The sequence below is a fragment of the Muscardinus avellanarius genome (assembly GCF_963383645.1).
Source record: "Muscardinus avellanarius genome assembly, chromosome: 18".
Lineage (NCBI taxonomy): Eukaryota > Metazoa > Chordata > Mammalia > Rodentia > Gliridae > Muscardinus > Muscardinus avellanarius.
Window position 1 is genome coordinate 27,273,695 of NC_137804.1, and position 144,179 is coordinate 27,417,873.

Genomic DNA, 144,179 nt, shown 5'->3' on the forward strand with positions numbered 1-144,179 from the left:
ATATATATATATATATATATGTGTATATAGTCTTTATGTGCATAAACAATTCTACACACATGCCTGTGAGGATAGAGCAGAGGCAGGGACTGTGGTTTTGCACAAGAGTGACCTCGAGCTCCCTAAGGAGAAGGGAATTTGTGTATTTCCAGTCTCCATGCATCCCAGGACCTGACAGGCCAGTAAATATTTGTTGAATTATCGCATTAATAAAAATGAGATATAATTTGTGTGGTTATAGAGCAGCATTCACCAGGAGGAGAAGAGAGGGAAGGACAGTGATTCCAGGCAGCAGGAACAGCAAAGACAAGCATAAGGAACACGCGCAATTCCATGGGGAGATGTAAAAGGCCCAGAGGGAGGGCTCATGCACCTTAGTAGCAGATGCAGTTATAAAGACAGATTGGGCCTTGTTTATGGCATTTGGAAGCCATGGGGTTTGGCTGATGTGTGACTCCAGAATCCACTTTGTGGGGAGTTTGGGGGAGAAGTTGTAATGCTACTGGTTGGGGAGAGCTCTGGATACTTTTTATTTGTGGTACTGGGGATGAAATCCAGGGGCCATTCTACCTCTGAGCTACACCCCCAGCCCTAATTTTTATTCTTTACTTTGAAACAGGATCTCAGTTAGTTGCAAAGGGCCTCACTAGGTAGCTGAGGCTGACTGCAATCCTCTTGCCTCAGCCTCCCAAATGCTAGGATTCCACAGTGTGTGCCATCATGCCTAGCCCAAGATACTTTACTTATTCAATTATTGGACACTCAAATAATTTAATATCGCTACTTATAAATAAAATCGTATGTTGGAAACTCCACCAGAAAGGGATATTGTGGGTGAATTCCTATTTTAAGGACAATAACAACCAAACCAAACAAAACTGTTAGCACATTTTACCACTCTAAGTTAAAGGAGAATTGTTTACCTTAAACGTCAAGGAATCTGGTGGGACTTGAGTGTGGGAACTGTTTTGCCTGTGAGTGTTTTGTTAGCCTGTTAGGAGAGATGAGAATGAGGGAAAATGTGACATATCTCTGGAAATGTGAGTTTTCAGCTCTGTCTACTACGAGGTGGAAGTCTGTTTCTTTCCTCCTTGCATCTGGCCGGGCCTTATGACTGGTACTGGCTCCTGGAGTGGAAGGGACATGACAGAGTGCAAATTCTTGTTCCATACACAAAAGGCCTGGCTGACTTCTAGTCCCTCTCTTGTAACACTGCTGCTGCATGTGAATACACTTGGCTGGCTTGCTGGTGGTCACCCCAGTTTAAACCTAGCCTAGCTCCAGACATGTGGAGACTAGCCAGTCTTCAGCCCACCTGCCAGCCAACTGCAGACACAGATACACGAGCAAGATTACCAGTCCAGATCAGTGGAACCCAGCCTAGTTCAGCAGAGCTTCTTACGTGACCTAAAGATTCCCGAGCAAGAATAATGACAGCTGATTCAAGATGAGAAAAAGAGAAGTAGAAGAAGGAAGAGGAGGGGGAGGAAGAAGAGGAAAAAAAGGAGAAGGAGGAAAAGGAGGAGGAAGAAGGGGAGGAGGAGGAGGAGAAAGAGGAAAAGGCAAAGGAAGGAGAAGAGAAAGAGGAGAAGGAGAAAGAGAAAGAGGGGAAGAAGAAAAAGAGAAAGAAATAAAGGAAGAGGAAGAAGACAGAGGAAGATGTGAGATGATGAGAGTGTTTTCCCAAACCCACCATGACTTAGGTCATCCTGGGCTACTTGGCGCACCGCACTTTGCTGAATTAGTTCTTGGATGCATCAAATTGGTTCACAAATGTACCAAATCCATCTTCAAAGGAGAGTGTGATTCTGTAGACGTCCACCTGGATTTACCAAGCTATATGTCAGAAGATTTTATTCAAAGGCTTTGGAGCCAGACAAGTCTGGATATGGATTCCAATCCTACCTGGCACCATCTGTATACTTTTGTAAACCTCAATTCCATTTTTTTTTGCATCTGAAAAGTGGGTTTAAACATATACTACCTATTGTGGTAAAGAATAAATGACCTAACTTAACCCAAGCACCTGTCATAGAGCTTGCACAAACCAGTGTCCAATAGTAGGAGCTGCCATGATCGGTAAGTACCACCTATAAATTTAAGCTGGGTGTTAACTGAGGGGAAGACATTTTTAGAGAGGTGTTCAGCCTTTTTTTCTACTCTGCACCCTGATGACCTGTGCATGGCAATACCTACTCCCCATGTACTCCAGAGCTCATGTTTGTTTCTTCCTATAGCACTTTTTTCTTTCAATTAAACATATTAGAGTGAAAGTGAGATCATGGGCACAAATTTCAAGCCATCTTAATTATAAAAAAAAGACAAAATGGTTGCAAATTCAAAAAGCTGACTTTATGCATGCCTGGCAGGATCTCCCCGGACACGCACACCATAGCTCTGAGATCTAGCAGGGTGCGGAGGAAGCCGCCTCTCCCCTCTGCTCTCCTGAATGTGAGCCTCACTTGGGCAAAGGCCATGCGGCTTCTTCTGTTCTTGGCACGGGGTCATTGTCTGGCACACACACAGGAATTGATAAATATGTGCTGAATGCACAGTTGTCCTCCTTCCCTTGCAAGGCAGCAAAGCTTTCTCCCCAGTAAAGGAGGGAGCCCTGCAGAATTGGAATGCAAGAATTGGAGACGATGTCATGGTTGACAGATGCCCACCAGCCTCTCCTCAGCAGCTTCCTATCATCCAGGCTTCCTCCAGCAAGGAGAATGAAAGGGGCTCTGTCATCCAGTGGATGGTTACCAACCGGCACCGTTCCTCCCTAAAGCCAGAAGGGAGCTTAGTATACTTCACGTTATGGACTAAACCATCTTGAATTTCCAGTCCCAGAGTTTGCTTCTCTGACTGAAAATGTCCTGGCATCAAAAGACAGGGCAAAGCCGGGTGTGGTGGTGCACGCTTGTAATCACAGTGCTTGGGAGGCTGAGATAGGAGGATCGCACAGGTTCGAAGCCAGCCTCAGCTACTTAGTGAGGCTCTCAGCAACTTAGTGAGAACATGTTTCCAAATAAAGTATAAAATAGGTCTGCGAGTATAACCTGGAGATTGAAAAGTCCCTGGATTCCACTCCTAGTACCACCAAAAAAAAAAAAAAAAAAAAAAAAAAAAAAAAAAAAGAGCAAGAAGTTCTAAATAAGGTTTATGGATAAATATAACATATTAGATGGTGAGGTATATTAAGCCAAAAATGAAACATGGTCAGGGATGGGGAGTGTCGGGAGGAACGGAATCTCATTTAAGGGATTCACCGAGTTGGATGCACTTTGAGTGGAGATCTGAAGTGGGGGAGGAGTGCACCAGGGCCATCTAATGTGGAGTCCTGGGCCCAGCGCAAGCAGGTGCAGCGTGGAGCCAATGTTCAGTGACACCCCGAGGCTAGTGCGGAGTGAGCTGGGCAGGGGCAATAGGGGCTGATGCTCTGAAGGCTAAGGGCCGTCAGCTCACGACCGGCCTGTTGGGCCATGGCTTTTGCTCCGCATGCATCGGCCTGCAGACCCTAGCAAAGGTCTGGCTTAGGGTTTGATGGACTCTGGCTGCCCCGTTGAGGACACCTCGAGAGAGGACAAGTATAGATGTGGCGGGAGTGGTTGGGAGGCTACCAGGTGGGATGGGGTGACTCGGAAAACAGCATGTAGTGCATGGATCCTGAGTATACTTTGGAAGCAGAACTGATGGCTTTGCTGATCTCTTGATGTGGGGCAGGAGCGGGAACTCTGTGGAAATGGAGCTGCCATCTCTCAAGGTTCGGTCTGCTGTGCATGGAAAGGGGTAATTCTGTGATCACCAGGCTACATATGTGAAGCCTGACTACTCACGTTAGTAAGTCCTATAACTGTCAGGCTGGACTTTCCTTTTTGAAACCATTTCCAAGTTAACTATTTGTAGCTTTCATTGGGTGTGAAGTCTCTTCTCTCAGCAAGTCTCACATGGTCATCTGGGGAGGAACTCAGAGATCAAATAAGCCTGAGTGTCCACGATGTCGGGAGGAGCCTGGTGCTCGGCCAAGGCCTGCAGATGCTGTGTGGTGTGGATGCTATTATAGTGCATCTTGGGAAAGCAATTTCCCTTTCAATCCTATTTTCATTATAGAGCAAAAAGTAATCTCAGCTTGGTGGTAAATCTTAAGTACTTCTTGAACACTTATCTTTTTTTGGATATTGTTATGGGTTTTACAGAGGAAGACAATTTAAAAATTCCAAGGGATTAAAAATAACTTTTTAGTGTAAATAAGTGTAATATGGACAACTCACATACATCTATGTAGTAGAATACTTCAGTTGGGTGTCGGGTGGCACACATCTGTAATCCCAGGACTTGGGAGGCTGAAAGCCTCAGGAGCTTAGGCCCTTCGCAACTTAGTGAGATCTTGTTTCAAAATAAAAAAAATAAAATAGAGCTGGGACTGGCTCAGAGGTAGAATAGCCCTGGATTACATCCCCAGTACCACATACACACACATGTTAAAATATTCTTGCATGTGGTGTGTGTGTGTGTGTGTGTGTGTGTGTGTGTGTGTGTGTGTGGTACTGGGGATGTAACCCTGTAACCCAGGGACATTCTACCCCCGAGCTCCACTCTGAGCCCTTTTTTAAAATTTTATCTTAAAATGGAGTTTCAACTAAGTTATCATACACTGGTCTCGAACCTGTGATCCTCCCGTCTCAGCCTCCCAAGTACTGGGATTATAATTATGTACCACCACACCTGGCTCTAACATATTTTTTAACATCAGCGCACTGTAACTGAACAGCAGCGAGACTCAAGGCGGTGCCGCCGCTGCGCACACACTTGGCGGTATGCTCCCTCGAGGTCCCACCCTGCTCCCGTCCTCCCTGGACACGTCAGTGGGATTGGTAGTGAGACCTCCATCTTCATCTGGACATAATTCTATTTGGACTGCTTCCGTCCTCAGTCCTTCTTTTTCCCTCCTCAATTCCCTCCCTGAATCCATTTTCATTCTTCTACTTGTCCTTTTCTTTCTTTATCTAAAATGCCTTTTGTGCTTGTCATCCCAGTACCTGGGAGGCTGGGACAGGAGGATTGCAGGTTCTAGGCCAGCCTCAGCTATTTAGTGAGGCCTCTGCAACTCAGTGACACCCTGTTTCAAAATTAAGAATAAAAAATAGGGCTGAGGTGTAGCTTGTAGGTAGAACAGGAAAAAAAAAAAAAAGGAAAGTCCCTTTTGTTTCTGTATTTCACATCAGAGAGAAAACATACAATGCAACTTTCATCTTTTTGTGACTGGCTGCCATGGATTCAGGCCCATAGTATTCAACAGGGCTTTGCTAGAATTTAATAACATGGTTTTGAATTCATTAAATGTATTTATTTTTACCAAAGCATATTTATTTGCAGACTTATATTTATTTGTTTTTTAGACTCATGTTGGTGGAGTGTACTAAATGACTATAACATTTGATGTAAATAATTTACTGAAAGCACTAACACGATTGTGAATATTCTCTTAGATGTTGGATTGTTTGAAAAGTCCACGTAAGTATACAGCTTGATGACTTTTCACAAAGTGAACATCAAGACGCAAAGCATCTCTGACGTCTCCTCCTCTATGACTAACTAATACCTCCCTCCAAACTGGACCCCGAAATCTCTGTAGATAAGCTTTCCCAGTTATGAATTTATGCAATTGGCTTTTAAAGCATGAATTTCTTTTTGCATTTGGCTTCTTGTGGGCTGTGTTATAGTTCAGAGCTCCATCCATGTTATTTATGTAACACTACTTCATTCTTTTCATGGCTGTATATTATATCACTGGATTATTACATCATGACTTTTCCAGTGTCTGCTTACTGGTTAGATGTGGCTAACCACTATATATACTTGATATATCTATGCATTTCTGATAGGTATACAGTATGCAGTTATATCTTATAGTTTTGATTTATATTTACTTAGTAATTAAAATTAAATTAGATACTTTTCTGTGTATTGGTCTTTTTTTTTTTTTTTTTTGACGGTACCGGGGATGGAACCTAGGGGCAGTATATCTCTGAGCTCCACCCCCAGCCCTATTTTTTAGTCTTTTGACTTTTGAAACAGGGTCTCACTGAGTTGCAAAGGGCCTTACTAAGTAGCTGATGCTGTCCGCCAACTGCCATCCTCCAGTCTCAGCCTCCCGAATGCTGGGATTACAAGCGTGCACCACCAAGCCTGGCCTGTATTGGTCATTTTGATATTTGAAATACTTAGCCAAACTTGACGATATTTTGAAATTGGTTACTAGAGTTTTTTCTTTAATAAATGTATAATTTTTATACCTTTATTAGTATGCAGTAATTCTACATCATAGTGAGGTTCAGATTCATACAAACATGTACACAGGTCTTGGTGAGTTAGTTTCCCTTCAGGTCCTGTACTGCTGCCCATCCCTCCCTGTACACAACAGTGAGATGGGTAGTGACTCCTCATACATGGGCGCAGCATAATTTGAACTTTCATCATTCCTTCCTTTCCCGCTCCTCTCCTCCCTCCCCTCACCCCTCATCCCCTTCCACAATTCTACTGACCACTCTCTCAATTACTTAAAGTGCCTCTCATTTCCTATATTCTCTCTAGCTTTCGCTTTCACATATGAGAATAGACATATACCCCTTGGCTTTCTGAGACTGGGCAATCTTTTTTTTTTTCTTTCTTTCTTTTTTTTGGTGGTTCTGGGGTTCCTGGAAGCCCTCTGGGCTACACTCCCAAACCTATTTTATACTTTTTATTTGGAAACAGGGTCTCTTAAGCCAGCGCGGCTGGCTTCAAACCTGCGCGATCCTCCTGTCTCCGCCTCCCAAGCGCGGGGATTACAAGCGTGTACTACCATGCCTGGCGAGACTGGCTAATCTCACAAGGCATAATATTCTCTAGTTCCATCCATTTTCCTGCAAATAACTTAATTTTATTCTTTATGGCTGGGTAAATTTCCATTTGTGTATATATATGTATATATATATATATATATATATATATATATATATATATATATATATTACGTTTTCATTATTCATGTGTTAATAGCTATCTAGGTTGGTTTTATAATTTGGCTCTTGTGAATTATGCTACTATAATCTTGGATATGCATGTATCACTATAGAGTTCTGACTTTAGTACTTTTGTAAAGATACCAAAAAGTGACATATCTGAATCATGTGGTTGTTTCATTCCAAGTGTTTTGAGCAAATTCCACATTGATTTCCACAGTAGTTGTATTAATTTGCAATCCCACCCATAGTGTACAAGGGTTCCTTCTTTCCCACATCCTCGCCAGCATTTATTATTCTTTGTATTCTTGATGATTGCCATTCTAACTGGAGTTAAATGGAATGTCAGTGTAATTTTGATTTTAATTTGATGGCTAGTGATGTTAAACAATTTTTCATATATTTATTGGTTATTTTATTTCTTCTTTTGAGAAGTGTTGATTCAGTTCAATTGCCCATTTTAATTTTTTATATTAAGGTTTAAAGTTTTTTAGATATTCTAAATATTAGCCTTCTAGCAGAGGAGTACCTGGCAAATATTTTCTCTCCTTCTATTGGCTCTTTTTCTTTAAAAACGTCTGACAATTTGCTTTGCTGAATACAAGCTTTTTAACACGAGGCCACTTCATTTATTGATTCATAGTCTAATTTTTTATGAATTCTTAATATTCTGCATACCAGGTCGTTTTTGGTTAACTGTATTGTGAATATTTTTTTTTTTTCACACCAGAGCTTGCCTTTGAGTGTTACTGAGGTCTACTTTATGAATCTTTTTTCATTCTTCTTTTTGTTTTTTTGTGTTTTGGAACTAGGGATCAAACCCAGAATGCCACACCTGCAAGGCATTTGTCACTGAGCCTTATCCTACCTCCTCTTTTTTTTTTTATAGTGAGTTCCTAAGGCTTCTAGGTTTATTTCTGGGCTTTCTAGTTGGTCTATCCTTGAACCAATGCTGCATTATTATTATTATTTGGTGGTACTGGGGTTCCTGGAAGCCCTTCTACCTCCGGGATACACTCCCAGACCTATTTTATACTTTTTTTTTTTTTTTAAATTGGAAATAGGGTCTCTTAGCCAGCGTGGCTGGCTTCGAACCTGATCGATCCTCCTGTCTCCATCTCCCAAGCGCGGGGATTACAAGCGTGCGCCACCATGCCCGGCTGCTACATTATTTTAATGGCAAATGATACTGGATATCTTTTAATTTACACTATTGGCCATTTGTATATTTTCTTTGGAGAAATATCTATTAAAATCCTTTGGCTATTTTACTTCGGGGGATTTTTCAGTGTTTAATTGTAAAAGTTTATGTATTATGGATCCTAGGTCTTTATGATACAAAATATTTTTCCCATTCTGTGGGTTGTCTTTATTTAGTTTTTAATATGAAATTCAGCTTATCCATTTTTTTCTTTTGTTGTTCACGGTTTGGGTGTCATTTACAAAACTGTTCATAATTCATGGTTATAAAGAATTACACCTAACTTTTCTTCTTAGAGTTCTATAAAATTTTGCTCTTCTGTTCAGATCTTTTAAAACTCACTTGGAATAATTTTTGTGTGTGGTGTGGTGTCAGATATAATCCAAATATATCCTTTTTTGTGTGATAGTTAGTTGTCTTGACACAATTTTTTGAAACACTATCCTTTCTCATTCTGAGCATTCTTGACGTCCTTGCTGGAAACGGGTAGCTCATGATTATGTTGATTTATTTCCAGGTTCTCATATTGATACCATTGATCCATATGCCTATGTTGATGCACTGTTTTAATTCGCGTAACTTTGTAATAAGTTTTGAAATAAAATTGTGTGACTCCTCCAATGTTGTTCCTCTCTTTCAAGATTGTTTTGACTATGTGAGGTTCTTTGGCTTTTCCGTATAAATTCTAGAGTCAGTCAGCGTGTTTACTTTGGCAAGAGTCAGTTGGAATTTTGATAAGGATTGTATTGAGTATGATCAGTTCAGAAAATATGGTGATCTTGACAATATTCAATTTTCTAATCCATGAACAAGGATGTAGTTTCACTTTAGATCTTCAATTTCTTTCAAAAATGTGTTGTAGTTTATAGTGTACAACTTTAATTTAATTAATTAATTTATTTTTTGGTGGTACTAGGGGTGGAGCCCAGAGGCTTTCTATCTCTGGGCTATACTCCCAGACCTATTTTCTACTCTATTTGGAAACAGGGTCTTACTAAGTTGCTGAGAGCCTCACTGAGTAGCTGAGGCTGGCTTCGAACCTGTGCGATCCTCCTGTCTCAGCCTCCCAGGCGCTGGGATTGTATACAAGCGTGTGCCACCATGCCTGGCAGTGTATGACTTTTATATGCCTTGGTTAAATTTCCCCTGATTAAATTTTTGTATGCTATTATAAATATAATTTCCTTCCTTCCTTCCTTCCTTCCTTCCTTCCTTCCTTTCTTCCTTCCTTCCTCCCTGGAATTGAACTCAGGGGCATTCTGCCTCCAAGCTAACCACCAGCAACCCCCCCTTTTCTTGAAAATAGTGTCTTGTTAAGTTGCTGAGGTTGGCTTCAAACCTACAACCATCCTGTTTCAGCCTCCCAAGTACTGGGACTAAAGGCATGTACCACCATGCCAGCTCAGAATTATTTTTTTAATTTCAGTTCTTCTACATTAGACTTCTAACCTATAAAACTATAAGATAGTAGATTTGTGTCATTTAAGCCACTAAGTTAGTGATAATTTGCTACAGTAGCAAGCTAAAACTAATAGGTATTGCATGAGCTCAGTTCTTTGATATTTTCTTTGATATGGCTCAACCAGAACCAGAGGTCAATTTTAGAAAATGTTCAATGTGTATTTGAAAAATATGTTTTCATAGTTATTGGGTTAAGTGTGTATATAGTCCTACAATGCCTTACCATGAAGATATATTCTGATAAATGCATTGTTATCAATTTTTGTCACTGTGCAAACATCAGAGTGTACTTTTACACACTAAGATGGTGATGATATCACTAGGTGACATATGTATCTGTATATATGCATATATTTTGATCTAAAATCATTTTTACTAGTTGTTCATATCTTCTATATCTTTACTGAGTTTTTGTCTGCCTATTATGTCTGTTACTAAAGAAGTATCTTAAAATCTTCCACAATGATTGTACATTTGTATTCTGTACATTTATGTCAATGCTTTATGTATTTTTGAGAGTTTTTTTTTTAGGTGTATACATTTAGTTTTATTACATCTTCCTGAAGAATTAACTTGCTTCTTGTTATCAAAAGTCTCTTTCTAATTCTAGTACTGTTTTCTGCCTTCAAATGTTTACTTTGTAATTAGTTATTAGTTGGCTGTTCTTTCTTTCTTTTGATCAGTATTTGCATAGTATGTATTTTTCATCTTTTCTCTTTAAATTTTCCCTGTAAGTATATTTAAGATGTTACACTCATCAGCAAGGTATACTTTTAAAATCCAGTTGCATATTTCATCTATGAAAGAATTCATAGTTAAATCTATAACAGTTTTCTATTTTTACAACTTTTACATTTAATTTTCCTCTCTTGTGCATCCTCTTCTGAATCCATTTATTATATCCTTTCCCTTGTTGTTACCTTTTTAGGTAAAGTTCTCTTTCACTCTTCTTTTAGTGGTTATGCTAGAGATTACAAGGTGAATCTTGGGCTTAGGTTATAGGTTAGTGGTGTAGTAGTGCCTAGCACGTTCAGTCTTCAGCATTGCAAAAACTAACAGACAGACGTACAAAGAGTGCCTCCCTAATTTATTAGAGTGTTATGAAAATTGATCCTTGTTTTACTTCATGGACAACATAGGCCCTCAGAGTACTTTAACTCCATTTATCCCTGTCCCTGCTCTTGTTCTATCTATTTTGTTGTCACTATTTTTTACACATATTTTATACAACATAAGAAGTTAGTACTATTGTCTTGTGCAGCCAGTATTTGTTTGGTTTAACCCAAATATGTGCACTTTCTACTGTCTTCTGCATTTTCTTGCTTTCTTTGGCATTATATTTTTTTCTGCTCCTGCTCCTTTTTCGTGTGTGTAGTACTGGTGATGGAACCCAGGGGCATTCTACCTCTGAGCTACACCCCCAGCCCTTTTTCTTTTTAATTCTTCATTTTTGAAACAGGATCTCACTGAGTTGCAGAAAGCTCACTAAGTAGCTGAGGCTGTCCATGAACCCGGATCCTCCTGTCTCAGCCTCCAAAATGCTGGGATTACAAGTGTGCGCCACCACCCCGGCTTTTAGTATTTCTTTGAATGCATGCCTGTTGGATATTCATTCTCTCAGGTTTTGTTTGAAAATATTTTTACGCCATGCACATTTTTGATGCCTGCTTTTACTGATCAGTTGAGCAACTCGGCGTTCTCAGTTGGCAATGGTTTGCCTTCAGCATTGCCATGATGTCAGTTCATTGTTTCTTGGCTGCCATCACTTTCGGTAAGTCAGCTCCCATCATGACTCTTACTCCTTTGAAGGTAGTATGTTTCTTCTTTTTTAAAATGTACTTTTAGTGGTATATTGTAACTGTATCGTAAGGAGGTTCAGAGTGATAGAAACATCTATGCTTAGAGCACTGTTTTTTTTTTTTTCCCTTTGGTGGCTTTTAAAATTTTTCTCGTCTTTGCTTTTCATTAGTCGGATGATGTTATGCGTAATTGTGGTTTTCTTTATTCTATTTGGAGTTGTAAATATTTTTGAATCTTTAGCTTGATGCCTTTGGTCAGTTTTAGGAAGAAATATTTGGTTATTAAAGTATTACATCGGCTTAGTTCTTTCTTGTTTCTCCTTCAGTATCTCCAAACACATACATGTTGGAACTTGTCGCTAAATTCCACATCTCTCTAAAGTTCTCTTGTGTATTTTCTATATTGCATTTTTTCTCTGTCTTCATGTTCAGTCTTCTGCTGATCTATGGTCTAGTTTACAAGTCTGCTTTTTTTTTTGCATTGTCTAATTTGCCACAAATTCCATCTATTAAATCCTTATTTTTAGCCATTATATGCCTGTATAATAGCTAAAGTCTTTTGCCTAATGCTAGAGTTTCCTTTTTGTTTTGTACAGATTCTAATTCTAATGAAAAACTCCATCTTACTATCTGCCTTCTTGATCTTAGTACTCATGAATATAGTGAAATTTATATCAGATAATTCCAATGACTGGATCACATATGGGTCTGGGATATTTTTCCCCTTAGTTTTTGATTATTTGGTTAGATCTCAGCATGTTCTGGTAGTTTTTGATCGATGCTGGTGTATAATAAATTGTAGAGCCAGTTTGAAGCTCCGTTTCATGTTTTCTTCTGGAGAAAATCACACTCACATTAGCTTGTGTCAGGTGTTTTGAGTACTGGCAGATCACCTTCTTGTATCTGGGGATGAGCTGGCTTAAAAACTGAGTTTCAGCCTTTGTGAGAGTTGAACTCTTTCTACTTCACTCTCACTCCTAATGTGCAGTTTTTTCGTGGTTGTAATTGGAGGTTTAAAGTGTTTACCAGGGCCCCCTCCTCGGTATATGCCAATTGTCAATTTTTATTATCCTGAGAACTGATTCTTGAGCCCGTGCATCCTAGGAAGTTTAAAAATCAGCTATTCCTGGAGGAAAATGGTGTGTTAAATGCAGGATTTATCTCAGTGTGCTGCGTTTGGCTCTTGTCTCTTTAGATCTCAGCTACTTTCGTATCTTTTGAATATCTCCAAACAGAGGTTCTTTGTTTTTATTTTTGTATTTTATATATTCAACCCAGCTTCTAAGTTGTTTTTGGCAAAGGAGTTACTCTGAAGCACACTAGTCTGCCATGACTAAGAGCAGGCAGCTATTGTACTTATTTTTGTCATTCCCTTCTATTTTAAGACCAGTGATTCTAGCTTTCCTTTTATTTCAGTGAGCTAGTTTTGTTTCCAAGTAAATATATTTATTATGAGAGATGTACAAGTTCTGGCAAATACAACTATTAGTGTAATAAATACCCATTTCCTTCCACCCAGTATGTAGGCATGCCCAAATAAAGAAGAGGGGACTTAAAAGAAAACGGTAAGTAAACAGCAGTACAATGCAATGGTGGTTGGGGATGGTAAAAACAAATGCTGATGGTTGGGTTCAAACAACTTGTTTTAAATAGAGACAAATAGAAGCTCACAAAAGTCATTGTTTTGTTTATGCCTTTCCAGGATATCATGGTAGAGCGGATACAGTGATTCAGGTATCTTGGTTCCCAATTCAGTACTTTACCTGCTCTAACACATAATGCAGTTCTTTAGGGCTCTTCTCCTTTCTTGCCTGACTCTCAGCTTTAATTTCTGTAGTTTATTTTCCATTTTTGGCCTGAATGCTCCCATGCATGTCATAAGCCTATTTTTATAATTATCTTTTATTTATAGGGTTGTAAAAAAATAAAACATCACTGCTTGACACATGGGTGCACGTGTGTGAGCCTGTGTGCACGTGTGTGTGTGTGTGTGTGTGTGTGTGTGTGTGTGTGTGTGTTCAAATCCTCATCTGATGTTTGAGCCCATGAGACTCAGCATGACTGATCCCCTATATGTTCGACTCCTTTTAAAACTACATGTGAAAGAATGGCCTTTCTATGGAATTTATTGTTCCTAAATCTCCTCTGTATTTGCTTAATTATATTATTTGCCTGGGGGATGCTGTTTAAATGTGGAGCCAAGTCAGCTAAATGAAACGTGATCCTGGTGCAAGAAAATGATGATGTGTCTCTTTTGCTAAACAGCAGCCTCCTCCTTCACATCCAGATGCTTGGAACCACACCCCCACCCCTTTTATTTCCCTGAATGCGAGGAAGGGTGGTGGCCAGCTTGGTCTTGGCTATTAAGGGCATCAGCAGAGAGCAGACTGACCAGGAGAATGGATCTAGAACTCCTAGTGGGGATAAGAAGATACTGGGACCCATGGCCATCTATGTAGGGACAGAATCACCAGCTTTATGAGACAGGAATCTTAAGCTATCCTTCCTTCTGCTACTGGATTTAAGCCATCTGTTCCTCCAATGTCTCACTGAGTGGCTGAAAACCATCTCTATTCTATAGGTCAGTCATTTAGTTGAGAAAATTACCAAGAACCACTTGAGGGAACCATGTGTTTTCTTCTTATCTTGAAAGGTCACCGGGCCTCAGTACTTAAATTTCTAGATTAGTAGTTTTTTTCAACTGTGTCATTATATCACCCACCACAAACTGGTACCTTTCTCATCTCTTTGACCTTCCCCTGGCTGTCCTGAGTGGTAGAATGAGCAGCAAAGACCACTATAATATTCACTGAAAGCCCACTGTGTGCCAGGTGCTGATCCAGGCTCTGGGAAGTCAATGACGCTTGCCCTTATGGAGCTGGCCTCTATGATGGGGTGATGTAAGAAGAGAGAAGTGAATGAAATTTGCTCATTTGAACAGGGATGGAAAATGTTCTAAAATAAAAGTAAAATGTAGAAAGGAGACAGGAAGGGCTGGGTGGAGGAGGGCTGCTGTGTTAAGTATGGAGGTCAGAAAAGGCTTCCCTGAGAAGGTACATGGGATAAGCCTTCTAGAGAATCTTATGTGCCTGCTGGACTGGTGGTCTGGGAATGTCAGTGACTTTAGAACTGGGGCAACTTACAGCTTCCCAGGACCCACCCCCCACAGAATGTATTCTACCTGGTTCAAGGCCTAGCAACCTGCTTTTCTAGAAAGTTATTCAGGCAATTCTTGTGGAGGTCCAAGACCAAAAATAATTTTTTTTGTACTAGCAGCTGAACTCAGGGGCATTCTGCCTCTGAGATATACCTCCAGCCATATATATAATTTTTTATTTTGACATTTTGAGGCAGAGTCTTGCTAAATTGCTAAGGGTCTCTCAGTAAGCTACTGAGGCTGCCCTCAAACCTGGAATCCTCCTATCCCAGCCTCCCGAATACTGGGATTGCGGGTATGTACCATAATACCGGGCTCTGAGTTTTATAAATCCTCAACTTTATAAATGTTGAAAGTCTGAAAAAGAATTATTCCAAGGACAAACATATTCCAGAGAAAAACAATTTTCCTGTTGACTGCGATACCGTTTGGCAAATGTAGTCTCCTGTGCATGAAGGGAAATGGACAGTTTTTAAAGTCCTGCTATCTTCTGTGTATATTCTATATATTTTCTGTCTTATTTGAATCTCCTAATGTTCTCTGGAGCTAAGTGTCCTCTAAGCACAAGGCAGACCTGAGAGGCCCAGTGACTTAACAATTGAAAGTGACGTCCTGTCCTGAGAAATCCAGAGACAATCTCAGAACCCTCCCCAACTCACTCTACTAGTGAACAGCTTCTGATTTACAGAATGTGGCTCACACTGAAGACTTCTACCTTCCACCCATTGTGTGGAGAATTCTCTCTTTAACACTTCAGTAAACCAGGGGTTAGTAGGGTTATAGTACATCAAAGACACACAGCTAATTCGCAGGGCAGGATCTCATCCCAGACCACTAGCCATTTCAGTTGTCAGCAGCTCCCTCTAACTCAGGTATGTAAGACGGCTAGCTGTAGCCAGCGACCAGTCAGATTATTTCGGAATCAAGCCATTTTTGTTAGGTGGCTGCAGCATGGAACCAGCTTCTTCCTTTGGACCTGTGCCACACACACATTCTAGGAGGCAGAAGACAACCCAAACATGAACAATCCCATAAGATCCTTCCTTGGTCACATGTTCCAGTGCCACCAATCATCCTCCAGTCCTCAGTCACCTCCCTTCTGCTGGCAGGCTATGTGCATGGCCCTTGCTTCATCTGGTTATTGGTCCTGGTCCTCAAAGCTTGGTGCAAATGCTCCCCAAATTGCCATCTGCAAGGTCTCTTAACATCCACCTCTTTCCTTCAACAGTCAGCCACATGTCTTGCTACTCCCCAAGGCTGTGGGGTTATTGTGCTATTTTTGGTGTCCTTCTGGAGTAGAAGATGTTCTGTGGGTGTGCTGTAGCATGCTTTGCCCAGCCCACCAAAGAGTCATCTGTTCTTGAGATCTTGAAACTTGGAGCTCAGGACCCATCTCTTTTCAGATCCTGAAGAATAGCCATAGGGATCTGAGGCTGCATATCAACAGTGATGTGGCAGTAGGGCTGGTGGTGGGCCCCCTTTTTAATGATGACTGCTGTGCACACTTCCAGATGTGCATGTTTAGGTTCACCCTCTGCCAATCATCCACCTGCCAAGGCCATTAATAATGTCTCAGGTAGGAAGCTTTGCCAACGTGGATCCATCTCCTCTCTCACATCTGTCCTCTTTTATTGACTACACTCTATGAAGAACTAAAGACACAGGGCTATACACTTTTACAATCAGGGCGAGATTACTTCTCTTTTCTCTCTCTCTTGACTTATCTTGTCCAGCAGCAATGAACTCAGGGAGAGTTAAGGTCAAAGAAATATTGGGGAAGAAAGAAAAGGGATCAGACACAATTTTAAGAACATACCCTACGATGCCAAGTTGCCTTTGAAGCCTGCATTTCAAACCTCACCTGTTAACTTTCACTCATGAGCTACCTTTCTCCTGGTGCTTGTTTCTGTATGGCCTGCAAACTAAAAATGGTGTTCTGTATTTTAAATTAGTATTGATTGTGAAGTGAGTATGTGATATCCTCCATTTTCCTCTTGGCCCACAAAGTCTAGAATATTTACTGTTTAGCCTTTTAAGAAAAAAACTTAATCAGACATGGTGATGTACTCTTATAATTCCAATTTTTGGGGTTGCTGAGACAGGAGGATTGCAGGTTTGAGACCAGCCTTAGCAACTTAGCAAGGCCCTTAGCAACTTAGTGAGACTGTTTTAAAATAAAAAATAAGATAGAACTGGGGGTACTGCTCAGGGAAAGAATGTTCCTCGGTTCAATCCCTAGCACCAAAAACAAAAAAAGAGGAAGGGGAAAAAAATATTTGCTGACCCTGGCTTAGAGCACCAGTGAGGGGGATTTCTTCTCTTACCTGTCTGAAACTACTTGAGGAAGGGACTCATATTTTAACTTTTTTTTATCCATATTCCAACTGCTAAGAACAAAATCCCACTGCCTCCCACTGCCTGCTCTGTCCTTCACCAACTGGTCTCATTTCCATATCAGTGGAAAAAGAGAAAACGTCAGAAAAGTCAGAGGGAGTCTTTGTAATAAAAATGCCCTTCAGCATTGCTGCTGCCCTTAGTGACCTGTGAACACACACCGACTCCTTTGGAGCTGCTTTCAACTCATAGTGATGTGCGGAAAATACTGAGGATGTGAAGTTTCCTGCTCTTGAGCTCGCGTTTGGCACCGTCCCACGGAATACATGGGGAAACAAATGCAATGCTCACAATTCGCGTCTCCCAACAGAAAAGTATGTCAACTTGAGTCAATGAATAATATATGTCGCTATACGCTTTTTAATAAAGTGAGCAAATTGTTTCTGAGTTTTGGGGAGACTTAATTCTTCATTTGTGAGTTCATTTTGAAACCATTACCATTCTGTGTATTACTCAATACAAAGATGTGAAATTAAGTGTCATATTTTCTGCTGCGGTTTGAAAGCTGAACAAGTTAATGTTTCACCCAAATTAGCTTCTTTCCCTTCACATTTGCTCTGTCATTAACCTTCCCTATTTGAGCCTGTAATAAAAATTACATCATGATCAAATTCAAGGAAGGGTTTTGTGTAAGCCATGCCTAACGCAGATATTTATTACTGGGCTTGAGGGGCCGGAGTCAGATTTATTTGGATAATTTGTTCACAATTTATGCTGTGACTATTTTAGACTCTTGAACACACAAATGCATGTTCTCATGTTGAACCATTGCCATAGTGATGGGCACACGGACTACACCCTGACAGTTGGGTTTTGCTGACATCTGTAAACTGAGATCTTTAGCAAATCTTTTTGGCATGGCCAATCTTTGTTATGCGCTGGGAAAATTCATCTTTTTTAGTGTTGGCCAAGCTGCCTGCCACACCAATTTAATTATTTCTACTTCATTATTTTAGAATTAGTAGTGATGATAACAATGGAAATAATCCTTTATATTTGGCCAAGACTTTATAAATATATTAAATATATAAACATTTTAAATATATGTTATAATAAAAGATTATATATAATATGCAAATACATATCTTTTTATAACCAATACATACAAATACATGTATTTGTATACATGTATACATGTGAGTAAGAACATAAGCATTGTCTCTATTTAAAATAAGGCAATATGCCTAGTACCACAAAAAATATAATAAGGCAATCTGAAGACCCAGAGAGACCACACAGTAGGTGAGAAGCCGGTCCCCTGTCTTCTAGCCTTCATGCTCCCCCTTTTACATCTTTCTTTGTTTGGTGGTCAGCATTCAAGGGCCCTCCAGTTAGGATTTGACAGCCCGAACATATTTAAAGTGCATGAGAGAAGAGTGTTTATGGAGTTTACAATGGGCTTAGGCACCTTTGGTTTTGAATTTAGAAGCAATTTTGCTCTTTTTTTTTTGAGGTTTTAGTCCGACCACTGCAGGCAAAAGAGCTCTTTTTTGTTCAACGGAAATAGATTTTTTAAAAGTCTCATAAAATAGACTCATAATGCTTTCTGGGACTCAACTCTGGCCCTGAGTGTTTTAATAAATTAAATGTAAGTGGATTAGAAGCAGACAGATGGTCTTTCCATGGGCTCCACCCAAGCCAGGCCTGGAAGGGGAGCCTCTGGGGTGGTGCTTAGGGTTTCTGTGCACTCCATCACTCCCACACCAAGCCACTTCTCTTTCTGATAAGAGTAGAGATGAACTCGATGTTCTCCTGAGCCTTTCTCTGTACCATTTCAGTATGCTTCTCTGAAGGTGGCCAGGTTTGACCTTTGCCATTTTGAGTGGTACCATCCTGCCTTGGCTGGGAACCACTTAATGGGGGTAGGCAAGACAAGGGGATTTGACTCGACCAAGCTCATTCTCTTTCACATTGCAACCCAGAGGATATCCATGGAATGATAATAACAAGTGGTGATGGGAGTTTGGGTGGTTTATAATTATAGTGGCTGAGAGTGTGGGATTTAAAATTCGGTGGACTGGAGCTAATCGTAGTCGTATAACTCATGTGTTATATAAGTGAGCTCTGTAATCTTTTTCAACCTCAATTTCCTCAGCTGTAAAATGGGAATCATCACAGAGTCTATTGGTATGTGGGACACTTCATGTCAAGTGTGTATTTAACTGCACAGATAGCACATAGTAGGTACCCAGGTCAGCATTTGGTATCTTTACTCTGGTCACATTGTCTGTTTTTATTTTGTTGCCTTTATGGCCCCTTTACTATGAGTACTGAGTTTTCTTCAGGGGCTCTCCTTCCTTAGCCCAGGTAGTCCTGGGAGACTGCCAATTAACGTGGCCTTCCCTCAACGGTAAGGAGAGTGGGCAAGGAGTCCAAGATGGACCAATAAATTGTCTTCCTGTCCTTTGGTGCAAGGGCTGGAAATCTTAAGTGGTTTCTGCTGTTTGGACCTTTAACCTACCCAAGTACGTGACCTTCCTGGTTAGTCAGCTTTTCCTTAGATCCTATGAGCTGCCATATATGTATTATATGCACGCACACGCACACACACACATGTATATATACATACAGAGATACATATAAACATATACACATATGCTTTTCACATATATATACTTCAAATATATATACACATATATGCACTTTAGTAGTTAGTTAAACATAATTTTATAGGTAAATGTGTACATATACAAACTTTTATACACAGGCACATAAATATACACACATATATTTTTATAGTTAAGCCACATCATCATAACCCAAGGTCTATATTAATTGCTATCAAAAACATTTTTGACAAATCTTATCATTACCATTATCATTAAATGCCTTATGCAAAGGGATTATTTTACAGTTACAAATGCGAAACACAATTTGAGGAAAGAAAAACTAAAGAAAAGCACAATGAAAGGAAATAAAAATCATCCACAAATCATTCACCTGGACATAAATTACGACCCTTGAGATTTTTATAAATGTGCTTCTCTATACATGTGGGGTTGCGTGTGATTGCAGATTTCTGTGGAATGATTTCTGATGAACACACATGTGCCTGTGGAGATCCAACAGAGAGAATAGTGCATGGGCATCTTCAGGGTCATGGTGTGGAGTCGCATGTGGAAGTTTGTGTGGCCCAGGCCAGAACTGCTCTAGTGGATATTTATACCAGAACTGAATCTTAGATTCACGAGTGTGGTCCTTCCTATCACTTGCCTCCTTCCTCCATCAATGGCCAGGTGGTGTCTGGTTGGCCATCCTCATCCTCATTATGAGGTCTCAGGGTGATCCATTCCTGTTCTTGAATAACTCTGCCCACCAGATGGCCACAGTTGTGTAGAAGATAGATGATCTGGGGTGACATACAGGTTTCCCACTATCCTCTCTGAAGAATATTGAATGTGTTTTCTATACAAGTGAGTCATATTCGGTATGAGAATTAGGTTCTAAAATAATTATACATGCCCCAAATGAAAAGTAGTAGCCAACCATGTTAGCTTATGCCTGTCATACCAGTACTTGGGAAGCTGAGACAGGAGAATTGCAGAGTCATGAGCAGCTTCATCAATTAGCAAGACTCTCAGCAACTTAGTGAGACCCTGTTTCAAAATAAAAAATAAAAAGGGCTGGGGGTGTGACATGGAGGTAAAATACTCCAAGGGCTGGGGGAATAGCTCAGAGGTCAAATACTCCAAGGCCCAATCCCTAGCACCCCAAAGCAAAAAAAATAAGAAAGTAGTCATTATTTTCCTCAGTGTTGGGAAGATTACTATTTCTTTATCTAAACCCATATAAAAAAGTCGGTTGACTTTAGAGGCCAATCTTTACAAAGTGGGCCTTTGAATTCTGGAGTTATCCACACTATGGTGGCCTCCTTCCTTCCCTTCATAACCTCTCAGGTGCAAATATGTGTGTAACATGCTCACACTTCACATCTTGCACTCTCTCCAGGGCTCCACACTGGTAGGCTGGCAGAAAACATTGTTTGCTTTTTAAAAAGAGAATGGTAGCTAGGCGTGGTGGTGCACACTTGTAATCCCAGTACTTGGGAGACTGAGACAGGAGGATTGCAGGTTCATGGTCAGCCTCAGCAATTTAAGAGAGGCCCTGTTTCAAAATAAAGAATAAAAAATTGGGCTGGGGTTAGAGCTCAGAGGTAGAATGTCTCTGGGTTAGATGGTTAGATGCCCAGTAACACACACACACACACACACACACACACACACACACACACACATAAATAAGACTTAAAAACACATTGGGTAAAACAATTGTCCTCGGAGCTGGGTGTTTATGGGTGCTGGGCTATGCTACAGACTCACCTTGAGGGGTCAGCACCAGCTAAAGTGGCTTCAATGATGATCTTCCATTCTCCAGTACTGAGTTCATCTCAGTTTGTCCCATTCTTCAGTGTCCACGACTTCAGGGCACATATTTACAGGGGGGTGTTATCAGCGTCTGTTTGGTCATATTTATGAAGGACTTCTAATCTTTATCATCTGGACCATGGATTTAATGCACTGCCTGTGCAGTGCTCATGAGAGCAATAGATATAACATTAGTGAAATGGCAAATTACAGTAGAGTCATCCTTACATTTATTGATATAGCTCTTTAATGGAAATTAATTTTCAAAATGGCTTTTTTGTTGTTACTTTGGTACTAGTGATTGAACCTGGAGCATTCTACTCCTAAGCTATACCCCTAGCCATTTTTATTTTGAGACAGGGGCTCACTAAGTTTCTGAGGCTAGCCTTGAACCTGTGATCCTACTCTCTTGGCCTCTCAAGTATTGAAATTACAAGCATGCATCACGATGCGTGATTTTTAAATGTTTTGAAAGATAACTTCAATCAATAAAAAGTATTGTGATACCGGTCTTAGTAACTGTGTTATTTATAGAAAAGTATTCAGTGTGATACATCAACCATAACTTCTAGAGATCCATTTGCAACAGCACATTGGCTGGGAAGGTGAGATGTGAGTACCTGCACAGGGGATATTGTTACCTTAAAGCCAGGGTGCCCATGCTCAGATCCCAGCTCTGCCCCTTATTAATTTTGTCACCTTACACAAGTTACATCATGTCTCTGTGCCTTGATTTTCTCATTAAAAAATTGAAATTAAACATGGTGGATCATGCCTATAATCTCAGTACTTGGGAGGCTGAGACAGGAGGATCACAGATCTAAAGACAGCCTCAGCAATGTAAAAAGACTTTTAGAAACCAAGCAAGACCCTGTTTCAAAATGAGCCAACAAAAGTATTAGAAATAAATAAAAAGTAGCTAAATAAAAAATAAGCAAATTAAAAAAGGGAGGGCTGTGGTTATAGAGATAGAATGCCTCTCGGTTCAATCCCTAGTAACATACACATATACATACCTACTACCACCAACCATCACCGCCAACAAACAAATTGCCAAGCCAAGAAACCAAAATGGAGTTAATAAGAAGATAATTTCATGATATTTTGTTGAAGCTGAAATAAAACCTTATGTAAAGTATTTATATATCAAAAGTGCTCAATAAATATCACCCACTTACCACACTTGGCATTGCTGTGGTGGTTTTTGTTGAATACTAGAAAGTATTCTATAGTAGTAATCTATAATGGAAGCCAATTACTCTGATTTCTTCAATTTTTGTGATAAACAAATATTCCTTTGTTTTAAATGTCATTCTTCAGTGTCTGGAAACTCATTTTTCTAAGCTTCTTTAGTTCATTAAATATTTTCTGAGACCACTTGCAGACAAGGAACAGAGTTAGGCTCTGCCAGGGGCTTCGGGCTCAGCATCGTCCTGATGTAGTTGAGAATAAGTGATGTGTACATAACATGTCTTCTGGATGTCCTATTGAATATGCTGGTTCTGGTAGTCAGCGCTTGGCAGGGAGGGAACTGGAATGGTCAGTGGACACTTTGCGGGAGAGGCCCCTTGGTTTTATAGGCTGTTTAAATTTTAGACAGGCAAGGAGGAACAATGAAGACACTCCAGAGAAAAGGCCGCAAGATGGAGGTATCTTGATCAAAATTTGCATGTAAAGAAGAAGCACATTGAATGATGCTGATAACTGTTGCATGAGAGTGTGTGGCCTCAGGAGTGGATGCATCTACGTCTTCTTAAGATGGAGCCAGGATCCAATTCCTCCTCTTTCTTCGTCTTACCCTCTGCTCTCAGACATAAATCAATTCTCAGAAAGAATGGCTTCTCCTAGTGGCGAAATAGCTGGAAAACATCATTTTCATCCTTTCTTGTTCCAGTGGTGTTCAGGGAAAGACTTTCTGTCCCTATTATAGCAGCAATGTGGACCACGTTCTCATTTGGGTCCCATTCACTTTGAGTGGATATCATGTGCATCCGCTGCCAATCTCTGTAACTGGGGAGGAGTGAGAGATAATTGGCCTAGTTCTAAGTTCCAAATAAGTGTCAGTTGACTGGGGCTGGGAGAGAGTGCATCCCAGTGCAAAACAGAATGAACCCGTTGCTGACAGTCCTGGAGTAGGGAGGAGACTGTTCTTCACTAGAACGAATTTTTTTTTTTTTTCTGGGTTCAGGTTTATTTTCTGAATCTAATATCAGATTTACAACCACCTGAAAAACTGGGAAATCTATTTTCTCAGTATTTGGAAATGCTGGGTTGGTGTCTCATTCCCCTTTTATATTAAAACTAAAAGCCCTTACTATTGAGAATGGTTGCCTTGGTCACAATGAGTAATGCTGGGTTTGCTTCATAGCAAACCATAGCCCCTCGGTCTTCTAATAGTACTTTGTTTTTCATGATATGAGGGACAGGGTATGATGGAACAGGCCATAATTGCTGCTTTACAGTTTTCTCAGGACTGTAGCTAACTTATTTTCTTTGAGTCATTTTGGGATTGGCGCTCTGTGCTTTGGTGGCACTTGGTGTCCTCAAAGTTGAGGAAGTCGGGTCAGACTTTTCAGAAAGCAAGAGTTAATGAGAGGGATTGGACTGCATTTTTAGAATCACTGTTTTTATACCAGCACGAGTTCTCCTTGGTTCTTCCTCCTTGGAACAGCATTCTCCAGCTTCTCTTGGTGTGGGAAGTTCTGATATCCACCTTATGCCACCTTATGGCATTTCTCTCTTACTCTCTCAATTCTTTTGGCTAAAGATAATGGCGACAAATGTGAGTACAGCTAAAGCAGAAGTTATCATCTGTCTTGATGTTTTAGATTTCTGTAACAAGGCGCCATAGATATGATAGTCTATAAGCCACAGAAATGTGCTTCTCATGGTTCTGCATGAGGAAAATCCAAGATCGAGGCCTGGGCAAATTTGGGGTCTAGTGAATTTCCACCTTTTTGTAGTTTTAGAGATGAAACCATAAGGCTTTAGAGAGGCTAAAATTTTTTCTAAAATGGCACAGATATGAATAAATATATCCTAGATACAAATCCAGGCCAGCTTTGTATTTGTAGTCTGTATAAAACATTGATTATGGTGATTCTTTTGATTGACAGCAATTTCTCATATCAGAGCCATATCAATACTTCATAGTGTAATTCTCAGCTAAGAATTGTGACACACAGGATCTGTGTTAGGATTTATGTTAGTCTAGTATGGCCACATAATACTTTAAATGCTAGTTGAACTCAGTGTTATGTCCTGCACAGGCCTGTATGCAGTTACCTTTTGCTACCATGTGGCTCCGCTGTTGAAGATGGGCTCTGCGCGGCCTGTCATTCTCCCATGGTCTCACTGGTTTATGTTCTGGCTCTAACTACAGTCTTTTCCTCGAGAGATTTTGGTGGTTGACACATGTTGAGCAAAGCCAATCCTCCTCTTGAGGGACCTTAAGTAACCCATAGTCAATGCCTCAGCCCCCTCATAATTTTCTTCTTCTACAAAAGTGTCTATTATTTTACTTTGGATGGTATTTTATTCTAAAATGGACGGCATTTTACCTGACTTTCTGCATTTGGGATGAATAGCTCCAGCTAAATTTAATGGCAACTGATACATTAAGGTATTTAAAGGAGATATTCAGAGTCACAGAGCCATTGGAGTGTAAATTATTCCTTATATGTAGTGATTCTCTTGGGAGGCTATAGATACAGTGGTGAAGAGTATGGGGGCTTTGGAATCTTGCCAACTATGTTCAGATCTTGTCTTCATCAATCGTGGCATCCATTTTATGGGGCAACTTTTTTTTTTATTACTGTGCCTCTGATATCTCATGACTACTTGGATGTATAGGGGTCTCAAACATAATATGTCTAAGGTAATTTTCATGTTTTTCTGGCCTCATCATCACCAGTATTTGCTCCTTAGAATTTTCTAAATCTGTAAATGTCACCACTGTCCACCCAGTTGCTCAACATTGGAGACACCTACAGTTCCTTCCTTTTACCCTTCCCTGAATCTTAGCCATCTGTATACAGTCGACTTGGCTGTATTGCTCACCACTCCTTACTTCTCCATTATTACCTCCGTGGTCCAAACTAATACCATCACTTGCCAAGTCTATTTCAGAACCCCCAATCCAAACTGGCCTTCCTATATTTTGTCTTCATTCAGTTTTTTTTTAATCTGCTCAGAAGCTTGAGTGATCTGTCAAACATAAAAGTCAGATCTGACACACTTCTGCTTAAGACTTTCCACGGACTCCCACAACTGGACTTCCCCAGAGCCTGGCGTGATCTGGTCCATCCCTGCTGCTCTGGTAAAGCCAGAATCTGGCCACTTTTCTGCTTTAATAACTACCTGTAACCACACAATTTCGTTTCTGGACCTAAATATGACACATTCATTTTGATGTCTGTTTGTGTGCTGTCTGTTCCATCTATCTGGAATGCTCCTCTTTTAATTCCATGCAGGGCTCCTGGCCTGACCACTGTTTTCACATTCCATTTATCCTGAATTTTTTCTTCTTAGTACTCAGCACAATGTCTCCGCTTGTTTAATTAGTATCCACCCTCTTGAAATCGACACTGCAGGAAGGATAGCTTTGCTTCTCTTGTTCGCCACTGAATCCCAGTTTCTGGAGCACAATATGTGTTCAATATATATTTGCTAAAGGCATTAACGAAGAGGTCTGCACTTCATTTAGATAATTGCTTGTTTTTTTCATCTTCATTTTTCCACTGGGGGGAAATGCTTTGTTTTTTGGTTTGAAGTTATTGCATCAACAAAGAAGAAAATAAAATGGGATTGAATAAATTTTATTTTTCTGAGAATGTTGGATTATCCTTCTAGAATGGGGACTTGGTACCTTTTCATCTTGCTTTGGAACAAGCATAAAGCATTCCTTTCATTGTTCTTAACATTTCTCCCCAAGACTCAAATTTCTGGGGGCATAATTTACTTTTGTATTTCTCTTGATTCCTGGCCTCCCTCTGCCTTTACTGAATATGATTTTTAACAATTTGGGTTCATCAGATAATTTGAATTTTTTAAAAAGAGCAAAAATCCAAGGTAATATATGATTAGGTCACCAGTTTTTTTTGGATGCAACATAGAATTTTCTAACAAAGGACTTAATTATAACAATACTTTAAAAAGTAGTAATTACTACCAGGTTAGAATCTTGCAGATGAGCTGACTATAACTTTAACATAATTATCATTATTTGACAAGCATAATCATATGGCATACCGTAGTTATGTGAGATATAAAATTATTTAAGCAAAGACTAACAAAAATATTTTATATTAATATTTAAATAATTTTTATATTAATAACATATTAATGTTTTATTATCATAGTACCTGGCAACTATTCAGGATCAAGAGACTATTGACATAGTAGCATGTGAATTTTAGATATTACCAATGTTTTAAGAAATTAAATATTACATTTATAGCTAATGGTCCATATATCTTATATTTTGTCTCTTCTTTTTAGAAAATGACTAATATTGATGCAGACTACTGGAGATTGAACCCAGAGATATTCTACCTCTGAGCTTTACTCCTAGCCCTATTTTATTTATGATTTTGAAACAGGGTCTCACTAAGTTGCTGAGGCTGACCATGAGCCTGTGATCCTCTTATCTCAGCCACCAAGTTCCGAGATGTGCGCCCACACCCAGTTTAAAACATATTCTGTGCATAATATCTAGTATATAAATGTAATTATGTAAGTATATCATGATATACATATAAATATCTATAATTTGTAGTTTTTTCATTGAATGGATAATTTCTTGTAATATTTTTACACATGTGGCTTCAGTACAATCACTGTAATATTTCAGTTTTACACTGAGGGAAAATTTAGATTTTTTTCTTCTTACTTGCTTTCTGTTTGTAATGAATAAGACAAGGACAAGGATAAAGCAGAGAATATCTTTGATCACATGTCAGACATTTTTAGGACAGATACTTAGAAGTGCTGGGTCATAGGCCATCTGCATATTTGAATTTAATGCATGCTGCCAAATTTCTTTCCAAAATGTTTGTCTCATATAATATATAAGTGTTCTTTTTACTCCACATTCTTCTATACATTTAGTATTTTCAGATTTTAAAACGTTTCAGGAATGAAAACTTACTACCATGCAGTTTTAATAAGCATTTCTTGATTATCAGTAAGGTTGAAAGCAACTTAAAATGTATTGGTCATTCATGTATTTTCTTTTGTGAGGTGCCTGCTAATTTTTATTGTATATTTTTCTTTTACTTGTCACATTTTACTATTTAAACAAAGTCTTAGCCGGGCGTGGTGGCGCACGCTTGTAATCCCAGTACTCGGGAGACTGAGATGGAGGATCACTGTTTATGGACAGCCTCAGGTACTTAGTGAGGCCCTTTGCAACTTAGTGAGACACTGTTTCAAAGTAAAAACACAAAACAGGGCAGGGGGTGTAGCTTGGAGGTAGAATATCCCTGGGTTCCATCCCTAGTACCACAAAACAGTAAAATAAAAAAATAAAGTATTTATTCTGGATATTTAGTTTTATATGAACTGCAAATATCTCCTTATAGATTGTAAATTTCTCCTTTCTTTCTTCCTTCCTTTCTTTCCTTCTTTCTTTCTTTCTTTCTTTCTTTCTTTCTTTCTTTCTTTCTTTTCTTTCTGATGTGTTGATCCTAAAGTTACACATTTTATTGTGCTTCATTTCATTATATCTTTATTTGTGTTTTTTTTACTTTTTGTATTATATTTACAAAATTCTTTCATATTATAATGGAATGATGATCTTATTTTTATTTTCTTCTATGAATAATCAACCATCCCAGCTCTAATTAAAGGTTTATCCATTCCACAATATTTTAATTGTACCTCTCAAATATTCTAAGCTCATATATGTGCATAACATATATGTGTGTTTATATGTAGTATTATATATACACATGTATTATTTTACTATATTCTATGACCATTTTCTTTTTTATTAATTTTTAAATTCTCTTCTAAGTGGGGCCCTGCCATCTCTATGAACCTGGATGTGGCTTTAGCCAGAGCAGGCTCTCTTTCCTGCTGGAAGAAAATAGATCATGTCTTTCTTTTTTAAAAATTCAATTTATTGGTGCATTGTAGTCACACATCTTAATGGGGTTCAAGATGGAAAAGGCATACATGCACACATCAGTTGTTTAGCCCTTCTCCAATCCCCCCATTCCTTCTCCCCTCCCTCCTTCTCATGTTTGGCTTAGTGATTGACTTTGATATGTTTGTGAAGGTACATCATGTACATTAGGGAAGTTCCCTCTTCCCTCCCTCCTATCCCCCTTAGTTATGTTGCTCTTATTTGCTCATCTATGGTTTTTCCTTTGTCTAGAATTCCCCCTATGACCCTTTTTCTATCTTTTTATCTCTATCTTCCGCATATTAGGGAAAACATTCTATTTCTTAATATTTTGACTGACTAATCTCAGCATAATGTTCTCTAGTTCCATCATTTCCCTGTGATGTGTAATTTTGTTCTTCTTTATGGCTGAGTAAAATTACATTGTGTATATATCCCATAGTTTTGTAATCCATTCATCTTTTGATGGACATCTTGGCTGGTTCCATAGGTTGGCAACTGTGAATTGTGTTGTATGAATATATAGATATGCATGCATTAGTTTGGCCATTTGGTTTGCATTCTTTTGGGTAGATACCTAGAAGTGGTGTTGCTGGAGCATATGAAAGGTTCATTCCCATTCTTCTGAGGCACCTCCATATTGTTTTTCAAAGTGGTTGCATTAATTTGTAATCTCACCAGCAATGTATTAGAGTTACAATTTATCCACACCCTCACCAGCATTTGTTGTTGTTTGTGTTTTGAATGATTGCCATTCTAGTTGGAGTTAGGTAAAATCTAAAGGTAGTTTTGATTGCATTTCTTCATTTACTAATGATGTTGAACATTTTTTATACATTTATTAATCGTTTGAATTTCTTCTTTTGTGAAGTGTCTATTTAGTTCACTTGCCCATTTTTGATTGGGATATTGTTTGCTTAGTGCTGAGTTTATTGAGTTCTCTGTATATTCTAGATATTAGTCCTCTATCAAAGAAATAGTTGGAAAAATTTTTCTTCCATTCTGTCAACTCTCTTTTGAGGTTCTTGATAGTTCCTGTTTACAGAAGCTCCTCAGTTATATGCAATTCTATGTATTGATATTCCTTTAAGTTTCTTGTGCCTTTGGGGTTTTGTTGAGAAAGTTTTTACCTGTGCCCACTTCAAGGAGCTACAAGGTCTCTGGTCTGATTTCTAAGTCTTTGATCCATCTTGAATTGACTCTTGAGCAGGATGAGAAAGTGAGGTTTATTTCCATTTTTCTGCATATGGTTAACCAGTTTTGCCAACACCATTTGTTGAAGAGGCTATCTTTTGTCCAGTGTATGTTTTTGGCCAGTTTGTCAAAAATCAGTTGGTTGTTAGTGTATGGAATTGTTTCTGAGTCTTCTACTCTGCTCCATCAGTCTATGTGTCTTTTTTGTGCCAGTACCGTGCTTTGTTTATTATTATGGCTTTATAGTATTTTCCTGTGTCTGTGAGGGATAACCTTAGTAATTTAATGAGTATTGCATTGTATCTGTAGATCACTTTCAGAAGAAAGGCCATTTTGATAATATTTATTTTACATATCCAAGAACAAGTATTATCTTTTCATCTTCTAAGCTTATCTTTGATTTCATTTTTCAGTGTTCTATGACTTTCTTTGTAGAGTTCTTTTACCACCTTGGTTAAGTTTATTCTTAAGTATTTTATTTTTTTGTGGGATATCCTAAGTGGAAGTGTTTTCTGGATTTCTTTTTTAGTGGATTTATGGCTAGTATACAGGAAAGCTTTTCATTTTTAAGATTAATTTTGTTTCCAGACAGTTTACTGTGTTTGTTGATCACTTTTATAAGCTTTTTGGTTGAGTTTTTTGGGTCTTCTTAGTATCATGTCATTTGCAAATAGTGATAGTTTTAGCTCTTCTTTTCCTATTTATACTCCTTTGGTTTCTTTTTCTTGCTTTATTGTCCTGTCTAGAGTCTCAAATACCATATTTAAAAGAAGTGATGATAATGGACATCCTTGTCTTTTTTCTTTTTTAGGGGGAATTCTCAAAATTTTTTTCCATTTAATATGATGTTGGCTGTAGGCCTATTGTATGTTGTCTTTATGATGTTGAGGTATGTTCCATCTTTTCCAATTCTCTGCAGTGCTTTGAGCATAAATGGGTGTTGGATTTTGTCAAATGCTTTTTCAGTATCTATTGAAATGATTATGTGATTTTTTTGTCTTTGGTTCTGTTTATGTGATGAATTACATGGATTGATTTTTGTATGTTGAACCAGCCTTGCATCCTTGGGATTAACTACTTTGTCATGGTGTATAATTTTCTTGGTTTTGAATGGGTATTGCTAGTATTTTGTTTAGCAGTTTTGCACCTAAGTTATTTAACAATATAGGCCTCTAGTTTTCTTTCCTTGAGCTATATTTTGGGTATTAATGTAATATTGGCCTCATAGAATGTATTTGGGAGAGTCCTCTTCCTTTCTCTGTGCTGAAAGGTTGAGGAGTATTGAGATTAGCTTTTATATATTTTTCTAAAATTCACTTGGGAAATCATCTGTTTCTGGGCTTTTGTTTAATAGTAGGCTCTTTGTTGCTGCTTCAGTATCTTTGATTGCTATTGGTTAGTTTAAATTTTTTTATATCTTCTTGACTCAGTTTAGGAAGGTTGTATTTACGTAGAAAGTTGTCAATTTCTTTCAGATTTTCCATTTTGTTGGAGTAGAGTTTTTCAAAGTAGTTTCTAATAATCTTTTGGATTTCTACAATATCAGTGGCAATATCTCCTTTTCATCTCTCAATTTCACAATTTGGATTGATTTTTTAAAATTTGGTTAAGTTGGCTAATGGTTTATCTATCTTGCTCATTTACTTTGAGAAACCAGATTTTTGGTGATTTTCTGTAATTTTTATTTTCTATTGATTTCTGCTCTGATTTTAATAATTTTCTGTCTTCTACTGGCTTTGGGGTTAGGCTGTTCCTTTTTTTCAAGGGCTTTGAGTGTATCATTATATTATTTTCTTGGTGACTTTCTGTTCTTATATGGGCACTCAGTGCTATAAATTTTCCTCTTAATACTACCTTCAAGGTGTTCCAGAGGCTTTGATATGTTGTATCTCTATTTTCATTTGTTTCTAGGAATTTTCTAATTTCACCTATTACTTCTTCTATGACTCATTCCTTGTTCATCAGTGTGGTGTTCAGTCTTCACATGTTTAAGTGTGATTACTCTTGGTCTTCTTATAGTTAATCTCCAGTTTCATTCCATTGTGTCTGAAAAGATGCAGGGGAGTATGTCACATTTTTTGAACTGGCTAGTGCTCGCTTTGTGGCCAAAAATGTGATCTGTTTTGGAGAAGTTTCTGTGAGCAGCTGAGAAAAATGTGAACTCTACTCTAGTTGTGTGAAATATTCTGCATGTTTTAATAGATCAATTTGATTTATGGTGTTCTTTAGGGCTGAGACATCTTTACTGACCTTTTGTCTATAAGATCAATTTAGTGTTGTGAGAAGAGTGTTGAAGTTTCCCAGAGTGTTGGGATTTATGTGTGACTTGATGTCACATAGAGTTTGCTTTATGAAAGTAGCTGCACCTATGTTTGGGGCATAGATGTTGACTATCATTATTTCCTCTTGTTGGAAATAATGATTGTTCCTTTACCAATAAAAATGACCTGTTTTGCCTCTTTTGATAAACTTGGGCTTGAAGTATAACTTGTCTGATATCATATATTCCTTTGGAATGGATTACCTTGTTCCAGCCCTTCACCTTTAGTTTGTGACTATCTTTGCTTATAAGGTGTGTTTCTTGCAGGCAGCAAACAGATGGATTCTGGTTTTTAATCCATTTTGCCACCTTATTTCTTTATTGGGGAGTTGAGGCCATTTATGTTCAGTGTGATTACTGAGTTTTAACTTCTGTTTGAGGTAGTGTTTGTTCTTCTTAGTTGTTTGCTTGATGGAAATGTTGTTTCTCTGGTTATGGTATTTATTACTTATTTCTTCTTTGCAGTTAATTTATTTGAGTATTTTCTCTAGTGCTTGTTTAGAAGACATAAAATCTTTCAGCTTCTGTTTGTTGTGAAAGATGTTTATTTCCTAGTAAAATCTGAGAGAAATTTTGGGTTACAAGTTTTTCTTTTCAGAGTTTGGAATATGTTATTTCATCTCATCCTGGTTTTCATCACTCGGTTTGGGAAGTTTGGAGTGATTCTAATTGGTTTGCCTCTGAATGTCATTTGGTCTTTTGCTTTTATTGCCTTTAAGATTCTCTCCTTGGTTTCTACATTGGTCAGCTTGACTATTATATGACATGGTGAACCTTTTCTCTTATCTTGTCTACAGGGGGCTCTATAAGTTTCCTGTACATGTGTATCAACCTCTTTTTCTATGTTTTGATAATTTTCTGATATTACTCCTTTGAAATGATTGTTGAAACTCTTGGTTTCATCTTCTATTTCTTCTTCTATGCCTGTTATTCTTAGGTTAGCTCTTTTAAGATGGGCCCATATCTCTTGGATGTTCAATTCATGCTGTTGAATTGTTGTTTCTAAATTTTATACTATGTGTTCATTTTTGGTGTCATCTTCTAAGAGTGAGATTCTATTCTCCATGTGGTCTAATCTATTGTTTATAGTTTGTATTTGTGACTTTACTCCAATGATTGCATCCTTCATTTCTTTTTTCTTTTTGGTGGTACTGGAGTTCCTGGAAGCCCTCCTACCTGCGGGCTACACTCTCAGATCTATTTTTATATTTTTATTTGGAAACAGGGTCTCTTAAGCCAGCACGGCTGGCTTTAAACCTCTGTGATCCTCCTGTCTCTGCCTCCCAAGCATGGGGATTACGAGCGTGCGTCACCACACCCGGCCTCCTTTATTTCTTTCAGGCTTTCTCTAAATTATTTTCAGAAATCCCATATCATTTCTACTTTTAAATTTCTGATTTATCTTCTGGATATCTCTGTAATTCTGGGTTGCCGGGTTCTGTTATTGTAGGGTTGTGGGACCTCATTGCTTCCTTGTTGTTCATCCTTCCCATGAATTCAGAAGTTTGTATCTTTGTTGCTTTTGATCAATTTCTCTCAGTTTGTAGGTGTCAGCTGGTATTTATAAGGGCATATTTTGTTGTATTCAATGGTGAAGGTTGAGTGAGGAGAAAAGTGATAAAGTCATAAATGCAAGAATACAGTAAAGTAACAGATAGGGTGGTATAGAATGAGAATATGAGTTTGGTAAGATAGTATATAGTAGAGATTAGAGAGAGTAAATGTATAGCAGGATTCTAGTAATGTGTATTTAGTATAGTGATATGTAGTGGATTTAATATAAGACAAAGAAGAGAAAAGAAAGAAAAAAGAAGAAAAGACATAAAGAGAAGAAAGTAGAGGCATGTCACAGGGGTGGGGAAGAGAGCCAACAAGCCTACAAACTCACACACAGAAAATAACAAAAAATGAAACAAAACAACAATAAAATAATGGAACCCTACAAATATATATGACTACTGAGCATACTTGACTTCTACAGTCTCTCTCTTCTTTGCAAGTGCCTAATGCCACAGGTACCTTTTCTGTTACAAGACTGAGTCTCTAAAATTCTCTCAGTCTATACATGCTGATAGTATCAATGGGGCTGGATCTAGTGTTAAGTGTAGGTCTCTTTTTATGCTTTCCACTGATGCTGAGCCTGAGTCTCTCCTTGCATGTGTAGGAAGCAGGTGCCCCGGGGATCATACCCAGTGTATGCATACCCAGTGTATGCCCATTCTCCATAGTTAGGCCTGGGTTGATCAGACTTTACCTGGTTCCCATGATTGGGTGGCTTGTGGTTATTTTTTAGTTCCTGCAAGGGCTATGAGCCATAGGGAATATAAGCTTTTTTGCCTGATTGACCCTTGGGGCTGTCTGTCTGCTAATCCAAGCCTCTACTATGTCCAACAGCAATCTCCACTTCCACCTTTGCCAGGGTAAACTGAAAAATCTCAGATCCTGTGAGTCTATCACTTGCTCTGCGAGTCTCTGCAGACATACTGAGTGGTCTTCCATGAAAATGATGGGTTTAATTAAGATGTTGTTAGACCGTATTCTTGATCTCTGGAGAGTGTGGTGAGTTCTACAGGCACTGTTGCAAATTGTAGATGGTGTCTACACAGAAGGAGCTGACCAGTTACAATTGTGATGAGTTTCAGCTGCTTAATTCATTTCAAGTTATTGGCTTTTTGTGTGTGTGAGTGTCTGGCAGTCCCAGTGGCCACAACCATTTAGAGGCAGGCAGAGTTATTTTCTGGTCTCTGATCTGACTTCTAGCTTTTTTTCTGCTGCCTTCAGTTGTTGGTGCTCTGTTCAAATTTATTCTGGTTTCTTTTTTTTTTTTTTTTTTTGGTCAGAATATTGTTTTCACCATGACATAGATTGAGTGTCAGCAGGACTGATATATGCTGCTTCTCTTGGTTGCCATCTTCCCAGAAGTCTCTGTGACCACTTTCTAATCTATTTTAGCAAAGGACTGCTTCAATAATTATAGCTTCTAGTATGTCTTGATGTCTTAAGAGTATAAATGTTCTTTATATCCTTTTTCAAAACTGTCTTGACTTTTTTTTGCCATATAAATTTTAAAATTAGGTTATTGTGTACTGGAATAAACACCTACTTGGGATTTTTCAGTATTCAGTAAACACTAATGGTTTATAGATTATCTAGATTAGTTATATAAATAATAGAGAGGTATCTTTCTAAACAGTATAATTTTAATTTCTTTTCTTGCCTTACGTAGGACAAAATTGTATTATGTAGAAATAGTAGACAAGAAAATTCTCATCTTTTCCTTATTCTAAAATGATTATTTTGAATACTTCTTTAGAAAATTTATGTCAGGGTTTTTTTCTTATAGAATACATATTTCTGTTAGTGAATTCCTGTTATATTCTTATGTTATACATATTCTTTATCATGTATGTGTATTGAATTTTATCAAGCTATTTTCTTGGAAATTATTGAGTTTATCATATAATTTCTATAGATTAATACTTAAACATATAGATGATATTTGATAAATTCTCTAATGCTAATCAAATCTTGCATTGTAGTCATACAGCTTAATGGGGTATAAGATGTTAGAGGCATACAAACACTTATAAATTAAGTCAGATATTATTATTAGCATAATTTTATTGGATTTAGTTCACTTTAATTTTACTAATAGTTTGAAAACTATGTTCATTAGTGAGGATGATCATCAATTTTATTTTTATAGTATGAATATCTTCTTTTGATTAAATATAACATTACCTTCATATATTTAGGAGGGAACTAAATAATCATTTAACATTTTCTGAAAATGATTGTGTAAGATGGAGGTTGACACCATTCTGTCGAAGTTCTGACAGAATTTATAAATTTATCTAGTCTTGTGGATTACTTTTTTATGTGTAGATTTTTTTTAGCTATTGATATATTTTGTTCAACATATTTAGTTCTATTCAAGTTTTTATTTTCTTCTGGAATTCATTTTATAATGATGGATTTTCCTATATCATTTAGCCAAAGTTTTCAAATGTATAATAGAATATTACATTATTATAAATTTAAGCATCTCTTTTATATCTGTAGTTATCTTCTAATTTTTAAATTTAATGTGTATGTGTTTTCTTATTTTCTTTGTCAATATTATCAGGGTAGCCTCTTACTCATATATAGCCTACAAGATAAACATAATTTCTGAATCTTGTCATTTTCTAATTTATGATTTCATATAAAAGATTAATTTTTTAACAGTTTTTCTTTTTTAATTTCAGAATAAACAAATATATATTCTTTCTTTTTTTTGTGGTGGTCTGAGGATGGAACTCAGGGGAATTCAACCTCTGAGCTTCATCCCCGCCATATTTTTTTATTCTTTAATTTGAAACAGGGTCTCACTAAGTTGCAGAGGGCCTCACTAAGTAGCCGAGGCTGTCTTTGAACCATGATCCTCCAGTCTCAGCCTCCCAAATGCTGGGATTGCAAGCGTGTGCCACCACAGCTGGCTATTTTTTCTTAATAATATTGCCTGTGTACTTGAAAATAATGTTTGGGGTAGATGTTTTCACACACACATGAAGTCTTTCAAAAATTATGCTCAATCTTTCTATATAGTTATTAAGTTTTTATCTGCTTGATCTCTCATCCATTGAAGGAAGTATACTAAAATTTACTTGATGATTAAAGACTTGTCAATTTCTTATTGTAATTATTGATATTGCTAATCAGTGTGTTTTTGAATTAGGATTGATTATAGCTTATGAGATGTTTGCATTTTTATCTTTATAAATGACCTTTATATTTCGTGTAATATATTTTGACTTACAGTTTTTGTTATTGGTGAGGTTTTTTTTAATCTCTATGATAAAAAAATATGAAAAGAACAACTTAGAGGAGAAAGGTTTGTTTGTGTTCATGGTTTCAGAAGTTCAGTCCATGGTCATCTGGCTCTGAGGCAGAAACAATAAGGTAGCAAGGTATGGTGGATGCTCATGACAGACACAAGGAGAGAGAGAGAGAGGGAGGGAAAGAAAGAAAGAGAAAGAGAGAGGGAAGGAGGGAGGGAGGGAGGGAGGGAGAGAGAGAGAGAGAGAGAGAGAGAGAGAGAGAGAGAGAGAGAGAACACTTAAAGATGTCAAGGCCACACCTACGGTGACCCATCTCCTTCAGCCACACCTCACCTGCTTGCAGTTACCACCCAGTAAATCCATTAAATTATGAATCCATCATTGATAGATTAATGATTACTCACTGACGCAATTAGAGCTCTGACTCAATTATTTTACCCCTGGACATTTTTATGTTACCAGCATATGAGCTTTTCTGGGAGATGCTCCATAGTCAAACTATGACAGTCATTTTGGTTTGGTATTAAGAGAAGCATATTTGTCTGGTCAATATTTATCTGGCATTTTATTTTATTGATTGATTGATTGATACTGGTAATTGATTCCAGGGGAATTCTACCACTGAGCTATACACCCACTCCTATTTTATTTTAAATTGAAAACAGGGTCTTGCTAGGTTGATGAGTCTCACTGTTTTTTATTCTTTCTTTTGAAACAGGGCCTCACTAAGTAGTTTAGGCTGGCCATGAACCTGTGATCCTTCCATCTCAGCCTCCCAAGTACTGGGAATACAAGCGTTTGCCACCACACCCAGCTTGACATTTCATTTTATATCCTGTACTTTTAGATTTTACTTAACTTTATATATTCAATTTTTCTATTGTAGATAGTTTATTGCTACATTTGTATTTTTAAAAACCCAGAGTCTCCATCTTTGGAAGGGTAAATTTAATACATTTACACTTGCTTTGGTTATTGTGGTAGTTATATTAACATACTTTTTATTCATTCATTTTTTATTATTGAGATATAATTTACATAAAGTAAAATTCATGAATCTAGGTATAGGTTGGTGGGTTATAGCAAATATATTCACTCTTATAATCTATAATCAAATCAAGATATAGCATATTTATCTAACCCAGGAAACTTTCGTCATGTTCTGTGTAGTGAATTATTTCACCCATCCGGAGCAACCACTGTTATGATTTCAACTATATAGATCAGTTTTACCTGTTCTTAAAGTATAAGAACAGGCAAAATCTGTATGTACTATTTTTTGTTTCTTTTACATAAAATAGAACTTTTGAAATTTATCTTCATTGCTACATGGATCAGAGTTAGAGCCCATTTTCCTCATGAGTTGTACTTGATTTTATGAATATATCAGTTTGTTCATCTTTTATGGTATTGATGAGTAGCAGAATTACTTCTATGTTTTGATTCTTAGAGAAACATAACTTCTAGGAAAAGTTATGTACAAGACGTTGTGTGTACATATATATTATTTCTTTATTTTCAAGAGATAAAAACAGAGGTTTATTAAGGAAACAACAAGGATACATGTTCATGGGAGATGACTGGCTAGCTTGAGAGTGTGAGAGGCCCAGGGGGTTTTTGGAATCCTTCCTTTATAAGTGTCCTGGGGGGTGGCTAGGGGCACATGACTGGAGTGCGGTTACTATCCAATGATAGACTTTCTGAATCGTGTGATGAGTGGATGCTTACATTTACAAAAGAAAAACTACCAACCTTTTCCAAAGTCACTGAATCATTTGCATTGCCATCAAGTTTCAGTTGCTTCACATTGTTGTCAACAGTTGTTACTTTCAGCTGGACATGGTGGCATGTGCTCATAATTCTAGTACTTGGGAGGCTGAGAGGGAGGAGGGTCACACGTTTGAGGTCAGTTCATGTTAATTTAGTGAGACTCATTTCAAATTAAAAATAAAAGGGTTGGCATGTAGCTCAAAGATAGAGCACCCCTGTGTTCAATCCCCAGTACCACATAAAAGAGCACAAAAGAGTATATATTTTCATTTGTCAAGATTTTAAATTTCAGCCATTCGAGAATAGATGGTGGTATCCATGGTTTAACTTAAATTTCTGTAGTGCTGAAGGATGTTGCTGTATATTTCAATTAGCCTTTTGTATATCTACTTTTATTAAGTACATGTTTACATTTTTACTCATATTTCATTGGGTTGTTCATCCTACTATTATTGACTTTTAAAATATTTTTTATTTTCATAAACTCTATTTTGTCAGGCTTTCTAAAATTCACACTTCTTTTCTCCCATGAATAAATACTTACCAGCTTGGCATGGTGGCACATGCTTCTAATACCAGTTCTTGGGAGGCTGAGACAGGATGATGGCAGGTTTGAGGACAATCTCAACAATGTAGCAAGATTCTCAACAACCTAGTAAAACTAAAAATAAAATCGGTGTGGGAGTGTGGCTCAGAGGTAGAATTCCCCCAGTTCAATCGCCAATAACACACACACACACACACACACACACACACACACACACACGATATATTTACCCCAAACTTGTAAAAATTGTGTTCTTAAATTAAAGTTTATATAAAAGTTTGGGATGTCACCATGGGTTCTTATTCTTAGCTATTTTAGAAAAAATAGGCAGAACTGCACTGCTGTAAGCTAAAGCAAAGCTTTACTATTAAAAGATGGAAAGGGGGGTCAGAACAATCAAAGCATTAGGTCATTGGAAATTAAACCAGAGCCCTTGAAGCTCCTTGAAGAAGGCATAGGTTCAACACTGCAACACATAGGCATAGATAAACACTTTCTCAACAAAATCCCAAAGGCACAACAAATTAAAAGGTGAATCAATATGTGGGATTGCATGAAACTGAATAGCTTCTGTTCAGCAAAGGAAACGGTCAAGAACCTCAACCAAGAGCCAAAAGAATGGGAGAAGATTTTTGCCACCTACTTCTCCAATAGAGGACTAATATCTAGAATATACAGAGAACTCAAGAAACTCAACACTAAAAAAAACAAATAATCCAATAAAAAATGGGCAAGTGAACTAAATAGATACTTCATGAAAGAAGAAATTCAAATGGCCAATAAATGCATGAAAAAATGCTCAACATCATTGGCAATAAGAGAGATGCAAATCAAAACTACCCTGAGATTTCACCTAACTCCAACTAGAATGGCAATCATTCCAAACACAAACAACAATAGATGATGGCGAGGATGTGGAGAAGTGGGAACTCTAAGACATTGTTGGTGGGATTGGAAATTAGTGCAACCACTTTGGAAAACAGTATGGAGAATCCTCAGAAGAAAGGGAACAAATCTACCATTTGATCCAGCAATACCACTTCTGGGTATCTACCCAAAAAAAAGGAAACCAAACTATCAAACTAATGCATGTGTATCTATGTTCATAGCTGCACAATTCACCATAGCCTAACTATGGAACCAGCCAAGCTGTCCATCAACAGATGAATGGATTACAAAACTGTGGGATATGTACACAATGGAATTTTACTCAGCCATTTAAAAAAACTCAATTACATCATTTTCAGGGAAATAGATGGAACTGGAGGACATTATGCTAAGCAAGATTAGTCAGTCACAAAAAATAAGAAATAGATGCTTTCCCTAATATGTGAAAGCTACGGAGTAATGGGTCATAGGAGGAATTATGGATGAAAAAGGAAATCCTATAGAGGAGCAAACAAGATGATCTAAATGAGGAGATAGGAGTGGGGGAAAAGGAAATTCTCTAAAACACACAATGTACTTAAACATATCGAAATCAACCACTAAGCCAAGCAAGGAAAGGAGAGATGGGGAGGGAATGGGGTGGGAATTGGATAGGGTCTAAATGGGTGATGTGTACACATATGTACACACAAGATTTTTACCCCAATATGATATATGAATATAATGCACCAATAAAAAAAAATTTTAAAAAGAAAAGCAGTAGGTCAGAGGTGACTCAGTAGAGTGCCTTGAAAATAAAACACTGTGGTCTCTGAACACATAAAATTTTTTATAAGAATTCATTATCTTCTTCTTTCTTGCTTATCTAATAGTTCTCTTTTTCCGCCAAAAGCAGACACAGAATCACCAGTTATCTCTGCTGTGTGAGCCTTTTCTGTTAGCCTCCTTTATTCATCCTCACAGGGACAGACAGGTCTGACATCACTAACCAAAATGTGTTACTTGGTTACCAAGGTCAAGGGGCTATGTGTCCTTGGTGAGTTCTCAGCTTCTCCTTACCTCTCCCCACTAGAAGTTACTGTGTTGAAAACTTGTTTTATAATAAAAGAAAGACACATGAATGTAGCCCTTTAAAGTATGAGGTTTGGGTGCTATAACTATTTTGTGTTATTAATAATTAATATTAGCTTAATATAGCTTGATTTTTCATCTTTTAACTTTAGTCCAAACTGTTGTGAGAGTCTATATAATTCTTTTTCTCAGTGCAGGTGTCTGTAAATTCAGCAATCAGTTTTTGGCCGGGCTAACAGCCAACTTTTAGCTGACCAAGGTCAACCATGGCTGCAGTTCTTGGCTGACAGTTTAGAGACAGAGAAAAAATTTTATTGTGCTGCCTAAGTATGAGAGCTTATTCTTATTATTAGCAATTAATACCTATTAGCAATCAATACAAGCCCAATTACCTACTGCTTATGGTTTTAGTTCCTTTTTTTGGTCTATGATCTACTTTGTATTTCTGTTTATGGTATGATATAAAAGTTAATGCTCTTTTTTTTTACAGTAAGGATATCCAGCTGTTCTAGCATCCTCTTTTGAAAAGTGCATCCCTTACTTATTAATTCACCTTGCCTCCTTTGTCATGCATTGATTGGTCACATACATGTATATTTGTGTTGGCTTCATTTCCATATGCATATACTTAGGCATTATCCTGCCAACTTAATTGTTCTGCCTTACTAGGAAGTCTTCAAGTCAGGGTTTATACATCCTCCAACTTTGTTCTTCTTTATCAGTTGTTTTGAATATTATTTTTATTTTAAAATCAGCCTTTAATTTCTACAAAATAAAAAAGTGACAACTTGGGATTTAGATTGAGACCACCTTGTGTCATTGATCAACTGGGAAAAGACCTGGCATCTTCACAAAACTGCGACTTTCAACTCATGAGTAGTATAGCTCTCCATTTAGGCATTTAAAACAATTTTTTGCAAGGTATAATTTCTACTTTTTAGCATGCCAGTTTTGCTCAGCTTTTGCTTGAATTTATTTATAAATGTTTTCCATTTTAAAAATAGATGTTTTTCACTTTTTAAAATTATTTTTTACTTTTTATGTTATAATTGTTTCAGATGTACAGAAAAGGTAAAATGATAGTTCAGAGATCTCCTGTATACCCATCACCCAGTGTTCTATTTATTAACATTTTGCATTACCCTGCTACATTTGTCACAACTAAGAAACCATCACTGGTACACTGCTATTATCTACACTCCAGGCTCTATGGGATGTCACCAGTTTTCCCACTTAAGTCCTTTTTTCAGTGCTAGGATGCCATCCAAGATGCCACATTGCATTTAGTCATCATATTTCCATAGTCTCTTCTGGTTTATGGCAGTTTCTCAGAATTTTCTTATTTTTATGATCTTGACAATTTTGAGGAATACTGGTCAGGTATTTTATAGAATACCCCTCATTTGGGATTTATTTGATGTTTTTCTTATGATTGCACTTGGGTTTGGAGGAGAAAACCCACCAAGGCAAATCATCAATCTTATTACAAACAGATTTTGTCAGATTTTGAGCTGGGAGGGGGTTCAGCTGGAGTTTGAAATATTTTTGTATTACCCTTGAACTAAGTGCCAGAAGAGCCCTTGAGTCTGCTTCTTGCTGAATTGATTCTTTCTTGGCATTATTGGAGGGTGTGTAGAAGAAGGGTGGGGATTGTTGGGGTAAATAATTTTCTTTAGAATTTGGATTCAGTCCTGCTATTCTGTGTTTTATTGTAAGCTTTGGCTAATTTCTTCTGAACCGCACAGAAGCTCTCTGTGGCTGGAGCCAGTCCCCTGTCTATCTGTACCCAAACTGAAGCTGCAGCTCTCTGCTTGCATGTCTTTTCTTTATGTAATTTAGTTATTCAAGGCTTCGAGGTATTCTTTAAGTTCCCCTTAGAATAATATGGTTTACATTTTTCTAATGTTTTCTTATTTTGACATGAGAGATGTTTGAGCATGTCCCTCTGCATCCTAAATAGAAGCAAAAGTTATCATAGTTAGGTGTTTCTTTTTACCTTGTTTATTAATTATAATTTTTCTCCTTGAAATCCTTCTGTTGAATTGATATCTTTTCTTTACCATTTTCTTTTATCTGTCCTCTGGTTGCAAGTTCCTTATGCATGTGTTAAAAAGTCAACCCATTTTAAATGTGATTGGCTCATATTAAATTATATATATATATATATATATATATATATATATATATATATATATTTACTCATAACAACCTGCTTTGTGTATTTTTGTAATCTTATGATTTTTTGTCTCGCCTTTTTTATCCTACAAAGACAATGACGAGAATGATGATCATTATGGTTGTTAATACCTCCATTCTTGCTTTAGAGACTCACGATTTTCTCCTGTCTACTCCAGGTACTTTCTCTCTTGGACCCACTCTTGAATTGTTTTTTTCAGCGGGGGTCTTTAAGTGGTAAATTTTTGCAGACTTTCTGTGAAACTATTTTTATTTTACCATTTCCTTTCAATCTTGAATGGTAATTTAGCTTAGGAAAAAATTCTAGGCTTAGTATTTATTTTTGCTCACTATTTTTAGCACATTATTCAGTTTTCTTCTGACCTTAGTGTTGTGTTTGAAAAGTTTGCTGCCAGTTCAAATGTCATCTGTTGGGTTCTACTCTAGCTTCTGCCTACTCCTAAGATTTTCTAATTGTCTGTGTGTTCTGTAGTGATTGCATTGTGAAATATCTAGATAATTTCTAGATATGTGGATTAGTTTTTAAGTTAGTTTTTAATGTTTATATAATGTTTTGAACATACTATTGTAACAAAATTTATTAAGTGGGCTAATGTCAGTTGAAATTAAGATCAAACAATATTCTTTGTCTTTCTTTCCTTTTTATCTTGTATTTCAGAACATCATGCCACCACTACCACTATCTAATTGCAGAACATTTTCTTCACCCAGAAAAGAAACTTTGTACCTGCTACTATCATTCCTATTTTTCATCTGTTCTCCCCTCAGCAATACTAGGGACTGAACCCAGGTGTGCTCTACCATGGGCTCAATCTCCAGCCCTTTATATTTTGGGGGGAGAGAGTTTCACTTAGCTGCACAGGCTAACTGCAGCCTTATAAGCCTCCTCTCTCAGTCTTCTGAGTAGCTGGGATTATGGGTGTGTGCCACCACACATGCCTCTATCCACTTTTACATTTTGCTCTCTTGCAGTACTGGGGATGAAACTCAGGCGCACTCTACCTATAAACTACACCCCAGCCCTGTTGTATTTTTTATTTGGAAACAGAGTCTTTCTAAGTTGCTGAGAGCCTTGCTAAATTGCTGAGACTGCTTCAAACCTCAATCCTCCTGTCCCAACTTCCCAAGTCCTAAGATGGCAGAAGTGCCCCCACTGTATGTGGCTACTTGTAAGATTTTTTTCTTGCAATTTTTACTTATTATTTTTCCGTTTAAGTTTAGAACAATTTTTACGTCCCCAAATAATGATAATCTTTATTTGTAAACTAGATTTGAAGACAAAAACATAATGATATGTCTTTCTCTCCAAGGGTATATATGGCACACCTCCTAATTTATTTGTCTTTATATTTTGTACTGCATTATAAGTCTATAGTTTTATTTACATAGGTCATGAATATGCTATGTTATTTCTAGGTATCTTGTGTTTTTAAAGTATTTTTTGAATCTGATATATTCTTGGTATATTTTTAATAGGATATAGTACATATATTTTTATTTATTTTGTATGGTTATTTTTATTCAGAATATTGTCTTTTTCTTTATGTTAAAATAATTTGTGATTATCTTGTATTTTTCTAGTTAAATAAAAACCTGTAAAAAGTAATAATGGCCATGCTCTTCATTTTTATTGCTTTTACTTTTAGTTGAATATTGTCTTCCAATTTCATTTGCTACAATTTTTTAAAATGCTAAATAATAGTAATACTTTATTATTACATCTCTGTCTTAATTTCTTTAGGAACTGCAGCATTTTTCAAAGAACTTGTAGTTGATTAAAGACATTTAAAATACACACCCATTTTAAAAACTGTGCTTTTAAAAAAGTCTTCCTAAAGTTGAGAAAAGACTCATTTATTTTGAGCACTATCTTAACTGTAAAATATGTCATACATACCAAAAAAACCCCATAAAATGTGTTTATACAGTTTAAAGAGGAATAATAAAATAAACCCTCAATATCTCTTACCTATTTAATTAAAAAAATTCCGGTAACTTCCAACTGCTCTGTGGATTCTCCCCTCAATTACAGTTCACTCCCTCCTACTTAAGGTGACCAGTATTCACAGTTTTGAATTTCTTATTTTCTAGCTTTTTCCTTTTTCCCTCTCCCTATGTTTTCTTCATCTTTTTTCTTTCTTTCCTCTATGTGTATACTGTTGGGGATTGAACTCAGGAACATCCTACCCCTGAGCTATACCCTCAGCCCTTTTTTTTTTGTTTTTTAATTTTGAAACAAGGTCTTGCTAAATTGCTGAAAATCCCACTAAATTGCTGAAGCCTGCCTCAAACCTGTGATCCTCCTGTCTCATTCCCCTCCATTACTGAGATTACATGCATGTGCTACCTCACCAGGCTGCTTGCTTTTCTTTATAGTTCTGATACCAATTTACAAATCCCTAAATAATTAATTCATTAATTTGTCTGAATTTGATGTAAATGGATTATGTTGTTTGCACGCTTTTGTGGCTTGTTTTGTATTGTCTTAAAGGTTCATATATGTGAATACATCAAGTTCTAGCTTGTTTTAACTGCTGTATGCTATTCATTATAGAAATGTGACATAATTTATCTATTCCTTCTAGTATTGAGGACATTTGAGTTCTTTCCAGTTTTTAGTTTTCATATAATTATTCTCTGGCACATTTTTAGTTTTTTAATATTTTTATGTATACTTTTATTAGTGCATTGCAGTTATACATCACAGTGAGGGTCAATGTGATACAAACATACATACACACAATTGTATTATACTCCCTTCCATATCCCACGCATCTACCCTGTCCTCCCTCTCTGTATGTGGTAGTGAAATGGGTAGTAATATCTTCCTCTGTGGCCACAGTATTTGAGCTGTTTCCTCCTCAATCCTCCTTTTCCGCGTCTCCACCTCCTTCCCTCACCCTCTCCCACTATTCTATTCGTCCCTTATGTTTTCTCTTTTCTCTCTAGCTTCTACATATGAGAGAAGACTTTCCCTCCAAGTGCTGTGTACATGTATATCATTGTCAACATGATTTACATTCTGATGGGAGATTATAATGTACCAATAAAAGCATATTAAAATAACTTTCTGAGGCTGGCTGATATAAACGTAATATTCTCCAGTTCCATTCACTTTTTTGGCAAACGATATAGTTTTATTTTTCATGGTTAGGTGAAATTACACTGTGTGTATAGAGCACATTTTATTTACCCATTCATCTGTTGACAGATAGCTAAGTTGGTTCCATAGTCTGGCTCTTGTGAATTGTGGTGTTATAAGCATGAGTACACATGTATCACTATAATGTTCTAATTTTAATTCTTTTGGAAAGATACCAAGGATTCATATACCTGGATGATGTGGTGGCTCCATTTCTAGTTTTTGGGGGAAGCTCTACACTGATCTCCATAGTAGCTGTACTAATTTACAGTCCCATCAACAGTGTATAAGAGTTCTTATTTCCCCACATTTTCTTATGGCATTTATTATTTTTATTCTTGGTGCTTGTCATTCTAATTGTAGTAGTCATTTCTCAAAAGAATATATATAGTTGGTCAATAAATATATTTAAAAAAATCATCAGGCATGGTGGCATACACTTGTAATCCCAGTACTTGAGATGCTGAGACAGGAGGATCTCAAATTCATGGCCACCCTCAGGTACTAAGTGAGACACTCCACAACTTAGTGAAACCCAGTTTAAAAATAAAGAATAAATATAAGACCAAGGGTGTAGCTCAGGGCTAGAATGTCCCTGGGTTCAACCCCCAGTAAAATAAAAAAAAATAAAAATAAAAAGTTTACCATCATTAGCAATTAGAAAAATGCAAATCAAAACTATACTGAGATTTCATCTAACTCCAGTGGGATGGCAATCGTTTGGCTCACTTTTGTAAGCTTTTTCTGAGGGAAAGTTTCTTGAAAGGGGTTTCTGGGTCTGGGCAGTCATTCCTGTTCATCTTTCCTGAGTCAGAGTGCAGTGATTTTTAAAGAAGTTCTACAGATCTGTTGTCCCCTGAACAGTGTGATGAGACTCTTCACATCCTGACTACTTCTGCCTTGTGACTATCTAATTACTCCCAGTCCAAAACCATATCTCGATGTGATTTTAACTGAAATTTACCTAAAATCTACTTAAAATCTACCAGCTCTTAAAATGTGTATAGTCTATTTCTTCTCCAGTAAATTTCTGTTTATGAATTTTTTTCTACTGAGGTATGATTTCTTATCAAGGACTTTTAGGCATCGTGTATCTATTTTGGATACGAATTCTCTGTTGATATGTTGCAAACACTCTTCTTCTCTCAGCTTGTTATTTATCACGAAAAAGTTCTTAATCTTTCAAATTGCAAAATTTCCAATCCTCTGCTTTATTGTTTGTTTACATTGAATCTTATATTTAAAACATTTTTCTTGCTGAAATAACCAAGTTATTGTTTTATATTGATTTCTAAAATGGTTTTAGCTGTTGTGCTTTTTAACTTTTGTCACCAAGAATCTCATTTGCAACAGTTTTGTCACCAAGAATCTTGTTTCTTAGATTCAATTTTATGAAAGCCTTTTTGCATTTATTTTCTAGAAAAATCACATGGGAGTTTTTTTTCTGGTTTGTTAATATGATGCATTGTATTAAGCTATTTTCTTAATAAATAAATATTACATTTATTGAATATACTCAAATTGGCAATGATGTTTTAGAGCTTCATAAGTTTCTGAATTTGGTCTGCCAATATTTTTTTCTTTTTTCATTTATGCCAATGAGTATAATTGGCCCGCTAAACTGTCGCTGTCTTGTTTAGAAACAAGGTTAGGTTGGCCTAATAAAAAAAATTCTCTGGAAGAGTTTCTGTAAATTTGGAACTATCTGTTCCTATCTGTTTGATAGCATATGCTGTAAAACCATCCAGTACAATGTTTTCTCTTAACATTTTAGGCTGCTGATATGATTTTAAAATGTTATAGGATTATTCACTTTCTCTTCTTTTTTGAGTTGGTTTTGGTAGTTTATGCCTTTCTATGCTTTTAAGCATTTTTATAAAAATGTATGTGTATTGGCATAAAGCTATCCCCAATAACTGATAGCTAATCTCTGTATCTGGTTTAATGTTTTTATTTAATTCCTAATATTTCTATTTGCATATTATCAGTTTTTAAATACTGCTAATAATTTTTATGTTTTGGTCTTTTTATATAATCAGTTTTAAGTTATGGATCTTTCCTCTTAGGTATCTGTTTCCTGTTTTTATTAATTTTTATTTTTGCCATTTATTTCCTTCTATTTTTGCTTTGTTTTGTTTTCATCATGGTATTTCCCCCTCCTAATTCATTCAGCTAAATGATTTGTTCATTGATTTAAAGATTTTCTTTCTTTCTTCATTTATTACTTATTTGTTTGCTTATTTATTTATTTATTTTTATTTTTTAAATTTTGTGTATGGTCCTGGGAATTGAACCCAGATGAATTCTACTTCCAAGCTATATCCCTAACCCTATTTTATTTTTTATTCTGAAACTGAGTTTCACTAAGTTGCTAAGGTCAGCTTTGAACCTGAGATCCATCTGTCTCAGCCTCCCAAGTCAGACCTGGGATTACAGGTCTGACTTTCTTATTTCTAATAAAAGATTATTTTCTTTGATATATTAGTTTTTAAATTTCTAAATAAATTCAGTTTTTTATTTATATTTTTCCCCATTTTCCACCTTAAGGACATATCAGTCAGAGAGAGTGATACAGGTGACACTATATTTTTGAGGCTAGCTTCAGGTATATTATGTGTCAAGTACTTTGTTCTTGAAAAAGGTATATACTAAACCAGTTGTGGTGGTGGACATTTGTACTTCCAGTACTTGGGAGGCTGAGACAGGAGGATAGCAGGTGTCCAGCCCCAGCTACCTAGTGAGGCTCTCCTCAACTTAGTGAGAACTTGTTTCAAAATAAAGAACAAAAAATAGAGCTGGAGACATAGCTCAGAGGTAGAATGCCCGTGGGTTCAATCCCTAGTATAGCAAAAAATTAAATATATAAATAAATAATAAACAAATACAAATAAAGGAAAAAGTTTTATATTCTACAATTTCTGGGCTCACTGTTATAATGAAACCCAATGTTTGTTTTTAATGATTTCTTGGTCTCCCTGATCTGTGGATCATTGAGAGGGGTGTGTTAAAATAACTTTTGAAGTATTATCGGCTTCCTTGTTGCTATATAGGACTTCAGTCCTCCCAAAGGCTCATGTGATTGGCAGTGTGACCCCAGGGTGGTAGTATCAAGAGGTGTTGTTTTGGATTTTTACTAGGCATTGATCGTAGGGGCATTCTACTTCACAGCAATGCCCCAGGTCCCATTTTATTTATTTTTTTAAATTTTGAAACAGGGTTGTCCTAAGTTGCTGAGGCTGATCTCAAAAAGGGATCCTCCTGTCATCCTTCCAAGTACTGGGATTACAGGTGTGAGCCACTCCATCTGGCTTCTGTGGGCCCTTTAAGAGGTGGAGCCTAGTGGGAGACCTTCAGTTTTTGAGGGATACTCTAGAAGACAGTTCTCATGAGACCCTTTGAATTCTGAGAGAGGGGTTAGGAAAGGAGCAACTCAGGCCCCACTCAGTTCTTTTAGCTCTTGTTTGGAGATATAATTACTTGTGCTCCTGCCTGCACCCCTGCCAATGCTGCTCATGCCACAGAGTGACATGGACAGCCCCTGCGATGCCATTTCAACCTCACCAACCTTGGGGGGAGTAATCCTTTGATTCAGGAGTTACCTGCATCACCTACTTTATTTACAGGGTTGACTAATATATCCTCAATTGGCATATCTGTTAATTTTTGTCTTTTTGTATATAGTATATATTCCTATAACTTTATTGTATGCTTGTGATTTGTTTTCTGAGTGTTCTCTTCTCTTCTCTCTCTCTCTCTCCCTCTCTCTCTTTCTCTCTCTCCCCACCTTTACTTGAATTTCTTTTCCTTGTTAAATTTTTATTTTTCACTTTATTTGATGTATGTTTAATGTTTATTCTTTTAATAGTTAGAACTAGCAGTTTAGTATGCATACTTAATTTAACAAAGCCCAAAATTGTCATATTTTTCCATCTGCCTGAATAATCCACAGGCCCAGATCATCCTCCTTTGACTATTATTTGATATTTTTGTTTCAGTGGGAATTCTTTCTTTCACTACTATAGCTGCATGTTTTTTCAGTTTATATTTTTGCTTTGCTCCATCCCATTGAATATTGTATTTATTATTACCATATATAATTATTCATTTGATGAGCCTCTTATTTACCAGTGTCTTTGCTCACTATTCCATTTTCCATTTTCATCTGAAATAATATTTCTTTTGTCCAACATATATCCTTAAGAACACAAGTTTTAAGGACCTTTTTGTAGGTTACTATCTTGTGAGTAAACGTTCTTACTTTTTGTTCATGCCTTTATTTTACCATCATTATTGAAGAGTTCCCATGGTTGTTGAGCCGTAGACATTCACATTAGCACTTCTTGACCCACCGAAGATGCCCCACTCCTCTGAGCACTGTGGCAGGTGAGAAGTCAGCGGTCATTCTGCAGGCTATTGCTCTCAGGCAATCTGTGTTTTATCACTGCCTGTTTTTAAGATAGTTTCCCCATGATGTGTCTACAGGCTCTCTGCAAACTGTAAGTTGGCAAGATCACTTCTTCAAAAGTACTTCTCCCCCATATTGCCTTTTATCGCCTTCCAGAACATGGATTAGATTTGTGTTAAACCTTCTTGCTCCTTCTTCCTTGCCTCTTGCCCTCTTGTGCTTCTAATCCATCTCTTTGTCTTTGGACTGTGTTCACGATGCTTTCTTTCTTACATTTTACTAATTCCCTCTTCAGCTCCAGGCTTTGGCTCAAACATAACCACATGTTATCACCTTTACCCATTGAGTAATGTGCCTCTATTGAAAGAAATCATAGGCCTTATTATCTGCCACTCTGCCACTCTCTAGATGAAGACCAGGGCTTCTCAACTTAGGCTTAGAGACAAAGGGTTCACTAAGATATGCACAGACTCTGCTTGGTAATAGAATTACAGCCTCCATGGATCGCATGGCTCACCACTTCATGCTAATCCTCCTTTTATAATAGATATTTGAGTCACTTCTAGCCAACTCTTTGGTAGGGAATGCCAAGAGCTCTACCAACGTACACACCCATAATTGGCCACATAAGGGGATGAAATCAACAATTTCAGGCTTCATGCTTTCAGCAGAGAATATAATTTTATCATAATATTGATAACAGTTCCACACTCCACCCGATTTTCCCCTATAGGGAAAAGACAAGTCTGACTGGCCCACTATACATGCTCTTCTCTGTTCTTTCTCGCTCTCCATATTTGCCAGGCACTGGGGAACTTTTTAGGCTGTTCTTTTTGGCATAGTACCCCTTTGGTGTTAAAGGGTATTAATTAGAAGCTACTCAAATGACTGACTTATGCTACCATGAAATTGGTAAACCAAGAAGATTTTCCTGAGTTATTATCTGGCTATAACTACCAGAAAAGACATAAAGCACAAACAAAGTTGTACTGACCCTTATCCCAATTTTCTTACGCTGCTATGTTTGCTAGAGCATTTATTCTCTAATGCAAGCATCGAAGCATCCACAGAGGGAAGTATTCTAAGGGATGGGACTTTTGGGTGGAATGTCTTATTTCTCTGGTCTCCACAGTGAATTCAGGAATGGGCATATGATTCATTTAGAAACACACTGAGGTTTTTATTTGTACTATCAGTAAACAAACACATCCTCTTTTTCACAGAATTAGAATTTATAATGATGTGGCAGAATCTGAAGTCACTTTCTTATGACCTTGAGCTTAAAGTCTTTGTGAGAATGGAGCTAACACACAGAAAGTTGGGTGTGGGGAGCCATTAAGGTCTTCCCCTTTTCTTTACTAAAAGCATACTTCTGACTGTCCTCCACCAGAGTCAACAAGCTTTGGGGCCTTGAAAGCTTCAAGGTTACTAATGCTAATGATGATATTGTTCTGTCTGAGCTAAGGCTAGGTTTGTGTTGCATCAGGGTATTGCTTGACCTACTTTGGAATTTTTCCCTCCAGGGTAACCTAAAGCTAAAAACTATAAATACCACTAGAAGCCCCAGGGTCGGCCAGTAGAGATATCCACCCTACCCGGGAGTTGACTGGCGATCCTTCCATGCTTAGGAATAAATCATATTTGGAATTTAATTCTTAAGAGTTATATTATTTCATCCTCACTCCTCTCTTTGGAACCCGTACTTTCGCAGGCTGGCTCCGGCAGTTGGGCAGATAAATTGAGAGAAAACAGTTCCTGGTGATACTTTCTGAATACCCGGACCCAGCTGTGCACTGTCATCCCTTCTTTGGCCTTTTAAGTTTCAAGACTCGATCAGATCATGATATCAACTCTTACCAAGTTAGGAATAGAAAAATATTACATCAAGTTGATAAAGAGCAAACCAAACCAAAACAACAAAACCATAACAATTTAAAAACCCACAAATAACATTAGGCTCTCCAGGCATGGTGGGATATGCCTCTAATCCAAGTATTTGGGAGGCTGAGACAAGAGGACCACAGGTTCATAGTCAGCCTCTGCAACTTAGTGAGACCCTGTTTCAAAATAAAAATATAAAAGGGCTGGTGATGTTGCCTAAAGGTAGAATACCTCTGGGTTCAATCCCCGGTAAGACATGCAAGTTCACATGTATACAGCTCTCACACACTCATATAATAATGTTTTCCTCTGTGAACAAGATCAAGAACAAAACAAGCATATCTATTCTCACTGTTCTTATTCAACACATTAATGAAAATTCTAACCAATGTAATATTATGATGGAAAGAAATAGAAGGCATATAGATTAAAAAGGAAGAAATAATCTTTCCTTATTGGAAATGATATAACTGTCTGCATAGAAAATTCCAAAAAAATTACATAAAAATTTCTAGAAGTAATAAGTGAGTTAAACAAGGTCCCAGATCGATATACAAGAATCAATCACATTTTTTATTTACTAACAATGAACATGTAGGAACTGAAAAACACAGTGCTATTTATAATCACTTCAAAGAAAATGAATACTTAGGTACAAACAACAAAATATGTAGTAAGATCTATATGCCAAAAATTATTAAATACTAATGAAATAAATATATGTTAATGAATTGGAAGATTTAACCAAGTACATTTAAAAAAATTTATTGGTGTGTTGTATTTATACATCATGATAAAGCAAGAAACTTGTGTAGACATAAATGCACACATCACCCAGCCAGTCCTCACCCCACTCCCTCCCCATCCCTCCCTCTCATGCTTGGCTTAGTGGTTGACTATGCTATGAATTAGTACATCCTGCGCTTTAAAGAGTTTCCCTCTCCCTCCTCCCATCCCCACAGTTAGGTTGCCTTATTTGCTCCTCTATAGCATCTCCTTTTTCACCTGGCATTCCTCCTATGACCCCTTTCACCTTAGCTTTCACATATTAGGGAAAGCATCCGATTCCTTATTTTTTGTGACTGACTAATCTTGCTTAGCATAATGTCCTCAAGATCCATCCATTTCCTTGTACCAAGTAAAAAAATTTTTTTAACCAAATAGACTTATAGTTCTGGTGCAATGTTTAGTACAATTCCATCAATGTTTATGTAGATAGAGATGGATTTCTTCTATGATTTATATGAAAAAACTAAGACCCCAGAATAACAAAAACAGTTTTTTTTTTTTTTTTTTTTGGTGGTACTGGGATTCCTGAAACCCCTTCTACCTCAAGCTACACTCCCATGGGCTACACTCCCAGAGCTATTTTTATACTTTTTTTTTTTTTTTTTTAATGTGGAAACAGGGTCTCTTAGGCCAGCGCGGCTGGCTTCGAACCTGTGCGATCCTCCTGTCTCCACCTCCCAAGCATGGGGATTACAAGCATGTGCCACCATGCCTGGCTCAAAAACAGTTTTGAAAAAGAAGAATAAAGTGAAAGGAAGCCCTTTACCTACTTTTAAGGATGATTATATTGCTGCATTAATCATGACAGTTTGATATTGATGAAGGAATAGGCATATAAATCAGTATAAGTACATGGACATTTTAGAAATAGACATGTAGAAATATGTTCAAGTACAATTTGACAAAGTTTCAAAAGCAGCACAATGGAGGAGGATAACCATTTCAAAAAAATGATGTTGGAAAAATTGGATTATTTTGGGGTCACACAAAATAAATAAGGCCATAGAACTTTTCAGAAAAAAGGTAGAAAAATTTAGAATATAAGGCCAGGAAAAGATAGAGTTGACACCAAAAACATGATTCATGGCATAGATTGAATTCTGCCCCATCCTACCTAACTTTCTTTGTTGAGCCCTAGACCTTAATGTGATGAATTCGGAGTTGGGGGCCTTTAGGAGTTAAGAGTTAGATGAGGTTATAACATGAGGCGATCATGATGGGATTAGTATTCTTATATGAACAGACAACAGAAAGCCTCTTTCTCTTGGTTTCTATGCACTTTCACCAAGGAAAGGCCTTTTGAGAAGGCAGCTGTCTGCAACTTGGGGAGAAAGTCCCCTTCCGACACGGACTGGGACTTTGCTGCCACCTTGATCTTGGGCTTGATCTTGGATGGTCTCACAATGAATGCCTGTTAAGACACCCAGTCTATGGCACTTTCAGCCTGACCTATGAAAAGTCCATGAAAGGAAAAACTGACAAATTGGACCATATTAAAATTAAAAATGTTTGCTCTATGAAAGACTCTCTTATCAGAGAATACAAAAGAAGTTGTGGACTGAGTATTTTCAAAGCAAATGGCCAGTAAAAGACTATTGTTTTGAACATATAAAGAATCCTAAAAAATATTAAAGCCTTCAAACAATTTAATCAGAAAATGGGCAGAAGAAAAAGGGCATTTCACTGAGATGAATAGACATTTTACAGAAGAGAACGTGTAGATGACATATATGCATGTGCAAAAATGCCTAGCGTTGCTAGCCATTCAAGAATTAAAAGGTATCAAAATTAAATCTCTAATAGTTGTTAAAATAAAAAATCATGGTGACAACTTCAAATTCTAGAGAGGCTCTAGATAAACGAGTCACTCAAACATCGTTGGTGGGAATATAAAATGGTGCAACTGTCCTGAAAAACAGCTTTGCATGTTCGTATAAAACTGAGTATGCAACCGCCATATGATTTAGCAGTTAATGTTATTTTGAAGATATAGGGAGCTGGAGATTGCACCCAAGAGTCTTTGCATTCTGGGCAAGCACTCTTATCAGAAATATAGCCCCAGCCCCAGTAATTGTACTCGAGATCATTTGTTCCAGAGGTTTGAAAGCTCCTGTTTACACAAAAACTTGTACATGATGTTCATAGCAGCTTTATCCAGAATAGCCCAAATCTGGAAAGAACCCAGGTGACCTTCAATGAATGAATGGCTAAGCAAACTGTGGTGTATCCACACCATGGAATACTTCTCAGTAATAGAAAAGAAACAGACAATTTATGCACACAAGGACTTGGATGAATCTCAAAGGAATTAAACAGAGTGAGGAAAGCCAGTCACTAAAAATTATATGCTATGTAGTTCTAGTTATATAACATTCTCAAAAATAACAAAATTATAGGAATGGCCAGATTTGTGGTTGCAGGAGTTCAGGAGAGGGCTGCAGAGGGAGAAAAGTGGGAACGGTCATATTAGAGAAACACCAAGACTCTTTGTTTTCTCTCTTGACTGTGGGGGTGGAGACGTGACCTTACATATGATGAACTTGCTTATAAGTAAATGCACAGCCGGGCGTGGTAGCGCACGCTTGTAACCCAGCATTGGGGAGGCTGAGACCGGAGGATCGCGGTTCACGGACAGCCTCAGCTACTGAGGCCCTCCGTAACTCAGTGAAACCCGGTTTCAAAATAAAGAATAAAAAATAGGGCAGGGGGTGTAGCTCAGAGTTCGAATGCCCCTGGGTTCCATCCCCAGACCCGCAAAAAAAAAAAAAAAAAAAAAAAAGCACACAAATAGTGAAATAAGTGCAATGGCAGTGGGAGAATCTGAGTAAGACTGGTGGGTTGTGTCAGCACCAGCATCCTGGTTGTGCTCCTGTCCTATAGTTTTACACCACATTTGTCTTGGGGGAAAGTAGGTGAAGAGTAGGCAGGCTGTCTATTAAAACTGCACACATGTCTATAGTCATCTCAAAAAGCTTAGTTTTAAGAAAGCATATCAACATTCAAGTATCTATCTACCCAACCATCCACTGAAAATTAAGTTTCTACTATATTCTAGTTCAGACCAAATGCCTTAGTAAATGGTTACCTCTAAGAATTTCCAGATGGTTTTATGAAGCAGGGAGTGTGAATCAGTCTCTATTGTTATCCCTAGATACATGTTATTGACAGTCACACCTAATTCTTGCTTGATACTATGCTCTGTGCAAGTGAGTCACATAGCCTTATTTTCATTTTATAGAGGAGGAATCCAGGCTTAGAGAAGGAAGGTGAATTTTCAGGGTCAGTATCTAATGAGTGCAGAAGGCAGAAGTCCCCATGTGCTCTGATCCCTAACAGCGACTCTCTTATTCCATGATGCCGCTCAGAGGGAAATACCTTTATCTATATTTGTAGAATCCATTTTGTGACTAAGGCATGAGAACTGCTCTTCTGCCTGGAGCTGTCCAAGCTGCTCTGAGCAGCTCCTCCCTGCATGTTTGAAGTGTCTCCCACTTTTCCTTCACCCCTCTTTCTGAGCTTTACTCAGCTGCCAAAACCTCTAGAAAACCCCCTCCAATAACCTCAGGTGGGAAGTGGTTTCTTCTGCTTTTGATCTCCCACGGCACTTTTTCTACACTTCTCCTGGATGATATATCTTGTTTTATGTACTTTCCACATGCATCCCCCTCTGTGTCTAGCCCCGTGCGTCATAGATGTTAAGTGCACACTGACTGTTGAATTGATATGGACAGATGGAGTTGAACAGGTTACACTAACCATCTTCTACTTTGCACTTAATTTCTTTGTTTTATCCCCGTCATCTGTAGCTCTTAAACCCTTGAAGGTGGACGTCTTTCCCGACGTGTGTGTCTGTGTATATCATGTGTCTGTCTGTTTCCTGTGTTATACCCGTGATGCTAAAAAACATCCTCTGTGATTTACCTCTTCATGGGACAGATGACTCCACTGACTTGGTTAAAATTCTAGGTGTCCTTAGCGCTGAAATGAGCACCAGGTCACAATTCGGGGAACCAGAGGAATATTTCCATTAAAGACTTTGTTTTTACAGCCTGATTTCTCCCAGGCATTGGGCGGGTGCCAACGTATATAGTTTATCCTCTCCATAAAGAGACAGGTTAACAACCGGTTGTAGCCAGCACCGGTTGTGCAAGTCACATCACCCCAACAGAGTCATAGAATAACAATAAAGTAATAAAATTGGGGATTCTATCCATCATATTCCAGGGGGGGGATGCTCTTGAGAAAAAGTTTTCAGAGGCGGAGAGAGCCTCCAGGTCCCAGGCGGGGTTGTGTGTTTTGCTCTTAGATCAGTAATAACTACAACGAATGTTGGCAGCAGATGCTTTAGTGTATGATGTGCCTGGAGCGGTGCAAAGGACTTCATATGCTTTACATCACTTACCCTCTCTGTGGTGAGATGAATTTGGTTATTATTACTTCATGTCATAGACAGGGATAGGCAACAGAGGAAGTGAGCCTGCCCAAGGTCATAGAGCAAGCTCTCTGAGATCAGAGGTCGGGCCCTCCCTGGGCCTGGCTGGACATGCAGGAGGGTCTTGGCTGGTTGGACTCTGCCTTGGAAGCACTGAGAGCCGCCCCTGGCAGTGGCTCAGGCCTGGCCTGCTTTGGCAGGGAAGGGATTTGGCCTCCAGCCTCCAGATGCACCTTGAAGCAGCAGAGGCTGTGTGCAGCTGCCTCTGACTTTCTTCACAGTGACTGATGGCCGGCCCCTCCCTCCCAAATCCTCTGGATTTGTTTTATGTTTTCCTCAAAAGATCCAGGGTGAGCGTGACGCTGGCACATAAATCTTAGTCAGGTAGGAGGGCTGCAGGGAGGACAGGTCAGGAATGAGTGAGTCTAAGCACACACGGCCAGGGCGCCAGGTTCACAGAGCCCCTGCTCCAGGCAGCCTGCGTGCCAAGGGGACCCCTACCCAGTGGCACTCACCAGGCCTAGGGCTTGAGGACCAGACCTTGCCTAGCCTCAAGAGGCAGCAGCTCCAGATGCTGTTAAAAAAGAAAAACAATAAATAAATGTCCCTGTCATGTGTTCACTCATTTGTCAGAACCCTCCCTTACTGACTCAGTTTTCTAGACATTTGTGGAATCGATGCCCCGGCAGGGCAGTATCCAGGCAAACTGTGAGGTCGGCACACCTCCCACAAACATTACTCCTCAGTTTCTGGCTGCCTGAATCTAAGCAGCTCTTGCCCTTCCCCTCCCTAAACACTGAAACCAAAAGAGGAAAAATAAAATAAAAATAAAAGAGGAAAAATTTAGTTGTACTGGTCTGTATATAGATATGGCCCCGAATTACTAACAACTCCTGGCTTTTGGAAACAGAATATGTAGTAGTTTACAAGTATGAGAACTTGTAAAAGACTCTTAATAAACTAGTCACTTTCTGAGTGAGTGGCCAGACTTTCTGCCTGGGTCATTCATTCCCTGCTTCAAGTTAGAATCCAGTGTCAGGTCTCCAAGGAGGCCAGTTTTAAAATGCTAAAACTGACTCTCAGTGGTTCCTAACCTATTCTGTTTTTCCCCACAGTTCCTGTTTCATTCTAATGTTTCACATAAGTATCATCATGCTTATTGTTGATTGCCTGTCTAAAGACTTTAGAATATATCTTATGTCTCTGTGAGTTAAGGCTTTATCTATTTTTTCATTGATTTATTCTTATATCTAGATTCATATCTGACTCATGAACGACATTAGAAAGTCCTGAGTGTGTGGAGTGGATGAGTATAAAGTAAATGGGCAAAGACTGCTGAAGGACATAGGTCAGGATGTAGAGTTGAGGCTCCCCCTACTTGGGGTTCCAAGGCAAGGCTCAATTACTGAGTCATTTTTGAATAGTCAGAGCTGGCTGATTCAGAAGTGATGATCCTAGAAGTTGGGGAGTGTCTCTGAAGTGGGATAATCACATGGCAATAAGCATAGGAAGCAAATCCAAGCTCTAGAGGCTCAGTTGGTACCAAGATCCCTCTCCACCTCTGCGGCTCCTCACATTCCTGAGGTATTGCCAATCTTGGTCGTGTTGTATGGTGCTTTCCTTAGTTCCTGGGCAGATGGTGGCCCTCGATGTTTCCTTAACCAGGCCAAATAAAAGTTGGAAAAGTTGGTGGACCTCCAGGATCTTTGCCCAGGATCTGTAACTTTGAAGGACTGGAAGAACATACCAGAAGAGGTATTGTGTTAAGCCTTATTCTCTTGGCTTTATGTAGTAGAACATACAACTCCAACCAGCTTAAGAAATGAAATGGAAATTTTTACTTATAATCCTTAGGTTCAGGAGTGTCTCACTTCAGATATGATTGGATGCAGAGATTTCTGCGCTATCACTAGTAGTTAGTGTCTTCCTATCTGTCTACCCTCCCTGCTGTCATGTTTTATTTGTCTCCTGTATGTTTGCCTGGATGCTCTGAGTTTTCAGGACCGTAATAGGTCTAGATCAAGAGTGGGATTTCCTACCAGCTTGACAAAAGTCTAGGAACATCGACTGTGATTGTTTCTACTTACACTCTCCTTGAGCCAATGGCCAGGAGATTGACCAGCCAACTGGTCATGTGCCCTATCACCAGAGGCTAGGCACTGGCTAACCATGAATTAGGGATGAAAGATAAATGGTTCTTACATTAAAAATTAGCATGTTATAAGAGGAAGGAAGAGTGGATACAAGAGAAGAAAAATAACAAATAATTTTTACAATGGTATAAAAGGAAGCTGAGATAAAGCAGAGATGTTGAAATGATTCTCCCTCAAAGCCAACTCCAGATGATTGCTGGTGGCTCTTGGCAATATGTGAAAAAAAACTAAGACTGAGTCAAGGAAGGAAAAACTCAGTGTCATAATTTATTAGAAGTGTCTACTGTGTGCTAGAAAATAGTCAAGTGCCAGGAATATATTTTCCTTTATCTGGGCATTAACCAGTGTAAAGATGACAATCAACAATATACAAAGAGTGACAACTGTGCTAGGTCACAATGAGTTTTGATATACACAGTGAGTTTACTTATTCAATTTCTTTTTGCTTTATTCTTCACCCAGTTTTTCAGGACAAAAAGGAACTCTAATTAACAAGGTCACTTATCACCATCAATGTCAACCTGTGATGCTGAGAAAAGGTAAAGGTGGCATCTACCCTGCTTGTGTGCATTGGTGCTATTACTAAGACCACCCAAGATGAGGCCCTGATGAGCTTGGCAGCTGGCATTGGGTCAGGAACCACTTACCTGTTCTTTCCTCTTGCTCAATAAGTATTGATCAAGTCCCTGTTTGTGATGGGCACTTGTTTAATTGGCACAGGAACAACAGTGAACCAGAGAATAGCCTGCTGGTTTTTAGCTCCTTACAATGTCTCTTTTTACTCCAGGTTTATCATTTTCAAACAATGAATGTTCAGATATAGTACATTTGCACCTAATGTGAATGTCACCACATCTGTCCAGAAGCATTTGCACCTCTAAACTTGAGAGACAGCATCAAAATTGGGTGGCCTAGGCAAACCTATTCATTTCAGTAACCGCAAGGATATCAGTTCTCAGAAGATTCTTTTAGCAGAGCCAACATTTGGAAGCTGAATGATAATGCTTGAAATTTATAGACATTATCTTGTTCAACACCAATAGACAGCTCCCATTATTAACAGCACCACTCTCTTGCCAACAGAGAAGCCCAGGGTCAGGGAAGTTAATTATTTCTAAACTCCACATAGGTAACAAATGGCAGATCTGGAACTCGAATTGATGTTTGCTCATTCTAAAGACTAGGCTACCAATCACTAAACAGTAGTACATGCCATGTCTTGAGAACAGAATGTTTTGTTATGCATACAATCCAAATAGTCTTCATAGAAGTAGGAGAGACTAAAGTGTATGCTCATTAATACGTTCATATATTTGTTTCTTATGTTCCTTGTGATTAAGGTTCTTATAGATTATTAAGAGGAAACCATTATGCACACTGGGTGTCTACTGTGGCTTTGAAAATAATTTTATAGTAGGTCAAGGCATTTTGTAGCATAAGAAATTGATTAAACATTAATGAATTATGGGAAGTTAAGAATCTGATGATACTTATTTTCTTTAAGAAAACAGGGCCCTAGTTCTCAACTCATTTCTATGCCTCTCATTCTTTTCATCTTGGAAATAATACCCAAGATAATAGCCATCTATGTATCATGTGTGTGTGTGTGTGTGTGTGTGTGTGTGTGTTACTTGTGATTGCTATCTCCAAATTACATTCTACCTCCAAGCTACTACCCCAGCCCTTTTTTATTTTTACTTTTTGTTTGAAACAGGGTCTTTCTAGATTGCTGAGAGTGTTGCTACATTGAAGAGGCTGTCCTTGAACCTGTGATTCTTCTGTCTCAGTCTCCTAAGTACTGGGAGTACAGGAATGTGACACCATTTCCAGATCCATCTATGTATCTTATACATTTCCTGGGTAGTCCCAACTTCATACAATTGTTTTCTTTTTAGTGCAAATAACTCTGGATGAGTTTAAATGAAAATTAATTTTTGGACCTTTGTAAGGCTTTTATAAAAAATTCTCAAACCAAAATAACTTATTTTCTATTTTCTATTATTTGTTTGAGTCACTTGTGTGTGTGCACAAAAGTGCATCATTATATTTATGGAACTTTTTTGGGCAGAGCCAAGTTCTTAAAGGTTTAGCAAACTATTGGAAAGTTTTCCTTCTCTGATTTCTCATGTAGGTGTTCTGCCCAGGAAGTCACTGTGGGCCTATAGTATTAGGGGTGTGGTTGTTTGCCAGCTGAGTTTATAGTCTCTTCCCAGAGTTACCCATTCAAGAGCAAAATACACATTTATCATGGAGGCAACAAGGTCACCTGGAAGTGGCTCAGTTGTTATTAATGGGCTAGCACCAGCCATAAGGAGCCAGCCCAGTGGGTCTGCATCATGGTGATTTAGAATTTTAGGAATAAAATTAAAATTGTATGTTACATTTTAGAACTTAAAGAATGTAGAAACCTTTTAGGAAAGAGATCCTCTGGTATCCTCCCTGACTAGGAATGTCTGGCATAGTGAACTGTGATTCCAGAGGAGCTGCCTGTAGCTGTTAACTCATAGCAGAGTTGCGGATCATTATCCTGAAACAGTCTTGAGTTCTAAAATAAGATAGCCCTTTTCTTTTGGGTGATACCTGTGTTTTTCACACCTCCGAGACATTGTGATGAGTGGAGCAGCCATTTGTTGGCGAAACTTCTTAGGAAGTGAAAGATCAGATGACTAATTCCCACCTGGCCTTATGGGGCAGGAGCAATAGCTGGAGAGGAGTCTAGGGAGAATCCCTTGATCAGAATTGTGTCTACGGTCCCCACACATATCCTGCATAGACTGGAATAAAGAGAGTGAGACATTCCAGTAGATCAAAGTCAAAGTTATCTGAAAAAAATTGGAGTTTTAGAACTAAAAACTACAAAACAAACTGAACATCATTGCTTCTGATGAGCCTGAATGAATATATTCATTTGCTATAACTTTTTCTTCATAGCAGCCATTGAGGGAGCCACTGTGAATCCGTGTCTCCTTGTTTCTTTTTTAAATTATTCTTTTGCAGCTTCAACAGGACTTTATTACAAAATCAGTAGGAAATAGAAAGAGAAGTCAAGAAAAAGCAATGTTCAGGCACACATAAAGGAAATTATAGTCCTTTAACTTTAAAAGCTCTAGAGACAATTGAAGCTTTTAGCCCTAAAAATATGTAGAGGCAATCAGCACCTCTGTTTACTTCCTCTCCTTTGTGACCTGGTCTGGGCAAAGGAAAGGTAAACTGTGTGCTACTGCAAAGCAACCATAGTTGATGAGCAACCAATATAGCCCAATACAATAGAGGCAGAAACAAGGTAGATTATTGGCCCCTACACTTAGTAAGTGCACTGTCTGGAGGGAAAGAGGCACTGCCTGGAAAAAAAAATAAGTTTCTATCCCCAGTTCTGATCTCTGCTTTCCTTTGTGTTACCTCCTACTCTGGTAAAGCTCTTCCATATGAAAGATAACCATCAACGGCTCTGAGCCTCATTCTAGCAACTCACCAACCCCAATGAAGAGATAAATTCTTTTTTCCCACTAGTCCTAGCAGAAATATCATGGCTCATTTTTGTTCCTTTGACTTGGATCTTCTTTTGACCCATGAAAGTGAGGGGTGGAGTTAGCCTTACCTAATCTGCATGGGCTGAGAGTAGGGGAATCATGATTTTAAAATAAAAATTTGGGGTGCTGTGTCTGAAAGAAGGAGAACTGATTGGATGACATTTAAATCAAATCATTGGGGACATATGTTACACACATTGATTATTGCCATCTTGGAAAAGAAAGAAGTTTTTAAAGTAATCTTTCAGAGGATAACAGGGGGAGGATTCAAAATGGCGACTGAGGGACACAGCACTTCTCAGTAGCTGAAACAAAGTTCAACTACTTAAAAAGCAGTGTCTTAATCAATAAAATAAATACATCCCAGGAACCAAAACAGATCCAGGTACCTTGGTGGAAACCCTGAACTCGAAGAAGAAGAACAAAGATCGGGCACCAGACCGGCTGCAGATACAATCAGGCCACCCGCCCAACCAGCGGGCTGCGCGGGCTGCCTGCATGCCCAAATTGCACTCCCGAGCCCTGACTGATACCACCATGGAAAGATAATCCGAGACTGAAAACGGTCATAGAGTCTCATCTTAAGCAGCGAGCAGTTCCCATGTCAGAACCCTGTGTGTGCAGCAGAGACAGGATCACAGCAGCACAGGGACTCCCACAGACGCCTGGACCAAGGAAGCCAGATACCTGAGTGCGTCCAGGGAAAGTGCGGGTCCTAGCATGCACCCCAGGCCCAGCACTGGCCCGGGGCATCTCTCCCATGCCTCAGAACTCAGCACTGTCCTCGTGAACCCTGTCTGTGCCCCGGACCCCTGCTAGTAGCCAGTGCCTGCACCATCCCCACCCCTAAACTTAGAGCTTACCTTGTGCGCCTATTCCCTGCTCCTCACTGGAGCCCAGGCACCTACCTTGCCGGCGACCTGCTTTCCAGGTGGCGAAAGCTCTGTGTGCCCGTGAGATCTCCTCGGGCCCCCAGATTCTATGCCCCGTGGGAGGCAGAGATCATTGCTGGACACCATGCAGTGCCTGTGCCCCCGGACCCGGGTGCACCTATCCCGCACCCCTGGCCCACCGCTGGGAGTTCCCACCTGCCCAGCAGCCTGAGACTCAGTTCTAGTCTAGAGCACAGTCCAGTGCACCTTGGAGGAGCATAGCAGCAGGCACTAGGCATCTGCACCCACTCACCCCTGGGTCTAGTAATAGCAGTGCACCCAGCCTGCACTCTCGGAACTGGCAGAGCTCTGGCAGTAAGTGTGTGCGTCCAGGAACCAGCAACCCTTTGCCCAGAGTACATCTTGGGACCACATCAGCTAGCCCAGTTAGAATTTCCAGAGACACAGGAAAATCCATCAAGACACAATATCTGCACAGGACCTCAGGGAGAGGTTCCAAGTCTACTTTGGACATCCTCCACTCCTTTGTAGGGCAGCATAGGCTGGAGTCTAGGTTGGTGAGTGCAGAGGTGCTGACTAAAGGTTGGAATTACTCAGAACCTGGGAATTGTACAGAATCTAATAACAGTGACACCAGACATCCTGATGCCTAAACCCAAAGCAGTTAAAGGAAAGAAAGGTGTCCAAACACCCAGAGTGACTAAAGAAGATAAAAATAGAGTACAAAGAAATCTAAGAGACATTGGATTATATTCTGAAAGCTACCAAAGCAATCAGATATTCAAATATTATATGGACCTGACCCCATATTCATAAATAAGTAGGACTGTTTTTTTTTTTTACTTTTACTGTTGATGTTTTGTTTTGCTTTTACAGTGATTTTGTTTTGTTATGGTTATTGCTCTTTTATTTTTTCCCCATCCTTCTTTTACTTTAACTTGTATATATATATATATATATATATATATATATATATATATATATATATATATATATATATATTTGATAGTTTGCCTTGTTTTCTGGTTTCACACAGCTGCTAGTTCTTTTTATTTTATTCTTCTCCTTTTTCCTCTTTCTTCCTCTTTCCTTCCTTTTTTTGTTTTCCTCTTTTAATTGTTTTTTCTTTTCTTTTTCTTTGATTACACAAAATCAAAGTCAGTCTTGGTATCTTGTGTGGATATTTTTTTATGTTTGTCTGCTCCTTCCATCACCCCTCTTACAAACTTCCCCACACTAACCTATATACTCTTCTCCCCCCAAAACTTTTCCCCATAATATACCTCCTTGTTTAATACTCAAGTATTTCATATCTCCATACTTACTCTACTAACTACAAGAGTCCTACTAGTTAACTCTCTCTCATTCTCAGCAAGATATTACCTTATCATACTTAAAGTCTTTCTCAGCCTAAACATATCCTCTACCTAATCCGACTCATTTACCCATCACCCCAGCTTCTCCCCCATCACCCACCCTCAACATTGGAAAAGCTCTGCTGATTTGCCGATACCTCTAAATTCCTAATACTAAGATTGGACTAAGCATAATACTCACAAACGATGGGTAGAAATCAGAAAAACAGGAAAGAGAATGTTATAAATATGAGAACCAGGAATAATGAAGAGACAACAGAAATCATGAATACTGACCTACAAGAAATGCAAGAAGGGGAGTTCAGAATTTGATTTACAATATGATGAAAGGCTTTAAAACAATTCTACAAGAAATGAAAGAGGAAATTGAAACACTAAGAAAGAATCAAAAAGAGGTCTGGAATGAAATGAAAGAGTCAATAAGTGAAATGAAGACAGCAATAGAAAGAAGTTCTGGAAGATTAGATGAAATGGAAAACAGAATATCAATGTTAGTAGATAGTACATCCAAAACCGAAAACACAGTCAGCGATATACAGAAATCTTTACAGCAACAAACCCTAAACATCCAGCAAATATGGGATAATATGAAGCGTCCTAACTTACGGATAACAGGCATTGAAGAAGGGGTAGAGGTACAGACCAAGGGCATCCGTAATCTCTTCAAAGAAATAATTTCAGAGAATTTTCCAAACATGGGGAGACTTGGATCTTTATGTCCGGGAGGCATACAGAACTCCACTGAGACAGGACCAAAGAAGGACCACTCCACGCCACATAATAACCAAAATGACCAACATAGAGGACAAGGAAGGAGTCTTAAAAGCAGTGAGAACAAAAGGACGGGTGACATATAGAGGCAAAACAATAAGAATCACCCCAGACTATACAACCCAGGTCATGAATGCTAGGAGAGACTGGTAAGACGTGATTCAGACCCTGGAAGAAAATAACTTCCAACCAAAGCTTATTTATCCAGCAAAACTACTATTCAAGATCAATGGAGAAAACAAAGTCTTTCAGGATGAACAGAATCTTAAAAAATTCATGAATTCAAAGCCAACACTAGAGAAAATTCTTAAAGAAATAAACCATAAGGAAGAAAAAAGAAGCAGACTTCAGAACCAGAGAGGAGAGGAAGTTAATAAGTGGGCCATTTAAGTAAAGAAGAAAGACCAAACCACCCAAGAGTAGACAGAACACAAAATGGCAGAAAACAAAAATCATATTTCAATAATATCTCTTAACATCAAAGGACTTAACTCACCAATCAAAAGACATAGACTGGCAATGTGAAGTAGGAAACATAATCCAAATATATGCTGTCTGCAAGAAACTCACCTTACTGCCAAAGACATTCACAGACAGAAAGTGAAAGATTAGAAAAAGATATATCATGCCATTGGTGACCAAAAAAGAACATGGGGAGCAACCCTGATATCCAACAAAACAGACTTTAAACTAAAACACATCCAAAGAGACAAATCAGGGCACTTCATTTTATTAAAAGGAACAATACACCAGGAAGACATAATGATAGTAAATATTTATGCCCCAAATGTGGGTACAACCACATTTGTAAAACAAATCCTTCTGGACATCAGATCCCAAATAGACCCAAATACAATAATTCTGGGAAACTTAAATACACCTCTCACACCACTGGATCGATCTTCAAGGCAAAAGATGAGTAAAGACGCTTTAGAACTAAAGAAAACCATAAACTAAATGGACCTAATAGACATTTTCAGAATATTTCAACTAGGAACTATAGAATACACATTCTTCTCAGCAGCCCATGGAATCTTCTCCAAAATAGACCACATCCTGGGACACAAAGAAAATACCAGCAAATTCAAAAGATGTAATATAATTCCTCGCATCTTTTCAGACCACAATGGAATGAAAGTAGAAATCAACAACAGGAAACTCAAAAGAAAGTATGCAAATATATGGAGAATGAATGATACACTATTGAATGATGAATGGGTAAGAGCAGAAATTAGGGAAGAAATAAAGAAATTTATGGAAACAAATGAAAACAGAGACACAACCTACCAAAATCTATGGGACACCATGAAGGCAGTATTAAGAGGAAAGTTTATTGCATTGAATGCCCACATAAGAAGGACAGAGAACCACCAAGTAAAGAACCTAATGACACAACTCAAGGATCTGGAAACTCTGCAACAGTCTATTCCCAAAGCCAGGAGAAGGCAAGAAATCATTAAAATTAAAGCAGAAATAAATGAAATAGAGAAAAAAAACAATTCAAAGAATCAATAAAACAAAAGGTTGGTTCTTTGAAATGATTAATAGAATTGATAAACCCCTGGCCAACCTAACCAAAAGAAAAAGAGAATCAACTCAAATTATCAAAATTAGAAATGAAAAAGGAGATATCACTGCAGATAGTGAAGAAATTCAAAAGATTATCAGAAACTACTTTAAAAATTTATACTCCAATAGACTTGAAAACCTGGAAGAAATTGATAGATTTCTAAGCACAGTTAACCTTCCTACACTCAGCCAAGAGGATATAGCAAGCCTAAACCAACCAATAACAACCAAAGAAATAGAAACGGCAATAAAAATTCTTCCCCCAAAGAAAAGCCCAGGCCCAGATGGGTTTCCAGCTGAATTTTACAAAACCTTCAGTGAACAACTAATACCAATACTTCATAACATGTTCCGGGAAATTGAAAGAGATGGAACTCTCCCAAATTCCTTCTATGAGGCCAGTATCACATTAATCCCCAAACCAAATAAAGATACCTCAAGAAAGGAAAACTACAGACCAATATCCTTAATGAAGATAGATGCAAAAATTCTAAACAAAGTACTAGCTATATGCATTCAAAACTATATCAAGAGAATAATACATCATGACCAAGTCAGTTTCATCCCAGAAAAACAAGGCTGGTTCAACATATGCAAATCAATACATGTTATTCACCACATAAATAGAACCAAGAGCCAAAACCACATCATCATAGCAATAGATGCTGAAAAAGCATTTGACAAAATCCAACACCCATTTATGTTAAAAACACTGCAAAAAATTGGGATAGAAGGAAAGTACTTTAACATCATTAAGGCAATATACTGTAAACCCAGAGCCAACATTATATTGAATGGGGAAAAACTGCAAGAATTTCTGCTAAAGTCAGGAACAAGACAAGGATGCCCACTATCACCACTCCTTTTCAATATAGTCCTTGAGACTCTTGCTGCAGCAATCAGACAAGAGAAGGAAATCAAAGGAATTCACATAGGAAGAGAGGAATTAAAATTATCCTTATTTGCAGATGACATGATCCTTTGTCTGGAAGACCCAAAGAACTCAACCAAGAGACTGCTGGAGCTGATTGACAAATTCAGCAAAGTCGCAGGATACAAAATCAACCTAAAGAAATTAGTGGCTTTTCTTTATGCCAACAATGAATCCACAATGAAAGAAACAAAGAAAACAATTCCATTCACTATAACCTCAAAACCAATAAAATACCTAGGAATAAACCTAACACAAGATGTAAAAGACCTCTACAACAAAAACTATAAAACGTTAAAGAAAGAAATAGAAGAAGACCTTGGAAGATGGAAAGATCATGGATAGGCAGAATAAATATAATCAAAATGGCCATTCTGCCAAAACTGATCTATAGATTCAATGCAATTCCCATTAAAATACCAGCAACATTCTTCAAGAGACCTAGAAAAATAAATCATGAACTTTATATGGAGAAAGAAAAGACACAGAATATCCAAAGCAATTCTCAGCAATAAGAAACATGCAGGAGGCATTACAATCCCAGACTTCAAACTATACTATAGAGCAATAGTAGTAAAAACAGCATGGTACTGGCACAATAACAGATATACTGACCAGTGGATTAGAATAGAAGATAGAGAAACAAATCCACACATCTTTAGTCAATTAATTTTTGACAAAGGGGCCAAACTCATACGCTGGAGAAAAGACAGCCTTTTCAACAAATGGTGCTGGGAGAACTGGCTAACCATTTGTAAAAAGATGAATCTAAACCCCTATATCTCACCAAGCACAGGAATCAACTCAAGATGGATAAAAGACTTAGAAATTAGACCTGAGACTGTGAAGTTAGTAGAGGAGAGCATAGGTTCAACACTACAACATATTGGCACAGGCAGTAACTTTCTCAACAAAACCTCCAAAGCTCAGGAAATTAAATCAAGAATTAACAAGTGGGATAGCATCAAACTAAAAAGTTTCTTCTCATCAAAGGAAACTATCAACAACCTAAAGAGGAAGCCTACAGAATGGGAAAAGATCTTTACCAGCCACCACTCTGATAGGGGGCTAATATTCAGAATATACAAAGAGCTCAAAAGACTCTACACTAGCAAAACAAAAAACCCAATCAAGAAATGGGCAAATGAACTAAATAGACACTTCACAAAAGAAGACATACAAAGGGCCAAAAGATACATGAAAAGATGTTCTATATCACTGGCCATCAGGGAAATGCAAATCAAAACTACACTGAGATTCCATCTAACCCCATTCATAGTGGCAAGCATAAAGAAATCAAATAACAACAAATGCTGACGAGGATGTGGGGAAAGGGGAACCCTTTTACACTGTTGGTGGAAATGCAAACTATTTCAGCCACTCTGGAGATCTGTGTGGAGATTCCTAAGAAAGATGCGAATAGATCCACCATATGATCCAGCTCTACCACTCCTGGGTATCTTTCCAAAGGGGCTGAATTCAGAGAACTACAGCAACATATGCATACCTATGTTCATAGCAGCACAATTCGTAATAGCCAAAATATGGAACCAACCCAGATCTCCATCAACAGATGAATGGATAGCAAAACAGTGGGAAATACACACAATGGAATTCTATTCAGCCATAAAGAAGAACAAAATTATATCATTTGCAAGAAGATAGAAAGCCCTGGAGAACATTATGTTAAGTGAGAGCAGCCAAGCACAGAAGGAGAAGGTACATATGTTTCCTCTAATATGCCCAAACTAGGAAACACAGAGGATACCAGTAGGACTCCAGATAATGGAGGGGAAATATCAGCAAAGTTTGAATGGAAAGATAGGAGAGGAGGAAGGCTGATCTTGATTAATGAGGGTCTACATCTGAATATGTGTAAAACTATGAATATGACATGGTTAACCTGGATAATCATTGGTGGGAGGGGGGAAGAGAAAATGGGGGCAGGGGGAGAGGGCACCAAATATAGTTAAAATGTATACCATTTATGTTCAATAAAAAATTTGTTTAAAAATAAAGTAATCTTCCAAATCTATTCTTTTATTTTTTATGTACTTTAATGAAAATATTTATTCAGTAACTCAACCCACCATAGAGAAGCACCATGCTAAAAATCTAACTAACATTGGACAAGAAAAACATTGCACCTTTTCATTAGAATATCCTAACTTGGCAGAGAGAACTGGAAAACAGGGCTTTATCAGTATGTAAGGTGAGGACTAGAAGTACTTATTACATGCTAAGAAAGCACTGGGGAAGTGAACTCATCTCCAGGCTGGAGGGAGTGACAATCAGTTTGAGGCCTGAAGGTCAAGTGGGAAATAGTCAGGCCAATGGGGTGTGGAGTGTAGGGTGGGAGGCTGAGCAAGGAGAAGAACATTTCAGAGGAAACCAAATGGACAAAAGCCTGGATGCTTCGAACAGGACTATTACATGTTGGGTAACTGAGAAAAACTGGGCTGTCTTCTGAGGCTGAGGATTTCTCTGCCCTTCCAGGGGAATATAGTGTCAGTGGTGCAGTGCTGGATGATAAATGCCAAAGAACACTGAAGATACTGGTTCAACGCTTCAGCCCTTTGGCCTACCTCATTATATTGTGGACTGAGACCTTACTTTAGTATTATTAGTATTTAGTATTTGTTTATTTTTATTTTTACTATACTTTTTATGACACAGAGAGGCCCTAATCTCAAATTAACCACCTTGTAATTACATATCTACTAGTACATCATGCTACAGGGGAAAATATTATTTTTTCTTTTTTTTTTTCTCTTTTTTTTTCTTTTTTTTTATTGGTGCACTGTATTCATACATCATAGTAGGATACATACTTTTGTAGACATACATGCATACTTTTCCCAGTCAGCCCCCACCCAATCCCCACCCCATTATCTCCCTATCCCTCCCTCCCATGCTTGGCTTAGTAGTTGACATCTAGTATTATGGCAATTTATCTAAAATTAAAAATGATAATCTCACATAACAGTTTCATTTGTCTGATACCAAGCTTTTGATGACTTAAAGATAACATTTCAACATTTCTTTTTGCTTTCTTTCTTACCAGAGAATATTTTTTTTCTATTTTTTAGGTGAAACTATCATATATTTATATATTTATTTTTCAGAAAAAAATCTATCCTAATATGGAATATGGACTCTAGGTACCCAAAACGATCTTGAAAAAGAACAAAGCTAGAAGATATATATTTTCTGATTTCAAACGATATAAAGCTACAATAATTGAAACAGTGTAGTACTGTTCTAAAGGCAGATATATAAACCATTGGAGTTAAATAAAAGCCTAGAGCTAAATTCTTCCCTATATTGTCAAGTTATTTTTGACAAGGTTTCCACGAACATTTGGTGGTGGAAATATTAATCTTTTAACTAAATATTGTTAAAAAATAACAATTACATGGAAAAGAATAAAATTGGACCCTTACCTAATCCCATATACAAATATTAACTCAAAATAGATAATAGACCTAAATATATCTTAAGACTATAAATTTTAGGAGAAAATCTGGGTCATAAAACCTCACAACATTGAAATTGGCAGTGATTTCTTGGATATGATTTCAATGGCACAGGCAACAAAAGGGTAAACAAACTCCCTAAAAAAATATATATATATTGTATATCCAAAGACAATGTAAACAGAGTTAAAAGTTACTAATAGAATGGGATAAAATATTTCCAAATGCTATATCTGAAGGTATATTAATATTCCAACTAGAAATCCTAAAAATTAACAACAATAAAGGCAAACAATACCCTTTAGAGATAGGTAAAAGACTAATATAAATAATGAATCTCCACAGATAACCAATCTTAGTTGTCAGTTGGATGTAAAATCTTGTTTCTCTAGTTCTGGAGTGTGTTACCTATTTCTTCTTTGTAATTAATCTCTTTGAGTATTTTCTCTAGTGCTGGTTTTGAAGACATAAATTCCTTCAGTTTCTGTTTGTCATGGAAGCTTCTTATTTCTCCATCTAATTTGATAGAAAGTTTTGCTGGGTAGGAAATTTTTGGCTGGAAGTTGTTTTCTTTCAGAATTGGGAATATGTTACTCCAAGCCCTTCTGGCTCTCATAACTTGGTTTGGGAAGTCTGGAGTGATTCTAATTGGTTTGCCTCTGAATGTCACTTGGCCCTTTGCTTTTGTTGCCTTTAAGATTATCTGCTTGGCTTCCACATTGGTCATTTTGACAGTTATGTGGCGTGGGGATCCTCTTCTCCGATCCTGTCTAAAGGGAGTTCTATAAGTTTCCTGGACCTGTGTATCAACCTCTTGCTCTATGTTTGGAAAATTTTCTGCTATTACTTCCTTGAAGAGATTGTTGATCCCTTTGGTTTCACTTTCTTTTCCCTCCTCTATTACAATTATTCTTAGGTTAGCTCTCTTAAAATGGGCCCATATTTCTTCAATATCAGATTCCTGCTGTCGGATATTTTTTTCTAGATTAGAAACTATGAGTTCATTTTTGGATTGCTCATCTTCTAAGAGCGAGATTCTGTTCTCCATGTGTTCTAATCGGTTGTTTGTGCTTTGAATTGAGGCCTTTACTTCATTAATTGCATCCTTTATATCTTTTTGGCTCTCTCTGAGTTCTTTTCGAAGCGCCTTTATTATTTCTACAGTTATTTTCCTGATTTGATCTTCTAGAAATCTCTGATTTTCAGTTTTACCGGGTTCTGATGTTGTGGGGTTGTGGGCATTCATTGCTCCAGTATTATTCCTCTTTCCCATGATTTCGGAAGTTTGTGCCTTCTCCGGGTTCTTCCCTTGAGTCACTATGATTTCACTTAAGGTGTTCTGGATCTCGAGTCAGTAGTATCTCAGACCCCACTGCTCCTTTACTGGGTTGTATCACAGAGTCTCCGACCCAGAGAGTCGATAGAGGCTGCTTTAGACTGTGGGGGGTGCCAGGTTGCACGTTCTCCTATGGTGTGATATCTCTGCCACCGCCCCTCCCCCACTGGGTCAAGTCCCAGGGAGTACAGTACTGGGATTTCTCCTCTGTGGCCTGCAATTTGACTCACTGTTCTTGAGTACGCAGATGTAGCTGTACTGGCCTCGCTGAATTCGGTGCTGCTGCCGCCGGTGGCAATATGGCGCCGCTGCTACGCCCTCGGCTGTGGGGCTGGCGCTTTTCTTCTTGGTTTTGATTTCTACTCTGAATCCCTGCAGCGTGTGCTGAGCTCGGCCACTGGGAGCTTTCGATGCCCTCTGTGCGGAGAAATCCCGCCTGGCTGTTCCGCAGTGGCTCACCTCGGCTTGCTGTAGCCGTCCCGTAAATTTGCCGGTGCTGCCGGCAGTATGGCGCTGCTGCAGCGTCCTCAGGCGCGAGGCCGGTGTATCTCCTCTGTGGCTCTGTTCTCAGTCTGCTTTCTCTCTGGAGCCTGGTGATTTTTTGTTTCACTGGTGATGGTGTTTTCTGGCTATGAAAGGCGCTGATTTTGTGGTAATGGAGATTTGTTGTTAGCGGGGCTCTTAAGCCCTGCTTTTCTCGGTCGCCATCTTCCTGGATGTTTTAAAATGTTTCTGATAAGAGAACTGATAATACAGGATACTCTATGGAATATAATCATAGCTCTGTTCAAATAATACAACAGCAAAGGCAGTTTATATATTGAAAATAGAGAGTAGGCAAATATGCCACTATGTTGGCAGCTACAAGTGGATGATAGGATTTGCAGAGCTGATTTTTATATTTTTATTTCCACGTTTTCCCACTTTCCAGGGAGAAACAAATTTTATAAAGAGGGGGGGCATGTTTATTCAATCATGAGGGAGGAGCCTTAAAGAAGATAAACACAAAGCCACTAGGGCCCCAGGAATATGCCATCTGGCCTACTGGAAAGTGTGATTTACACATGCAGTGTAGGACGGGGCGTGGGGGCATGGATAGGGGATGGGTGGCTTGGCCTGGAGGGATTCGCCATTTGAGTCAGGCTTGGAGGAGGAGAAGGCATCCAGAGTTTCACAGAGAGGAGTAAGACTTTTCTTAAACAAAAATCATTTTTCTTTATTTTTATTTTACTCTATTTTATGATACATTCTAATCAAATACCACACTGAGGGTTAGTGTGACAGAAATCCATAAGCACATACCACCTCATAAATTTCCCTCCAAATATCTCCCCCTCTCTGTTACTAATACTGAGGCAGGTATTGATAGCTTCGTAAATGTACATAGGATTGTTTGAACTGCTCCTTCATCGGGTTTCCACTTTCTCCTGCCCACGTCTCTCCAAACTCTCTTCCACTTATTCTACTTGTATTTCTCCTCACTTATCTGAAGTCTCTTTTGTTTCCCACAATTCTCTTTAGCTTTCATATATGGGAAAAAACGTGACCCTTTGCTTTTTGACTGGCTGATCTCAGCAGAATATGCTCTAGTTCCATCCTTTTTTTTTTTTTTTTTTTTTTTTTTGCAAATGGCATAATTTTGTTGTTCTTTATGGCTGAGTAAAATTATATTGTGTGTCTATACCACAGTTTCACAATGCATTCATCTTTTGACAGACACCTAGGCTGGTAGAAAAGAGAATTCTGCAGACGAATGGGCTCTTTCTTACTTAGTTCTCCATGGGACTGTCGCTGCTCCTTACTGGACTGAACTGGAGTAGACATAATAAGGTTGGAAGAACTGGGACCAAGCAGGAACAGAAGTGTTCAGATGCACATCTTTTCTGGCCTAGAAGGTTCCACGTGCCTGTCATGGAAATGTAGTAGACAATGCATATACACAATGACTCAGACATTAAATGTCACACCTAGACCAGAAACACCACAAAAGAGTATCTAGTCACATGTACACTAAGTCACTCTTAAGGAATGAAAAAGACGATTTCATGTACAAAATACAACAGCTTAAAAGTGAGATATCAAGATGATTAGAAAATTTTAAGCCACCCTAAGATATGAAAATTCAAGCTGGTAAAATATTTTGTCTGTGGTGAATGTTTGCATTGTGAAACAATTCCTTGTCTTCTTATAGATTCACCCCATGCAGTATTTTTGCTTAGATAACTCAATAGACTTCAAGGCCAGCGCTAGTAAGGGTACACAGGATAAAGCTAAAGAGTTAGGAGGGATAAATAAGGCAAGTTTATTAGAAAAAAAGAAGTGTGCTTTAGTCATTGAATAAGGAGGCAACGTTTTATTACTAAGAGCTGAGTTTGCATGCATTAACAAAACTTTTCTTAAGACCTTAGTAATCTTTTATAATTGTAGTATAAGAGTTAAATGTTCCTTTAGTTGAAGGGAAAAATGAGGTGAGTTTTTCAGCTATCGTCGGCAAAGGTAGTTAAGGATAGACGGAGAGGGGGTTGATAAAAGTACCATTGAGTCGTGTTGTCCTTCAGTCCTGGGAGCTACTAAGGGCTGGCTGGGTGGTTTCCTTACAGATTCTCTATCTGGTAGATCTGAAAGGGTAGATTTTTGTCATTTCCTTTGCCACTGTGCTCTGGGGAGCATCTCACAAAAGGGACACATTTAAAACCAGGATGGGGCAACACTTGAGGAGTGAGATAGCTACACGTATGATACTGGAAATAGCTTTTTTTTTTAAAGGCCTAAAGAATCGATTCCTGGATGTTGGCTCTTCCTTCGTAGCGTTCGAGGTCACTGGCCAACACAATATACGAGTGTGACGGATTGCAATGCTATCATATATTATAATAATAAAAGACGTGTTACTGATACCATAAGAGCTATTTTTATCTTGTTCTTCCCTTATTTTTCATCTGTATCAGTGTGGTTTATGTAAACCTGACACATTTGTGTATGTGAAACAGATGCAGGCTAAGGCACAGTTGTGTCTGTTCAAACCATATTTTTTTAATCATAGACATGATTTATGAAAATGTTCTTTGCGCATTAGTTTTTTTTTCTTTCTCAAACGCACGGTAATTATAAACCCAACCCCCCCCCCCCCAGGACTGAAAAGAGCTAGAAGAAGTAACGTTCTTTAAGTCGCTGTGTTCACTCTGTCTTCATTAGGTGCTGTAAGAAAAACAGCATATGACTTTTCTGCAGATGCCGATGAGGTGTTTAGAAATGCCCTTACTATTCAGAGGTCTGATAAGGACACAGTCTCTGCACCAGCACCACCCCTGTGAAGTGCTCCTCCTGCCCAGGTGCTGGGTGCTCCTTCCTTTGCCATTTGTCTCATAGTAAATGGCAGAAAGAAAATGAAGACCTTTCCTATCCTCCACCCCCCAATGCAATAACTCAGACAGTGAGCTCCCACAAGAGGGATTACTGAGTCCAAGTGTTTCTCATCACTACTGACGTCCCTGTCATCCATCATATTTCTGTCATTTTTATTAACACATATTAATTGTACACACTCTAATGGAATTTAGTGTGCCAGGTATGTAGCAAGCACTGATCATATCCAACCCCATCCCCTGCATCCTTCCTAATCCCTAGTAATTATGTTTCTACTTTCAGGTCAGCTTTTCTCAATTTTCCTATTTGAGAGAGAAGAGACAGTGCTTGTTTTTCTATGTGTGGATTATTTCACATAACGTTGTGTCCTCCGGTTCATCCATTTTACTTCAGATGATAGGATATTGTTCTTCTTTACGGCTAAATAATACTCCATTGCATACACACCACATTAAATCAACTCTTCATCTGTTAATGGGTACATAGGCTGATTCTGTATGTTAGCCATTGTGAATCTGTATTTATTGTTCTACAATAAATATAGATGTGCAAGTACCTCTTTGGTATGCTAATTTCACTTTATTTGGTTATATAATCAGGAATGGGGTAGCTGAATCGTAAGTAAGTTCCATTTTTAATTTTGTGAGGATCCTCCATTTTGTTCCCCATAGTTGCTTTAACTAATTTATATTTCTACCAACAATGTACTGGAGTTCCTTTTTGCCTACACTCTCACCAGAAATTGTTATATATAATTACTATTCTAACTAGAGTAAGATAGTATTTCATTATAGTTTTTATTTGTATCTTCCTGATGGCTAGAGATATTGAATTTTTTTTCATATATTTGATGGTTATTGTTCCTTTGGAGAAGTGTCTCTTCAGTTCATTTGCCCATTTAAGTTGAATGACTAAGTTTCGGCTGTTACTTTTTTTTCTTGAAGAGCCTTTCTGTACTATACATTTTTGTCACCCTTGTTGTGGGTGTCTGTAGCTGTGAGGGTTATTTATGAGTTCTCTACTATGTCCCATTGGTTTGTGTGTCTGCTTTATGCCAAGTACCATGCTGTTTTGATTAGTATGACTCTATATTTTTAGGACTTAAAATCATATATTGTGATGCCTCCAGCTTTGTTTTTGTTTAAGATCAGGGTCTTTTTTTCTTTCATATAAATTTAAGGTCATTTTTTCTAGTTCTGTGAAGAATATCATCGGTATTTTAATGGAGATTACATTGAATCTATAGATTGCTTTGGGTGATTAGACATTTTGGTAGTATTAATTATTCCAATCCATGGAACATGACAGATTTCTCCATTTTTGCACATGCATCTTCTGCAGTTTCTCTTATTAGTGTTTTATAATTTTATTTGTAGAGTCCTTCTTGGTTAAATTTATCCCTTGGTATTTTGTTTTTCATAACAATTGTAATGATTTCTAATGATTTCTTTCTCAGCGCTAATGGTGTATAGAATATGTTGATTTTTCTATGTTGATTTGTACCCTAACATTTTACTGAATGTATCAATTCTAAAAGTCTTTTGATAGAGAACTTAAGTTTTTCTCTGTATATATAATCACATCTTAAGCAGGAAAAATTTTACGTCCTCTTTTCTTATTGGTATGCCTTTTCTTTCTTTTATTTTTTTCTAATTGCTCTAACTAAAACTTCTAGTATTATATTGAATAAAAGTATTGAGAGTAGATACCCTTGTCTTGTTCCTCATCTTTTAGGAAATTCTTTTGGCTTTTCCCTATTCATTATTGTTTGCTGTGGGTTTGTCATGTATAGCCTTTATTATGTTGAGGTATGACCCTTCTATTCCTAATTTGTTGAGGGATTTTATCATGAAAAATGTCATATGATTTATATTCTTTATTCTTTTGATAAGATGTATTATCTTCATTCATTTACATATTTTGAACTATATTTACATCCCTGAAATGAGACCAAGTTTGTCCTTATGAATGATCTTTTTGACATACTGTTTTATTTGAATTTCTATTTTTGTTGAGGATTTTTATATTATGTTCATTGAGGGTATTTTTCTATGATTTTTTTGTTGTATTCTTGTCAGGTTTTGGTAGCAGGGTAATCGTGGCTTCATCAAATGAATTTGAAGGGTGGTCTCTCAATTCTATGGAATAATTTGAGAAGAATTGTCATTAGTTCCTTAAGAGTTTGGAAAAATCAGCAAAAAAAAAAAAGCCTACTGGTTGGAAGATTTTTTTTATTACTAATCTATTATATTTCTTTGGTCTCTAACTTAGAGGACTTTTCATTCGCCCTCATGTACAATCCATGACCAAGGATGGAATAGAAGTTATCTCTTTCATATTTCCATGATCAATCTACTTCCCATCTCTGCCACTACAAATTCCTAGCCCAAACCATCACATCCTGGATGCAGAATAGACTCAAATAATCTCCCTTCATCTACTCTTGCCCTCCTTGAGTTCTTGACTGTGCTACAGTAAGTATGATCAAAAGTGCAAGGAGCAGGAGCAGCTGCCAAAGAAAGGCTGCAGGAAAGGGCTATGTCCTCGGGAAATGAATAAAGAAGAAGTACCCTAACTTCTTTTCTCTTTCTGTTTCCAAGGTTTTCTGGCACTTTATATATGGACTGAACCCAACTCAAATGCAGATAGCAGGAAACCCCAGGGGAATAATTTTGTAGAGATCAGCCTCATAGGATACAGAGAATGTTGGAGCAGGGTAGGGAATGGGCCTATGGGGAACACAGAAAACATTCCACACACAGCTTCCTTATTCCTGGTCCTACCAATGGCATGCCCCTGTGCTCACACTTGATACCTACTGTTCCTTAAAGAGAGAAGTCTCAGTCAGTCACAGGTGGGGGCAAGGGGAGAGCTGTAGTTTTCTTACTTCTTCTAGCAAGAGTAAGAAGCTGATGGCCAATGAGATGCTGCCAAGACTTGGTTTTATGAGAAGATTTTCTGAGATTAGCACATTGTTCAAATGGACTCTGTTAAATTAATGTTATTTAAAGAGCTTGTAGGTGGTCTCTGCAGCTTTGTTTATGTAGCTACTTTCTCTTAACATCCCTACATCTTCTCCGTCATGGCTGGTGCAAAGTGCAAATGTCACACTGGTTCCATCTGAATGACCATGATTCCGAGTTTCTTTCCATCCACAGAGCTGGGCCTGTCTCTGGACTGTATGCAGAGAAGAATAAGTTCATTCTTTCACATGCAGTTAACAGAAGCTCGTTCTAGCCTACTTCACCGCACGATGGATATTTGCTATTTGCAGGCCTGGTTCCAGAGTAGCATGTACATTTCTACATTGTATTTTCTACAACAAGGAATTATAAGAGAAGCTTTCTGTCTCATTTTTTGATGCAAAGATCACAGTAGTATTTGAAGCTTGATCTCATGGGGCCGCTGTGGATAATGGACAAGAGGAGTTGCATATTAACATAATGTAAGGTTTGAAAAACTTTTACTGGATTATCCATGCAGGACATACAAGTTAGGTAGGCAAAAATGGATTTGACAACTTTTCTCTACATCTTCAATTGAGGATAGAAGATGGTTAAAAGTGAAAAGGCTGAAAGGAGAATATTTTGGAGAGGATTATGAGCTTTCTGTTACCCTTGCTTCACCCTAAACCTACCCTATGGAGTCCTTCCTTTTGTCGCCAAGGCAAACCAGTGGCGCTCCATGCTGGCCGCCCCACAGGCGTGGCATAGATCACCAAGAGACTCTGGGATATGGAAGTAGGCTATGGACAGAGGCTTGGGGGAGAGGTGGCTGTAGGGGAAGTTGTTGTGATATGCATTTCAGAGAGTTGACTGTCTAGGCATAGCCCACAGTTCCTAAGGACTAGATACATGAATGTTTTCAACTGCAAGGGGCTTGAGATCCAGCAGAGAGCCCCTGCATGTGGAAACCTGCCAGAGACTAAGGGGAGCACATGGGTAGCCTGAGAGGACATGTTAGTCTGCAGAAAGGAACTGGCATGGAGATACCTCCTGTGATGAGAAAATTGCTAAAAACATGACTCCTCCCTATAAAAAGCGATAGCTGTAAGCCCTGTCATGGTCAAAGAATATCAATGGCCAGTTACAGAAGGGTAGATCCAGTGGACCTTTCCTGTCCTTTACCTATTCTCCCATAACTCAAGACTGGAGGGGACAGAAATCCCACAGCTGGTGGCAGGAAAAGATGAGTAAGACAGTGAAATAAAGGACATGCTTATCCCACATTCTAGGTCCCAACCTCAAGTACCCTGAGCCAAGCAGGGGTGAAGCTTTAACTTTGGATATAATTTTGACTCCTATGTGGAACTGAACTCTATTTACCAAAATGACACAATTTTTGAGACCACAGTTGACAAGAGAACATTTTGTGGTCTCAGACCAAAACATCTATGGGACTACCTCAAGATTTTTCTCAAGGGGTTGGGATAAAGTGGTCCTAAAAAAGTGGGGATTGAAGAGCCAGGCATGGTGGCACAGGCTTATAATCCCAGCATTTGGGAGGCAGAGACAGGAGGTTCGCGGTTTGTGGCCAGCCTCAGCTACTTAGTGAGGCCCTTTGCATCTCAGTGAGACCCAGAATTAAAAATAGGGATAGCTGTGGAGCTTGGAGGTAACATGATCCTGGGTTCCACCCCCCCAGCACTGCAAAAATAAAACTAAAAATAAAAAAGTGGGACTGAATAAGAGAGGAAGAAGTATGTGTTAGCATCTAACAGAATTGTAACACTCTGTGACTATGTTTATTTGTTTAGATATTACACACATGCAGATTTCCCTTTTAAAACTATATGAATAAAACATAAATTCATCAGCCTAAAATAAAATTACAGCATTTTATGCAAAGTTTAAGTGCGCTTTGATTTCTGCTCCTGTCTTTACCACCTCATCCCCAAACCTGTGCTGTAAGAGTATACCCATGCTTCCACAGGTTACTTAATGAAGTGAGTTTTCTTTCTTTCTCTCCTACCTCCTGCCATTTAATCCTTACTGCAATTTCTTTTAGTTACTGGGAAGCCAACAGAAGTGTTAACCTCTTTTTACAGATAGCACTCCTCTAAGGCTTATGAAAGTTATAGATGGAACCATCTGCTCACATCTGCTTAATGGCACCCAGTGCTTTCCCAGGCTGCATTGCAACCATGAGGAAAGGTTTGTTAAGAAATCCATCCCTCAAAGGCCTCAAGGTCCATCTTCTCCTGTTTCTTCCCTTTCCCTCTGTAACTGGCCTTTTTGGAGAGGAGTCTTTGTTTGCACCCTTGGTATGCTGACCCTCTCTGCTGCCCCTGCATGCCTTCCCTGTTAATGGAAGGGCTGGCATCCCTGCTGCACCTTAGTCATGCTCAATTCATTTCAGGGGGCCAGGCCAGCCAAGCCAGCGTTTACTCAGGCCCAAAGCCATTGGGCAAAATGTTTTACAACATCAACAGCAAGAGCCAATGAGGAAGCTTGTTGAGTTCAAGTTCATTGCCTTTTGGGATCGGTGTCCAAGGCCTTTGGGGTGAGTCCATGAAATTCCTTTGTAAGGTACAATGTCCAGCTTAAGAGTCTCGTGGATGTAAATGAATCCACTTGGTGTCATGTCATTTGACACGTAAGGCTGGAAGCCAATCCTGGGTTTCTGTCAAGATTTGGATTCTTTCACTTGTAGCTCAGAGTGGGAAATTCCTCATTAAACATCCAACTCCACACAAATCTTTACAGGAGAAAGGCTGTAAAATACATGCTGGGAGGATTCAGGGGAAATTTGTTTAGGTGTGCCTTCCTTTCTTGCCTTTAAAAATTCAATTTAGAATTCTTACCACCTGAGGAAATGTGGGCCGGTCTGTTATTAGAGCCATCATAAATCATCATCTAAACCAAATATATCATGTGGGGCTATCTGGAGGAAAATCAAGACAGGGGTCACCCAAAATCCACTGTACCCTTAAACCACTCTAAAGTTGTGAATTAATTTGTCTGTTTCATATCAATCCATTTATTTTCAATTTCCCTTTAATTCACTAGCCATGCTTTTTAAAATTCAGGACATCCAAAGGCTTTCAAACTGCTTTTGTAGCTACAAGCAGAGTTTTGGAGTCACTCCTTAATTTCAATTTTGTCTTTATCACTTGCCATAATGAGACATTGGCCAATTCTCAGTTACTTTTTCAGAATAGGCAGTGGAGAATACTGGCGAGAAGAAGAGACACCGGAAACAGAATTAGCAGGTTGGAAGGCCCAGAATAGTGTGTTTGAAAGCTCAGCTTCCTTACTCACTAGCAGAATGACTTGGGAAAATGACTCAAACAATCTGTGATGTAGTTCCTCATCTGTAAAATGGGGATAGAAATTGTATACAAACCTCAGTGAAACCTTACAGAAATGTCAGCAAAATTATAGGATGCAACACCAACATACAATAATCCCTTGCATTTCAGCACATTAACAATGAATAATGTGAAAAAGAAATTAGGGGAACAATTCCATTTATAGTAGCACTGGGAAAATAATATACTTAGAAACAAACTTAACAGAGGAGACAAAGGACTTGTTCACTGAAAACTATAAAACATTGCTGCTGAAAAATTAAAGAAAATGCAAATAAATGGAAAGACGTTCTGCATTCAGACTTAATACTGTTAAGATACCCATACTACCAAAAAGCCATCTATAGACTCAATGCAGTCTCTACTGATATTCCAAAGGCATTTTTTACAGAAGTAGAAGAGCCCTACCTAAATTTTACAAGGAATACTGAGGGACTCCAAATAACCAAGTAATCTTGAAAAATAACAAAATCACATATTTCCTAGTTCCTGATTTTGAAATTCATCACAAAGCTACAGTAACGAAAACTTTGTGCACTAGCATAAAGACAGATATAGAGACCAATGGAGAGAATAACAAACCCAGAAATAAACTCTTACATATTTGATTAGACCAATTTAACCATATACTGTTGAGAAATCTGTCCTTTCCCTATGGAGAATATATAAATTGGAAAAAACTGTACATCCACATGCAAAATAATAAAGTTGGAACTTTATCTTATACCATGTAAGAATTAACATAAAATGTTTTGAAAACCTAAATGTGAAAGCTAAAAGTATAAAAATCCAAAGAAAATAGAAGAAAAATTTCATGGCTTTGGATTTGGCAATGATTTCTTGGCTATGACACAAAAAATATGGGTGATAAAGTAGATATATTAGATTTTATCAATATTAAAAACTTTTGTGGACCAAAGAACACTATCAAGGGAGGGAAATGGCAACCCAAGTATGGGTCATATATCTGGTGAAGGGTTGATGTTCAAAATATACAAGGAACTCTGACAGCTGAACAAATGACCCAGTTGTAGATTGATGACTTTCACAGACATTTCTCCAAATAAGATACACTAATGGCCAATGAACACTCAAAAAGATACTCAACATCACTACTCATTAAGGATCATAAACCTAGACCACAATGGGGCGTCACCACTCTCTTTAAAACACACACTTAAAAACAAAGGGAAAATAACAAAATTTGGTGAAGATGTGAGAAATAAATCAGAACCCTGTGCATTGCTCATGTGCATATAAAATGGTATAGCCATTGTGGGAAACAAAATATCACGGCCTCAAAGAATTAAACACTTAATTGCCATCGAATCCAGAAATTCCACTCGTAAGCATACACACCAAAGGATCAAGATCAGGGACTCAGATATTCCTATAACCATACTCACATTAACATTATTCACAAGAATCAATAAATGGAAATGGCCCAAGTATCCACTGTATGAATGATGTGTGTGTGTGTGTGTGTGTGTGTGTGTGTGTGTGTGCGCGCGCGTGTGTGTGTGTGTCACACATATATATGATAGAATGTTATTCACCCTAAAAAAGGAATGAGATTCCAACACATGCTACAATGTGAGTGAACCTGCAGACATTATATTAAGTAAATTAACCAGCAAAAAAAGACAAATACCATATGATTACTCTTACATGAGGTACCCGAAGGAGCCAAATTCATAGACAAAGAAAGTAAGATGGCAGTTGCCAGGATCTGGGGAAGGGAATTTGGGAATAAGAAAAAGTTCTGGAAACAGATAAGGGCAATGGCCGCACATCGATGTGACGTTCTTAAAACCTCTGAACATCACACGGAAACATGACTAAATTTTGTATTATGTATATTTTAATAAGAGAAGTACTCACTCTAGTGCAGTTAGGAGGATGATGAAGGTTAATAGAAGCTGGGAGACCAAGGCAAGAGGATTGCATGTTCGAGGCCAGCCTCAGCAACTTAGCAAGACTTTCAGCAACCTAGTGAGACCCTGTTTTAAAACAAAAAGTAAAATAGAGCTGGAGGTGTAGCTCAGAGAAAAGCACCCCTGGGCCCAACCTCTAGTAAAGTGAACACACACACACACACACACACACACACACACATACACACTCACACCATATACGCCAAGGTTAGTAGATCTAAAGCAAGTCTAAAGCAAAGTGAATGAACTTTTCCAGTCCAGAACCACAGAGTTAATTCTTCAAATTTTTTTGGGGGGGGCATAATAGAGTCTCTGTCATAGCTATTCGATCCTGATATTTTGACAAAAATGTACTCATAGATGGCACATAGACAGATGTGCATGGCGTGTTTCGGTGAAGCTTATATATTAAAATAGGTGGTGGACTGGATGGCCTCATGGCCAGTAGTTGGCCGATTATACATCTACAGTATTTAGAACCGTTCCTGGCACAGAATCCAGTATATTTAAATACAAGATGTTATTGTTACCACTACACAGGATTGCTGTGAGTAATTAAATAGTGCATAAAACTGCCTGGCACACAGAATGTATTATCTAATTTATAGCTTTGAAATCATGACATAATGGGGCTATTTCATGCCAGATTTGAAACCTGAGGAGCAAATTGGCACCTAGGTCTGGCCGAACAGAAATGAAGCAGGTCATGATGGTGTTGAATCAAGCGTGACTTTCTGTAAATTGGAGAAGTGCCCGTAGCCGGGATGGATCCCGCCTGTGAACCTGTGATGTGCTCTCCAAGGACCCAGGCTGCACCTCATTAACAAGTGACAGGACAGGCCTTGCTGGCTGCCGAGTGTCACCTGGACAGTGGTGCTCAGTGGGTCCCTGGAACAGTGGCTTCAGCATCACTAGAGTGAGAAATGCGTTTTCAGCACCCCTCCCTGCGCTGCTGAGAACTCTGGGGCTGGGTAGGTGATCTGAGTTAGAACCCCCTCCAGGCCATTCGGGCGCTGCCTAGAGTGAGGTCCGCTGCTGTGTGTGGTGAAACATGGCCTTTATTCTTGCCTTGATGGCGGTGGCGTTTACGACTTGGCAAGAGGTTGGAAATGCCTGGTTAGGAATGAGCGCATAAAAGCAAAGGGAGGTTTATCCTCATCTTTGTGGTTGTCACTCTGCTGACATCTGCACAAGGACTGGGAAATCGTCTCTCTGGGCTCTGGAGAGCACCAGTGGTGAACAGCAACCTCTGAAATGATGTGCTTGAGCTGGCCGGGGTGGCACATGCCTGCAATCCCAGTACTTGGGAGGCTGACACAGGAGGATCTCAGGTTCAAGACCAGAAGCAAGATAGTGAGACCTTGTTTCAGAACAAAACAGGGTTAGGTTTATGGCTCAGAGATAGAATTCCCCCTGGGTCCCATCTCTAGTACCATACACACGAAAAGAAGGAGGGAGACGGGGGAGAAGGAATGATATCATGGAGCATAGGAACTGACCTCCTTGAGGGCTCAGGAGGCTTCTTCGAACCTCAGGCCACCGTCAAGTCTGCAAAGACCTGCTGCTACAGAGTGACGTCAAAGGCCTCAACCCTCCACATCCCTCATCTCACCAGCACTTGGGGGCGGGGACCTCGCTCCTTCGTTCTCTTTCTCTCTGAACTTGGTTGCTTGACTAGCAAGTCTTTCATTTTGAGGCTTTCACACCTATTGCATCAAATACACTGGCTGACATTTCCCTTCTCTGTCACCCAGGACTGCTCTAGTTGGTGTGTGCATAGTTAGTACAAGGCCACAACTCCCAACAGAAGGGCAGGATGACCACTTTCAGGCATCCCCAGTGCGGGACTTCCATTCCTACTAAGAGACCTGTCCCTGACCGGGCAGAGGAGCCTGGAAATGCTCAAAATAATGTTTCTGGGCTTTGAAGGAGCTGGAGCAGGGCCTTCCAGGCAGCAAGGCTTACATTCCACTCAGAGCCCCGCCCAGTGCGCTCATAGCTCATTGCCCTCAGGTTTACCTGGGAGCCGTGGATTCCGAGTGGAATGTAAGCCTTGCCTATGAGTGGGAGCGTGCCAGGGTCTGTGACTGGAGTCATTCCTGGCCAGGCTGTAGTAAACACCGGGTCTCTGCTGCACGTCCAGGTTCTAAAACAAGTCGTGAGGGGCAGTGCCTCTCCTCTGCAGCCGTCCTATGCCAAGAGCAGGACCCTCGCATTTGGATAAAGAGAACACCGTCTCCCAAGACGTCCCCCGATCCTGCCAAGGTCAGAAACAAATCCGACTGCGTGGACACTGACGCTTGAACAAAGAGCTGTGTTACTTAGAGAGGACATCAGAGTCAGACACACGCTTACATCCAGGAAACAGTCAGGGGCCCTGGCTATTTCTCCTGGTGTCCTGTTTTCTTGAACTTTGGTCTCTGTTGGGCCTTCTAGATGCTTCTTTATTTTGGGAATCAACTGTAATTGTTTGTCATGAGTTTGTTATGGGTACTTTTATTTAGAGGAGGAATTAGTAAGGATGGTTGTCCTTAAAAGAAGGCTCACAGCCGGGTGTGGTGGCGCTCACTTGTAATGCCAGCATTCGGGAGGCAGAGACTGGAGGATCGCGGTTCGTGGACAGCCTCAATTCCTCAGGGAGGCCCTTATCGGTGAGAACCTGTTTTAAAAAAATAAAAAGACTAAAAAGTATGGCTGAAGGCGTAGCTTGGGGTGAAGCCCCTGGGTTCCATCCCTAGTACTGCCAAAAATAAAAATAAAAATATAAAAGAAGGCTCACAAAACAGAGCCCTGGTTCTGTTGGTTCATTTATGCGCTGACTCAGGGAGTCTTCATTTCACCTCGTGGATTTTTGAAGCCAGATGCAGAAGGTAGGGAGAAGGTTGTCATTTACAAGAAACTGGTCCAGACCCTGTGAGCAGCACCTTTGCTTCCTGCGGGTGGGTGGGAAGAAAGGAGGCGACTAGGCCAGCAGCCACGCACCAGCCACGTGCTCTATGGCAGGGACAAAGTTGGTAGATGTTGGCAGTCGGTGGTGGGTAAAGTATGCTCAAGATAAAGCTCATCATTAACAAAGCCACTGTGGGTCTGAAGAAAACAGAGGCTACCTGCCTGTGTCCAAGAACTTTTTGGGGTGTGGTGGTGCACACCTGTTATCCCATTACTTGAGAGGCTGAGACAGGAGGCTCACAGGTTCAAGGACAGCCTCAGCCTTGTAGTGAGACCCTGTTTCAAAACAAAGATAAAAATGGCTGGGGGTGTAGCTCAGAGGTAGACTACCCCTGGGTTCAATACTTACTACTACTACACACACACACACACACACACACACACACACACACACACACACATAATGGAACAATATCACTCAAATGCAGATTAGTACATTTTTGACTAATAATAGAACATCTTCCACCCAATGACCTTGACTAATGAAAAACACCAGGAGGCCCTGCAGGCAAAGAAGCAGGCATCAAATCACTCAGAGACTTGAATAATTTTTAGGCCGGACCTTACTAACTCATCTCTTGTCCCCGGGACTGCTTTCAAGTGGCCACCCTGGCCGAGCGTTGCAAGGAATTCTGACTTGAGTACTCGGTGCGCCCCCGCCCCCTTTTCTGTGTTAGCCTCAAAAAGAGACATTCATGCTCATAATGAACTCTCAAGGTCTGAACTCTGAGGACACTGCTGGGTGGACACTGTCAGCGGAGGAAGCTGGGAAGGCCTGAGCAGGCAGCCGGAGCGCCCTCGCCGGCTCAGGAAGCCTCTCCAGCAAAGGTGTGGGGTAGGGTTGGAGTGGCCTGTGAGGGAGGGGACCAGCGTGGCGGCATGAAAGACACGTGGAGTGAGCACACAGGCCGCAGCGCGGTTGGCATTGCGTTGCCTTTGAGATGAGGGACCTTTGAAGGCTCCTGAGTGTGAGAATGGTGAGACCCAAGCTGTGTTTGTGGAGTGAAAACCGGTGTGACGCTCAGAGGAGGGATGGGGAAAGAAGGGCAGCAGATCAGCCATGTGAGTGTCTACTACTTTAGGCAAAATAATATCCACAGTATCCAAGGCAGGAACAGAGTCACCAGGTGACCTGGGGGTCCTTGGAAGGGCAGGGGGTTTTGGGTGATGATGGCAAACAGGTTGCTCATGGCCCTGCCTTAGGTGAGAAACTCTGAATCAACCCATGATTTGTGTGGAATGGCTCCCAAGGCCTTTGGAGACCTTCCCATAACCCCCCTCCTGTAGGGCAGCCAAGATATCTGAGGAATGAGCCATGATTATAGGATTGGATCTTGTACCTGGGCACAGTCTGTGGTCTGGTACTTTCTAAGGAAGGGAGGTACTGAAAGTTTTGGAGGTCTGCTTTCCAGCTCCATCCAGAAAGAAATTTTTGAGCTGCTCTGGTTTATACATAGAGTCCTGGGCTCCTCCCAAGAGATATCAGACAGCCTCGGGAGCTGAGTCTTGGGAGCAAGGTCGGCTGTGAGTAGGAGTTAGCCATTTCCTGCGACTTGCACTACTGAACACGCCCATGTTGGTTCCAGTGTCACAGCCTAATTTCCTTTGCTCATACCCCTCCTTCTTCACCAATCTACTGACGATGAAACTGAGGCTCAGAGAGTTGCTGTTCCGTTCCTGTTCATTTTCTGGTTTCATTTATAATAAATTCATTGTTTGTTTGTTTTATTTTTACTATTCTGTTTGTCTCTCTTTCATAACATGAACTACTTTTATCCCTCTCTTTTTCTGGCAGCTTTTAAAACCTTCTCTTTATCTTAGAGTAAATTTTTAAAAGTTGTATTGGGCACGCAGTGGCCTCTTTCAACCTGGAAACTGGCCTGCTTCAGTCCCCGTAACCTCTCTCATTCGTCGCAGTCAGGTGTCTTATCCTCTGGGTTGGGCAGGTGTGTTCAGCTGCCATTGAGAAGAGCTCAGCTGGGGAGCGGGGACAAGAAATAAATGCCGGCACTCAGGCCTCAGGGTTCGTAGTTTCTTTGGCTATTTTTCAGTATTTTTTCAAATTGTATCAGACATTGTTTTTGTGCAAGCTAAAGCCAAATAACCTAGTTAGAAAGAGTAGTAGGATTTAGGGCGTGGTGGCTCACGCTTATAATCCCAGCATTTGGGAGGCTGAGACCAGAGGATCATGGTTCCTGGACAGCCTCAGCTACTTAGTGAGACTCTTTATAACTCAGTGAGACCCTGTTTCAAAATAAAAAATAAAAAATAAGCCAAACATGGCGGCGCACGCTTGTAATCCCTGCACTTGGAGACAGGAGGATTGCGCAGGTTTAAAGCCAGCTGCGCTGGCTTAAGAGAGCTTGTTTCCAAATTTAAAAAATATATAAAAATTGGTCTGGGAGTGTAGCCCTGAGGTAGAAGGGCTTCCAGAACCCGAATACCACCAAAAATAAATAAATAAATAAAATAAAAAATAGAGCTGGGGGTGTAGCTCAGAGGTAGAATTCCCCTGGGTTCCATCCCCAATACTGAAAAGAAAGAAGGAAAAAAAGAAAGAAAGAAAGAAAGAAAGAAGGAAGGAAGAAAGAAAGAAGGAAGGAAGGAAGGAAGGAAGGAAGGAAGGAAGGAAGGAAAAAAGAAAGAAAAAGAAAGAAAGAAAGAAAGAAAGAAAGAAAGAAAGAAAGAAAGACAGTAATAGGCAAATTAGCATCACCCAGAATCTTAAAAGAAAATTGCCTGGAACATGGTAAGTGCTCAGTTAGAACATCTATTACAAAAATAAATGATGCTGCTCTTTGAGACTTTTATTTACTTATTATATTTTAATTAAATACTTAGTCTATTTATAACTTTATAAATTATAATTGAATTCAGGGGCATTCTACCTCCAAGTTACACACCCTGCCATTCTTTTTAAAATTTTGTTTTTGTTTTGAAACAGGGTCTTGCTAGGTTTCTAAGAGTCTCTTTATTTATTTTGAGGTACTGGAGATTTTGAGGTACGGGGCATTCTACCTCCGAGCTACACTCCTGGTCTATTTTTTAGTCTTTATATTTTTTGAAACAGCATCTTTTGAGTCGCATAGGGCCTCACTAAGTAGCTGAGTCTGTCTGTGAACCGAGATCCTCTGGGCTTAGCCTCCCAAATGCTGGGATTACAAGGGTGCGCCACCACCCCGGCCTCTAAGAGTCTCTTTAAATTGCTAAGGCTGTCCTCGAACATGCGTGTGTGTGTGTGTGTGTGTGTGTGTGTGTGTGTGTGTGTGTGTATGTGTGTGCACGCTCTACTACTGAGCTGTCCTCTCATCCTTGGGCCTGGTTTTTTCCCATGTATCCTCTGAAAGTTCACCCCAGGCAGCTCCCTGGCCTAGACCTGCCTGTGGTCAGCCCCTTGGCGTGCTTTCTGACCTGAGTGAGCCTTCATCTCACGCTCCCTGGGCGGCCCACGAGGCCCATTTTGATGAATGCACGAGTGACAGAGCCGCTGCAGAGGGCGACCGCGGGCAGCAGAAAGGCCCCGGGGTCCCCTGCTGCCCATTGCTCGCAGGCTGCTTGTCCTGGCAGCCCTCACCGGGGCAGCTGTTCATGGCGGGTCGCATGCCGGCCCTTCCTTCCTGAGGACAGGGACTGTCTCTGCCAATGCATTGCTCCAACCCGTGTCTGGCGCACGGCAAATGTTCAGTCAGTGCTTGTTGATTCTGGCTGACTCTACAACGTTTACAATGCTTTTTTAAACTACACACACAAAAATACACAAATGCATTCTGTTGAGAAAAATATTTTAACATTACAGATAGGCTAAGTAAATATCCTCGGAGTAGCCCCTAGTCCTAAATAGTCCCCTACGGCTTGGTGACCGCACCCCTCTCTCTGGGTTCTGTTTTTCTTTATTGACAAATGTATATAGAGAAATAGGTGTATTGTTTGGGGACTTTTAACTTTTATTTTGAAATAATCATGGATTCTCAAGAAATTACAAAACTAGTGCAGCCTTTTCTAGTTGTCTACATGGTCACATCTTATCTAAAACTATACCACAGTGTCAAGACTGGGAAAGTACATGGGTAAAATGTATGCATTTTGGTCTGTACTTTATCATCTACATAGATTTTTATAACAACTGTCACAATCAACACAGAGACTTATTCAATCCACAAATAATTCTATTAATTACGTTATCTATCTATATACTTATTTATTTTATGTGTGGTCCTGGTGAATGAACCCAGAGACATTCTACCTCTGATCTATACCTCCAATCCTTTTTGGTGGTACTGGGGTCCCTGGAAACCCTTCTACCTCTGGGCTACACTACCAGACCTATTTTTCATATTTTTATTTGGAAACAGGGTCTCTTAAGCCAGCGAGGCTGGCTTCGAATCTGCGCGATTCTCCTGTCTCCACCTCCCAAGCGCGGGGATTACAAGCGTGTGCCACCACGCCCAGCCTCCAGTCCTTTTTTTAAATTTTTGTTCTTGAAACAAGTTTTCACTAGGTTGCTGAGGGTCTCATTAAGTACCAACACTGTCCGTAAACCTGTGCTCATCCTGTTGTAGCCTCCCAAGTCCTAGGATTACAGGCATGTGCCACTTGCCTGGCTTGTCAGCCCCACCTCTGGCTCTCCCCTCCCCTCCACCGTCTTCACTCTTTTTCAGCTTCACTCAACCATTAATCTGTTTTCCAGCTCTGTGCCTTTGCCATTTGACCATGTGAAATCATATGATTTTTTTTGTGTGTGTGTGTGGTACTGGGGTTGGAACCCAGGGACATTTTACCTTTGAGCTACACCTGTGGCCCTATTTTTTACTCTTTATTTTTTTGTTGTTTGTTTTTTTAATTTATTTTTATTGGTGCATTGTAATCATACATCACATTGGAATACAAGACTTGAGAGGATATACAAGCACACATCATCCAATTAGCCCTCATCCAGTCCCCATCCCATTCCCTCCCCCTCCCTCGATCCCATGCTTGTTTGGTGATTAACTTTGATACATATGTTTATGTACCTCTTGCTTTTTAAAGAGGCTCCATCCTCCCCTATTCCATACCCTCTGATTGGTCACCTTAATTGCTTCACTATAGGGCCCTTTCTATATCTTGACCTCTGCCTGTTGCCCCTTTTCTCCTAGTTATTGCTGTTTAGGGGAAGCATCTGGTTTTTATTTTCTGCGATATTTCTCTGTGCATGCCGCGTTGAAAATACCGATCCCACTCGACGGCCCCAGTTGTAGCCTGGCTACCCGGTGGACTGATCCAGACCTCGCTGGCTCAAGCAGCGGCCTTGCCTCATGCTTGATTCTGGTCTCGCTGGCCCCGACACTGGCCTAACCCCTCGGCTGGCTCGGATCCCGGCCTTGGAGGCCCCAGCACCGGCCTTCCTCATGGCAGGCTCTGATGCTAGCCAATGGCCCCGGCATCAGCCTAACCCCTCGGCAGGCTCTGATCCAGGCCTTGAAGGCCTCAGTAGTGGCCTTGCTTCACGGAAGGCTCTGATGCCAGCCTCTGGCCCCGGCACTGGCCTAAGCCCTCAGCAGGCTCCGATCCCAGCCTCCGAGACCCCGGCACTGGCCTTGCCTCGCGGCAGGCTTTGATCCTGGCCTCGCTGGCCCCAGCACTGGCCTAATCCTTCGGCAGGTTCTGATCCTGGCCTTGGAGGCCTCAATAGCGTCCTTGCCTCACGGAAGGCTCTGATACCAGTTGCTGGTCCCGGTACTGGCCTAACCCCTTGGCAGGCTCTGATCCCGGCCTCGGAGGCCTCAATAACGGCCTTGCCTCACGGAAGGCTCTGATGCCGGCCACTGGTCCCGGCACCGGCCTAACTTTACTCTTTATTTTGAAACAGGGTGTCACTGAGTTGCAAAGGGCCTCACTAAGTAGCTGAGTCTGTTGGTGAACCGTGATCCTATTGTCTCAGCCTCCCAAATACTGGGATTTCAAGTGTGCACCACCATAGCCCGCTGATATTCAACTTTTGAAATTGCTTTTTCTTCTACTCAACATAAGGACCTTGAAATTAAAACTGGTTTTTTTTTTAAAAGCCCATAGATGATACTATTTTGCACAAATACTTTTTACTGGACCACGTTTCCCAGAGATCTTTCCCCTTCAGAATCTTCAGATGTCTATTTTTTCAGGTCATATAATATTCTATGGAATGTTTTATCATACTTTCATAATCCACTGTTGATTATTGTGCATGAGGCGGTTCCTCTCATCTCAAGTGGCTTCTTTCAGGACAGGGCCTTTCCTCAGCTAATAGGGTGTAGAGCTCATCCCTGAGCTGTCCTCAGCCATGCCTAGAAAGTTTGGGACGGGGGCCCAAGGAGTCCAGGGGGGAGGGGTCTCAAGTCTCGAAGGAAGGCACACTAACAATTTCTTATGCTGAGTCTCTTCATGTGTCTAAGTCCTGCCAGGAGGTGGTCTGTCATGCTCTACTTGGAAAGATGAGTGAAGCCAAAGGGGAGGAGGAGAGGGCGTGCTCCTTCCAATCTTACGTACATGCATTGGCTCCTCAGGCAATGGTTCCTGACCTTAGTGCTCCAGAAAGGAGTTCTCCATGTGTACATGTACACACACACACACACATACACACACACACACACACACACACACACACACACACACACACACATGGTTGTAGGAACAGGCAGTGGAATCACAGTCTTATTTAGCTGTTGAATAGGTCCTGAGTCCTTGCCCTGAATGACAAATGTCTACCTTAAGAGCACATTTAAGCAGATGCTTGAGGTGCTGGCCCTGTAAGACCCTGGAAGAAGATCATGGGTGGAAGAAGGGAGACTCTGGGAACCCTTCCACAAGCCCCGCTGAGCCAACACAGATTACAAGCTTCAGTGCTACCGTGAGCAAATGCTATTGTGGCTTCCAGCCTGGAAATCCCCTAGCTCTAGCACTGGTACCCAGGAAAGGCTGGTGCAGGAAAACCCCAGTCCTGGCCTTCTCAAAGATGCCTCCTGTGCCTCCTGAGCCTCTTGTGCAAAACCCAGGCCTGGTATCCATGTCTGGAGGGCCCAGAACTTTATTTAGAGTTTCTTTATTCTTTGAGAGAATAAAACTGGGCTCATTTTAATGGACTAAACCAGGAATCTAAACTGAAAGCAGAGGTCACGTAAATGAAGCCTTTGATGTGGTGACTCCAAATAAGTTTACTGTAACAAAAACAGGGCAAGTAGATGAGTGAGGTTTACAAATATAAACTGCAAAGTTGCTGAAGTGTGAGGTAAATTGTCTACGGGCCCTTCTGTTTAAATTCTTCAGCCTGGCATGGTTCCTTTCACATTTCTATCAGAGGGAATTTGGGGAGGAGAGAATGTTCTGTACTCCGGAGAAGAGTTTCCTACAATGTGGCCAAACCAGTGATCTGATCAGATCTCCTGCAGGGGCAACCAGGGCTGGGCCCAGAGAGATACCTGGCTGGTGAGATCACCTACATGCCGTGCCCCGTGCAAGGTGGAAGGGACTCTCAGGAGCAGCCCATCTGTCCCGTGACTCCGAGGGCAGCTCAGTGGTGAAAAGGCTAGGGAGTGGACCTGCAGAAGGATGGTGAGACAAAGCCTGTCAGATGTCACTGTTGCTCAGGGGACAGTCCATCCTCTGTCCACCAAGAGGCAGCAGGTGTGCCTGGCAGGTGGAATTCATTATGAACATGAGTACCCTCACCAGCGGGATTGGTGACCTGGCATTCAACCACACTCCCAGAAGAAAGAAATCTAAGCATGGCATGAGATATTTGTCTGGGTGGTTCCGAAACAGTCAATTGGATTTGGAGCTGGGGGTGGAGGTCAAACCAGTGCAAGTACTATGGAGAGAAGGCAGAGAACAAGGGAGAGTGGTGAGAACCTGTGTGCTATGCCATGCTGTCAAATATTTAACAGTGGGCTCTGGGGGTCAGGGAAGAGCCCAGATATGTGGCATTTGGGGACTTTCACAGTGCATATACAACTGTAATGGGTGATTTACAGTTACCATGTGAATCCACAGGGCATACACAAGTTTCTAAAATTTAACAATTTTCTTTCCCTGGCTGGTAGGCTTACTCAGGGTACTGCTGCCTGGGTAGATTAGGAGGTGGGTCTTAGAAGGTTGAGGGTGGAGGATACTGAAATTCTTAGGGAGAGAGTAGTGTCTAAACCACCTTCCAAGTGATCTGGATACAATGTCCCATGTTTCTGAATACTCGTAATACTTATTCAGTGTCTGCCTACATGCCTAGACTCCCTGACAGAACTGGATCTTTCTGGATTACTAATATATCCTAATACCTATCACAATGCCTGATGCATAGTAGGAGTCAAAGCATGTTTTGATTGGTGCAATGTTTTTTTTTAATACTATTACTAATAGCAAGCATATTTATTGTGTCTTAGAAACTGGACTAATCCCTTGTCGAAGAATACAATTCTATTTCTATAGCAGGCCTTTCAAAATATGGCAGAGTCCCATGAAAGCTTGATTACAATTATCTAGGCCCTACCCCAGAACTTGTTAAATTTGCAATGGTAACTGGGTATGGTGGAGCACACCTATAATCCTAGAACTTGAAAGGTAAAAACAGGAGGATCCTAGGTTCAAGGCCAGCCTCAGCAACTTAGAGAAACCCTTAGCAATTCAGTGAGACCCTGTTTCATATAAAAGAGGAGAACTGATGGGTTGAGGTTATAGTGCAGAGGCAGAATGACCCTGTATTCAATTCCCAGTTACCCCTGTATCCAAATGTGTAGGAACAAGGAATATTCATCAAAACAAGCTTCTCAGATGAATTTTTACAAACTCAAATTTTGATATGATTTTTTGATGGAATAGCAGATATTACTCCCATATTGTAGCCAAGGAAACTGAGATTGATGAATTTCAGTAATTTCCTCAAGTTTACACCTTTAATAACTGCCAGGTCAAGAACACTAGGTCAGCCAGGTGCCAGAATTCATCAGTAGGCTACATGAACTTCTTTTTTTTCTTTTTTTCTTTTTTTTTTTTTGCAGGTCTGGGGATGGAACCCAGAGGCATTTGACCTCCGAGCTACACCCCCTGCCCAATTTTTTATTCTTTATTTTGAAACCGGGTCTCACTGAGTTGCAGAGGGCCTCACTAAGTAGCTGAGGCTGTCTGCGAACCGCGATCCTCCAGTCTCAGCCTGCCAAATGCTGGGATTACAAGCGTGCGCCACCACGCCCGGCTGCCTACATGAACTTCTATAGTACAGAAGTGAATGAATGAATGACTGAATGGCCTATTTCCACTGAGTATGAGCCGTGGGATTCCAGGGGTAATCGCGGCGGCAGAGGATGCTGGAGGGAGCCAATTTCGTTAGTTCTGGGTCAAGTGGACACAGACATTAGACTCTGGGATAATTAGCAATTATCCAGTGTGATGCCATGTGGCAAGTACTTCGTGGTCCTTGCCATGTGTGAGTGGTCCAGAGCAACCACGTTGAAGCTGCCATCTGAGCAGGGAGCTGCGCCCATGCAGGCTTTTGAGTGTGATTCAGAAACGAGAGTTGGCCGGGTCACTGTTAGAGGAGCTGAGGTTGGAGCCCTAGTTCCTCTGAGACCATTCTCCCTGGTTCCTGGTGAAGTCAGGGTTCACACCACCCACAGTGACTAAAGGGTTTTGCAGAGGCTACAAGGAGAGCGGAGGGCGCTGTAGGCAGTGGCATTCCTCTGGTCCCAGTGAGGGGAGCTTTGGCAGTGAGGGCTAAACACAGTGGGGGACCATCGGTTGCCACAGCACTGGAAAGCACAAGGGACATCTGTCTAATTCCTGGAAACGTCACTGTTGCTGGGGCATCGCAAGCACTTGTGTGGACAGATGCTATCTGCCGGGGAAATGACTTCCGTATGGCTCCTCTGTGTTTTAGGTCCTGCCTTGCATTTTATCCCACGGCCATGTGCAGGTCACACGAGGCTGGGAGCCTGTGTTCTCGGGATTGAGACGGTCTCCTTGGAGATAAAAGTCATCCATGGTCATTAAAACTTCAGAATGAAAGGAGGTGATTTCTGAAGAATGTTCTCCATGTCGTCTTTTTCTCCCTCTTCCTCTCCGCCTTCTCTACTCACAGCTTTGCACAGAGCTAATGACAAAGTTATGAAAATAAAAGCCTTGCTGGCAGAGAAAGGCACGCCTTTGCAGGGTGGGGAGGATGGAGCTGCAGAGTCTGCCTCCAGCCAGCAGGGCAGCCCTCCTGGGAATCATCCTTCTTGCACCAGAGGGTCTGGAACCAACATGGCATGGTAAAATGAGCAAGCAGGCCAGTGTTTGCAAAGAGGCTGTCTTTAAAGAATGTCTGAGAGCCTCACCCAGACAACTGCCACGGCCATCCTTTAGTGGCCTGCGCGTGTCCTCTGCTTTTCTAAAGGGTCAGAACACAGGGGAAATGTGTCTTCCGACCTTGCTACTGGGATTGTAAATTGGTATACTCTTTCTGGAGGGCAGGTTGGCAAGTTAACCTTTGTCTATTCTATATCACTAGGGTTCAGGATGTTTGTGTTGTGGCTGTAGCATAATTTATCCATGTCCTGACTAAAAAGTAGGTTATGAATGACATTTTGGAAAAAGGTATTTATACCCTACAATAGAACCCCATGAAGCTTTAATAAATAGTTGATAGTTCATATTTACTGATTATATAATAAAATACATATTGGGTAAATCATTAAAGTGTGTATGTGTTTGATGGAAATTGGCTCATGCTAGCATGAAAACCAAGAAATCCTATAATCTGCCATATACAAGCTGAGGAATAGGAGAACAACTGGAGTAATTCAGTTCAAAGTCTGACATCCAAGTTCAAAGGTCTGAGAACCAGGAAAATTGATGTGTGAGGCAGAAGGTGGATGGCCCAGCTGAAAAAGAGAAGGGGGATTGTTCTCTCTGCTTTTGTTTTCCTGTGACTCAGTGGATTGGATGACGCCTGCTCACATTAGTGAGCGTCAAGGTTTGGATATAGAACCTCAGAAAGAGCTCATTATTAATGGTCAGAGTTGATGTAATTAGGTCATGAAGGTGGAAATCGCAGCAGTGGATAGATACATCCTTTGTAATGGATTTACTGGGTGGTAACCTAGGCACCTGGGGTGTGGGTGGACCAGGTGGGTCCCTGGGGCTGTGGCCTTAGGGACTGTGCATATGTCCTTGAAGCCCCTTGCTTGCTCTGACCTCCAGGATGTGAGAGCAGAGCCCTTGCTCTCTCCCTCTCTCTGCCTCCCGCCGCCATCCCCTGAGCTCCGCCAATGGAACCAGCCTCATATGGACTGAACCCTACAATCTCCAGAACTGTGCTCAAAGAAAGCTTTCTTCTTCTAAGTTATATGGTCAGAGTTTGGGGTTCGCAGGGGTGAGAACGCTGACTGATACAGTGAGGGTGCTTTGTACTCAGTCTACCGGTTCGAAGGCTGAACTCCTCTGTAAATAATCTTATCTGCACACATGGGGTTAATGTCTTACCAGCTATCTGGGCATCTTTTAGTCCAGTCCAGTTGACACAGAAAAGTAACTGTTACACTTTCCAAAATACATTTTCAGGGCCAGGGTATGGTGGCGCATGCTTGTAATCCCCGCGCTTGGGAGGCAGAGACAGGAGGATTGCGCAGGTTCGAAGCCAGCCACGCGCGCTGGCTTAGGAGACCCTGCTTCCAAATAAAAATGTAAAAATAGGTCTGGGAGTGTAGCCCGGAGGTAGAAGGGCTTCCAGGAACCCCAGTGCCACACAAAAAAAAAAAAAAACATTTTCAGATATAACAAGCAAGACGCCAGAGCAGGCACAGTGTACACTCGTTTTGGTAAAGCCACGCACCATGGACGAACGTGCCTGCGTGCTATCTTCTGTCTTTAGGCATCTCAAGTCTTTCCTCTGTGCCATTCTCAGGCCCCTAATGCTTATGTGGACTCTTTCATGACTTTGGTTTCCTGGCAGCTTTAATTTGAACAACACCATAAACCCTCAGGAAGCCAGAGGCTATAAAAGTCCTATCTTTACTCTTATTTCCTGACACACATAAGATGTGGAATTCCCAGCACCATAAAGATCTCACCAGGTGCTGAAATGTGTGGAAAGAGCCTCACGCTGATATGTTTGGGAAGACAACTCCCCCGTCTCCCTGTGTGGCTCCTGTCATCCTGCCGGTCATGTGGTTGCCCGGGATTTGTCAAAAGGCATATTGCATTTTGCCACTTCACACACTCTCTAGATCTGGTCTCACGTTGCACCCTAATTCCAACACCGCCAGTTGGAAAGTGAAAGCTTAGTGCAGGCCTTGGCTCCTGTGACTGGCGTGTGGTTTCATGGTGACTTTGTATGGGCTCTTGGCATTGTGGAGGCAAAATGCATGGTGGGTCATATCCACATTTGCTTGTGAGGCCAAGTATTTATTCATCAGAAAATATGGATCTCTCAGTCTTAAGAAGTCTTGGGTTTTAGTAGTGATGCTGCTACTGACCCATATTAGTAATAATAGCAATACTCATAGCATTGAAATTAGAACAAGTTATCATCTATTGAATGTCGACTGGGCTGGGTTCTAGGATAAATAGTTAATATGCTTTATCAAACTCACCTTTCACTATTTATACCCCTTTACAGGGGTATAATCTGAACTTTAGAGATAGGGAGTAAATGATCTATTGATGAGTTAGGACAGGGTGATGCTGAGATCGCAACAGATACCTTGGACTCTAGACTTTGAGCTAGCATTCCTCATGTTGGCCCACAGATTGTTAATGGGGAGGTACATGCTCAAAGGCAGCCCTCACTCCCACCATGGCCTTCCATTGAAACATAAAGCCTGGATCTGTGTCAGTAGACAGAATGGGAGAAAAGGGATCAAGAAACCTACAATCAAGCATAAATCTCAGTATGGCTCCCTCGGACACCTCCTCAAGTAAGACTGAATGGTGTTCAGGGGAGCCTGCCTGGGTGCCCGTGGTCTTTGGTCCTGTCAATCAAGTGGAAAACACACCTTCAACACCGGCCACAGGTATCCCATGTGATTACCCATGATGGCTTCTGAACAGAATTTCCAGGGACCTGCCCCCCCCCATAGTCCTTTTTTCTGCTGTCCTTCTACCAAAAGCAAAATGAGGAGAAGGACCAATGATTTAACAGTTGTCAGTCAATTGGTTAGTTTCTCTTTGAAGTTTTTAACTCTTATGAGCCAGTGTGGAAAAAGCAGGAGGAAGCACAATTTTATTTTTATTTTTATTTTGGTATTTTTATTTATTTAGTGGCCATATAAAATACAAAAATGTTCATATTTATTGAGTAACATGTGATAGTTCAATACATTTCTCTTTACCTACCTATCTATATAGTATAATGTTTATATCAAGTTAAATGTATCGATATACTTAAACTTTAATCTTTAATCATGTCTTTTTATGATGAAAACACTCAGATTTCTTTTCTCTAGCATCTTCTTTTTTTTTTTTTCAGTACTAGAGACCACATCCAGGGGCATTCTACCTCTAAGCTGTACTCCCAGCCCATTTTTTTATTATTTATTTTTATTTTTTATTCTTAGTCTTACTAATGTGTGCAGAGACTCGCTGACTATCTAAGGCTGGCTGCAAGCCTGTGATCCTCCTGTCTCAGCCTCCACATACTGGGATTACAAGCATGTACCACCATGCCTGGCTTCTTCTAGATTTTTGAAACATACAGTACATAAGTGTTTTCTGTGATCACTCTGCTGTGCAATAGTACACCAGAACTTCTTATTCCTGTAAGAATAATTGTAACTTAGTATCCATTGATCAAGCTCCCTCTTTTTCCTCTGCTCAGCCTTTAGTAACCACCATTCTGCTGTGAAGTTCTATGAGTTCATTTATTAAATATGCAACATGAATGAGATCATATGGTATTTGTATTTCCATACCTGGCTTGTTTCATTTAACATAATGAGTTCCAGTCCCAACCACGTTGTCACAAAAAGTCAGGAATTCATCACTTTTTATGGCTGAATTGTATTCCATGGTGTACCACAATGTATTTAACTATTCATCAGCTGATGGACATCTCGTATGTTTCCATTTGTTGTCACCTGTAAATAGCACTGCAATGAACATGGGAGTGCGCAGTGTCTCTAATACACTGATTTCATTTTCTTTGGATATATACCCAGGACCAGTATAGATGGAACATATGGTAGTTCTATTTTTAATTTTTCCAAGGACCAACTTACTTTTTCCCATAATGTTTCCACTAATTTATATTCTCACCAACAATGTGCAAGTGTCCCCTTTTCTCTATACTTTCACCAGCAGTCTTTATCTTTTGTCATTTTTTTATTATAGTCACTTTTACTGGGGTGAGGTGATGTCTCGTGGTTTTCATTAGGATTTCCATGATTAGGATATTGAGCCTTTTCCATGCATTTGTTGGCCATTTGGATATCTTATTTTGAGAAATGACTGCTGAGGTTCATTGTCCATTTTTAAATCAGGTTATTTATTTATTTATTTATTTATTTATTTATTTAGGTGGTACTGGGGTTCCTGGAAACCCTTCTCCAGGCTATACTCCCAGACCTACTTTTATATTTTTTTAAATTTGGAAACAGGTTATCCTAAGCCAGCGCAGCTGGCTTCAAACCTGTGTGATCCTCCTGTCTCCGCCTCCCAAGTTCAGGGATTACAAGTGTGCGCCACCATGCCCGGCTACTTATTTATTTTTGATACTGAGTTTTTGGTGCTTCTTATGTATTCTGGATATTAACTCCTTGTCAGATGCAATATTTGTAAATATTTCCCCATCCTGTGGATTTTCTCTTTACCCTCATGATTGTTTCTTTTAATGCACAGAAGCTTCTTTCATATAATACCATTTGTCTATTTTTTGTTTCCTGTGCTTTGAGGGTCGTGTCCAAAAAATTCTCACCTATTCCAAACTCCTAAAGCATTTTTCTTATGTTTTCTTCTAGTAGTTTCATAGTTTCATATCTTCCAATTTAAATCTTTAATACTTTTTGAGTTGATTTTTGCAACTGGTCAGAGACCAGTTTCTATTTTTATTCTTCTGAACACCCAATTTTCCCAGCACCATGTATAGAAAAGGCTGGCCTTTCCCCAATGGAGCCATGATTTTAGATAATTCTACCTCCTCTGTAGCTTTGTGACCTCCTGTACAAAACCATTCCTGCATCCCAGTTGGAATGCCCTCAATATCTGGTGCTCCCAGTGAAGACAGACATCATTTCCTTCTCTCAGGACCAGCTCTGGCCGTGTTCACCTCTCATTATTGCTACCACCTCCCCCCCCCCTACCTCTGAGCTACATCCCCAGCCCTATTTTTTATTCTTTATTTTGAAACAGGGTATCGCTAAGTCGTAGAGGGCCTCTTTAAGTAGCTGAGGCTGGCCATGAACCTGTGATTCTCCTGTCTTAGCCTCCCAAGTACTGGGATTACAAGCGTGCACCATCATGCCCTGCTGCCACCACCCTTATATTGAGCTTCTTTCATTTCCATCCACATTTCATTCTCTTCAAAGCCTCTGAGCCTTTAGCCATATCATCTGCCCTGGCACTTCCTTCTGGTGTCAAACCAAGCCCTTCCTTGACATCACCGAGCCAGTGTACCTGGCAGCCTTCAGTGATCACTGAAGCAAATATGCCCCATACAAACGTTCCTACCTTCTCACTTGTTATTAAAATCACCACAATGCTCAGTACCCTCTTTCATTGCTATTAGACCTTTGCTGACAATCCCTGACCTTTTTTATCCTTAAAAAGTTATACAGTACTGTTTGTAAAAGGAGTCTATATCAGAATAGAATTCTTTCCTATAAAGACACAGGCCAGCTGACTTTCTAATAGTGACAGTGGGTTGAGGGCAGGTATGGAGGCATGGTGGTTTCCATTGTGTGAACTGGATACTTGGACAGAGGATTGTTTTCTAGATACACTTTCTTGGTGCTTTGTAGTCTCACATTACAACGTAGTTCAGAGTGATAGCGACACACATGCACACAGCACTTGGTAAGCGTCCCCTCAGCTGGCTTCCTCTCCCTCCCCATAAGTGATACTAAGATAGGCATTGATAAATTTTTTTTTTTTTTTGGTGGTACTGGGGTTCCTGGAAGCCCTTCTACCTCCGGGCTACACTCCCAGACCTATTTTTTTACATTTTTATTTGGAAACAGGGTCTCCTAAGCCAGCCCGCGTGGCTGGCTTCGAACCTGCGCGATCCTCCTGTCTCCGCCTCCCAAGCGCGGGGATTACAAGCGTGCGCCACCACGCCCGGCAACATTGATAATTTTATATATGCACACATGGTCAACGGAAGTGTTTCATTCATTAATCCTCCCTCCTCTAGACCCCCTCACCACTCCACTGGGGTTTCTCTTGCATTATCTAAAGTCCCTTTTGTATGCTGATTACTTCCTAACTTCTACATATGACAGAAAACATATGACCCACACTTTCTGTGACTGGCTAATCTCAACATAATGTTCTCCAGATCTGTCCATTTTCCTGAAAATGATATAATTTTGTTTATCTTCATTACTGAATAAGATTCCGTTGTGTGTATATCCCCTAATTTTGTAATCCTGAATGGGAAGTCTTTTAAAAATGTTTTGTGCAGATTTTTATTCCAATGAGAGGCAGAACTTGGGATCCTGAGCTGTAACTTATTTTTTTTCCCTCTGTGCTCTGCTATGGTTGTGTGCTTAAATGAAGCTCGTGTGTGTGTGTGTGTGTGTGTGTGTGTGTGTGTGTGTAGAAAGAGAGAGAGAGAGAGAGAGAGAGAGGGAGATTGTACGTCGTGTGTCTTACTGTGTGCCCCAGGCCCTTCAGTGGCCAGTAGGAGATGGACAGCGTGGGCACTGTGAGGTCTGAGGTCTGGCTATGAGGCCTTGTGGGGGGAGGACCAAGTACAAGGAATGCCCCTGACCACTGCTCCGACCTGACCTGGCCACTAGTGCACCAACCAGTGGCTGACATGGCTATCTCTGCACCCCATCTCTTTCCTTGCCCCATCAAAAGCCCCTATAAGGAGGTGAGCTTTCTGACTCTCATGGGCTCGCTCCCCGGTCAGATGCCTCCTTCCATGTTTTATTTCTAAATAGAGGCTGTTCTCTGCCATGGGGCCGTGTCTTCTTGGCCCCTAGACAGTCTGTGTGGAAGAGAAGACGTTAGCTGAACAGATCACTCAGCCATTTCCACACTTTGTAAGTAATCATTTCAGTTGTGTGGCCCTATTGCCAACACTTCCCTCCTCTGCAGCGATGCCCCTGCCCTATGCTGGTTATTCCTACGTTAGTATTTTTCCCTGCCGAGTTTTCCTCCCTATTCTTGCTGGTGGAAGGTTTTGCTTTCCACCTGGCTTCCCAGCCTCTCTGCTTTCACCCACCTTGCCTGGAGCCCACACCCCAGGGCTCCTCCTGGGCTCCTTCCTGCTTTAAAAGCAGGAGTGCACCACTTCCAGTAAGATGCGTGGCTCCTTCCGCCCATCACCCTGTAGCCCATTTGCTTTGCGCCTGGTACAGATGCAGCGTCACCCCCACCCAGATCTTGCACAAGTCCAGGCTTCCGGGAAGCTCTTGCCTTCCATTCCCCAGGCACCGATGGCACAGGAGGGCACTCTGCCGGCCTCTGTCTGAGCAGGCCCTGCCCACCATGTAGCTGCTGTTGCCATAAGGAACAGCTAAGACATGTTCATATTAATTCAAATGTGCTTTGGGAGTGGGGGGGGGATGCGAAGCCAAACAACACACGCTGTGCAAAAGTCGCAGGTGTGCAGCGCGCAGAGGATTAAGCAGTCTTGTTTCTGTGGCGATCACGGTCTGCCTCTCCCTGGAAACGGATCCACGTGGCTTGTTTGCTGGCCCAGCCAGGCGGATGGGCCCCTTCTGGGAAGGTCTGATGGTGAGTTATATCCTTATGTCTGTCTTTGCCCCGTGCCTCCCTGTTCCTCTTTCTTTCTCCTTCTCGACAATTAATACTCTCTCTCTCTCTCTCTCTCTCTCTCTCTCTCTCTCTCTCTCACTCACAAGGGCCAGTGCCCCCCTTCCCCAACCCCAGGGATTGAATCCAGGGATGTTCTATCTATGTGCTGCACCCTCAGCCTTATTTTAGTTTCTGCTTGGAGTAGATTGATATTAAAATGGCAGGCATAACCTAGTATCCTGGGCTGTAAGTTGCTCCTTTTTTTTTGGGGGGGGGTGGTTCTACTGAAATATATGCATGCTTTATTAAAGCTCTCTCACATGGAAAAAATATCCACATAGAAGAGTTAAATTGCTATGGGCCTTGCTAAGTTACTAAGGCTGGCCTCAAACCTTCAATCCTTCTGTCTCAGTCTCCCAACTCCAGAATTTATAGACATGTGCTACCACACTCAGCTGTACACATTTATTTTAGGGACAGTTTCAGCTTCCTAGGGAGAGATAAAGCACCCGGTGCACTGAGGAGGCTGTATCTGAGTGGCCTATTGGGTTAAATGCTGTGCTAGAGACAGTGCTGTGGCTGGAACAGAATACGGTGCATTTTACCTGTTGAACAGGTGTAAAAACAACTTTGGCTAGACCTACAGAATCTCCCCTTCAAACTGAGATGTTTGAGCCTAGTTATCAGCTAAGGCATGTTGGCGGAGGAGAGCTGAAGGGATCCTTCCCCGTTGATGCAGGGTGGTTGAGTGTGACTCTCTGGGAGCCAGGGCCACCTCTGTGCAAATCCTCCCAGTCCTTAGATTGCTCCTCAGAAAGCCCACCCATGCTTGTCATTGCAGAGGGACCCCGTGCACCATGCACATTCACTCCACCAATAAGCATTAGGCACAGGCGAGAATCTGCGTCTGCCCAGCCTGTGTGTCCTGGGCGCAACTGTCCTGTGGTGTGCCCTCCAGAGTGTGTGTATGTCCATTTGTCAGTGTGTAACTGAAGTGCTGTGGCTGGAACAGAATACGGTGCATTTTACCTGTTGAACAGGTGTAAAAACGACTTTGGCTGGACCTACAGAATCTCCCCTTCAAACTGAGATGTTCCCCACCAGAAGATGCCATGTTCCAAGGGCAGAGGTGAGGCCCTGCTGTACTCACAAAGGGTCTTATTGCCCCTCTAGCCCTCCCACCTCTCAGGAGGGGACTTCAAAGAGCTGCAGCCTGGCGCTTGTTCTCCAATCTTCAAGGACCCCTGTGCAGAAGCCTCAGGGCCCTTGGCCTGTGGGGGCTGGGTGGTGTCTGCCTCTCCCCGACAATGCGATGCTATTTCACCCAAAGTCTGCAGAGCGGCAGGAGTGCACAGAGCAAAGGGCGCGCCTCCACAAGCAGATAAAAGCTGGCCGCGGCCTCCCCCTGCCTTACTTCTGCCCACAAACTGCAGTTGCCTGGTGGCACGTGGTCCTTTGATGAAGCCAGTGGTACAAAGGATGTTGCACAGGACTCACGGGGGCAGATTGGGGGCCAGGACCCCTCCAGCACAAGAGCCTGGGAATAAGAAAATGCCAGAGGAGGAAAAAAAGATATATGTATCTTTGTGTGTGTGTGTGTGTGTGTGTCTGTGTGTGTGTGTGTGTGTGTGTATTGTGTGTGTGTGCTGGGGAATTGCACCCAGGGGCACCGAGCCATACTTCCACCCTTTTTTATTTTTCATTTTATTTTATTTTTAACAGGTTCTAGCTAAGTTGCTGACTCTGGCCTCCCACTTGTGAGCTTTCTGTCTCAGCCTTCCAGGTATTATAGGCATGCACCAGCACACACAATTCCTTTCAATAGTTTGCCTTTCTCTGAGTGAGTTCTCAAGACCAGGGAAGATGTGCTAGACTCTCTTCCTGAGACACAAACCTGTGATTTCCTCAAGGCATCAAGGCAGGGCACCTTCCATACATAGGACCTATTTAGTGCTCGGAGATCTTTGAGGATTTTAACAGGAGCTTGGCTTTAGTGCTTTTGGAATATACACGTTTGCTCATTTCTATTTCCTGCTTCCTGCTACTCAGCCCTTTTGTGTTGGGGAGCTTGGTTCTGAGAGGCCTGTGATCTCTAGAGTCACTGAGTTCACTTTCTCTCCAGTCTCCTCCCTGCTCCAGTGTCCTCAGCCAGGTCTCTGGGGAAGGCAGGAAGGGATATCCTTGTTTACCTGGTCACATCCAGAGGAAAAGCCATGAGCATCTTTGTAAACTTGGAGCCCTCCAAACCCTCTGGGCAGGCCTTGTCCCCTGACTCTTCTGAAAGCACTAATTTTTACATTTTAAATGGCTCTGTTGATCTTAAGCTTCTGGGCTCCTAGAAGCTCTCAGCTCTAGCCAACCTGATCTCATCACCATCTGAACTGACTGGTCCTTAAACCAGGGTGTATTTAAAAATCACTCAGGGAGCTTTTGAAATGAAGGGCTCCAGGCTCCAAACACAGTTTTCATTCTGCATGTCTGGCATCTATGAGGGCCTCCGTAATTCCTGACTAAGTGCTCACCAGATTCCCGGGCATGTCAATGATCTAATGCCCCACCAAAACCCAGTGGCCAGGTTGCTCGTGTCTGTCTGTGCTGTGTAAAGCTGTGCACTTTGGGGAAGGTTAATCAGATGATCTGAAAGTCAGGTGTCCATTCTAGAATACTCGTTAAAATCATATTATCCCTCTTCAAGGATTGCCATAAATATTAAATGACATAATATGCATTAAACCCTTAGCATAAAACCTATCATCTACTAAATGCTAACAATTATCACTGGCTGCCATAATTAATGTAGCTGTATCTCTATCAATGAGTAGAACTATTGATTACCTTCTCTTGACCCTAGATCTTCCTAATTTGAAAACATATTCCTTCCTGTATCCAGCATGCTTCATTTTTTCTTCTCATTCCGTAGTTCCTAAAGGTGTTTTCCCCTCCCTAAAATAGTCTTGCTTTCTGTTATTTTCAGAGAGTTCCTGTAAATCTCTCTGCTCTATCTCTAAAATATTTATCACAACTATATCTTAATTGAGCCCTTTCTAGAACTCAAACTGGCTTGTTCAAAGAGGAGGTCCTTTGAGGAACCTATTCAGAAGGGGTGACATTTTCAGGAGGGGCATAGACTTGTGTAATGAACATAGAGGTCAACAGGTGTCCAGCTGCTTTGCCTTAACCCCATCACCTGCAGTGGATGGCTGTGCAGAGTCCACAGTTGCTAAACCAGGTTGCAAACTGGAATTCCTTAAGAGACTTCATAATAGCCATCAATTTGAGAGCACCCCATTTGCCAGTCCTGCCCACCAGGATGTGTGTCTATCGGGTTCTCCAGGAGCTATAGGTTTCTCCTCTGTAGAAGCGTGTCCAGTGGCTGCCATGGGCAGTGTCATTGTCCAGGCCTAGGGCTGGCTGGGAAGGTGTCTTCCCACTTTTCATTGGCTTCTACATGTGCAGCCCAGTGGACAGACGTTCTTCCACACAGTCTCACTTAATCTCTCTGTCCTTTGTTGCGCACACCTGTGCTCTTTCTTACCTCACACTGAAATGCCAACATCAACACCTGGGCTTAGCCTTTCTAGTAGGATGGCTATTTCCCATTCACACTGCCATTTTTAGAGAAAGAGGGTGTTTCCCGCAGCTCACATCAGCTCCCTGGGAATTTTTACTGCGTCTAGAAACCAAAGCTCCCAGCTAGTAGGCTTGATAATATGCTGCTTTGCTCTCTGTGGGTGGCTCTAAGAAGACCTCGTACGCATTTCCATCCATCTACCTCTCTCTTACTCTATTCAGTTATTGTCTCCATCGTCTCATTACCATATGAATGGAGCATACTCATTGTTATAGTTTGGATATGAAATGTCCCTCCAAAAGCTCATGTGTTGGTCATGCAGAAACATTCAGAGGTGAAACAACTGAAATAGGGCTCTAACCTTATTAGTAGATGGATTAGTAATTTGAATGGATTTACTGGATGGTAACTGTAGGCAGGTAGTGTGTGGCCAAAGGACGTAGGTCACTATAGCCTTGCAGACTTTTTCTGTTCCTGGCTCCTTCCTTCCTTCCTCTGTCTGTCTCTCTGCTTCCCAGCTGCCATGGGCTGAGCATTTTCTCCTCTTCCATGCCCTGCTGCCTGCTATCATGATGTTTTTGCCTTGGAGCCAGCCAACCATGGACTAAACCTCCGAAACTGAGCCAATGAACTTTTCTTCCTCTAAGTTGTTCTTGCCAATTTTTTTGGTCACAGTGATGAAAAACTAACTACAATACTCATTTGTTTGTGTCCTTGTTTATTGCTTCTATCCCCTCACTAAGCAGTGAATACCAGGAGAACTTTCACCCTGTCTATTGTTATTGCTGTTTTATTGTACAGACTAGGCTAGATCCAGGGAAGCTACCCCTGAGTAATGAATGGATAAATGAATGAAGCAAGAAAACAGGATTTAGACATCCATGAATTTCCTGATCAAATGCTATGCCTGATATCTTCACTAATGTTTTAATATCATTTTCTTATTGGGATTTTATGCAAATAGCATCCTAGAATGAGCTACAAGAGTACCAGGATCCTCCCCACAAAATAAACAGATCTACCCTGAGAGCAACAGTGAATTCTAGTGCAGAGCAGGTGTGGTTTCAAGCACAGCAGCAAATATATCTGACTCTCAGAAAACCTTTCTGGGAAAGAAAAAACAAAATACAACCTCTCAACTCAGAGTAAGAGAAGAGCCTCATTAGGAAGACAGGTTAACTTGACTTTCCTTGAAGGTACAGGGAATAGTATGGGTTGATAGAGGGATGTCTTAGAGAGTCAGAATTTCAGAGTCTGTGAGAAAAAGAGGAGGAGTAGAGTGTTACAAGGCAGAGGCTGAGAAGCTGCACCCAGAGATGAGATGTCTCAGCCCCAGACACACACCCTGGGAAGTGGAAAGGGCCCTTGAGTTCACCTGCTGACTGAGGTCTGAATTCACATTCCAGACAATCTGGAAGCCCAGGATCAGACCTGGCTTGGAGCCAGGAGCCAGTACGGTTTGTATCCATAGACCCTACCTGGGGAACAGCACAAAGGGGAATCTTGGACTCTGGCCTGAAGAGCCCAAGGGCTGTTCTGGAACAAATTACAGGATGGGTTAGGGCAGAGCAGCAGCCCCAAAGATGCCAGGCTTGTCCAGAGAGCCGGAGCTTTGGGGCAGGGAAGTGGGAGGAGTTGCTCCCGAAGGCCAGAACGGAGAGGTCAGTTCATGGGGCGCCTGTGGCTTCCCCTGTGGGTGGAGAGGGAGCTGTTAAAGGCACCAAGCTGATTTGGCCAAATAAAGATTCCTTTCTGAGGCTCCTTGTGTGTTCCTCCCCCTGGCAAGACCACCTAGCCCTGGTGGGAACTCCTCCCTGCTGCAGGGTGACCAGCGTAGCTCAGAGCACGGAAGGCACATGGTGTGGGCCAAGCACTCCCATGACATTTCCAGGGAGGGGGAGAAGTTGCCTGAATCACTGAGCTGAGCATGGTGGTTGAATGAAGCTCCTGGGTGCTTTCCGCATCTCAAGTGAGACACACTTGGGAGCATCTGCAACCCAAGATGTGTGTTTTACTGGATAGCCAGGCAGTGCAGAGGGTCTCCACATTCATTCATCCTGCCTCTCTTTTTCCACACCCACAGCTTGGCGGGTGGCTTGCACTTTAAAGTTAGAGCACATTCCAGCCCTGGCCCGTTAGTGTGACTCCTGATACGCCTCATAAACTATTCATAAAACCAAACGATTCCAGTCCCAGTTGCTTCCCCTTCTTCCTCCTCCTCAAGGTTGACTTTCCCTGCTCTGCTCTGACCCTCATGCCTTGGTTAACACTCGGGGCCCCACTTAATGAAGCCTTGAGGCCCGGTGGGGTAATGTGGGCATGGCCCCACACGTCTTCCCATGAAGCATTGGCCTCCGGGCCACGGGGGCCTCCTCTCTGGGTGTGCTGTTTGTCCTCATGTGTAACCTCAGCCTCTTCTCTTCCACTCCTGTTTTTCAGGATCAAGGGCACTTGGAACCCTTTTCAGCAAGCTGGCCCCTCTTCTGTGTCCCTTTGCTCCCAACATACAGGACCTGGGGAGGTCTGAACAGGCAGACCACAGGTTGCAGGTTCTTGCCCAGTCAACAAATGCAGCATGTGACTTCTAGAGAAAGGCTACTGATCTTGGGACTAGAAATGTGGTTTGCCGTTAGTGTACTCTGTCTTTAACCAGCTATAACCTTGGTCAATGGGAGGCTTTGCAGAGACATCAGGAACACACAGATCTGGGTTCAAAGCCCAGTTAATAAATGGATGGTTAGTTTCCTGTCTCCCTCCTCACCACCTACCCATCTAATCTATTCACCTGCCTGCCTCCTTCCCACCTGTCCATTCACCAGTCAACTCATTAAGAGGCCAAGCCCCGTGTTAGGCATCATGGACTTGGAGGCGATGCATGAGTTTCTGTCCTCATACACCTGACTGCTTAATGAACCTGAAATAGTGAAAGAAACTACCTGGCTGGTTTTTGTACACATGTAAGCTGTTAGGTTGTGTCACATGAAATTGCAGTTTTGTAGGTCAAAGATACTTGAGGATCAATCATTTCATGGGAATCAAGCCAACAGTAAAATAATCCAGCACATAGTAGGATCTTAACAGAGAGACAGGAAATGAACATCGTAGGCACACAGGTCTTATGTGCTCCCAGAAGAAATGAAACGGTCTTCCAAATGTCCAGCTCATTGGGTGGAAAGTGCAGCTTAAATCAGGCATTATTTACAGCTCGTGTTTTTTATTAAGTGCTATGAGCCCGCGAATTCTTGAGAAGCAGCTGACAGGAAGCGGCTTGTTGAGTTTTACCCCATGTTTTAATGCTCCCGGTCCTCCAGACTGTATGAACAATATTTCAAAATAGTCTGATCCTTCTTCTTGAGTAAATCAACAGAGCTTAAAACAGACTTTGCATTATTCAAAGCATCCGTAGGGGGAGGGAGGGGGAGGAGGAAGAGCTCGTGTTAAACATTTATGTCTCATTGCTGAATGCAAACGTAACCTATCTTTCTAAAACCTCCTCAAATGGTTGGAATATATTTCATACAATGAGTCTATTTTTCCCCCCCTCCAGAAAATATACAAAAGCAGGTGTCTAGACTTCCTGGTCTGTTAGAAAAAACGCTCAGTTTTTAATGTTTACTTGTTTTCAGGTGCAGTTAGGGTTGTTAAGAAAACACAGAGGAAGCGTTCCTGGGAATCAGTTGCTACAGTATTTGACTTTCCAAAGCTTCCAGGCAGTTACCAACAGCTGACGTGGTGCGAGCCTGGGCCTCGCAGCCAGGGCACCTGGCTTTCAATCTTGGCTCTCTGACTTGCTAGGAGCTTGACCTTGGGCAAGTTCTTTTATCTCTGAGGGAGCCCCAGTTTCTTCATCTGCTAATGGGACATAATAATGGTGCCTACTGCTAGGAATGTTTGAAGAAAAACATAGAAGAGTGCTTGTAAAGTACCTATTAAGGTGTTGGGTGTGTATTGAGCACTGTGTTTCTACTATTGTTTGTATGGGTGCTGTGATAGGTGATAAGAATGTTGTTATTATTTGGGTCAAATTTTCAGCCTCTGTATATCTCATCAAGACCTAAAATGTATATAATATCTTTGTAATAATGAGTCTTTTTGTGTTTTACCCAGGTTCACATTCTGTCCATCTGTTCAGCTCAAACTCTTGAGAATTGGTTCACTCAACACTCGGCTGCTCTGGCCCCTGTTGACTTTGGACATAGTCATACCATGTTATGAGATGTGAGTCTAAGTGACTCTGGAAGCATTTCTGGGTGGGGCTAGATTTGGTTAGAAAAGAATCTTGTGCTTGAGCCTGATGCCATGGGCTTAGAAAGTACTTTTAATATAAGCTCTAGCTTGGATACAGAAGACTCAAAGAGGAGAAATCACTTAACATCATTTAAAGAAATTTCAACCTTCTACCTGCCTTTTTGAAAGATAGCCATTACCTACTAAGGATGTCTTGCAAACAGAAGAAATAATTTTATTTTATTTATAGTACAAAAATAATAAGGGTGTCTTGCAAACAGGAGTGATTATTTTATTTTATTTTTTTGGGGGTAGGGATGAAACCCAGGGACATTCTACCTCCGAGCTGCAACCCCCAGCCCTATTTTTTATTCTTTATTTTAAAACAGGGTCTCACTGAGTTGCAAAGGGCCTCACTAAGTAGCTGAGGCTGTCCACGAACCGAGATCCTCCTGTCTCAGCCTCCCAAATGCTGGGATTACAACCCTACGCCATCATGCCCAGCTGAAGTAATAATCTTAACGCAATCACTTAAGTATTTATTGGGCAACTACTGTGTCCTGGATATGATTCTTTAACCAACACTTTGGATGGACTCTGACCTCAGGATCAACAATAATGGAAAAGGTCTTTCTGAAACAATACAATAACATCTTATGTCAGAAAAAGCGCATGGGTTCTAGACTTGTCAGAGCATGTGCCTTCCTTTTGCCAAGCATGCATTAGGAACTGGGTTTAGCCATGAGACCCTTGGTGAGCTATGAGGCTGAGGCTCCATCTTGGAACTTGCTTCTCCTCTCTCTTTCATCCCATCCCTGACCAGCTATACATCGTAAGTCTTTTCTGCTGCCCATTGCCTAGAGGGAGCCCTTCTTGGCATCTCATCACTAAAAAGGATGGAGCAGGTGTCTCTCCGAGAGCCTTACTCTCTGTTACTGTTTGTGTTATCCTTACAATTTATCTGGTGGGTTCTCTCTGCTGCCTGCACCTTCTGGACCCAGTCAGGAGCAGGACACATCTTAGTGCCTGTTTGTCGCTGAAGAGAAACAGGTGATAGGAGTATTTGGAAATCTCGGGACATGTCTATACAATTCATTTGCTTAATAGCCAATACAAATACTGCATTTGGGTGGTTCAGGGTATTATGATCAACAGTTTTGTTCTCCAGACAGAATGTGTTTGAGTGATGGTTGTAATGCTTATGAAAATTGGTGACATCAGGGGTCACTCACCTCCTTGGACTTGAAGGGTCCGCTTACCACTCAGAAAGAAAGTCCTAAGTCAGAAAACTATATTCCATTATTATAAAATATAATTAATCACCTCTTTTTAAAATGGTATATGATAATGTACAAGATAGATACAACTTCTACTTTTGAAGAGTTTTAGAACTGAGCTGTCTAATATGGAGACTGTTAATTGCTAGTGACTATTTTAACATAAATTCATCTAAATAAAATAAAATTTAAATTATATTCCTTAATCACACTACTCTCCCACCCATACACAGTTCAAGTCCTTAATATCTACACGTAGCTTGTGGGTGAAAACTGAACATCTCTATCATTGTAAAAGCCCCCGTGGAGGGATATACAGATAAATAAATGCCAATTATGAAAGACTGTATTAAAGGTGATAATGACAGTGATACCAGCAGCTGTGGGAGCCTATGGAGACACTATTGCATTTAGATCACCTTGATTGTAGATGATAGAAAAATAACATTATCAGTTATGTATTGACATAATAATGCTGTTTAACAAACCACTCCAAACTTCAGTGACTTAAAACAATATGAATTTTTGATTCATGAATCCATGGGTCAAAAATGTACACTGTGCTCCAGTGGGTTGTTATTTGGTTGCAACTGAGTTCATTTGCATGTCTCATGGTCAGCTAGCTATTAGCTACAGGCCTTGTGTATCTCATTCTTCAGCGAGCTAGCTCTGGCATGTTCCGTGGTGATAACAGAAGTCTAAGCGTGAGCAAGTTCTATCATGAAACCACACTTCAAGTCTCATTTTGTGCCTGCTAGCATCCCAATGGCTAAGGAAACTTACAAACTGGCCCAGATTCAAGGGATCGGGAAGTTGATTCTGCCTAATCAGGTTGAGAAACTGCAAATTCACAGGGCAAAGGCATGCATACAAGAAAATGAGATTAAAGGTGGTGGTAATGGATTAGTCTATTACACCAATTAAAACTGAAAGCTCATTCATTGGCTTCTGGAATTCAGAAGAGTAAGGCAGTCTAGCTTCAGCCATGACTGAACACAGGTACTCAAATGGTTAGTAAACTGTCATTCATCTCTCAGCTCTGCTTACCACTATGATGGCTTCCTTTTCAAGCTATCTGTCCTCAAATGTTGGCAAAGAAAACCTCCAACAATTCTAGAATCATCCTACCAGATTCACCACCCAGCAGAAAAAGTCCTGAGATGAACCCAATGGCCTGGCTTTGCTTACATGCCCATCTGTGAAACTACTTCTCAGCCTGAGGATTGCATGCTTTTATTGGGCAGAAGTTTGCAAATCCGTGGTGCCTGAGAAGGGCAGGGACAAGTGGAGCAGTGGAGCACAGGAGGAGATGAGTTTCCCAAGGAGAATTGGCATTATTTATTTTTTTCTCAAAAAGGAGTAATAAGTAGATGCTAGGAATGGAAATGATGGGTTTCCACTACACCGCAGTGTTAGGAGGGAGCTGTGCGTGCCCCAGGCCCACACGCTGCAAGGGGAAACATGCAGAGCTGAGAGCAGGCAGAGGACCCTGGAGACCTGAAATTCATCACAGTGAGAGTGATGAATTCACAGGGAAGCTAGAGAGAAAAAATGGGGGAAAGTGAAGGCAAAGGAAAAAGGAGAAGTAAGGTGAGCAAGTGGAAGAGAAGAGGAAATTCTGGTCTTCTGGCTCTCCAGTCCAGTTATGTTAAAAACTCCAGCAAGTTTCACCATTGGTTTCCTCAACTCTGTAATAAACACTAAAATAAAGCCAGGTGTGGTGGCTCACGCTTGTAATCCCAGCGCTTGGGAGGCTGAGACAGGAGGATCGCACGGGTTCAAAGCCAGCCTCAGCTACTTAGTGAGGCTCTCAGCAGCTTAGTCAGACCCTGTTTCAAAATAAAGTATAAAATAGGTCTGGAAGTAAAGCCCAGAGGTAGAAAGCCCCTGGGTTCCACCCCCAGTACCACCAAAAAAAATAATAATAAACACTAAAATAACAATCCTGGATGTCACATAGGGCTGCCATATCAGTGAACTGACACAAATACCCTTAAAAAGATTATACAAGTGTGAAGCGCCTAATAATATTTTACCAGGGAGAAAGAAGACTTCTATAAAAGACTCTGTGGATAATATTCTACCCTAAGGATGAGAGTCCTTCACAGCGTGTAAAGGAATTGAGTCTTAGAGTTTAGAGAAAGAATCTTGGTTTAGTCATTGAAAATACTGCTTTGTCTTAAGTTGGCCAAGGACTTAGGTTTCTGAGCAGAGTCTTAGATTTCCCTTAGATGACTCATCCATCCAGCTATATCCTGAATGGTTCTTTGCATTATAGGTGGCTTAAGATGTAAACACATAAAAGAAAATAGTGATAAAATTAAAGTTGGGAATCAGGCCTAAAAATAATATAAAGACACATATACTGGTGGTGGTTGAGAGTCTAAGAGAATGAGCTTCCCAGGGACAAGGGAGATGTTCTTTTCACTTCAGTTCCTGGGCAGAACCTGGTACCAGGTGGAGCTGAAAATTTACTTCCGAATGAAAATACAAAAATAACTACAATCTGTCAAATGCCTTCTCTGTCCCAGGTATTTTGCATACATCATTTTTCTTAATATCGTTTCCAATCTTTTCTGTGGGTACTTTTTCAATTGTGCAGGAATGCTGAAAGCATAATATAATAATCATTATTTATTCATCATGTAGAATAAACAACTGGTAAGAGTGGCTATGTTTATGTCATCTGTTGATGTTACACCTGGCATCGCAATAACTAGTTACGAGGTGGAGACTATCATTCTCATTTTAGATATGAGCCAGTAAAAGCTCAGCAGGAAGCTCACGGTGCTGTGCTTTGCCAAAGGGGAGCTTGAGGGGACCCAGGCTTCTAACTTCTCACCCGTGCACTCTCTGTATGCAGGGCTACCTCTTGCTCAGTGGCCGCACCTGCTTTTTGGCCTTGGCCGGCAGTTCTTGCTACCTGTCGCCTCGCTCCAATTCTGCCTTCCTCTTCGCTTTCCTATTCCAGGGTCATCTCAGAAGGGAGAACTCACAGACTGGGCCCCGGGGGAGGGAGCCGGATGCTCACACCCAAGTCTCTGCTGTGTCTTTCCTGGCTTCCTGCTGAGTCTCTGGCACGGTGGAATGTGGCCCATCTGAGGTCAGACCTTAGTTCAGATGTCGCCTCCTCCTTGAGAATCCCTCACTTCACCCCTCACTCAAGTCCTTCATCCCTCATTTTCATCACAACCTGAGATATTATGTACTTTTTGTCCACTTGTTTATTTTATGGATCCCTCCCCCAGGGAACGCACTATGGGAACATGAACAGAAGCTTCATCTGTTTACCCCAAATACCTGGGGCAGTATCTATAAATCTAATAGCTGCTCAATCCATATTTGTTGAAAAATTGGTTGGACTATTTAGATTTTCTCTAAACCTGTAATGTGGAATCAGAGGTTTTTTTTTTATTATTTCTTGTTTGCCTCATACTATGCATTTACTCTATGCTATAAACTGAGCTAATTTAGAAAATTGCTTATCTGATTTATATTTCATAGTAATTATATGAAGGTAGGAATTACTATTATTTACATTTTCTCTGACAAGTAAAATGTAAATGTCAAATGCACACAAGTAGTTGATAGCAGGGGTGGGCAGTAAATGAGGCCTATCTCACTCCACACGGCTGTGTTCTTCCTGTTCTTGGAAGCTCTTTGCCGTGCAATCCAAGTATGACTGAATACCGAGGGAGGTTCCTGCTGGACAATGGTAGACAATGGTAGACCCTCGTCCTTCCTGACAGAGAAGGAGACAAGAGCTAAAGAATTCCAATTTAAGATCCTTCTAAGATTTCTCCAAAAGAGGTGTTAAACATAGGAACAAAATATGAAAAACAAACAAAGGACATAAAAGAAGTCAAAAGAATAACTTTGGGGATCTTCCCAGGTATACCTGGAGAGAAACTCCTGGGAGCAGCTAGATAGCTTGGACTTGATGTCACCATTCTCTTCTTGTGATACTGAGCCAAGCTCCCCATATATCTAGGCTTCCGTTTCCTCAACTTTAAAATGCAGTATAATATCCTTGGTACATCACAATCATGAAATATCACTCCTTATTTCAATATTGGCATGTCGTTTTAGCTATATTAGTACTCTATAACTTACAATATTAGTAACATGCATGAAGTAGAAGACAAAATTATATTCTTATCTCTGCACTGGAACTAATCCTTAGATCATCCTAATTTGAAAACCTGCTCTTCTCTGTTTCTAGTATGACCTTTTTATCCTTCCGATTCTGTAGGTTCCTTAGCGTCTCTCCCTTTCTCAAGTAGCCTTAACCCATGCCTTCTCTGTGCATTCCTGGCAGACTCTCGGTTTCATCTCTAAAATTTTTTTTTTTTTTTTTTTTTTTTTGTCCGTCAAGCCACACTTTATTACAGGTTCGAACCTGGACCCAAGCGCATGTGTCTCCACATAAGCGGCAATGTCCAGGACCACAAAACAAATTTGGTACCACTGATCAGACCCCCATTCCCAGGAAAGGGATCTGACCACTCTGTTAGGATAGACTCTCGCTGGGGCCTCCATAATGTTGTAGCGAGTATAACTGTCCACCGCCAATTATTAGTCCATCAAGCCACACTTTATTACAGGTTTGAACCTGGAACCAAGTACATGTGTCTCCACATAGGCGGCAAGGGCTTCGACCGTCATTTGGGATAATTTTTATACAGTTGTACAACATTTTGCAAGTCATTCTGTTACATCATTGAGATGCTTTTTGAATTTACAGCTTCCATCCAATAAGGTAACTTGTACAGACCATTTTTAAGATAATAGGGCGGGGGTAGTGGGTATCTTATCTACTATTGTATTGCAGTCATTCTTATTACATCAGCCTTGACTTAACATTTACAGCTGTGAACTCATTGAGCCCTTTCTAGAACACGAGTTGGCTTGTTCAAAGAGGAGGTCCTTTGAGGAACTTATTGAAGGTGGTGACATTTTCACAAGGGGCACAGACTTGTGTAATGAGCACAGAGCTGTGCACCTAACTCACTCCCAGCCCTCTTCACCTTCAGCCAGGCCCAAGGCCCTGACTCTAGGCAAGGATCCATTTCTACACTCAACTGGTGTCCAGCTGCTTTGCCTTAACCCCATAGCCTGCAGTGATGGCCATGCGGACTCCACAGTTACTAAACCAGGTTGCAAACTGGGATTCCTTAAGAGACTTCATAATAGCTTTCAATTTGAGAGCATCCCATTTGCCAGTCCTGCCCACCGGGATGTGTGTCTGTCGGTTTCTCCGGGAGCTATTGGGTTCTCCTCTGTAGGAGCATGTTCAGTGGCTGCCGTGGGCAGTGTCATTGTCCAGGCCTAGGGCTGGCTGGGAAGGTGTCTTACCGCTTTCCACTGGCTTCTACATGTGCAACCCAGTGGACAGACGTTCTTCCCCACACAGTCTCACTTAGTCTCTCTGTCCTTTGTTGCGGGCACCTGTGCTCTTTCTTACCTCACACTGAAATGCCAACATTGACACCTGGGCTTAGCCTTTCTAGTAGGATGGCTATTTCCCATTCATACTGCCATTTTTAGAGAAAGGGGGTGTTTCCCGCAGCTCACATCAACTCCCTGAGAATTTGTACTGCGTCTGGAAACCAAAGCTCCCAGCTAGTAGGGTTTTTTCTCTTTGCTCTCTGTGGGTGGCTCCATATTAATAAAGTACATGAAGTAGGAGACACAATTAAATTCTCATCTTTCTCTGGGACTCAGTATGCCAACACTTAATTTCTCTAAGCATCATCTGCAATCTGGATACCAGCTACATGTGCCATCCTTGCAGGGCGTGATACTGGAAGTTGTTGAACGTGTGGGATGAGGGAAGAGGGTGATGGGAATGATGGGTCATGCATCATTAGAATGTGGCTGATGTGTTCAGGGCCTAAGGGATGGAGGGCAAGGGCTGGGAGCTCTTTTTCATGGCAGTTGTGCCCTTGGCCACTGAGATCTGTCACAAATGATTGTATGTCAAAGTGTCAAGCAAGGGACATGGCTTTGGTTCCATGGTCTATAGTAAAAAAACAAATGATTCTGAAAGCCTGGCTGCTAGACATTGATTATTTTTGTCCTAGAAGGCCCCGGCCTGGTTCGATAAAGCAAACAACAGATGAACCTTCCGGACATATTTTGAAAATCCTTCTCATTGGGAAAATGCCATGGAGAGTAGCTGGCATCAACTCTGCAAAATTTTTCTTTAAGTCCAGTGTCTCTCATGTTCAAAATAGTAATTGAAATGTATGCTGTTTATTATGCTTGCATATGTTTGTAATCAAGGTGGATGAGAAGAAAAAAAAAAGACATAATTTGCTGCTTAGCATCATAGCTGTCGTTCGTTCATTTAAATAGCTTTATTTATCTTCTTCTCCATAAGGACCTTCCATATTGCAAATTTATTGAATGGCTAATGGCCTAAAAGTATGGGGTTCATTACAGAGCGATGTATTTATTGCAGTGTTAATTAAATAAAAGCATTGTAATCTTTCCAAATTGAACAATTATGTTCATTTAAACATTTTAAGCAGAAAAAATCTTCTATATACTAATTGAGTTGCATAATGAAAAGCATGTGTAATGGAAATTTAAATCAAAACAAATACTGAAAAAATTCAAACAATTTTTTTAACAATATAAAATGCCTACCTCCATCTTTATTAGAGATACACTGAGGGCCAGCTTGCTTTCAGAACCTCTGACCTCTGAGCTGGGTATATGGTTTCAGAGCCCGTGGGCCACCCTCACATACCAGCTGGCCAAGCCTTAGACATCAAAGTTCTGGTTGGCTACCAGCCGCAGCCCCTGACACTGGCTGCTTGCCTGGGTCCTGACAGACTGGCTGGAGGCCTGGAGGCTGAGCTGACAGCCTTTTCTGCAGCCTGATGAATGGTTTCTGGCAACGGATGGCTAAATTCTGTGAGAGCTGTGCTCCACTGAAAAAAACGTACACTGTCTCTCTCAGCCTGCCCGCGGTGGGAGCACCGGGAGTGCCGGGCGCTGCTGAACTGACTTCTTACACCCTGGAGGGTCCTTTATTTGCCTTTGGATTTCCCACCCTATCTTTGTGAGGCTGTGAGGTGACCAAGGGTTGTTCTATCCTCAGTATTAAAGGCTTTGCTGGTGCCTAAGTGTAAGGATTTCTCTTGCCTCCTGTAGTTTGTGGCTCTATCCCACACTTTGGTTACGTAGGGCTAAATCATAACGTGACATTGACGGAGGAAAGGGAACAGAGGCAGAAAAACAGGCACATTCTTCCACTAGATGCTCATTTCCTGGTTGCACAGAAGGATTCGTGTGGGATCCTTGGTTTACCCACATCTTGTTCTCTTGTTCTGAAACAGTCTTGAGTGTAGCAAGACTCCGTGAGCGCTATGTCATGGATACATGGCAGGATGCAGGAGGGCTGCCTTCCACTTTCTGACATGCGGATTTTGCTGGGATTACCAAGAAGCTTAAGGAGAAATCACTGTACTAAAACCTTCAATTATTAAAAAGTAGCAATAGTAAGTTGCTTTGGAAGCAAATTCCTGTTTGCCTTATCCTTAGGATGAAGTTTTAGAAACAACAATATCTAATAATAATCCACATGCTGGCTAAATAGATTAATAAAAAAGGCTTACGGTAGCATAAATGAAAACCTACACACACATTCTCTCTCTCTCTCTCTCTCTCTCTCTCTCTCTCTCTCTCTCTCTCTGATTAGGCACATTTTTTCTCTGTACCATTCATGAGACTTGCCAGGAGAGTCACTGAAGCCAATGGGATTTAAGTGGATCCCAGAAGAATGGAGAAAAATTCATAAGGTCAATCCTAGGATTCGTAAGCTCTGCCTAGGATTTTGTTTAGGATATTGATCAAAGACAGGCGAATACCCAGTAGGAAAAGGGGGGAAATGTATCCATGTCTCAATAGAAACTTGGGAAAGAGAGTCTCAGGGCTAGATTGTGTTAGTCTAGTCTCTGAGATCAGCTTCTTCTACATATGGAAATAAACAGGTCCTTCAAAGAGCCATGTTAGGATGCCTCTTCCTTCCAAGTAGGGTTCAGCCTGGTTTTAATTTTCAGTGAAGTTTTGGGGGTGAGTTGTAATATTGGCCATTGGTTGGTTGGGGCATCAACACTTTAATAAAATATTTGACCCCATGACCTTTTATATGCATTTTACAGTGTAAATACGGATGTTTCTAGCTCATTTTGCAAGTAAATTCTCTTCATATGTTTCGGTCATGCACATAACAATTATTGGAAGGTACTATTTTGCAAATTGTGATAGAGAATCATTTCAGCTTTACAATGGTTTAGAGTGAGGTCTTGAGATATTTATTATGATTTGGCCCCATATTTTATTCCCTAATCTCAGCTAAATATGGCTGGATGTTGAAGTTAACACTCAAAGACTTGAAGGAGTTTTAAGGAGTAAAACCATAAAAATACCACTGGAAACAACTTCTTGCCTAAGATCAGATAGGTAATTAATGCTAGGGATAGGATTTGAACTTAAGTAGTGTAGCTCCAAACTCATACCTTTTTATGCTAATAGTATGAACTAGCATACTATTCTATGCTAGTTCTGTAATGTACTAGTTATGTGAACATTTGTCTTACTCAAAATTTATTACTGATGGCATGGTAATGATGAGCAGAATTCCTCGTGGGTTCGAGTGCATCGTGCTCTACAAATCCTGATACACCATTATCTCTTTAAGGACGTTGACCTTTGTGTCCTCACTTACTAGGTGGGTACAGCGAGACTTGGGAAGTAACTGCACTGATTCTCAGGCCATATAATCAATAAATGATCAGGTCAAGCCTAGGCATAAGATTCATCGTAGTTAGTAAATGACTAATATATTATATACTCATATTCTACTATATTGATATAATATGTACATATGTTAATTTCTCTGCCAACCAGAATTGGTGGATTTAGTGAGAATATAACATTCACAAGGAAAGATCACTGATCACAGCTATATAAGAGGAGGCTGTTTTTCTATACAAACAGAGTGAGAGTCTGTATTATATACATTCAAGATTGGCAAAATAGTGCATGCGTATAATCCAAGCATTCGGGAGGCAGAGACGGGAGGATCACATGTCACAGACAGCCTCAGCTACTTACCAAATCCCTTCGCAACTCAGTGAGACCCTCTTTCAAGAAATGAAAAGAAAAAAAGAATAGGGCTGGGAGTGTAGCTTGGAGGTAGAATGCTCTTGGGTTCTATCCCCAGTACCACAATAAATAAATAAATAAATAAATAAATAAATAAATAAGACTAAAAAATAGGGCTGGGGGTATAGCTTGGAGGTACAATGCCTCTGCGTTGCATTCCTAGTACCACAAAAAAATTAGCAGAGCCAGGGCACCCCTCTATTAACATAAATGATTCATTAATGAGTAATAATCATATAATTTTAAGAATAAAAACATATGAGACCCCTGGAGAAACCGGGCCCAGTAAGACGCTGGGTTCTGGGCGGGGGTCGCGTGCGGCGCACAAAAGCCGGGGCCCGGGTCGCGGGACTCTGGGCCCCAGGCCGAACTGAGCGTAGCACGCCAGACCCCTGGAGAAACCGGGCCCAGTAAGACGCTGGGTTCTGGGCGGGGGTCGTGCGCGAGGCACGCCAGATGGGGCCCGGGTGGCGGGACTCTGGGCCCCTGGCCGAACTGCGCGTAGCACGCCAGACCCCTGGAGAAACCGGGCCCAGAACATAAAAAGATAAAGAAAAATATCGGAGAGGAGGTAAGAAAGCCGTTATGGATGCCAGGACACTGGAGATGCAGACAAAACTTATCTAAATGCACTGGAACTTGTGGAAAAATTCGCCGTGAAAGAGGACTGCTATTTCTCTATATTGTTAAGAATCTCAGACATCACCTGTAAGGAGAGAGTTTAGCGGAAACCAAGGAGAAATGCGGTGTTGAAAGAGTTCTCCGCGATGGTGGTGGAGACTTGTATTCAGGAGTAGCAGAAACCGGATCTTACCAACTTTATTTTTTTGGAGAAATTACACCAAATGTCGAATGCTACCATCACGTATGCTTAGGAACACTGGACAACATTCAGAGTGGAAAAAGAGCCTGGGAAGGATTTGAAACAGTGGAGGCAGTGGCAATGCCAGTGGCCAATACTCAGGGGAGGCAGAGATCTGATACATTACACCTGGAACCTTTGAAATAATAACCACAGAGACAGTGATCAGAACCTGCTGAGGGGTTAGGCGGGCGCCGGGGCCAGTGGCCGACATCGGAGCTTGCTCTGAGGCAACGCCACTACTGAGGCCTCCGTGGCCAGGATTGGAACCTGCCGAGGGGTTAGACCGATGCTGGGGCCAGCGAGGCCGGCATCGGAGCCTGCCATAAGGCAAGGCCGGTGCTGGGGCCTCCGAGGCTGGCATCAGCCTGCCTTGAGGCAAGGCCAGTACTGGGGCATCCGAGGCCGGGATAAGAGCCTGCCGAGGGGTTAGGCCAGTTTTGGGGCCAGCGAGGCCGGCATTGGAGCCTGCCGTGAGGCATGGCCGGTGCTGGGACCTCCGAGGCCAGGATAAGAGCCTGCCGAGGGGTTAGGCCAGTGCTGGGGCCAGCGAGGCCGGCATCGGACCCTGCCGTGAGGCATGACCAGTGCTGGGGCCTCCAAGGCCGGGATCGGAGCCTGCCGAGGGGTTAGGCCGGTGCTGGGGCCAGCAAGGCCGGCATCGGAGCCTGCCGTGAGGCGAGGCCAGCATTGGAGCCTGCCGTGAGACATGGCAAGTGCTGGGGCCTCCTAACCCGGGAACGGAACCTGCCGAGGGGTTAGGCCGGTGCTGGGGCCAACGAGGCTGGCATTGGAGCCTGCCGTGAGGCTAGGCCGGTGCTGGGGCCAACGAGGCCGGGATTGGAATCCTGCCAAGGAGTTAGGCCGGTGCAGGGGCCAATGGCCAGCATCGGAGCCTGGCGTGAGGCAAGTTCACTCCTGCGGCCTCCAAGGCCGGGACCAAAGCCAGCTTAGGGGTTAGACCGGTGCAGGGGCCAGCGAGACCAGAACTGGGGCCTCCCATGAGGCAAGGCCACTTCTTGAGCCAGCGAGGTCTGGATCAGTCCACTGAGTAGCCAGGCCACTACTGGGACCATCAAGAGTGGGATCGGTACTTGCAACGCAGCATGCACAGAGAAATATCGCAGAAAATATAAATCAGACGCTTCTCTTATTCAGCAATAACTATGAGGAAAAGGGCAACAGAAAGAGGTTGAGCTATAGAAAGGGCCCTATAGTGAAGCAACTAATGTGACCAATCAGAGGGTATGTAATACTGGAGGACGGAGCCTCTTTAAAACGCAGGAGGTACATAAACAAATGTATCAAAGTAAATCACCAAAGAAGTGTGGGATGGAGGGAGGGGGAGGGAATGGGACGGGGGCTGGAGGAGGGCTAATTGGATGATGTGTGCTTGTATATCCTCTCAAGTCTTGTACTCCAATGTGATTGATATATGACTACAATGCACCAATTTAAAAAATAAATTAATAAAAAATAAAATAAAAAAACAAAAAACAAAACAAACAAACAAAAAGAATAAAAACATATTCTGGTTCCTTACAGTAGTAGTGATGTCCAGGGTACACCCAAGGCTGAATCAAAAGCTACTTACTCGCAGAGGCTATGGATACCCATTATCCATTCACTCAACACATCCATTGAGCCCTCACCATGATTTAGGCATTGTTCAGGGTGCTTCTGACACTGGTGAGAAAGATAGGAAAAGAATGGTGGCTGTCCTCTTGGGGCTACATTCTGGTGGAGAGACAGACTCAACCAACCAATTTGAATAAAGCTATTAGTAAAACTAAAGCAAAAGAAGAAATAGCCCACTGTCAGTGAGGACTCTCAAGCACACATTTATTTCCTCAGTGTTTCTTTCTAGATGATGGGAACATTTATTCCTGCTTAGTCCATTGTTTTGTATGGTCTCTGTTCCAAAAAGTGCCCTGGATGCTTGAAATAAGACAGACAAGATCTCTATATACCTGGATTTGCAATCTTTAATGAAAATAACAAGAAGTAAATAAAAATAATTTGAGTATATGTCAAATCTATGGAATGTGGGTCATCAAATTCAGTAAAGGGCCAGAGAGTGAATATTCGTTGACTTTGCTAGCCATAGGATCTTTTCCACAATAATTCAACCGTGCCATTGTAGAGTGAAAGCAACCAGACTTTGTGTCAATGAAGGTACATGGTTGTGTTCTAAGAAAATTTTATTAATAAAAGCAGGTGGCTTGCCAGATTGGACCCTTGGGACACAATCCCTGTTCTAGAAGACAACAAAGTGGAACTGATTCAAGAGAGGCTACAGGGCATGTTCTCTGTCACTATTTATGTTTAAGTAGAGAGCTAAGAAAAGAGAAGTTGGCCTTGGGAGTTAACATTTCAGGCAGAAGAACAGTAAGCACCCAAAGAATAAGATCTCAAAGTAGGTGAAGAATCAGTGACAGGAAAAGAGGGCTGAAGTGGGCTGCAAATGTAAATGAGAGCCTATGCAGAGGGAGTTTTATAGGCTCTACAACAAAGACAGAGGTATCTCAACTGTCTCCTTAAAGTGCATGATAGGTATGGACTGTTCCTTTCAGAGCAGAGGTCCCCAGAAAAGGCAGTCTGTCCATCTGTGGGGAGCATCTACCTCTTCTTTTGAAATGGTGATGATAGGGGAAAATATGCCCTAAAGTCATTTGAGTGAAGCTGCTATTACCCATAAATCTTCACAAAGTTCTAGTTGGTGTTTTGGCCCAGGTCCTTCAATGACAGCTTGTTATTTAGAGCTGATAATTGTGCACAGGTATTATTACCCAGACTGGAGAAACCTCAGCAGTTCACAAGTTTAGCTCAGATAGCAGTTAAATGCTTGGTTGCTTAACCCTCCTTCATGAGCCAACTTGACACTCCTACCTTCCCATCTTTCCTAGAGGCCACGTCCCGAGCTGCAAAAGCCCTTGGCTTCTGGACATTTAGATGGCAACACCAGCTCTTCTGAACACCTGCCCTCTGCTCTCCACTGCATCGCTTCCCTTGAGTGTTGCTCTCAGATTCCGCATGTCTCCGTCCCCACTCAGGTCTTCAGCAGACCTTCATACCATGGAAGGATTTTCTTGCTCACTGTCACTGCAAGAGCAACAGACAAGATGCTAGATCTTCTGAGAACTTGATTTCTCTCCCTGAACACCACCGAGATCTTGCTTTCCTCCATTTTATGTGATTTCAGGGGATAGAGAAGATGTACTTAGCGAACATTTTCTGACCTCACATGTCCCATGTTCGTGACATCTGTCTTCTGTTGCCTGGTTATATTTTTTCTGGATTGGATAAAATTCTGAACAAAGATTCCTGTTTTTATTTCCGGAAATTTTGTGCGTCACTGTAAATCATATGTAATTATGTGTATAAGAACCAAAAAAAGAAATATTTGGGTTGGAACTCAGAAGCTTTGATTTGGCTACTTTAACCAGCTAGATCCAATTGAGTGGAGTCATTTTCAATATTCCCCAAAAGGTAGTTAAGTAATGGTAATGGGGTTTTACCAAGGGGATTGAGCAAGAGAGTAAGGCTCATTAAGGACACACACTAATTATCTTTAATGAATGGATTGGTTCATGACAACATGATGTGAAAACCTTCTTGTCTTTGCTAAAACAACAGAAGTAAGTGGCTCTTGAATGTACATAGAAATGTTTCCATCTGAGTCAGCTTTTAATCTGTTTATAAGGAAACGTCCCACAAAATCGGCAGGTGACCCTGAGGGCCAGCTGAATTCATGCCGGCAGGAGGGGTGTTTCCCCAGAGGGCACAACTCTGCACCTTGGAAGTTGGGCTTTTACTACTGACAAGTTACCAGCCTCAAGTTCTTTCCTGCAGTTATTGAACCTATGTTGGTGTCTGTGGAGCCAGCACATGTATAGGACCTTTCTTTCTTAAACAACTCTTAGCTAAAGTATTGGCTAATAGCCACAGAAACTGATTTGGACTGATTGAAGTGTTGGGGGATTCATTAGGAGGCCGTTGGGGAACTCACAGAGGGGATAATGGGAGGCTGTAAAGAAGCAGGAACCCAGGGCCAGGAAGACAGGAGCAAGAAGGAATGCAAAGCCACTATTACAGAGCCTGGCCTCCTGCACTTGAACTCTGAGTTAAGGGTCCCAGGGCAGAGCCCTGTTTTGTCTGTGCTACTCCTCTGATAGGTAGGTCCGGCTCTGGTTCTTGGGCCTCCACGAAGAAAGGTGGGCCACGAATCTCCCTCTCTCCATGACTACCCACAATGGATATTAGGGTAATTAGGAAATTTTAAAATTAGGAAGAAAATAGATGATGAACAAGTGGATGGTTACAGGTGAGAATGAGTCAGCTTTGTATCACTATGATGAAGTGCCAGAGGCAGATAACTTAGAAAAGGTTTATTGAGCCCCACAGTTTTGGAGGCTCATTGACCAACTCTGGACAGCCATATTGACCTGTCCTCTGGTGAGGGCAGCAGATGATAACACATCCTTAAGGGGAATGGTCACATCAGGAGGTCACATCCACCCCAGGAAAGAGGATAGGTGGAGCTAGGTTGGATCATTTTATACCAGTCCTCTGGAGATAAATCAAGACATCACATGAGAAATACCTTATACCCCCAATGACCTATACACCTCCCATTAGGCCCAACCTCCTAAAGGTTTCACCACCCAATAGTGCCACCCTGAAGATGAAGACTGTGATCGCAAGGAACCCTTGGAGTACAGTAGCCACCACAGAAAAAGTAAGAAAGAGCAAGAGGGCATGTCATCGAGATCCCGTGTACAAGGTCTTTACTGTGAAGACAGAAGCTCATAGGAAGATACTTTCTTTACTCTACACCTTGCATCTCTACCAGAGTAGATTCCAAGTTCCAAGATTCATAATTTCTTTGTCATTCAGTGGTTTTCTGTTCTACTTTTCCAATGGTACAAGTTAGGATCAGGGAGTTGGAAGGAGAGCCGAGGGAACACAGACAAGAATGGTTAATTTCTCAGAAGGCAATTCACTTCATGATGATATAACTAGTGTTTTCACGATTTATTACATTTTTTTATGTCTGGTACATAAGACTGAATGACTATATGATTTATTTCATTTATTTATATCATTTATCTATATCATTTATTCACTGGTTGTTTTATTTTTGGTGGAGCATCTATTGACTACTAACTGTGTAAAAGGCAGCCCTCTAATATTCTCGATAAGCGAGCCACTAAGGATCTGTGAGCTCACTTCCTCGATGCCGCGTCAGGTTTTCAATTGCCTATAATAAAAGAATGTAAGAAAAAGACAGAAGTAGAAGGAGAAATCGTGCCTTTTTGGAGAAAATAAAGCAAGCTTTTCAGGGGAGGTAGGATTTGAGATAGGTTTTGGAGAATACATAAATTCACTCTTCAATCAAGAGAGACTTAGACACAATACCTAAACTGTAATGATGATGGAGATGGAGGTGTGTATTTGTGTGTGTGTGTGTGTGTGTGTGTGTGTGTATGTGTGTGTGTGTGTGTGTGTCTCCACATATGCAGGTCCATGCATGAATTCACTGAGGGTGACAGTCAAAACTTCAACAATAGGACCACAAACTTCTTTGGTCAGTGACCAGTTGGAATTTCCACTAGCCAGTTCAGGATACCAATGTACAATGACTAAGCACCAGCCTTACCTATCTATCTAAGAGTATAATCCCTAACATGGTTAAAAGGAGCAATGCCCATTTTTTATCAATTTCAGATATTATTCCCTTCAATTGAGTTAGGCTTTGAGTTATGGGATAGGAAAGGGGTATCTGATGGTTCTTTTTTCTGTCCTGGTTCCGGGTGTAATCATCTGCCTATGTTGGGGCAAGTCTGCTACTTAAAAATCTCTGTTATTTGAAAAGTATGCCTGTTACATTCAAGCCAGCTACTTCTTCAGGTGCTCCACTGAAGGAACAGAAATCTCCTTGCTATGAGACACTTGCTGATGAAGGTTTGGGACATTTTCAGGGATTTGCAATTAAGTACCAACTCTTGGCAAGTTTTGCCAATTGACTTTAGGACCAAGCTCCCATCATGTAAGCTTTATTGTACAGTCTGATACAGGTTTAGAATAGCAATCAGTCCTGAAAATATACTAGGAACACTTTTTAGTTTTAGGTCTCCCAGCAGTCACACGGGCCATTCTTGCTTTCCAGCTCTAGCTGAGTAGACTCAGAGGGCATTTACATTTTGGCTCTTCACTCCTTACTTATGGAAGTATCTCTTTCCTTCCATCCAGACCATCCCCCGTAGATGACATTGTAGCACCTCATAATGCTGGTGGAGGTCAAAGAGGAAACATGGACCATTCATGGTTTTCCTTCATTCCACATCCACAGCAGCCTTCTGCTCTCTTAAGCTATACGCCCTACAGCTTCCTCTAAAACTCTGTGTACCATTGACTGGGTAGACTATTTCCAATCTTTTTTAACTACATATTCATATCAGCAAGAGAAATTAAAATGTTGGTCAAGACCTCTGATGTGTTGTGATGTTTGATTATGAGTGTGTGAGTTTTCTTCCCTCATTGCTAAGTGGAATCAAGTGATCAGAGCTTAGACCCAGAGCAGGAATTTTATTTCTGGTTCCAATCTTTATCGCCAGTGTGATCTTAAACTAAAAAATAACAACAATAATAAAATAAAATAAAAAAGCTCTGTGCCCTGTTTCTTCATTAGTAAAAAGAGTAGAATAATAGCACTAACCTAAGAGGACTGTGTACGGATTAAGTATCAATATGTGTCAAGTTCTTGAAACAGTGCTGGTGCTAGGTCAGTGCTGTTAGTCCTTGATTTTATTACTTGAAATTATGGTAGCGCTCATTTTTGGTAAGAGGGAAATAGGGATCTGTTTGGCACAGAGTGTTTCGGGCATCACCATGGCAAGATCAGATTCACCCCAAATGACCACTGTGAGTTTTCTCATGAAGATGTTGAGACCTACAAGGATAAGGTGATCATACTCTCCACCCACCAGAGATTGTGGAGATATTAGTTCATGAGCCTAAACAGCCTGGCCATTTCCTCCTGGAAAAAAAAAATTACACACAACTCAAGGAGCCTACCAAGCCAGACACAGTCTGCCTTTCCATTGGATTCTATCTGGGAAAGCGATAGTGAAGACCCAGAGCAGGATGGAGGGAACGGGAGAAGCCAGTCTTTCTAGATGAGCTTGAAATGGTCAAATCTAGGTTCTAAGGCCCAGACAGAGACTCTGGCTTGAGGTGAGCATGACCTGGGCCTGAGAGATGAGATTCTCAGAGGACAGTCAATTGAATTCAATGAAATAGACTGTAGGTGAGCATTAGGTACAAAGCTGGAATGGTGACCTATTTCCATTACTTGTGCAGTGTCTAGGAATAGACTTAGATGACCTATGGATTCATTGACATTTGTAAGGAACTATTAGTATGATTGGATTGAATATATTAAAAATGAGTAAGAACTATTATCATAAGAAACTGTAAATTTAAGGGGGGGGGGCTCATTCCGGAGGCACACTTTTTAAACCCTAGTAGATAGAATTCTTTTTGTTTTTATTTTTTATTTTTTATTTTTTTATTTTGGTGGTACTGGGGTTCCTGGAAGCCCTTCTACCTCCGGGCTACACTCCCAGACCTATTTTATATTTTTGAAACAGGGTCTCTTACGCCAGCGCAGCTGGCTTCGAACCTGCGCGATCCTCCTGTCTCCGCCTCCCAAGCGTAGGGATTACAAGCGTGTGCCACCACGCCCGGCAGAATTCTTTTTGTTTTTAAAAGAAAAAAATAACCTTGAATGATTTTCACTTAAGCAATGGGATTTTAATCAAACTTTAGTTAAAATGTAATAATATATATATATATATATATATATATATATATATATATATATTCAAGAAATTAGATAGAGCACCATTGTTGTTCAGGCCATAACACACCACCCTCCATTATGGGCGCAAGATAGCTTGTTAGCTTGTTTTACTGGCATAGGGGAAAAAATGTGTGTTGGTTCCTGTGTTGCAATTTCTTTTGGAATTCATTTCTAAAAGCAAGTATTTATCTTATTAAACCATTAGCACTATTTATCTCCAATCTATAAAATGTCTGCCTTTATCCCCCTCCCTTCAACAGTCATGATTATCACCTCCACCAACACATACATATCTGAAGCTGAATTGCTGAATAAACTTGTACAAAAATGTTGGGGGATTATGAGGCATTTTATCTGAAGGCTTTCTTCATCACCATTTGCCCATTTCTTACTCTCTGATTATTACATTTAGTGGTTGTTTTAAATGATGGACAGGCCACTTGAACTGTAGTAATTGCTTACCCAAAAGAAGAGCAGAAATCATTAGGAGATTTCAAATACCATTTGTATGCATGGAATCGAGTGAAGTCATACAAAAACAGCGACTAATTGTATGTCCTTTGCCCCTCAGTGTGAACATAGCTCTGGTTTCCAAGTTGAAAATTGCTGTAAAAACCATTTACTGGTTTGATAAATATTTGATTCAGAAGCTCAGTTTGAACCTCAAAAGAATCAACTGTACAGAATAATTTTGATTTATCCAATATGCATCCAGGTCATTGGAGGGCCAGGCAGGGCAGGCTGACCACCAGGTTTTTTTGTTTTTTTTTTTTTTTTTGGCATTGGGGTTCCTGGAAACCCTTCTCTGGGCTACACTCTCAAACCTATTTTTATATTTTTATTTGGAAACAGGGTCTCTTAAGCCAGCCTGATCCTCCTGTCTCCACCTCCCAAGCACAGGGATTACAAGGGTGCGCCACCACGCCCTGGAGACCATCAGGCTTTTTAAATGCAACTCTCCTTTGTCTTTGTGAAATATCTGGCATGACTGAGGTTTCCAAGTAGTACTTCCTTTCTGCAACACAAATTCACACTCTGATTTCAAATCCAGGTAAAGACTCAATATATCCAAAGGCTTGTTTCAAAGCTGGGCATAGAGTAGTGACCTATCAAGCGATGACAATTTTTAGATGTATTGGGTACTGAAAAGGTGTTTGAAACAAGAATCAAATTAAAAAATGAGTGGTTACATATGTGTGACTGACTGTTGCAAGCCATTACAATGGAATGTGTCCAGGCCACCATGCGCCTCAATTCCAGGGACCTTTTTGCTGCGAGCAGGAGGGCGAGGCCCAGCCATTTTCTTGGCTCTTTCGACATAGTATTGCCTATTTTGTTTGAATTGGGGGCCGGACTCACCTTGGGATTGGAGTCCAGGGTTCCCATTTGCAAGAAATATGATCACAGAGGTAATTATTTGACTGATGAAATATGACTTTTTCAAACACAAGCCCTGTCTTCCTCCCTCCTTCTCTCTCTCTCTCTCTCTCTCTCTCTCTCTCTCTCTCTCTCTCTCTCTCTCTCTCTCTCTCCCCCCCTTTCTCTCTCTCTGTCTCAAAATAAATCCTGTATCAATTTTATCTAAACCAGCAGTAGTTGTAACAGCCATCTCTCTTCTAAGGGAGAATGAGCTATCAGTTTTTCTCAAGCTTGAGCATTCTCCCACCTGTCCTCAATTTAATGCACAGATGAAAGCCCATAAATCTTTGTGACGTTTTGGCATAAAGTACCTACTTCAGATGACTCCTTTAGGAAACTCCAAACCCAGGTGTTTGGTTTTTGCATAAACTTTGTGAAATGAGAATTGTAACACACTGTGTACACACACACATGCACACGTTCCTCCGAAAGAAGGTGGTTGCATATGAAATGTGGACAGCCAGAGGGACATGGGTGGGAGTAGGCGAATAACATGTGTGCAAACTTAATATATCTTTTCCTCACCTTAAGTTGGACCCAGACAGTTAAGTTATAATTATAGCCCCTTCTGGAGGGGTAGAAAGCACAGGACTGGAGTGTTGTGTGCCTTTCAGCCATGGGTACTTTGTCATGTAAAATAAACACATGTCCTGTTTTCAGCCCCAGGTCAAACTCCACAAAAGCCATGAAAGATGCACCACTCATCAAGAACAGGACTGTGGAATGGTCACAATGGCAGCAACCGCAGGAAGAAGGGATAAAATGGTTGATTACTTCTCTTAAGCCAGACAGCTCAGGAAGGCGGCTCAGGGGCCACTTAAACTGATACACATCCTCAGCAAACTCATGATGAGTTGGTGCTGATGCCTCCACTGGTAGGTGGGATAGGAAGAGCCCTTCCCTGGCCAGAGAAGTTGATTCTGACAAGGGCATCACCCTGGCTGAGCTATGGCTAACCCTTGAGTGTTATAATAAGATCATCTTCTCTGGTGACAGTGAGGTAAGGTAGTTGAAGTAGACATAGTTGGTGACTGTGTCCCCTTTCTGTGAAATGTGCTCATTTTGTTATCGGAGAGAATTAAGGCGATGAACAGAGAAGTGGAGGCATGAGATAGAGAGGGTCCTGGGTGTGTTTGGGTTCTTGGCCGCTGTCATCCTTGAGGACAGCTCAGGATGTTTCCAGAGTTTGGTTTAGGTGGACCAGTAAATTTTCCCTTTTTGCTGATGTAGCTCTGAGTTTCTGTCTCTTGCTGTCAAAAGGGTTTAGACTGAGACTTCAATGCCAAAATGAAACTTAGAGATGGGTTACTTTAGTTGATCTAATAGTAGCAAAACTATTAATAATAATTGCTAACACTGAAAATTCATTATGTGCCAAGCCTATTCTAAGACATATATGTATATCTTAGAATATATGTATTATATATACATATAATATATATTAGAATATACACATATATATGTATAATATAATATGTATATATTATATGCATTACATATATACATATGTATATCTATATATACATATATACATATGTATAATATAATATATGCATTATACATATATGTGTGTGTATATATATACATACATACACACACACACACACACACACACACACACACACACACACACATATATATATATATATATATATATATATATATATATATATATATATATATGGTGTGGGATGTATTTAATTCTTTCAGACCCACGAGGTAGAATTATCATGAAGAAATCAAGGTACGAAGTTGTTGAAACCTGCCCAAGGTCTCACAGCTGATGAGGAGCTAGATTTCACATCCACTCTCCAGAGCCCATCCTCTTAATCTTTTAGCCAGTCCTCCTGCCCACACACACATCATGGAGGTGGGCACTATGCCACTGCAATACACTTGAGTTTCAGACAGGCATCCTTCGGTGATGAAGGGGAGGAGCTAAAACTGATGCATCACCTCCAGAACAGAGTGACTGTTTCTGAACTTCTTTAAATAGTTAAGGAGATTTTGAATTATTGTAACCATTTGTTTCCTCCTATTTTTTTCCCTTTTGTTTCTTTGGAAACTGTGTCTCGGGGGAAGGTATTGTGTATGTGAGCACCATATGGCATTTGTGTTAAAAGAAGATGGATGAATGAATAGATGGATGGATGGATAGATGGATGGAAGGAAGGATAAAAAGGTAAAATGAATCCTCAGGGGTTTTCAGACTTGAGGAGACACCACAGCTTCCAGGAGAACAGGAAATCAGATTCCTTTTTCTGATTTTGTTTCTGATATAATGTGTCTGAGCTGGGTTTAGAGAAGTTGTGTTTCTAGCAAGTTCTCAAGTAAAGTCCCTGACTCTGCTCTGTGTGTCGCACTTTGAGAGCACGGCCCTGTGGCGACTGTAGCCAAGTGGTTTGTACATGCATTTGAAGTATTTTAGTCAACTCTGTAAGTCAGCCAACTCGAGCGCCTAGGTATTCCTAACTGGTATGTGTTCCAAAGGGGCCATTCCAGGTGGGAATACTTCAGAAGTACTGAGACTAATAAATTGGCATACAAAGACATTGGAACATTTTTATGTGCAAGAAAACATTAAACTGTTACCATTTTTTGGAATGGTTCATTCTATGAAAATAATGAGATGGTGTGTTACTGTTTGTTGTCTGATAAAAATCACAGATTTTCACCATTAAGATTTGGGGCCAAGTGGTTACAGAAAGCTCTTAGACACATATGTCCTAATATGTGGTTGTGTACATACTTTCACTTGCAACTCATGACAAGAATACAATAAGAAATGATCTCAATGCTGTCATCAGCCTTGTTAGCAGATGTTTGTCATGCAAATGAGCTGCCCTAAGTGGGGCTGAGGTCATTTTACTCTCCTAATTTTAATTATTTTCTTTAAGCAGACTGAAGATGGGCTTGATCAAAAAAGGATTACAGTCAGTTTTTTTTTTCTTTCCTGCAGACACAAATGTATTATTTAGGGATATTAGGCAAACTGAAGACACTTTGTCTCTAATACAAGATTTTCACGTTGGAAAAAATATCTCCTGACAGGTTTGTTAGAATGATCTAAGAGATCTCTTAATGCTCGCACATTAATTTAACTGAACAAAATATACAAAAACAAAGGAATATCTTAAGAAAATTTGCTTCTTTTAAGAAATGCTTATTCTTTGTTTCTGGAAGAGATTGTAGTTTTTTTTTTTTTCTTTTTCTTTCTTTCTTTCTTTTTTTTTTTTTTGCACTAAGGTTGTGCTGACCTCATAAAATGAGTTAAGAAAATGTTGCTTTTCTTGAAACTCTCAAATAGTTTATATAAGATTGCTATTATTTCTTCTTAAATGTTTGGAAGACTTTACTCATGACAACATCTGGGCTTAGAATTTTCTTTGTAGGAAAGAATCTAATTAAAAATTCAATTTCTTTAACAGGTTTCTTATTTCTTCTTGTGATAGTTTTGATAAGCTGTGTTTTACAAGGGCTTTATCCATTTCATCTAAGTTGCTGAATTTGGCAAAAATGTTATTCAAAATAGCTCACTAAAATCTTTTAATGTCTAGATGAACTGCAGTGGTGTGGCCTTTGTATAGCCTAATATAGATGATATTCATTCTCTCTCTCTCTCTCTCTCTCTCTCTCTCTCTCTCTCTCTCTCTCTCTCTCTCCTTCTCTCTTTCTCTTTCATTCTCTCTCTTCGTTCAGTAAGGGGATTGAACCTAGGGTCTTGTCCATATTAGGCAGGCACTCTACTACTGAGTTCTTGTTCAGTTTTGCTGGGAGTTTATAAATTTATTCATCTTTTAAAGTATCAGCTATTGGCTTCATTAGGTTTCTCCATTGGATATCTATTTTCTCTTACTTTGCTTTTGCTCTAATCTATGTTATGTCTTCTCATTTTCTTTGAATTTCATTTGTTAACCTATAGTTTGACATGGAAGCTTAGATTATTTATTTATACTCTTTCTTCTTTCCTAATATATGTATTTAAAGCTACAAATTTGCCTCTAAATACTGCTTGAGCTGTCCCCCATGCACCTTAGTCTGTCATTTTTTATTATTGTTAAGTTTGGAGTATTTTATAATTTCCATTTTAGCTCTTCAACTTATTAGTTTATATAGAAGTGGGTTGCTTAGTTTCTAAGAATTTGGAGATTTTCTGGTTATCATTTTATTATTTATTTTTAGCTTATTTCCACTGTAAAACATATTCCTTTGAAAACTGCAGAGATTTGTTCCAGCACATGGTATATCTTGGTTAATGTTCCACATGTATTTTTAAAAGAACACACATTCAGTCACTAGGGCCCATAGAATTCTAGATATAGTTAGTCAAGTTGAGATGAAAGGAGTATTTCACAAAGTTCCAGGGGTAAGGGAATCCCAGTTATGAGTGTTTACTTCTAGAATCTGACATCAAATATTTCAGCAGCAAATTGTGGATACTAATTTTCAACTGATCACCCAACATCTTTTTCTAGATGTATAATGAGCATTTCAAATGAACATACTCCATGAGGAACACCTCATTGCCTTTACAAATCTGTTCCTTTCTTAGGAAGCCCATCTCAGTAAGTGAATCCCAAGCACTCAGGCTGAAGATAGTAGGAGCATCCTCTCATTTCCTTCCATATGCTCAAATGCTCTCCTTCAAGAGATCTGTCCCCTCTGCTTTAAAATAGATTCCAAATGGAATTAATGGAATCTTACTGTAGATTTTATTTTCATTTCTTTGATTGCTAATGATATTGAGCTTTTTTACATGTATTTAGAATGTTGATAATCAAAACACAGACAATAATAAATTCTGGAAAGGATAGAGGGAAATAGAAACTCTTATACACTGTTGGTGTAACTGCAAATTAGTACAGCTATTCTGGAGATCAGTAAAGTTTCTCAGAAGTCTGGAACTGGAACTACCTTATAACCCAGGAATACCTATCTTGGGCATCTTTTCAAAGGAAATGAAGTCAGAATATTATAGCAATATGTATTTATCCATGTTTATAGCAGCATAATTCACAATAGCCAAATTGTAGAACCAACGTAAGTGTCCATCAACAGATAAATATTACAAAATAATGGAATACATATACTATGGAATTCTACTCAGCTATAAATAAAAACAAAATTATGCCATTTTTAGGGAAATGAATGGAACTGGAGAATATTACGCTAAGTGAGATTAGTCAGTCACAAAGAGTGAAGAGTTAGACGTTCTCCTTCATAGGCAGAAGCTAGGGAGAAACTGGGACACAGGAGGCACTCTAGACAAAGAAGGAGAAAGCTAAGTGGAAGGAAGGAGGGGAGCTGAGGGAGGCAGGAGCGGGGAGGAAGACTTGAAGAAGGAAGCACCACAGTGGTCATGATGTACATACACAAACTTATCAAGGCTAATCAATGTATTGAGCGCTATAATGTGGGGTGGGAACTGGCGGAGGGCTCAAAAAGTACTGTGTGCTTGTATACCTCTACCACCTCAAGCTTCATCAAGACATACGCTTCATTATACTACAATATACCAGTAAAAAAAGATCAAAATGACTCTCCCCTTGCCCACTCTACCTGCCTTGATGTCCCCTTTGTGTGCCTGGAAAATATTCACTCCCCGTCAGCTCAGACACCCGGCACATACTGTTCTCTACCAGTCTGCTCTCACTGTAGATCTTCACGTGACTCCTTCTTTCCTTTCGTCCGCGTCTTGACTGCCATGTTACTGATGTGCCTCCTTCAATAGGCAGATCCTGAGACCACACAACTTAAGGCCCCCCTCCCCTGGGTTATCACTTGCTATTCACTTATCCTGAATAAAACATTCTCACAGCACTTGTCAACACTTCAAATTATCCACAAATTCATTTGTTTAATTTGCATTTATCTGTCTTTTGAACTAGAATATATTCTCCAGGAAGTCAGTAGCAACAGTGTCTGTTTTTTTGACTGAATCTCAAACCAGTAACTGGCACATGTATAAATAGATGGATATGTAGAGGATGAATGTTTAGCTTAAAATGTAACAGGCATATCCATTAATATGTGCCAATAAAACTCATCCTCCTCTAGGTAGCATTAGATTGTTCTAGTTTGAATTAGAAGGGTTGCAAACATGATATAAGGCAAAATACCTGAAGGTCATCCATGGCTTATAATGTCAATAATTCAGGTAGGAATTGTCACCAATTAGTTTGAGCTGGTTTTCTCTACCAGCACAGAAGCCATGTAGTTTCAAGAGACTTTGTGCACAGGACTTCAATTTTTAAATAAAACTTTACATGGTATGTACTCTTATAAATATCTGCGAATTTATACTCCATCTATAAGTGGACTGGAATGCGGATTCCGTGCTGATAGATTGAAATTTAAACATAACACTTCTGGGAAGTGTGGTAACTGATCTCCATAGAAAATAATTTGAAGATGAATGGCCGGGCTACTACATTCTGCTATGCCCCTGCCTCCAACGTTCATTTTTTTTCCTGCTATAACTAATATCATCTCTCTCTTTGTGTTGACTGTGGAAAATATCTCAATAAATAATATTTAAAAGTTGCCATCAACTTCTTATGTCCTAAAAAATTGCTGTGTTGAAACCTAATTTCCAGTGTGATGATATCTATAGATGAGACCTTTTGGAGGTGACCGGGCAATGAGATTAAATTTTCATGGATAAGATCAGTGCTATTTTGTGTGTGTTATCTGGGGATGGAACCCAGGTGCATTTGACCTCTGAGCTACATTCCCTGCCCTTTCTTCTTCTCCTTCTTCTCCTCCTTCTCCTTCTCCTTCTCCTTCTCCTTCTCCTTCTCCTTCTCCTTCTCCTTCTTCTTCTTCTTCTTCTTCTTCTTCTTCTTCTTCTTCTTCTTTTCTTAATTTGAAACAGGGCCTCACTAAGTAGCTGAGGCTGTCCATGAACCGTGATCCTCCGGTCTCAGCCTCTCGAATGGTGGAGTTAAAAGCATGTACCACTATGCCCAGCGAGGTTACTGTTATTTTAAGAAGGACCCTGTTAAGCATAAAGTGAAAAGACGGCCATCTGTGAGCCAGGATGTGGGTTGTCCCTACTGATCAAATCTACCAGAGACTGGTCTTAGATGCCTCAGCCTCTAGAACTGGGAGAGAGAAACTTCTGTTGTTTATAATCTACCTATCTTATGGTATTTGTGTCACAGTATCCCAAACAGACTAAGGAGTTAAGGGCAAAGACTTCTGGCACATGTAAAGTTGGAGTCTCAAGTAGTGAGTTTTCCATGGTTTTTGTTATGACCAGGCAGGCATAGATGTTTTAGAATTTTCCCTATTTATATGTCTGTCCTCTGTCTCATACTTCTTTGTGTACCTCACTGAATGTTTGCCTGCCTAGTGGAAGGAACAAGATGTTTCCAATTATTTTCAGCATTCACATATAGTTGTGCAATCTGGTATTTTTGTCTGATTGTTTCTATGTCATTGTGTGATATTGCTTCAGACTAAAAAGTTCTTCAGAGTCTCCATAGATGTTTGTGGCCCCTATTACCACAGAGTAAACTCTTAAGTATTTGTTCAAATGTTCCTTCCTGGAGAAGCTTTCCTGAATACCTTAGCCTCAGCGCCTTCGTCTCTTATCTCCTCCTCTGACTTTACTTTTCCACATAACTCTTATCACTAACTGACCTGCTTTGCTTAAAAACAAAATAAAACAAACAAAACTATCTTTCTCTCCCACAAGAGTAATCACCATGAAAGCAAGGAATTGGTCTTTTTAACCCCTGTCTACCCAGGACCAAGGAAAGTCCCAGTAAAATAAGGTCCTGTGTGACTCTATCAAACAAACAGGTTATGCTTCTATACCCAGATGCAAGGCTGTACTGATTCCCATGGACCCTGCACTTGGTATGGCATTACTTACGCTGTGGTCATTGGTTGATGTTTGTTGGTCAAGTTGAGGACCAGGTCTCCAAAGTTGATCTGTATTTTGGGGGTGTGTACTAGAGATTGAACCCAGTGGCATTCTATCTCCAAGATATAGCCGCAGCCCTTTGGAAAAAAAAAATGTTTTGAAACAGGGTCTTGCTAGGTTGCTGAGAACCTCATTTGCAATTTATGTATCAATTCTCAGCAATGTCAGAATAGATTAGCCCATTACTCTCAAGCTGTGCTTCTATCAATTGATATTGTTCATACATAAGTGGTCCTAAGAAATGCTCTTTAAAAAATATTAGCTCTAGCCAGGAGTGGTGGCGCACGCTTGTAATCTCTGCGCTTGGGAGGCAGAGACAGGAGGATCGCGCAGGTTTGAAGCCAGCCGCGCTGGTTTAAGAGACCCTGTTTCCAAATAAAAATATTAAAAAATAGGTCTGGGAGTATAGCCCGGAGGTAGAAGGGCTTCCAGGAACCCTAGTACTACAAAAAAAAAAATAAATAAATATATTAACTCTGTAATTGTGTCATGGTGGCCTCCTCCCTCAGTACAGTTTGAAATGCTGTGTTAGCCAGACTTCATCACTGCCACCAAAACACCTGACAGTGTAGAGGAGAAAAGATTTATTTGGCTCACAGCTTAAGAGTTTCAGTCCAAGGTTGGCCAGTTCCATGACGCAAACGTCATGGTGGCAGGGTATGGCAGGGAAGGCTGCTCAACTCATTGCGGCCTGAGAGAGACAGACAGGCAGGGGGGTGGGGTCAAGTTGAAATAATGGCACAGTGACTCACCTCCTTCAGTCATGTTTCGCCTTTGAACTTTGCTCCAAATCCAGGCCATAACATGCCAACTAGACTTTTTAAACTACTCAGCCTTTTCTTGGCCCATAATTTCCTTTTAAACTCTGTGATAGCTCACTAACAGATTAAATAGCAGGTGATGAATTTGCTGGAAGAACTCTGAAATGGCCAGGCACATGGATTTAACCACTTGCTGCTTCTGAGAATGCTTGCTCAGGCCCTGAGAAAGTGGCAGTAAATAAGATCCAGTTCCTGTGCTCTTAGAGATGATCTCATTCTTGTGGGAGAGAGATAGCTTTTGTTTTAAAAGGTACAATATTTGTAGTTGGGTTGTTAATTTTCATGCTCATAAAATATTGGTAGTTTTAGCTATAAAAATTTTTCCTAGGTCATGTGCTGGAAAAAACTATCCTCATTGTACCTGAGGATCCCTAGAAAGAACATAACTTCCAGATATTCTGTCCCTGTTGAGTAACTCTTGGGTTAGAAAATGGTCTTTGGCCTTGGGCTCTGACCGAAGCCTATTTTTGGGATCCAGAACATGGATCCTGCTTTGAGTATTTTAGCTACAAATTCACCAACACCCTGCTGCATATATTTGTTTTCTCATACTATAATAAATAGCTTCATCTACAGAGATTCTATCT